The 144,179-nt window shown below is 39.0% G+C and overlaps 1 protein-coding gene and 1 pseudogene across 1 annotated transcript; both read left to right on the top strand.

The window, feature by feature from the left end:
• The first annotated feature begins 35,043 nt into the window (after positions 1-35,043).
• On the top strand, positions 35,044-41,104 carry LOC111751761 (V-type proton ATPase subunit E 1-like; annotated as a pseudogene).
• A 19,542-nt stretch (positions 41,105-60,646) lies between these two features.
• On the top strand, positions 60,647-114,119 carry TXLNB (taxilin beta). Its single transcript, XM_003403987.4, has 10 exons — positions 60,647-62,090; positions 64,543-64,989; positions 77,691-77,782; positions 86,562-86,732; positions 93,839-94,033; positions 96,103-96,222; positions 101,127-101,201; positions 108,647-108,739; positions 111,072-111,167; positions 112,868-114,119. Exons 2-10 carry the CDS (start codon positions 64,557-64,559, stop codon positions 113,654-113,656), a joined length of 2,064 nt encoding a protein of 687 aa, XP_003404035.1. The 5' UTR covers positions 60,647-62,090; positions 64,543-64,556; the 3' UTR covers positions 113,657-114,119.
• The last annotated feature ends 30,060 nt before the right edge of the window (positions 114,120-144,179 follow it).

The following is a 144,179-nucleotide window of genomic DNA, read 5'->3' as shown; positions in this document are numbered from 1 at the left end:
AATGCTTTCACTAAAATGTAATATTATCCTCCCAGAATCTATCAAGGATTGATATAGGAAATGGCCATTCATAGACCTTCTTGCATCTTCTATGAAATAATAACGGCACTATACCCACTATGTTATCAGTTGCTCCCCTGTATGCATGCAAGGAATTCTTACTAGAATACCATTATTTTCTGGAATACAATGTTAGAAATATTGACTTTTTTTCTTCTGGCTAAATACTTAAACATTTCTTTTATAATATCCAAAAAGCCCTATAGAACCCACTGTGTTTCATTTTTGGTTTTGAAAACAAAAAGAAATACTACCACAGTTACGTTAAATTATATTTGCATACTAATTTACATTGATTATATAATGTTAGATTTCTGTGCCAATAAATTTTCTTCTCTTATTCCTTTAGTTAACTGCTTTGTCTGATGTTTGAAAAATAGCTTGATAATATGACAGTGGCCTTACATTTTATTTGGAAGTAGAGGTATAAAAATATATTTGAAATATATTGTTAATTTCCTACGTTGTTGGTGGTGTTGGTAGGTATCGTCAAGTCAATTTCAATTCATAGCGACCCAATGTGACAAAGTAGAACCCCACCCCCATAGGTCACATATAGTTAAATAAACATTGAAGGTAAGTTATGTATAAGAATTTTTTGATATTAAACCAAAACCATTGTGGTCATGGAGAGTACTGTGGAACTTCACAAACCATAACGCATTGGTGAAAGACAGTTTAAGTTTGTTCCTAAAAACAAATAAGGAAACACACTTTCAGTTATTGTTGTATGCTGCTGAGTCCATTCCAACTCGTAATGACCGTATTGGACAGAGTGGAAACGTCGCATAGGATTTCCTAGGCTATAATCTTTATGGAAGCACGTTGCCAAGTCTTTCCCCCCACAGAGCGGCTGGTAGGTTTGAACCACCAACATTTTGGTTAGCAGCTGAGTGCTTAACCATTGGGTAATCAGAATTCCTTAGTTAGGTGGTAATTATTAACACTGTGGTTTCCTGAGATGAAATGTCACATTGTCTCTTGATAGTGGTATTCTAAATTTTGCTCTTACTTATTCAGGGCTTTGATTTATACTGTGTATATAATGGCATTTGAAAAAATCGTTCTTCTCTCTTCAGCCCTTTTAACATACAAGGCACTGTGAGAGGAGAAGGGGATACTCCATTCATTTAGTCATTTATTCATTATTTCAACCAATTCTTACTGAGCACCAACTCTGCACTTTCCAGTTGTCATCAAGTCAACTCGTGGTGGCCTCCATGTGTGTCAGAGTAGAACTGTGCTCCATAAGGTTTTCAATGGCTGATTTTTTGAAGTAGATTGTCAGGTTTTCTTCCAAGGCACCTCTAGGTAGACTTGAACCTCCAAACTTTTGGTTAGCAGCTGAGCTAACCACCCAGGGACTCACACTATGCACTAGGCAGTAAAGTCTCAACTCTGTTTTCATGGAACTTATAGCCAGATGAAGGAGACAGGCAGTAAACAGACAAAGCAAAAGAGTCAGATAGTACATCATTGCAAAATGCTAAGTGCTATGCAGAATTCAAAAACAAGGTGTTAAGAGAGAGAACACATGGGAGACATAATTTATATCAGAGGATGAGGAAAAGCAACTGTTAGAAAATGACACTTAGGCTGGATTCTGAAAGATGAGTCCAGGAGGACAAGAGGGAGAACATGCCATGTAGAAGAAAAAGCAGGCAGAAGTGCTAGACGCAAGAAAGAGCCTAGAGTGTTTGAGGAACTGAAAAACTAGTATAGCTGCAGCTTGAGGAGTGAGGAGGAGAGCCTTGGAAAGATAGTGCAGAAATGAACACCTGTTTAAACTGACAGATCAGTCAAAAAAAAGCTGATCAGTTGGGGCAGTGGATGGGTAATCTCTACACTGTCATTGTTAGACTACTGAATTTAGAACTGAATCGACAGCAGTGGGCTATATGTGTATAAAAAAAACGGGACTGATTTTTAATAAAGTGAGTTTTTCAAAATAGATTAAAAAAATACATGACTAGCTTGTTGCTAATTTATGCTGAGCTATTCTCTCAATTTCTTGAAAACCCTGGTGGCATAGTGGTTAAGAGCTACAGCTGCTAACCAAAAGGTCGGCAGTTCAAATCCACCAGGCACTCCTTGGAAACCCTATGGAGCAGTTCTACTCTGTCCTTTAGTGTCACTATGAGTTGGAATCAACTCGACAGCAACTGGTTTGTTTTTGTTTTTGTTTTTCTCTTACTTAGTCAACACATTAATTGAGCACGTGCATAGTGCTGGGTATTCCAAGGTGACTGTGATAGACACTGCTTTTGCCTTCACCCAATCTGCATTCTAGAGAGGGGTATGGCAAACAAGCAGCTTAAGTAATTGGTTAGCTGACAGCCTGAGGTGGTGGAGGTGGCCCTTGACTGGCGAATGAATGGGAGAAAGCAATGGTGTGCAATAGCTACAGTGGTGTGGGAACTGGGCAGGGCAGAAGCCCAGACTTCAGTGGGCAAAAGAAATGCAGGCATACCTCAGAGATATTGTGGATTTGGTTCCAGACTGGAAAGTCAAAGTTACTTGCAATAAAGCAAGTCACACAAATACTTTTTGGTTTCCCAGTACATATAAAGGTTATGTTTACAATATACTATAGTCTATTTTTTTTTTTATAGTCTATTTAGTGTGCAATAACATTATGTCTATATATATTATAAAAAAATGTGCATACCTTAACTTAAAAATATTTTATTGCTAAAAAATACTAACGATCATCTGAGCCTTCAGCAAGTCGTAATCTTTTTGCTGGTGGAGGATCTTGTCTCTATGTTGATGGCTGCTGACTGATCAGGGTGGTGGCTGCTGAATGTTGAGGTGGCTGTGACAATTTCTTAAAATAAGACAACAATGAAGTCTGCCATGTCGACTGACTTCCTTTCACCAAAGAATTTTCTGTAGCATCTGATGCTATTTAATAGCATTTTACCCACAATAGAACTTCTTTCAAAATTAGAGTCAATTCTCTCAAACTCTGCCACTGCTTTATCAACTAAGTTTGTGTAACATTCTAAATCCTTTGCTGTCATTTCAACAATGTTCACAGCGTCTTCACCAGGAGTAGATTCCATCTCAAGAAATCACTTTCTTTGCTTATCCATAAGAAGCAACACTTCTAATTCTAGTTCTCTTGCTATTTTCACCACATCTGCAGTTGATTCCTCCACTGAAGTCTTGAACCCTTCAAAGTCATGCATGAGGTTTGGAATAACTTCTTCCAAACTCCTGTTAATGCTGATATTTTGACCTCCTCCCATGAATCATAAATGTTCTTAATGGCATCTAGAATGGTGAATCCTTTCCAGAAGTCTTTCAATTAACTTTGCCCGTATCCATTAGAGGAATCACTATCTATAGCAGCTATAGCCTTACGAAATGTATTTCTTAAATAATAAGACTGGAAAGTCAAAGTTACTCCTTGATCCATGGGCTGCAGAATGGATGTTGTGTTATCAGGCATGGAAACAACATTACTCTCCTTATACAGCTCCATCAGAGCTCAGTGGGCTTAAAATACTCAGTAAACCATATTGTAAACAGATGTGCCATCAACCAGGCTTTGCTGTTCCATTTATAGAGCACAGGCAGAGTAGATTTAGCATAATTCTTAAGGGCGATAGGACTTTTGGAATGATAAATGAGGATTGGCTCCAACTTAAGGTCACCAGCTGCATCAGCCCCTAACAAGAGAGTCAGCCTGTCCTTTGAAACCAGGCATCGGGTTCTCCTCTCTAGCTATGAAAGTCCTAGACAGCATGTTCTTCCAATATAAGGCTATTTCATCTACACTGACAATCTTTTGTTTAATGTAGCCCCCTTCATCAGTTATCCTAACTGGATGTTTTGGATAATTTGCTGCAGCTTCTACATCAGCACTCGCTGCTTCACCTTGTACTTTTCTGTTACGAAGATGGCTTCTTTCCTTAAACCTCATGTCAACCTCTGCTAGAATCAAAATTTTCTTCTGAAGCTCCCTCACCTCTCTCAGCCTTCATAGAACTGAAGATAGTTAGGGCCTTGATCTATGTTATGCTTTGGCTTAAGGGAATGTTGTGGCTGGTTTGATCTTCTATCTAAAAAATCTAGACCACTAAAACTTTCTCTTATCTGCAGTGAGTTTGTTTCGCTTTCTTATCATTTGTGTATTCACTGGAGTAGCACTTTTAATTTCCTTCAGGAACTTTTCCTTTGCATTGACAACTTGGCTAACTATTTGGCACAAGAAGCCTAGCTTTCAGCCTATCTCAGCTTTCAACATGCCTGCCTCAATTTCTAGCTTTTGTTTTGAAGTGAGAGACCGTGCAACTCTTCCTTTCACTTGAATACTTAGAGGCCATTGTAGGGTTATTACTTGGCCTAATTTCAATAAATCGTGTCTCAGGGAGTAGGAAGGCCCAAGGAGAGGGAGAGAGATGAAGGAATGACTGGTGAGGCAGAGAGACAGGAGAATGACTGACTGGTCAGTGAAGCAGTCAGAACACACACATTTATCGATTAAATTTGCCATCTTATATGGGTGCGTTTCATGGCACCTCAAAACAATTACAATAGTAACAATTAGATCTCTGATCACAGATCACCATAACAGATATAATAGTAATGAAAAAGTTTGAAATACTGTGAGATTTACCAAAATGTAACACACAGACACAAAGCAAGCACATGCTGTTGGAAAAATGGCACCAGTAGACTTGCTCAACACAGGGTTGCCACAAACCTTCAATTTGTAAAAAACACAGTATCTGCTAAGCACAATAAAGCAAAGTACAATAAAATGAGGTATTCCTGTAATTCCCCAGTCTTGTGACATGCACGGGGCTGATCCCATCTGCTTTGGTCAGGTGTTGTAGAGAGACTGGTGCCTCGTGGTCAGCATTGCCCAAAGCAAGTCTCTTCTCGTTCTTGATTATCCAATGATGCTTGATTTTATTTTCTTCATAAAATAAAGTGTTACGGATTGAATTGTGATCCTTCCAGAATCATGTGTTGTAAATCCTAGCCTCTATGCCTGTGGTTATAATCCCACTTGGAAACAACTTTTCTTTGTTATGTTAATGAAGAAGGATTCGTGTAGGGTATATCTTGGGTCAATCTCTTTTGAGATATAAAAAAGATTAAACAACTGAGCAGAGCAGAGACAGGGAAAGAGAGATGCCAAGTGACATGAAGATTGCCAAGGAGCAGAAGCTCAGAAGAGACAAGGACCTTCCTCCAGAGCTGACTGAGAGAGAAAGACTTCCCCTAGAGCTGGCACCCTGAATTTTCAGACTTTGAGCCTCCTAAACTGTGAGAAAATAAATTTCTTTCTGAAAGCCATCCACTTGTGGTATTTCTGTTACAGCAGCACTAGATAACTAAGATATAGAGGTACTATTGACTTGGAGAATCATACAGCTTAGAGTTTGAATTTTTTACAAAAACATTTACGTTTTATAACTACAATGTAAAATATTTGACAATTAAATGTCATCTGACTTGACGCTGTGTGTTTGTATTTAAGGGGAATTGTGGTTATGAGCATGCATTAAAATTAACGTCCCTTGAAGAAAGAGGAAGTAACTATTGCAGTTAGTGAATTGTTTCGGTCTCTGACCACAGAAGCAGAGGCTAGCAACAAATTTGATTTACAAAGTAAATATAATTTCTACAGTTGGTTCAGCTTGTTGTTTTCTGGAAGGAAGTGTATTTTGGGTTGCACTGTAAGAAACACTGATTAGCATTTTTCGGAACATTAGGAATCAAACACAGTACCACAAATGCATTGAGAAATAGAAACTAATTTTATCTTCCACACACAGAGGATGTTCAGAATAAAAATAACATGTAACCAATATTCAGGTATCAGGTTTGTGGGCTCTGCCCTTATCCACGTATTCCTCCATATCTATTTCTTTATGGCAGCAGAAGACAAGACTCCACCAACAGTTTAGCTGCCTGATGGGAAGGAATGTGCCTTGCCCAGACCTTCTAAGTGTTACCACCTTTAAAGACTTTTTACATAGACTTATATTTTATATTTCTTCAGGCTGCGGTTTCCCGCAAGGTAAACAAATAACAAGGGTTTTATTTGTTTGCAACTAAGCTTACTAGTGCCATGTAAAGTAAACGTGCATAGAAAAATTTTGCCATTTCGTTATCTTTAAGTCAAAGATATTTACTGATAAGGAATCCTTGAATGTGAATATTCCAGAACATTCTCTATACCAATCTGATCAAGAACAATGGTCTCTTAATTACTGGCATACATTTGAACTGAGATCAGGAGTTTTTGTTTTTCTTTGTTTAATAAGTCCTAATCTAGTGGGGGGGGTACTATCCTATTTTCAGACTGAAATAATTATAATGGAATTTTTCTTTCCAGAAACAATAATACACAAAATGAGGCAGTTTGTAATGTATACTGGACTTTTACCTCCTCAAAACAAGGCTTCTTTTTGTACCTCAGTCTTGGAAGGAAGATGCAGGGCAACCCACTAGGAACTTTGGGTAAACCAAACCAGTTGTCATAAAGTCAATTGCAACTCATGGTGACCCCTAATGTCAGGCTAGAACTGTGCTCAATAGGGTTTTCAAAATAGATCACTAGGCCTGTCTTCTGAGAACTCTACATGGACTGGAACCTCCAACCTTTCAGATACCAGCTGAGCGTGTTAACAATTTGCACCACCAAGGATAATGCAATCAAAGATGGGAATCACAAATTAATATCAGTATAATAGAGCACTTTTCAAAATCAAAAGTGGTGTTGCAAGAGTTAAACAGTAATCTGAATAAACGGGAACTCGTTTGAAAGGAGATGACGATGGGGGTGGGGTGGGTAAGAGGGACTCTCGTCTACAGTCCCTCCTCAAAGTTCCTGGGGGCATGTTTCGGTTCGTGGGTTCCTTTCCAAACTCTGATCAGATTGGACTGGACACAGGTAGACAAGGACTAGAGCAATCCATGAACTGCCAATATTGGAAAGGATATGGTCAAATTTTGAGAACACAGGCTGAACCAGTCAGAGGTGGGGGATGGCAGCAGATGTGAAGGAAGCCCTAAGGTAGATGAAGGCCCTGCAAACTGAAGAGGAAACAGAAATTATGAGTAAGCAGCGGAAGTTGGTAAGCCTAGAATGGAAAATAGAGCAGATGTGCTGAGAGAAGATGCTGAGAGAGAAACTATGTGAATCATGATTCTTGATGACTTTCCCATTCATCTCTAGTTCCTATTACTTACTTATATAAGTAAATAAGTGAAGAAATAAACACTTGTGGGGTAGGGGATGTTAGCTAAAATAACTCTTTAGAGGCTCCTTGCAAACAAAAAGGCCCTAACCACACACTGTTCTACATCTCTACTTCATCTTGTGCTGACCAGAAACTTTAACACTGAAAAACTGATTTCCTGTGTCATTAAGCAAAGGAAAATCATAGTTAGATCCCGAATGAAGCTTCTTACTGAAAAGACAATTGAAATTACTGCTGGTCTCTCACATAAAGCTTCAAGTACCGTTTGAAAATGAGGAAAAGTCAAGAAGAGAAAGGGATCGAGTAAAATGAACATTTAAAAAATTGTTTGCCCAAGGGTCTTTAAAGTGGGGCACAGTCACTGTACAATCAGTAAATGTTTACTGAGAATTCAGCAAAGGGGAAAAAAGAAAAAAACTGACAAATATCCCTACCCTCATAGAATGTACAGACTAGAGGAAAAGACGTAGAATAAACAAAGGAAATAAGTAAAATATACTTATGTATATTTACGTTATATGTAAACATGCCTATGTATAAAATTTTTTTTTTATGTTGTAAGTAAATATGCTTATGTACATCAAGTATGTTTATGGAGTTAATGAGAGCCAACTTCTTAAAGTAAATCTCTTAAATCTCTCTCTCTCTCTTTTTGTGTCTCTGTCTCTGTATGTATACATACATATATGTGTGTATATACATGTTGTTGCTGTTAGGTGCTGTCAAGTCAGTTCCCACTCATAGTGGCCCTATGTACAACAGAAAGAAACACTGCCCAGTCCTGCGCCATCCTCACAATCGGTGCTGCGCTTGAGCCCATTGTTGCAGCCACTGTGTCAGTCCACCTCGTTAAAGGTTTTCCTCTTTTTCGCTGACCCTATGTATACATGTGTATGTGTATATATATACATACTCTCTTTCCAAATTTATACATATATACACCTTATATAATACCATATCTATATCTGTATCTATATTTCTTTCTTTCTATATAAATAAGCAACACTACGCACAATAGTACAAAACACTGCCCATTCCTGCACCATCCTCATATTTGTTGTTATGCTTGAGCCCATTGTTGCAGCCACTGTGTCAATCCATCTTGTTGAGGTTCTTCCTCTTTTTCGCTGACACTCTACCAAGCATGACGTTCTTCTTCAGGGACTGGTCCCTAGTGATAACATACCCAAAGTATGTGAGAGTCTCGCCATCCTTGCTTCGAATGAGCATTCTGGCTATACTTCTTCCAAAGCAGATTTGTTTGTTCTTCTGGCAGTCCATGGTATAGTCAATATTCTTCACCAACGCCATGATTCAAAGGCATCTATTCTTCTTCCATCTTCCATATTCATCGTAGAGTTTTCACATGCATATGAGGCGATTGAAAACACCATGGATTGGGTCAGGTGCACCTTAGTCCTTAAAGTGATGTCTTTGCTTTAAAGAGGTATAGATACCTTAATTATATATACCATTGGTTCTATTTCTCTAGAGATCTGTACCTGAGACACAGATGTATCTGTTTTAGACAAGAAGAAGAAAAAAACTAGAAAAAGCAGAAAAGTTTTCCTGGAAGTGCCACACAGTGTGGAGAAGATACGAGTGCAGGTTCTGAAACCATATTGCTGGGTGTGGATTCTGCCTCTGCCAATTTACAGCTGTGAGGCCTTGGGCAAGTTTACTATCTAATCTCTGTTTTGGATTTTTCTTCTGAAAATGAGGACAATAATAGTACCTCTAGGTTGATGTGAGAAATAAATGAAATAACATGCTTAGAAAATTCCATGTCCACAGTAAACGCTCCATAGCGGTTTTATTTTCATTACATGCATTATGAGCCAAAGTACAAGGGAGGCTGGGAACGTAGAGTTTACCTGGGTGCAGTCCTCCCCAAATAATAGTAAGAAGAATGGATTCTGAGTAGGCTGCTAGCAGTGTGCGCCATAGGGGAGGATGGTGTCAAAAGCTCCAGGCTAGAAGTTCTCCCTCTGGCTCCTCTAGTCAGTCAATGTGGAGTCTTGGAGAATTCAACCACTCTCATAACTCATTTAGAGGTCTATTACATAGAAATAAAAATACCTCCTCTGATGCTTTTTCTGGGCTACTGTGAAGATTAAATGAGTGTTTGTGAAAGTGCTTGTGTTGTGTATTGTATAAAGTTGTGTATTTTCTTAATTTTCATTAGATTCTTTCCCACCCTAAACCTACCCAAGAAAACCACTGCCGTCGAGTCTAGATATGTTTTATTCTTATGGTCCTACAACTTTACCTTTTATAATTTAGTAATAAAAATAATATACTTTTATTGGAGAAAAATTGAAAAATAGAGATGTACAGAAGAAAATAAAAATTGTCCATAATCTCCTCAACCATATAGAAATAACTTCTAGTTGCAGTTCAGCATATTTCCTTACACTGTTTTCTTAAGGTGTGTGTGTGCGCACATGTGTACATGTGCACATGCATGTGTGCTTTTGTACGCGTGCATATATACACACACATTCACACGAGGGTATATTCCATTTTATAAGGACAATTTTTAACTCATATTTTCCCTTGAATTTATATCACGAGCATGCCCTTGTATCATTAAATAGTCTTTAAGGAAAAACCTCTTGGCATACTGGTTAAGAGCTACAGCTGCCAACCAGAAGGTCAGCAGTATGAATCCACCAGTCGCTCCTTGGAAACCGTATGGGGCAGTTCTACTCTGTCCCGTAGGGTCACTATGAGTCAGAATCAACTCTATGGCAACGAGTTTTTTGGTTTGGTTTAAGGGCCATAAAACATTCTAACTCATAAATGTGCAATAGTTTTATTTTTATCCTGTGGATATTTTGGTTGTTTGTACTTTTTGTTATTAAAAATAAATCTGCAATAAACTTTCTTGTAGGTGTAAAGTTCTCTGCATTCTCTGATTATGTACTCAGAGTAAATTATTAGAAGCAAAAATATTAAGACCTGGGGAACGAACACTTTTAAGACCTTTACTGTGTTCTGCCATATTGACCTCAATCAACTTTTATACTCCTTATGAGTGCATTGTTAGCAAATTTTTATGGATATCATTTTATGAAGGAAACCATGTTGTTATTATCGATAGATGCATTGTGTTGGTTTCAACTCATAGCATCCCTATATACAACAGAACAAAACACTGCTTGGTCCTGTGCCATCCTTGCAAATTGTTGCTGTGTTTGAGCCCATTGTTGCAGTCACTGTATCAATCCATCTCACTGAAGATCTTTTCTTTTTCTCTGACCCTATACTTTACCAATCCTTCTCCAGGGTCTGGTCCCTCCTGATAACATGTTCAAAGTACAAGAGATGAGGTTTATCCTTGCAATGAACTTTTATTTTTTCTTTTTTGTCTTCCTTTGGATTCATTATGCATTTCCCCCTTTTTAGCTTATTTATACAACATTTTATTATTTTTGTGGTTAACCTAGAGATTACAAAATTTGTCTTCAGTTTGTCAGAATCTACTAAGAACTAACATTTCTACGAGTTCCAAGACAAAACCAGGAACTTAGTATATTTCAACACCACTTACCCCATCCCCAAGCTTTTGTGCTATTATTGTCCGATATGTCAATTATGCATATACTTTAAACCTTTTAAACCTTACAAGACATTACTATTATTTATATATACAGTAAATATGCATGTAGAATTGCTCACTTATTTACATGTTCCTTTGTCTTTCATTACTTCCTATGTCGTGCTTCCATCTGGGATCATGTTTCTAATAGTTGAAGAATTCTTTTAAATGATTTTTTTAATGTGGGGTTACTGGCAGCAGATAGTCTCAGATTTTATTTGTTTGAAAAATGTCTTTATTTTAACTGTATTTTTGAAGGATATTTTTAGTGCTGATAGAATTCTAGGTTGGTCGTTATTTTTTTACAGCATGTTAAAAATACCATCCCATTGTCTTCTGGCTTCCATCACTTTACTGAAAGGTCAACTATAAATCTTGTTTCTCCTCAGAAGTAATGTGTTTTTTCCCTCTGGGTGCTTTTAAGATTTTCCTCTTTGTCTTTAATCTTAAGTAATTTTACTCCAATATATCTAGCTGCATGTGGATTTTAGAGGCATTCTTAAATCTCTGGTTTGATACCTCTTCTGTTTTGAAATAATTTCAGCCTATATCTCTTCAAATATTGCTTATTCCCCATTCTCTTCCTCCACTCCTTCTGGGGCTCCAATTACACATATGCTAGAATGTCTCATCACTTGTCACATACATCTTGTTTTCTTTTCCCATTTTTTATCTTTTTTTTAATTTCGTATTTCCTACTTAGCAGTTTACTAATCCTTTCTGCTCTCCTTTACCTGCTGTTAAACCCATCTAATACAAAAATTTTGATATCATATTTATTAACTATAAAATTTGTATTGGAGACTTTTTTTGTATAGGTTCCAGTTATCTGGCAAAATTTTCTGTCTTTTTATCTATTTTCTTATATCTATTCATCACAATTACTTGAAATCCTTATCCGATAATTTCAAGGGTCAGTACCTATTACTCATTTATTTTCTCTATTGTTTCTGATCATTTTGTCCTGTCTCCTAGAAGGCCTGGTACTTTTTTATTGAATGCTAGACATTGCTTATGAGGAATTATATGGGTTTGAAACATTCCTTTAGAGGGGATTTTTTTTTTTTTTAACTTAATCCAATCAGGGATTGAGATTAAAATCTGTGTTCTTAGTATTTGTAACGTCTTGTCTATGTTGGTTTGCCTTTACTTCTATAGTGTAAGCTTTGGTGGTGTTTACTAGGATCTCTCCTTCTTGAAAATGTGAACCCACTTTTTGTGTTCTTACACATTCTGAAGCTACCTAAAATTGTGCTTAGTATTTCAGCATTTTAACTGCCACTTCTGCTTTGTTTTTTATAACCTCACACTTGGCAGCTTAGAAATCATCAAATGTCTTGAAGGAAAAAGAGTCAGATGTCAATTTCACTTCTCTGCAGTTCACTTTTTTCGAAGTTCCTGACCCCTCAAGTCCTGGCTATGTTGGAAGTACTGAACACCAACTTTTGCTTCCCCAGCTTTTAGTCCACCACTACTTCTAAGCCATTTCATTCTGTTTATCCCCTCACCCATGCCACTTATGGAATGGCAAATGGGTTGAGAGGATAAACAACAAAGAATGTTAGGTTTACATCAATGCATTTCCCTTGTATCCAGGATCTTGTCCCATTAATCCTAACAGCCATAGTTGTTCTCTGATGCCTTCAAAAGACTTTTTTTTTTTCTTTCTATGTATCGTATTATATCCAGCTTTTTTAGCTTCTTGTGAAGGAAACAGGGAAGTTGGTCTGGGAGGAAACTACTCTCCCATAGTAAGAAATGTAAATTTTCTAACATGATTTTGAGCACTTCTTCTCTACTAGTTGTTACCAAATATCTTTTCTTCCTGTCACATTTTATTATTTCAGTGTGATGAGATTTTATTATTAATAGTACCTTATGTAATTTAATTTTAGAATTTCCTTCTAATAATCTATTAAAAAAAGAACCCAAACCCATTGCCATCGAGTCGATTCCGACTTATAGCGACCCTATAGGACAGTGTAGAACTGCCCCATAGAGTTTCCAAGGAGTGCCTGGCGTATTTGAACTGCCGACCTTTTGGTTAGCAGCTGTAGCACTAAAGTTACAAGAAAGCAATTGTGATTTAAGAAAAAGAAAAAAACTAGCCCACGTACTTTTTATTCATCTCAGTAGAAATTCTTTTTATTCTATTACTTATTTCATTCTCACAAAGAATTTCAAACTTTCTTGCCTGAATACCCATCTTTACTTTTCACAATTTTCACACTATATTCTACTTAAAGAGAATCTAAAAGTCATATTTCTCTGAGATGCTATAAATATTCTATTTGTATGACATTTATATTCAAATATTAATTTCTTTACTGCATTATTCATATGAGTAGTATTCTCAGTAAGGGATATGACTAACAAATAATTACATGGTTGCAGACTTCACCCAAAGAATTTTTGCATTCTTCGGCAGGAATAAGTGGAGAAAAAAACTACTTAGTATTGTTCGAGATACAAGTTATTATACAGTTTGAAATTTCATCCTGTGGAAAAAATTAAAAAAAAATATAAGTGAATACTAAGGTTGCCTACCACACAGGTGACTTAAAAATTAGGTTACAGATCTGTTGATATCTAAAATTTACTGTCCCAGCATGAATGCTCCCATATCAAACCTCATCAGGTGTTTCTGAAAGAACTGCAGAGCTCTGTGTTATGTGTCCTTAACAACAGACCCTGCGTGTGGTTCTTCTGCCCTCAAATTTTGGCCAAGCCACTCTTTCCCTGGATCTTCTGATATGCTTTCTGAGATCGCCATGATAAAAGGAGCAGCTATACTCCATGGCTGAGGTCACTACTAGCAGCATCCTGGCCTTGGGGACAGACCCTTCCCTTAATTCTTCCCCTTGAAGCTACGTTCAGACTGCAGCATTTAACAAGACCATGCTGCAGTTTCTCTGACAAAAGGTACCCGTGGAAAGGTATGTTACGACTGCTACTAGAGGTGGCTACCCTTAGGGCTTAGTCTCGACTTGCCCTCAGGATCCCTTATAGGGTGCCCTCAGCCAGCCTGAACATAGTAAAGGTCAAGTTATTTCAACCACCAGAAGTGCTTTCAAGGTAACTGTGCCTAAGCGCCTGGATCATTTAAGAGAAGGCGAGAGAGGAAGAAAGTGAGGATGACACGGCGATTTTCATATTTCCTACAGTCTAAGTCCTAAGGTTGAGCCTTCTTGTTCAAGGATGATTGAAGAATGTCTGCCCCGTTAGAAGAAAGTCTACCCCTCACCCTCAGGAGTGCGATCTTACATTATGACCCCATCACAACAATGACACCAAAACATAATAGTTCAGTATTAATCATCCAATATTATTCACTCTTAACTGATATAATATATAGGACATCAACTGTTCAGTCTAGGCTGAACTTCAGCAGACTTAGTCCTGTTCTCTTGGATTGTTTTTCCTCCAGCATGAGGTAAAGTTTCTTTCTCAATGTTCTTCCAGCTCAGTGTGTTTCTGAGTGAAAAACTAATAACAACAACTACTACTTAAGGAAGGACATATGCAGCTTCACAAGGTCACACAACAGTTTCATGGGCTGTAGACTGTAAATTTATAGACCTAGACACTCCGCAAAAAAACACACGGCAAAGTCTCAGAGGTATGGCTTGAGCTCAAGGACATATTATAGTTTATATCACCAAAAAGTACACTCTGCCTCTACGTCCTCCTGCAGCCAGGTGCATTTACAGATTTCCTTCAAAGAGTGATGAGTCTTGATTTACATTTGTATAACCAAATTACCCATTTAAGACATTCTATCCAAAATAAAAGAATGGCTTGGCTCAGAGATAGGCTGAAGCCTCTATTTTAGCAAGCAGAACTGTTTCCCATTTGTAATTAATTTTCTCCAGCTTGATGACATATGCAGCTGATGACGTCGAGATTTCAAAAAGCACTGGGGTCATGTTGTTAATCAACATTCTTGATGACACACAGGCAGGACAGTACAGGGTTGACCAACTCCTCCAGAGACCAGAGGAGTCTTGCCTCATCTCTAGAATAATTCGTTGCCTAATGTTATTTAAACCATGATTTTATCAATTATTGTATACTTGTACTTACAAATGTAATAAGACCTGACAAGTGTCTGGTATTGAAACAGAACATTTTATTTTCTAGTTCAATAATAATAAAATTTGCCAACAAAAAGAGACAGAGATATCCCTTTTAATGAATAAAACTATTGTTCATTAGGTAGCTGGTTGCTTTGCAGTTGGTTTGAAGCCTTCATAATTAGAAGCAAAAATAGAATGAGTACACTTAAAGTGCCAGAAATATACTTCTAATAGCTTGAAGTGTGGGAGTAGAATTTTATTTAGGACAGATATCTCCTTTTTTGGGAGGTGTCTTAGGGTTCTCTAGAGGAACAGAACCAGTAAGATAGATAGATGGACAGATAGATAGATGTAGATACAGGTATATATTCAGACAAAGAGATTGATTGATTGATTTTAAGAAATTGGCTCATGAGATTGGGGTCCTGGCAGGTCCAACATCTGTAGGTCAGGCTGGAGATTACTTAAGTCTTGTGTCCCAAAAGCTGCTGGTCAGGCAATGGGTAGAGTGAAGAGTTGAGGAGTTCTGGCCAGATATCTATTTATAGTCCAGAGGCAGAACACACCCTAGGGAAAACTCCCATTTTGCTCTTAAGGCCTTCAACTGACTGGATAAGGCCCATCCACATTATGGAGGGTAATCTGCTTTACTTAAGGCCAACTGATTTAACCACATGTAACTACGTGGTAACAGCATCTAGACTGGTGTTTGACCAAACAACTGGACACTATAGCCTAGCCAAGTTGACACATAAAATTAACCTCACAGGAGGTATCACTTTAGTGACACCAAAGTCAAGAACATAATCATTCCCTTTGGGATAGCTCTGGGCATGGCTGGCACAACTTAGATGCAAATATTTCATCCTGAGACTGTGAGATGTAAAAGACAATCTCGTGGGAAGCAGCCCATCTTTAAAGAACAACGTTTTCACTTCAAAGAGATTAGCAGTTTCCCCTGTCTGACCAAGAGCAAAGTTTGAGGCAGCATAGAGTTCAGGTGAGGAAGGAGAAAAAGAAGGCTGTAAGCCAAGCAAAGGAGTGCCAGGGGTGCACCTATTCATCCTTGCCTGGGTCACTCTGCCCTGGTTCTTTAAATGACCAAATCTTTTTTGGTTTCCTTGTAAAATGTCACCTCCAGAGAAAGGACTTCCAAAACCACTCTGTGGTAAGCAGCCTCTAAGATGGTTTCTAATTGCTAAGATTTGTAAGGAAAGAGAGGAACCAATTTTTAAAGGCATCGTTAAGGTAAAAAAAAAAAAAAAAGTTTTACCACAACTTAACATTTTTTCCCATTTTTTATCAAAGACATTCTTTGATAAAAAATATTTCACGAAAGATTTCCATACTGTTTGTTTGTTAGGTAAGAAGAAATATATTTGATTTGACTCTCCCCACCAACTAAGCATTATAAATGTTTAGAACCGTAGGAGCTAGCCATAACTATGTCACCAATTCTGTTTTCAATTTGTTTGGCAGTGCTTTTTAATATTTTCATCCATGCAGTCTAGAATCTGGAGGATTCATGATGAATTCCTCTTTACTAAATGTATAGTTTGGACAAGAGGCAATATTGATTGCTTTCTTTGTACAAGGCAGTGTACTGAGCGCTCTTTTAAAGAGGGTGAGTGAAGAAAAATGGGTCTCTAAAGGGTTTAAAATGCATTTGGGAAAGGAAAAGAGGAAAATAAATTAATATTTAATATACATCTACAAAGCTCTGTGATGCATGCTTTGTATACTGTTCCATTCAGGGATCTTGTTACAAACAAGAGAAACTGATTCTGGCATATTTACACTGAAAATGAATTTACAGTTAGCCTGCTGAATCTAAGAAATATGGAGAATCAGGTTAAGAAAATGGTAAGGCATCAGGAAGTCTAATCAGAAGAGTCTTGACCCAGAAATACTCTGATTAAGATTATGCTGCATCATTCCACAACTCTCTATATTCAAATTTCCAGTTAGGAGTGTAATTGGACAAGGCTCGGTCATGCACTCCCATCCTTGCTGCCAACCAGTTGGAAATGGAATGCATTTCCCCCTTTGCCTTTTGTAGGGGTAGGAAGAACCTCGTCATTCATCAATACTTATTCACTAGTGAATGAGGTTTAAAATAGTGAAGAAGGTTGAATGCTAGGCAGTCAGCAAAAATGCAAGAGTTCACTGCAGTTCACCACTTTGGCTTCCTAATATCTATATGCACCATTCTTTCTTCAGTTATATGTCACAATAAGTGTTCTTATGTAACATAACACAATGATCCATTATATAGCCAAAAATGTACTCATCCGCCAAACAGAAATGACCCCAAATCTCAATACTTTCTACATTCATCTCTAAATCTAAGATCTCTGGGTGATATTCATTCCTCCTCCAATGATGATATAATCCCACCGTGATACAATGCATCTATGGACTAAATTGTAAAGCGAACCCACAAGCATACCCCACATACAATACACAATAGTGTGGAGAGAAAGAGTAAATGATAAAGAGAAGAAAAAGGGGAGGGGGAAGGGAAGTGTACAAAGAGGAAAAGCAGGAGAGGAGGAAGAAGAAGGAGCAGGAGCAGAAGGAGTAGAACTAGAAGAAGAAGAAGGCAACAACAAGGAATATTTCTTGAAACACATGGCAAAACAAAGAAGTAAATACAAGGAGAGCCTAGAGTGGTCATACCTATAATTTTTCACAAGGTATTTGTGTTATGTGTTTTATTTATGCCTTCCTTCTTCCATTGCCTACTAACACAGTACAGCACAGTCAGAGTCAAGAATTACATGGCTGCCAAGAAGAGGAAGAAATCTTGGCTGTGTTCAGAAGAAGCGCAGCGCCTGGAGAAGGTTACACTGCTCTCTGCTCTGGTCTCACTCTACCCAGTATATTATGCTCAGTTCAGGATCTTACTGCCAGTATGTAGGAGGAACATGGATACACCAAAAGCAGAGAACCAGGTTGAGGAAAGGATTAGAGTTTGTCATATGAGGAACAATTGAAGAAAAAATGGCCATATGATTTTCAAATATTTGAAGAGCTGTCATGAGGCAGTGGTTTGAAATTTATTATCTGGGTTTCCAGATAACAAATGCTTAGCCAGGGTCTGAAAGAAAGACTGTCTTCACGCCTCCAGCAAATGGCATTTGAGCACAGTTTCTAGCTGTACATTTTTTGTACAGCACATCTTTTCAGCAGACAATGTCAAGGGCTATGTCTCTGGAACATCGGTGAAGCTTGACCCTTCCCATCTATAAATATGCCCTGGACCAAACATGGAAAACATTAGAGACGAGACTTCTTCTATTTCTATCACATCTCAAAATGGAGCCTTCAAGATGGGGGCAGCTCAGCAGAAGTGGAAGGAGACAGACATTTCTCCGATCCCCTTGAAGAACATATTGACATGAACCAAATCTAACTACAACCCTAAGGACCTCATTTGTTCTTTCATAAATATTTACTGGGCACTCCCTCTGGGCCAGGCACTGTGTTGAGAAGGCTGAGATGAAAGATATCACCCTCGTTCCCAAGGAATTCACAGTGTAGTAGGAGTATGTTGTTGTTTTTAGGTGCTGTCGAGTCAGTTCCAACCCATAGCAACTCTATGCACAACAGAACAAAACACTGCCTGTTCCTGCGCCATCCTCGCAATTGTTATACTTGAGCTTATTGTTGCAGCCACTGTGTCAATCCACCTCATTGAGGGTCTTCCTCTTTTCCGCTGACCCTGTACTCTGCCAAGCATAATGTCCTTCTCCAGGGACTGATCCCTCCTGACAACATGTCCAAAGTATGTAAGACGCAGTCTCACCATCCTTGCCTTTAAGGAGCATTCTGGCTGTACTTCTTCTAAGGCAGATTTGTTCTTTCTTTTGGCAGTCCATGGTATATTCAATATTCTTCGTCAACACCACAATTCAAAGGCGTCAACTATTTTTCGGTCTTTCTTATTCATTGTCCAGCTTTCACATGCATATGATGAGACTGAAAATACCATGGCTGGGGTCAGGAGCACCTTAGTCTTCAGGGTGACATCTTTGCTCTTCAATGCTTTGAAGAGGTCCTTTGCAGCAGATTTGCCCAATGCAATGCGTCTTTTGATTTCTTGACTGCTGCTTCCGTAGGTGTTGATTGTGGACCAAGTGAAATGAAATCCTTGACAACGTCAATCTTTTCTCCGTTTGTCATGATGTTGCTCATTGGTCCAGTTGTGAGGACTTTTGTTTTCTTTATGTTGAAGTGTAATCCATGTTGAAGACTGTGGTCTTTGATCTTCATTAGTAAGTGCTTCAAGTCCTCTTCACTTTCAGCAAGCAAGGTTGTGTCATCTGCATAATGCAGGTTGTTAATGAGTCTTCCTCCAATCTTGATGCCCCATTCTTCTTCATATACTCCAGCTTCTCATATTATTTGTTCAGCATACAGATTAAATAGGTATGGTGAAAGGATACAGCTCTGACGCACACCTTTCCTGACTTTAAACCAATCAGTATCCCCTTGTTCTGTCTGAACAACTGCCTCTTGGTCTATGTAAAGGTTCTTCATGAGCACAATTAAGTGTTCTGGAATTCCCTTTCTTCGCAGTGTTATCCATAGTTTGTTATGATCCACACAGTTGAATGCCTTTGCATAATCAATAAAACACAGGTAAACATCCTTCTGGTATGCTCTGCTTTCAGCCAGCATCCATCTGACATCAGCAATGAGATCCCTGGTTCCAGGTCCTCTTCTGAAACCGGCCTGAATTTCTGGCAGTTCCCTGTCGATATACTGCTACAGCCATTTTTGAATGATCTTCAGCAGAATTTTGCTTGCGTGTGATATTAATGATATTGTTCTATAATTTCCACATTCAGTTGGATCACCTTTCTTGGGAATAGGCATAAATATGAATCTCTTCCAATCAGTTGGCCAGGAAGCTGTCTTCCATATTTCTTGGCATAGACGAGTGAGCACCTCCAGCGCTGCATCTGTTTGTTGAAACATCTCAATTGATATTCCATCAATTCCTGGAGCCTTGTTTTCACCAATCCCTTCAGAGCAGCTTGGACTTCTTCCTTCAGTACCACCAGTTCCTGATCATATGGCACCTCTTGAAATGGTTGAATATGTACTAATTCTTTTTGGTGTAATGACTCTGTGTATTCCTTCCATCTTCTTTTGATGCTTCCTTCATCATTTAATATTTTCCCCATGGAATCCTTCACTATTGCAACTCGAGACTTGAATTTTTTCTTCAGTTCTTTCAGCTTGAGAAACGCCAAGCGTGTTCCTCCCTTTTGGTTTTCCATCTCCAGCTCTTTGCACATGTCATTATAATACTTTATTTTGTCTTCTCAAGAGGCCCTTTGAAATCTTCTGTTCAGTTCTTTTACTTCATCAATTCTTCCTTTTGCTTTAGCTGCTCAATGCTCAAGAGCAAGTTTCCGAGTCTCCTCTGACATCCACCTTCATCTTTTCTTTCTTTCCTTTCTTTTCAGTGACCTCTTGCTTTCTTCATGGATGATGTCCTTGATGTCATTCCACAACTTGTCTGGCCTTCGGTCACTAGTGTTCAGTGTGTCAAATCTATTCTTGAGATGGTCTCTAAATTCAGGTGGGATATACCCAAGGTCATATTTTGGCTTTCGTGGACTTGCTCTGATTTTCTTCAGTTTCAGCTTGAACTTGCATATGAGCAATTCATGGTCTGTTCCACAGTTGGCCCCTAGCCTTGTTCTGGCTGATGATATTGAGCTTTTTCATCGTCTCTTTCCACAGATGTAGTCAATTTGATTTCTGTGTGTTCCATCTGGCGAGGTCCATGTGTATATAGTTGCCGTTTATGTTGGTGAAAGAAGGTATTTGCAATGAAGAAGTCGTTGGTCTTGCAAAATTCTATCATTTGATCTCTGGCATTGTTTCTGTCACCAAGGCCATATTTTCCAACTACTGATCCTTCCTCTGTGTTTCCAACTTTTGCATTCCAATCGCCAGTAATCAATGCATCTTGATTGCATGTTTGATCAATTTCAGACTGTAGCAGCTGATAAAAATCTTCTATTTCTTCATCTTTGGCCCTAGTATTTGGTGCGTAAATTTGAATAATAGTCGTATTAACTGGTCTTCCTTGTAGATGTACGGATATTATTCTATCACTGACAGTATTGTACTTCAGGATAGATCTTGAAATGTTCTTTTTGAAAATGAATGCAACACCATTCCTCTTCGAGTTGTCATTCCCAGCATAGTAGACTATATGATTGTCCGATTCAAAATGGCCAATACCAGTCTATTTCAGCTCACTAATGCCTAGGATATCAATGTTTATGTGTTTCATTTCATTTTTGATGATTTCCAATTTTCCTAGATTCATACTTCGTACATTCCAGGTTCCAATTATTAATGGATGTTTGCAGCTGTTTCTTCTTATTTTGAGTTGTGCCACATCAGCAAATGAAGGTCCTGAAAGCTTTCCTCCACCCACGTCATTAAGGCCAAGTCTACTTTGAGGAGGCAGCTCTTCCCCAGTCATCTTTTGAGTGCCTTCCAACCTGGGGAGCTCATCTTCCAGCACTATATCAGACAATGTTCCCCTGCTTTCATAAGGTTTTCACTGGCTGATGCTTTTCAGAAGTAGACTGCCGGGTCCTTCTTCCTAGTCTGTCTCAGTCTGGAAGCTCAGCTGAAACCTGTCCTCCATGGGTGACCCTGCTGGTATCTGAATACCGGTGGCATATCTTCCAGCATCACAACAACACACAAGCCCCCACAGTAACAAACTGACAGACACGTGGGGGAGTGGGAATATAGGCAAATAAATAATTGTAGAAATTTGATGAAATGCCACAATCACGACTATTTTTCTAGGTAGATCTTATAGTTCCCTACTTGACAAATATTAATAAATCATTTTGGCTCTCTTAAATATTTCTGTATTTAATTTTAAATATTCTAGAAATTAAAAGATGCATACTTACAAAGGAAGTTAGTTCCCTTTCTAATACCTGGCTCCTTTTCTAACACCTGATGATACATGCAAAACTCAACTTATAGTTATTATGTTAATGATTCCACAGTTTTGAAGTTATCATTGGCCCATTTCCCTGGGTTCACATTCTACACAATAGAATTCCATCCACCTGTAGAAATCTACAGTTCCTGTTCAGGATGATCCATTCAATGTGTTTGGGACTCTTAAAATATATTTTTCCTTTTGATTCTAAAGACTTAAAAATTGATAACATCATAAAATATATAGATGTCTTTTCCCTTTGAGTTTTTTCTTTCATAGTTAAGATTTTGTTTGATGATGAGTCCACAGACATTACGAAATAATTTATAAACAATATTTTTATTTGCAATACAATTTGTAATATAAACACTGAACACTTAAAAAGTATGTAGCTATAATCTATAACAGTTTTTCCCATGACTTTCCATCTTAAAATGTATAGGTAATTTTCATTAAATAGACGATATCAAGTACCAATATTTTAAAATATTGATAAGTTGTTAGATCTAATTTCCTTCCACTTCAATATTTAATAATATGTATATGTGCTCAAAAATTTCAAGCTTTTACAACACACTAACAAAGTAGTGAGGAAAAAGTGGACTGGACTATGGCTACCAAAGCTGTCACAATTCTAATGGGATGATGAAGAACAGGGAACAAACTTTTTGAGAAACAATTCTACTGAAGAAAAAAGAAATGGGTAAGGAAAGTAAGTAATTTAAAATATTTAAGTCACGTTCAATGCATAATTATGATTTCAAATTGCTGTTTAGTTATGCTTCATGTTGTAGGCTATTAAAACTTCACTCCTACAGCCTATGGAATGTTAAGTTGACACACAAGACAGTTACTCACCTCTTTCAAAAAAGTATTTGCACTTTAAAAAGGCACCCACCTAAAAATGTAAAAAAAAAAGGCACGATGTGGGATTTTCTCCTTTAAACTGGCTTCCCACCACTACCAAGAAACTTGCATTTACAAAAGAGTTAAAACAAATACCTCTGGATTAACAAGAAGAGACACGTGAGGGCCACTGACAAGACTTGGTGTAATATGACACTGAGTGTGGCTTCTTTTTCACCTGCTTTATCAAAGCCTGGATTCCCTTCATTTTTAGTTTCTTGGGTTTCTGCAGGGAAGTCTTCTATAGTTTCTTGGTTAACCACTGAGCCTGTTTTGTTGCTGTTGTTGTTTGTTTTTTGTCTTGTTTTGTTTTTGTTTGGTTTTTCTTGCCTTCTCTCTTTTGCTTGCATTTATTTTTGTCTGAAAATTTGTCCTGTCCTGCTTCCTTCTGTGGCTTTGTTGTAATTTTTGCACCAGCAGGTTGGCTGATAACTTTGCTCTTCACCTCTTGAGCAGTTCTTTCACAGCTCCTTCATCTGAATTGATTTCCTTTTGTGTGTTGTGGTAATGTTTGCTTTTTCCATTTACCATTAAAGAAGTTTGAACTTCATGGCCTTTTGCTTTCGTTGCTACTCTTTGCATCATTTAAAATCTTATACAATTGAATTTTAGATACTTCCTGTGGATTTTGTCTGACTTGCAGTCACAAGTTATAGAGTCTTTCTACTGACATTCCCATCTTTTGTCAGAAAATACCTTCTGAGGGATGTATTTAGCATTACCTAATTTCTGTATTCTTGAGAGGTACAATAATTGAGCCAATAATGCCAAATAAATCACAAGGCTCAGCAGTAATAAAGTCTAGTCCCTTCACCTTTTTTTCCCCAAATATTTAATGTTTTATTGTTGCTTATCGTATGGAATCAGAACTTTTTAATAGATTGAGTGTATTTCAATTGACTAGTTGACTAGAGGATGTATTATAATTTTTAATGGCAAAAAGTTGGCTGGTGGTAGTTTCTTTTTAAGCAGGCTCCTGGTTTTTCAGTTGCTTTTTTTTTTTTTTATGAATCTTTGAAAGCTATCTTGCTTCCTTGCACAAGATGATCCAAGCTACCTTGTTTCTTTCTGGGCCAAGCACAGACTGAGAAGGTTTTCCAACGATCTTTGGTTTCTTTTAGTGAAAAAATATTAGAGACCAAGAATCGGGTGCTAGGATGCAACATGGGGTAACATCATTCTTAGATTATTTCAATGTCAAAGCTACAATTTTTTAAAAACTTTTATTATTTTTTTTTACATTGATAGTCCTAATTCTGTTCTAAAATTATAAAGTTCTACTTGATTTGAAGGATTCTCTAATTGTAGCACCTTTTTTCCTACAAATTAAGAATAATTAGCTATTTTCTTTATTTAAGAATTCCAAAATACCAACACTAATATCTATATGAAAAATAAGGTATTAAATGAAAGTCACTATTTCTATGTAGTCACTTTTGTTTTTAGAAGGGATCCCACAAAAGACGCATATCCAATTACATGGTTCTAGATTCATTCTTCAGCTTTCTTTTTTTTTTTTTTTTGTGGCTATGTAGGCACTTAATTTGACAGTTGGTTTGTTTCTTTTGGTTTTGAGTCAGAGGCCTTTGGCATCTCACAGCTGCTAGGTCTGTCCTCTCAGAGGTGGAGGATTTGGGCTTCTACTCCATTCTTGGTGATAATATTCAGCTACTAGAAGAGAGTCCAAAAGCTAGCCCGGGTTCAGAGTGTGGAAAAAAGTTCCAATTTGTCAGCATCTGTTTCCTCCACGATTACTTATTGCTCAGTCAAAGAACAAATTCATTTGCATAAGCTGATGCATGACAAATTAATTCATCATCCTCTTCTTTAATTTCTATTTCACATAAAATTTAGCTCCCCTAAATTCTGTCCTTACCTTAAGACTTTTAAAATATATCTTACTCCCTCCCTTTTCTGAGCTACAAACACTTACTTTTAGGTAGTACCACATAACCAACATTTCCTCATTCCCTTAGCAGCTGAATCTATCAGGAAATGTCTTATTTGCACTTTATAAACCCATGTGATTCTTTTAATTAGTTTATTTCCATTCAGTGCCAGGCCAAATACAAAGTGCTTAATTTTCTGCGGGAAGATCAAGGAAATACTTTGTATATAAATTATATGTAAACTGGAGCTCTTGAGGTTTTGACTGACAGTCTGTCTTTTGAATCATGATTGAAAATTCATATATTTTGCATATATCATCTAATAAATTTTCATTTATCAAAACCACATATGTCCTTAATTTAATTACAGATGCTACTAGTATAGAGGTCTTTGGATAAATGAAAATATCCACTACTTTAATATTTTATGAATTCAAACTTCCCAAAGCCACTTCAGAATATCAGAAATTAAGCCAGACACATCAAAATAAAACAGCAAAATAGAAATATTATGTATATTTATGGAGCTCTAGTGGCGCAGTGGTTAAAGAGATTGGCTGCTAACAAAAAGGCTGGCTGTTCACCTCTACCAGTCTCTCCTTGGAAACCCTATGGGGCAATTCTCCTGTGTCGTATAGGGTCGCTGTGAGTCAAAATCAACTCAACAGCAATGGGTTTTTTTTTTTTTTTTTGGATGTACATTTATAAAGTAATTGCATATTTTGATCTTAGGGTTATGCAGAAATCCAAATTATTTTTGTCACTTATCCTTACAGAGGAAAACACAAACCCACATTAAATTTTCCAGTTTTATTATATAATAGGTGTTGTTGCCTTTTGAAATTTAACAAGTTTTTAAGACAAAGTGTCCCGGTTTGAGACTAAATATTCTAGAAGACTCACTAGATAAGGCTTTGCTGCTGCTGTTGTTCAACCCCCATCTTTCAAGAGCTGAGGCGTTTGCTATCAGGATGGATTTTAAGCCGCCCTCCTTTTTCCTCCTCTCAAGCCTTTACTTGGACCTGAGATTATCTCTATATTGGCCTTGTTTTCTTGTTTTGCTTTTTTTTTTTTCCTTAATTATCGCAAAGTTAAAATTTTCTTTTGAGCTTAAATATCTGATATGAAAAAATATTAGTTTAAAATAGTTTAATTTATATAATATTTAGTTTTCAATACATACATTTATATTGCCATCCTATTTTTAGCTACATATACATAAACACATTCAAGCAAAGTATTCGAATACAAATTCCTCACATCACATGCTTTTTTCAAATATTTTATTGTGCTTTAAGTGAAAGCTTACATAACAAATTGGTTTCCCATTCAAACATTTATACACAAATTGTTTTGTGACATCGGTTGCAATTCAGCAATGTGTCAGCATTCTCCCTCTTTTCATCTTTGGTTCCCTATTTCCATTCATCAGATTTTCCTGCCCCTTCCTGCCTTCTCATCCTTGCTTTTGGGCAGATGTTGCCCTTTTGGTCTCATGTACTTGATTGATCTAAGGAGCTATCACATGCTTTTAACCAATAAAGCTTCATGAATTCAATTGTTTATTTATTTATTTTTGTTTACTGTTGCTTCTACAAAAAAAAAAAAAGAAAGACACTCAGTCTTTAGATCCTAAGATCTCTGAACACCATTCCGTATTTAACAAATCTATGTTAACAGTCTTTCAAGAGTTCTTTGTTTCAATTTGTTTTAGAGGAGGGGACAAATACTTTTTGATAGTGCACACAGAGTTGCTTACAATTATACATTCTTAAATACATATTTGTAGATAGAGTTCTTTCAGCTGGGACATATTTTCCAAGCTTCTCATAGGGAAAAGAGTCCAGGGGAAGTGGGAGACCACAAAAAGCGGTTTTGCCCCTGGAGTTCAGGAGCTTCTGCCAGCAGGGTTATATTGTGGGTACTGTTGCTGATCTGCAGAAAAAAGCAAATCTGTTTCCAAGTCCAGCCTGGAACTCTGCTGGGCAAGCAGCTGATGATGCCTGTTTTAGACAAGACCTAGAGGAGAAATGTCTTCGACCATGTGGCCTTCCTGTGGCCAACTTTCTGGCACACAGGGAATCACGGCTGCTCTCCCCTCAGTGGGCACCCTCTGGATGAACAAGCCACACACAATCCCTTTCTGCAGTATCTCTATAACATTCAGCATTCAAGTGGTATGGGGTTAACTTTACCCAAAGAATTTGGTTTTTGTCTTTGGCTCCTGAGAGATAACATCTAAAATCTTGGAATTTCCCCCAACATTAGAGTGTTGTTGATGAGGCCTCCAGACCACACCTGAGCATTTATGCTAATGAGATGCCTCTTGGGTGGGGGTAGGCCATGCCAGAAGGACCTACCATGTGACATCTGGGAAGGGGGACGTGACTGAGTCAATAATGCTTACATAAGGAAGCCCCAGTAAAGACTCTGGATGTGGAAGCTCACCAGATGGAAAACACAAGAATCAAATGCACTACATCTATAGAAAGATGGAATGGAAAAGCTGAATATCATCACTCAGAACAAGGCCAGGGGCCGACTGCAGAACAGACCATCAATTACTCATATGCAAGTTCGAGTTGAACATAAAGAAAGTTAAAACAAGTCCACAAGAGCCAAAATATGACCTTGAGTATACCCCACCTGAATTTAGAGACTATCTCAAGAATATATTTGACACATTGAATACTAATGACCAAAGACCAGACAAGTTGGGGGATGGCTCAAGGACATCATACATGAAGAAAGCAAGAGGCCATTAAAAAGACAGGAAAGAAAAGACCAAAATGAATGTCAGAAGAGAATATGAAAGTTACTCTTGAATGTAGAGAAGCTAAAGCAAAAGGGAGAAACAATGAGATAAAAGAGCTGAACAGAATATTTCAAAGGGTGGCTCGAGAAGACAAAGTATTATAATGAAAGCTGCAAAGCCCAGGCGACAGAAAACTAAAAGAGAAGATAAGCATACACTTGGTATTTCTCAAGTTGAAAGAACTGAAGAAAAAAAGTCAAGCCTCGAGTTGCAATATTGAAGGATTCTACAGGGAGAATATTAAATGATGCAGGAAGCATCAAAAGAAGATGGAAGGAATACAGAGAGTCACCGTACCAAAAAAATTGGTTGATGTTCAACCATTTCAGGAAGTAGCAAATGATCAAAAACCAAGGAAGAAGTCCAAGCTGCACTGAAGGCATTGGTGAAACACAAGGCTTCAGGAATTCACAGAATACTAACTGAAATGTTTGAACAAACGGATGCAGTGCTGGAAGTGCTCACTCATCTGTGCCAAGAGATTTGGAAGACAGCTACCTGACCAACTGATTGGAGGAGCTCCATATTTGTACCCATTCCAAAGAAAGGTGATCCAACACAATGCAGAAATCATCGAACAATATCATTAATATTACACACAAGTAAAATTTTGCTGAAGATCATTCAAAAACTGTTGCAGCAGTATATCAGGAACAAGCAGAACAAGGGGATACTGCATAGTTTAAAATCCGGAAAGATGTGCGTCAGGGTTGTATCCTTTCACTATACATATTCAATCTGTATGCTGAGCAAACAAACCAAGAAGCTGGACTTTATCAAGAAGAACGGGGCATCAGAATTGGAAGAAGACTCAGTAACAACCTGCGATATGCAGATAACACAACCTTGCTTGCTGAAAGTGAGGAGAACTTGAAACATTTACTGAGGAGGATCAAAGACCACAGCCTTCAGTATGGATTACACCTCAATGTAAAGATAACAAAAATCCTCACAGTGGGACCAATAAGCAACATCATGATAAATGGAGAAAAGATTGAAGTTGTCAAGGATTTCATTTTGCTTGGATCCACAATCAACACCAATGGAAGCTGCAGTAAAAAAAAATCAAAAGACCTACTGCATTGGGCAAATCTGCTGCAAAAGACCTCTTTAAAGTGCTGAAAAGCGAAGACGTCACATTAAGGATTAAGGTGCGCCTGACCCAAGCCATGATGTTTTCAATCGCCCCATATGAATGTGAAAGCTAGACAATGAATAAGGAAAACTGAAGAATTGATGCCTTTGAATTATGGTGTTGGCGGAGAATATTGAATATAGCATGGACTGCCAGAGTCTGCCTTGGAAGAGACACAGCCAGAGTACTCCTTGGAAGAGGGCATGGCAAGGCTTCAACTCAGGTACTTTGGACATAAAGTCAGGAGGGACAAGCACTCAGAGAAGGGCATGATGCTTGGTAAAGTAGAGGATCACTGAAAAAGAGGAAGACCCTTGATGAGATGGATTGGCACAGTGGCCATAATAATGGGCTCAAACATAACAGTGATTGTGAGGATGGCTAAGCACCGGGCAGAGTTTCGTTCTGTTGTACATAGGGTTGCTATGAGTTGGAAACTACTCGATGGCACCTAACAACAACAAGAACATGGGCTTTCTGGCTGGTGAAAGACAGCAGTGCACATGAAAGGGTAGTGTGTTCCATTTGGGGATGTAGAAGCTCCTGTTTGGAACCCTCCCAGACCTGGCCTTAAGTATCTCTTCATTTATATCCTTTTTTCTATAATAAAACCAATCATAAGCACAGCATTTTTCTGAGTTCTCTAAGTCATTCTAGTGTATTACCAAACCTGAGGGAGTAATGGGATCCAGCAGGTCAGAAATGCGGGAAGCCCTGGGGAGACTGGAACTTATGGCTGGTCTCCTGAAGGTGTACTGGGAAAACCCTAAATTTGTATCCAGTAGGTCAGAACTTGAAGAAGAATGGCATTGCATTCATCATCGAAAAGAATATTTCAAGGTCTTTCCTGAAGTACAATGCTGTCAGTGATAGGATAATACCCATACACCTACAAGGAAGACGGAATTGACTCAACAGCAATGGGTTCAGTGGGTAGAAGGAAGACCAGTTAATACGACTATTAGTCAAATTATGCACCAACCACTAAGGCCAAAGATGAAGAAACTGAAGATTTTTACCAACTTCTGCAGTCTGAAATTGATCAAATATGCAATCAGCATGCATTGATAATACTGGTGATTGTAATGCAAAATTTGAAAACAAAGAAGAAGGATCAGTACTTGGAAAATATAGCCTTGGTGATAGAAACTATGCTGGGGATTGCATGATAGAATTTTGCTAGGCCATCGACTTCTTCATTCCAAATACCTTTTTTCACCAACATAAACAGTGACTATACACGTGGACCTCCCCAGATGGAATACACGGGAATCAAATCGACTGCATCTGTGGGAGGATGCAAGAGAAAAGCTGAATATCATCAGTCAGAACAAGGCCGGGAGCTGACTGTGGAACAGACCATCAATTGCTCATATGCAAGGTCAAGTTGAAACTGAAGAAAATTTTAAAAAGTCCACTAGAGCCAAAGTACTACCTTGAGTCCCACCTAAATTCAGAGACCATCTCAAGAGTAGATTTCATGCCTTGAACACTAATGACCAAAGACCAGACGAGTCATGGAATGGCATCAAGGTTATCATACATGAAGAAAGTAAGAGGTTGTTAAAAAGACAGGAAAGAATGAAAAGACCAAAATGGATGAGACTCTGAAGAGACTCTGAAACTTGCTCTTGAATGTGGAGTAGCTAAAGCGAAAGGAAGAAATGATGAAGTAAAAGAGCTGAACAGATTTCAAAGGGTTTTTCCTTTTGGTTGGCCAACAAAGTCATTATTAGGACCAGTACCCACCTGGCTTATGTACCATTCAGGCACTAAAAGAACTGAGTCCAGCAGAATAAACTGCTCTGGACAAAGGGCTGCAACTTGAATATGGTCACATTGATTGTCAGTCTAAAATGCACACCCCTAGAATCTGAACAGAAGATTTCAAAGGGTGGCTCAAGAAGACAAAGTGAAGTCTTATGATGACATGTGCAAAGACCTGGATATAGAAACCCAAAAGGGAAGAACTTGCTCAGCATTTCTCAAACTGAAAGAACTGAAGAAAAAATTCAAGCCTCAAGTTGCAATACTGAGGGATTCTATGGGGAAAATATTAAATGACGCAGGAAGCATCAAAAGAATATGGAAGAAATACACAGTCGCTAAACCAAAAAGAGTTGGTTGACATTCAGTGATTTTAAGAGGTAGCATTTTTTTTTTTTATATATGAGCAGGAATCAATAGTGCTGAAGGAAGAGATACAAGCTGCACTGAAAAAAAAGGCATTGGCAAAAAACAAGGCTCCAGGAATTGACAGAATACCAGTTGAGATGTTTCAACAAACAGATGCAGTGCTAGAACTCACTCATCTGTGGCAGGAAGTTTGGAGGACACCTACCTGGCCAACCAACTGGAAGAGATTCATATTTATGCCTATTCCCAAGAAAGGTGATTCCGCTGAATGCAGAAGTCATCAAATGATACCATTAATATCACACACAAGTAAAATTTTGCTGAAGATTATTCAAAAGTGGCTGCAGCAGTATATCAACAGAAAACTGCCAGAAAGTCAAGCCAGATTCAGAAGAGGATGTGGAACCAGGGATATCATTGCTAATGCCAGATGGATCCTGGCCAAAAGCAGAGAGTACCAGGAAGATGTTTACCTGTGTTTTATTGACTATGTAAAGGCATTCAACTCTGTGTATCATAACACATTGTGAAGAATGGGAATTCCAGAACACTTAATTGTGCTCATGAGGAACCTGCACATAGATCAAGAGGCTGTCGTTCAGACAGAACAGGGTGAATATACCATGGACTGCCAAAAGGATGAACAAACCTGTATTTGAAGATGTACAACCAGAATGCTCCTTAGAAGCAAGGACGGTGATACTATGACTCACATACTTTGGACATGTTGTCAGGAAGAATCATTCCCTGGAGAAGGACATCATGCTTAATAAAATACAGGGTCAGCAAAAAAGAGGAAGACCCTCAACGAGGTAGATTGACACAATGGCTGCCATAATGGGCTTAAGCATAACAACGATTGTGAGGATGGTGCAGGACCGGGCAGTGTTTCATTCTGTTGTCGCTATGAGTTGGAACCAACTCCACGGCACCTAACGACAACAACAACAGCTCAGAAGTGATGGTGTTGTGAAGACTCCAAGCCTACGGCTAGTGTCTTGGGCCAACACGGTAGTCTGGAAGACTGTGTCCTTTAACTTGTGAGGTCTGACCTACCGGCAGGCGGTTAGGGTTGGAGGAAGAAGTGTTACATGCGCAGCTGATGTCAGAACAGAGGTGCAACATAGGGGAACAAAATTGAATAGAATTGAATTGCAATTGATGCTTATAGATGGGGAAAGCCTCTTCAAAGTTGGGGAGGCTGTATGTTACTGCAATACACCGAATTTATTCTGACTTTCCTTGAAGAAAATACTGGCATGAGCCAAATCTCCCCTGTACAATGTATGCACCAAATTTTGTTAATTCAGATTAAACAGAAAGTTTAAAGAGGTTTAGCCTAAAATTTATCTGTATTACCATATTTTTTTGCAAATAGCAGGCACACATAAATAAGGTACACACATACACAGTGCACAGAAATGATAAAATTACGGGAAAAAGTTCTGGCATATTGCACCCATGAGTATACCACACATGTCTCATGACATTTCCAGAAGTGAATTTCAGCCTCATTTACCCTCATTCAATAGTGCAAAAATGTTACTTTTGATCATATTTGTAATAAGAAAGGTATAAGCCACAGTCAAGTTTGGTAGTACCCTGGTAATTAGAAAATAAACAATTGAAACTGTATATTTGTTTCTATTAATTTAAGTTAGTAATTATATCCCCATCACTTTTGAGTCATCAGTTAGAACCTTGAACCTACTGAAGCCTGTCCATAAGTCACGTGATATCAATTGGAAGCTTAAAGCAAAGCCTGCCCTGGCATAAATGCCATTCAGTACATATAACTAGAAATCTCCATTCGATCTTCATTGATGTAATTATCACAATTGCCTTCCGACTCTGTCTTTTAATTGAAGGAATAATAAAAGGGAAACTGATACAGGATTGCTCTTAGCTCAGCAGTTGAATGCAAAAACCTTATCAGATTGTCTTAAGTGAAACCATTAAACTATGTCAGGTCTGTTTATTTCATAGTCTAATTATGTCTTATTAGCACCAATGTCTTGATCAATGATCATAAGTCACCTTAAACCTGTTGCCATCGAGTCGATTCCGACTCACAGTGACACTATAGGACAGAGTAGAACTGTCCCATAGGGTTTCCAAGGAGCTGCTGGTAGATTCAAACTGCCAACCATTTGGTTAGCAGCCAAGCTCTTAACCACCATGCCACCAGGGCTCCTAAGTCACCTTAGTCACATGAGCATGTAAAAAAAAACCTTGCTTCTTGTACACTTCACATTTGAAATTTGCCCCATCCTTACTAGAACCAGCCAGTTATCGATTACATTGTGCACATTTTTTCTGTTTATAAATCTAAATCTTAGAACTTTTTAGAATCCTGGCAGGAATTAAACTCAAGTCCTATATAGCTGACTTCAAACTGAAAGTTGTTAGTTTTGAAGGCAAGAGAAAACACCCAACATAGGGGCAGCAAGAGAGTTCGAGGTTGGAGAGTCGTCCGTTCACAAATGGAGAAAGGAGGAAAAAGAGCTGGAGAAAATGAATCCACGCTGCACAGGTCATGGGCCCAAAGCAACATGGCCTGAGTTGGAGAACGACTTGAAAGAGTAATTTATTTCTTGAAGGGAACAAAATCAAGCTTCTCTACTGCCACAATTCAGATAAAAATGAAGCTCCTGGCAAATGAAAAAGGAATCACAGATTTCAAGGCAGGCTTCATCTGGATTTCTAAATTCATGAAAAGGAATGGCCTTTCCGTGAGAATGAGAAGCACTTATGACGATAATGAACAAATAAACTAAAATGGCCTATTTTAACATAAAAACAAAATTTCTTCTGGTGTCTTTCCTTTGTTGATTTCAAGGACATTGGTTATCAAAAAATTAGGTTTCAGCTTAAGATTTATGAAAGTAATGAAATATAAACAACATCTCATTCTTGTAGTTTAAGGCCTAGGATTGTTTCTTACTTACTAATTTCTAGCTCTTTGTGCATTCATATTCTTTGATTTCAACATGGCATCCCATTTCCATCACGAACCAGTTCTGCTCACCATTGGTTGCACTTTGTGCAGGAAAATACCTACCTTAAATGAAGTTTCCAGGAGATCAGTTTTATCCCAGTAACATTAAAACTGCTGGATAGAAAAAAAATAATTAAAATTGAAGTCAGCAGCATGTAAAAAATATTGGTATAGCACACTTATGAAAATAACACACGGGGCTGAGTGGTTTGCAAAAAACATAGCGTGTGTGTTATTTATGTAAAAGTACAGTGCTTAGAAGAAGAAATTCATAATTAAGTTGTTACAAAGAAAAAAATTAAATGTAATTGAGTACGGCTGCTTAAGAAGTGGGCCTGTTTTCAAGCACAACTGTAGCACCGAATATTTACACAAATTTCAAACTATTTATTCTATTTATGAAAGCTAGCCCGCTTTACCCTTTACAAGAGAAAAATCCTTGTTGGCCTAATTCTGGTTTCTGCCTATGTCTGAAAGTAATAAATCCAAATGCTTCACATAGATTGTGAGTTATATTTTTCACTTCTAGATATCAACTGCCCACAACTAGTACAAGTTAGAGAGGCGTCACCACAGAAATCAAATATTATAGCTCACTGTATGGTTTTGTGTTTAGATCAATTCAAAATAATCTGTGGACATAAGCCCATATTCTCCCCATTCTAGAAAAACAGAGGTGATGGCTGCTGAGTAGGTATACAAAGATTCATAGCCCTCCATGCCAGGTCACCCAGGTCAAATGATACAATTGATTCTCAGACATAAAACTAGTTCTAGACCACAACAGATTCAAAATTCTATTAGTGTAGATGCAGTGCAGTGAATTACTTAATATGGCCCTTCTAGCCAAGTTTTTGTGACTCCTACACAATGATTGGGTGGGACTATGCAAATGAAGTGTATAGAACCTCTGATGGTTAAGGTTATGTGTCAACTTGGCAGGGCCAAGTTATGCAATGATATAATTTGGCCATAATGTAATGATGTAGTCATCCTCCATTTTGTGATCTGTTGTAATTATCTTCCATCTTTCAATGTGTTGTAAATCCTAGCTTTGTGCCTGTGGCTATTGTCCCATTTGAGAGCCAGTTGTCTGTTATATTAATGAGGCAGAATTAGGGTGGGATGTATCTTGAGTCATCACGTTACTAGAGGATGTGACTCAAGTCACTACCCTTACTACCCTTATTCAAGTCATGCCCCTACTTGAATCACACCTTTTATCTTATAAAAGGAGAGAGAAGTGAACAGAGAGGAAGGGGCCCCATTCTCACAAGAAAGAAGAGCTGAGAGCAGAGCGTGTCCTCTGGACCCAGGATCCCTGTGCTGAGAACCTCTTAGACCCAGGAGACAGAGAAAGAGAAAGCTGTATCACTGGAGATGGCTAGAGACAACAAGAAGCAGCAGCAGAGAAACAGCAGCATCAGCAGAGGCAACAGAACCAGGGGACGAGCAGGAGGTGACGCAGTGGGCTTCCCAGCCCATGGAGCGGGAAAGCTGAGCAGGGGTGCCTCCAAGCACTTACTGGAGGCACTAAAGAGCTTTGTAACACTTGCCTGAGCAGGACTGAGGCCAGGCTGAGGTGCTGAAGGGCCGAGGGACTGAGGGGGTGTGGGGCTGAGAGGCCGAGGGCCAGAGAGAGAGATGCCTGTAGGCACGGCTGAGAAGAGGCTGTTTGGGTCAAATAACTGTATTCTGAATTGTAACCTGTTACTTCCCTAATAAAGGCCATAATTGGGAGTATTGTTGTGTGAGTTCTGCATGGCCATTGCATCGATTTATCAAACCCAGCAGAGAAGTAGAGAGTGTCATGGGAGGGACAGCTGGTATCAGAATTGGTGAAAAGATTGGAGAGAGGAGGTATGTCTGACCTCCGTTTCATGGGAATCACCCTTGGGCTATTAATCTTGATTCTCCTCCTACCCTTGTGAGTTAGAGGAGGTCAGACACCCCTGTCACACCATTTTTACAGTAGAAAATATTAATTCCCATATCATAGGTGTAATTTAAATGCCTCGCTATTGGAATTAGTTTTTATAGATTATGCGTTCATTTTAGACCACATGTGTTGTGTTAGCCTAATAAAAACCACATAAAATAAGTAGTTCCCATTTTACAGAATAGGAAAATGATGTTGGAGATACGAAAATACAGCTCAAGTAAGAATCGGAAATTCTTACAGAGACTGATTGATTTTAAACCTTATGGTCTTAATTATTACATGATTATTATATGATTTCTATTTCCCTACAACCATTATAGAAAAGAATAGAATTCATAAACTCTTGGGTTTTTACATTTGAAAGATATCTTAGGTGAGCCATTTAATTCTCTCCATGCAGAAATTCCTTCATCAGTATCCCTGAAAGGAAGAAGAACCAGGCTCTATTGGATATTTCTGATGATTTCTAATATTAGAACTCCTTATTTTTTGAGCTAGCTTTTTCATTACTGGACAGCTACAGTAGTTAAACCAGTCTTCCTGACTCCTTTCAGAATGGCAGTATAAAATTTTTCCTAACCGCTTTCTCTTCTGAAAATTCACTGGCAAATAACAAGAAGAGTGAGAAACAGAAAAATCAATCTTATCTTCAGAAAAACCAGAAAAGTTGTATCTGTAACCCCAAATGACAATAGATGAGGATTAGAAGACAAGACATAATGGTAAATGATCCAAAAAAAAAAGCATTTGACAGGATTGGAAGCTAGGTGGCAGGGGGAGAGGTTACATTGAGAAGCAAGCTAATTTCCCTGGTAGATCCTGATAAGGTTAAGGATTTGAGGTTCAGACTCAGCAAGTAGAGATACTGTCGAAAGAGGTAGTAAGGCAGGAAACTGTAAATAGATGGATTGTCTGAAGTTTTTTTTTTTTTTTTTTTAATAGGGAGAAAGGACAGTTAAACACATGGGTCCTCAATTCTACCCCAAATAGTCAAGTAACCCACCCCCTCTCTCCACTCTTTCAGAGGAACTGAGGATTATTCTCTGGAGAAGCTGACCTGAAAGGCCCTGGACTCAGGGGCAGAAGCACAGAGAAGGAGTAAAACGAGGAACTGTGATAAAGGGGTTGTTGTTATTAGTTACCATCAAGTCAGCTCTGAGTCATGATGACCTTATGTATAACACAATGAAATGTTGCCCAATCCTGTGCTATGTTTATGGTATGATAAAGGGGGAAAGAAGATTAAACATGAGTCTTCAGATTTAAAATCCACTAAATATCCAACACAATAAACGATTAAAGGCCCCACATTAAATTTTATCATTTTGAAACTTCAGAACATCAGGAATAAAAAGATTTTAAAAGGTCCAGAGAGGTAAAAAGACATAGATCACATACTCAGAATTTGGAATAAGAATGACATTGGACTTTTAAGAGGATAATTAAAAACAGAAAAGGAAACAATGCCTTACATTTTTTTGATTGAAATGATTTTCAGCCTAAAAGTCTATATCCAGTCAGACTATCAATCAAGTAAGTATAATGTAGAAAAAAGACATTTTCAGACATTCAAATTCTCCCATAAATGCTTCTCAGGGAGCCACTGGAGGATACATTCCATCAAATGAGGAAGTAAACCAAGAAAGGAGAAGAATGGAAACTAGGAAACAGGAAAGAGTTGAAGGGAATTCCCAGGTTGACAGCAGGGGAAATGCCAAGACCACAGCTATGCAGCAGGCCTAGACAGACACCAGGCCAGACAGGAGAAGGAGGTCAGAGCTCTGGGGGTATGCACGTGGAGGTGATATCTCCAAGAGAACACTAGAATATATAAATTCTCTGACAGGTTTGGTCCTGAAGATAATTTTGTAGAGAGACACTTATGGAGCTCTTGAACAGTTTGGGAAGACAGAGTATTCTCAATATTAAGCAAAAAAAAAAAAAAAAAAAAGGCAATCATTAACTCTAGGGAAACGAGAAAGTTGCACAAGGGTGGAACTATAATCGCAATGCCCTACCTGGGTTAGCAGTGAACATTGTTTCAATAATGAAAACAGAATCTGGATTAAATTTTTTTTTTAATTTAGATGTAATTTTACTTGGAAAATAAAAGGAGAAAAAATTAAATCTTCATCTATCATTAAAATAAGAAAATAGAAAATATCAGAAGTTGATGAATTTGCCTGATTTTCCTCTCCAATTCCTCCACCACCCCTTTCAAACCTAAACTCAAGCCTACTGCCCACTGGCCTAGCATCACTTTTGCCATGACTCTCAGTGATGATGATGTGCAAAAGCAGATTAAGTATGTGATGACGTTCATTAAACAAGAAGCCAATGAGAAAGCAGAAGAAATGGATGCAAAGGCAGAAGAGTCCAACACTGAGAAAATCATCTTGTACGAACCCAGTGACCGAAGGTTATAGAACACTGTGAAAAGAAAGAAAAGCAGTGTTAGCAGTAGAAGAAAATTCAGATGTTCAATTCGATGAGTCAAGCAAGATTCAAAGTCCTCATAGTGAGTGATGACCTTATCACTGAATTCATTACCATTGAGTAGATTTTGACTCTTGGAAACCTCATGTGTTACAGAGTGGAACTACTACATAGGGTTTTCTTGACTGTAATCTTTTAAAGAAGCAGATTGCCAGGCCTTTCTTCTGTGGCACTGCTGGGTGGTTTCAAACTGCCAATCTTTAGGTTAATAGTTGAGTACAAATGATTTGTGCCACCCAGGGCTCCTGACCTTATCACAGACCTACTAAACGAAGCAAAACAGAGACTCAGCAAGGTGCTAAAAGATACAACCAGGTACAAAGTGCTGCTAGATGGGCTGGTTCCTCTAGGGTTTTCACCTGTTGGTAAAGCCCCAAATAATTGCTCATTGCAGGAAACAGGGTTTCCCTCTGGTAAAGCCTGTGGTGCAAAAAATGATCCCTATGTACAAAATCACCGCCAAATAAGATGCTGATGTCTCAGTTGATCAGGAAGCTTACCTGCTTGAGGAAATAGCTTGTGGTGTTGAGATCTATAGTGGGGATCATAATATAAAGACTTCCAACACCCTTGAAAGCCAGCTGGATATCACAGACCAGCAGATGATACCAGAAGTTTGGGGAGTCTTGTCTGGTGTGAATGCCAACATCAAGCTTATGGGCTAAGTCTTTGGGAGGTGGAGTTTATTCCACTGCTCCAGTGGTGTGATATGGAAGTTTCTGACAGAGAAAAATATGATCTATTTAACCTCCTCTTTGCTGTTCTAATATTATTTTGTGTTTATCAGTGGAATGTCCTTTTAGCTAATGCCCTTGGTCTGTTAACAATGGGCAAAAGTTTCACTTAAAATGATCAACAACCTACCTCTAAACCCCGTTGTCATTGAGTCAAATCTGACTCATAGCAACCCTACAGAACAAAGTAGAACTACTCCATATGGTTTCCAAGGAGCGGCTGGTGGATTTGAACTGCCAATCTTTTGGTTAGCAGCAGAGCCCTTAACCACTTCTCCACCTGAGCTCCAACCTCTCTCTAGCTCATCTAAAAGTAAAACAGCTTTCCATTGATTCTGCACCATGAAGGTAAGGGGACCAGATGATGGTTGCATGAACATCACCCTGTCTTCTGCTCTTTCTCAAGATCCAGGTATCTAGTCTAGATGGTGATGTGTATGGTGTTCTCTGACTTTACAGCTCACGCTTTAGGTTTAAAATGCATATGGGACATGGATTCTGCCAGCTGTAGTAGCTTCGTTGTTACCTACTTGGGCCTAGAAGTTTTCCTCATTTGTAAATATGATTTAAAATCTAAATCATGAATATTCTTCATTTATTTTATTTAAAAAAAGGTTTACGTGGGGAAAAAATTGATGAGTTGACAGACAGCCATAGAGGCATTTTAATTACAAATAAGAAAGCAAATTCCAGAAGAAATAGCTACAATAGACAAAAGTTATTACCTCTGGGGAGCATAACAAAGATGGCGGGGGTAGGGGGGAACAACAAACCGTTATTTCTTATTATAAGTTTTCTAACATCGTTGGACTTCTAAAAATGTTTTATTCTAATATTTGCATAAAAGTTAAATGTTATTTTCAAAAAAGAAATGTATTCCTTATGATACCTTAAATACTCGGAAGTGTAGATCGCATTCTCTTAAGGTTCATTTTACCATAAAACACTGAGCTCTATTAACTTGTCTTCGGTGTTTACCTACCCCAGTTCGTTGGACGCCTAGCAGGCCGTGAGGGATTCTTCCAGGTCACAAGTTTTCTTCAAAAATTATGTGCATATATTGATTACAAGCTCCGGTTAAAAACGTAAAAGCCTATTCTGGATCACCTGGATAGTCGCCGTGTAACTGTAATTTTGGTGCCTTCACTAGCATATGTGTATCTAGCTGGCATTGTTTTCATAATTGCAGGCCAATGAGTAAAGGATGCATTAGTGTCAATGAAGGCTACAAGAAATCATGGCCGACCATATGAAGGAAACTTATGCAATCATCTGAATGGGCCAATTGCTGAGGAAATAGAGCCATTTCACGGAGCACATTGCAGAACACCAGGAACCCAAAAGGGTCAGCAGCCGGTACCACGTTCATGTTGCTAGTAGCAATTTAGTTTCAGCAAAACACTATCCATCATATAAAATTAATGTTGTTAATATGAATTGTATTTATTGGTTTGTAGGTTTTTTTATAATATACTAAGACATACGAAAGCCAGAACCTGTACGAAAGGTGGAAACCTATCAGAGAAGGAAAATTCAAATATTTTCCACTAAAAGAAATGATAGAAAAGTGGTAAAACTGCACCCCATCAAAGGCGGAGAAGTTGTGAGACTCAGAAAAACTAGGCAGCCCCGTCAAGTTCCTGCTGTCACAGGGTTCTCTTTAAATACATATTAGATAGATATATATTATATATATGTTTTAAATTTCAACTGTAGAGGCAGAGCCAAGATGGCAGAATAGACAGATGCTTCCATCGAGCCCTCTTTACAACAAAGACCCGAAAAAACAAGTGAAACGTGTATATTTGTGACAAGCTGGGAGCCCTGAGCATCAAAGGCAAGCGTAGACAACAAACTGAGGGGCAGGGGAAGGAAGAGACCGTTCAGAAGTGGAGAGAAGTTACCGGGCCTGAATCGCCAGGAGCCCTCAGGCACCATTCCGGGAGTGGTGGCGGCAGCGGCAGCTGTGGGCTGGTCCTAGCGTTCGGCCTCAGTTTCCTCAGGGAGAAGCAGCCAGCCACACAGCCCATTCACACCTCCAGAACCTGAGGAGAATGGGGCTCTCCTCAAAAGCTAAGTACTTGCATATCTTTTACTGCACACCCCACCCACCCTCCCCCAAGCCAGCTTCAGCGGCTGAATCCCTAGGCCTGAGATAGACCCTGGTGAGCACCTGGAGCCGTCCTCCCGGCCTTGGGGAAGGAAAAAATTTGCAACTGGGGGGGGGGGGCGGGGAAGATAATTTGCTAGCTCCATTAACCAGGGTAGCTCAGGACAGAAGCTGCTCCTGTCCAGGCATAAACCGTCCATGGACCTTGAGCACCTTTCCCTTCTGCATGGACCTGTGTGGGCCTATTTCAGGAGAATAGGCCTTTGTTGGCAAACTCCAACCTTTTCAGCGGTGCGATGGAGAGGTGGGTGTTTCACGTTTGACATTGCTTTGCCTATTAAACAAGGTCCTTACCTACTCACTACAGGGACCTAAGGACTGGTGGCCCCACTTGGGTTGCCCAGCCACCTGCGACAGTGGTCCAGGGATAACTGGTACCTCCCAATCCTTACAACAAAAACTTTGGGTGCCCATGGTCCATTTGCAGAGCCCACCCACCAGCACACTCTAGGGATAGAGACACATTTTCCTCAGAGACACTTGGGGGTCGGTTCTCAGCCCCCTGACTTGTTTAGAGTGTTACCCCCTGCTGCAATAAGATATGGGTATATATGCCAATCACCCCTGCCCCTCTAAGACTGTAGAACAGAGCCTGTACCACACACTTGATATCAGCTACCTGGAAACGTGAGCTGAATTCATACAAGAAAACCAAATGGACTCCTAGACTGATATACCTGATAACAGCTCTAGCCAGCTGGGGACAGGACACCAGAGCTCTAAAGGCAAAAATAATCAAGCTAGCTCACTCAAGCAACCCATAGGGGTACACCAAAACAAAACAAAGCAAGCAGCTACAACACTGTAAGCAAGCATAAACTAATACAATAACTTATAGATGGCTCGGAGACAACAGTCAATATCAAGTCACATAAAGAAACAGACCATGATCACCTCAACAGGTTCTCAAAACAAAGAATCCAGGGATCTTTTGGATGAACGTGCATTCCTGGAATTACCAGATGCAGAATACAAAAGTTTAATATATAGAACCCTTCTAGACATCAGGAAGGAAATGAAGCAATATGCAGAACAAGCCAAGGAACACACAGATAAAGCAAATGAAGAAATCAGAAAGATTATTCAGGAACATAATGAAAAGTTTAATAAGGTGGAAAAATCCATAGACAGACAGCAATCAGAAATTCAGAAGATTAACAATAAAATTACAGAATTAAATAACTCAATAGAAAGTCAGAGGAGCAGAACAGAGCAAGTAGAAGCTAGAATTTCTGAACTTGAAGATAAATCACTTGGCACTAATATATTTGAAGAAAAATCAGACAAAAGAATTAAAAAAAATGAAGAAACCTTAAGAATCATGTGGGATTCTATCAAGAGAAATAACCTAGGAGTAATTGGAGTACCAGAACAGGGAGGGATAACAGAAAATACAGAGAAAATTGTTGAGGATTTATTGGCAGAAAACTTCCCTGATACTGTGAAAGATGAGAAGATATCTACCCAAGATGCTCATTGAACTCCACATAAGGTAGACCTTAAACGAAATTCACCAAGACATATTATAATCAAGATTGCCAAAACCAAAGATAAAGAGACAATTATAAGAGCAGTGAGGGATAAAAGAAAAGTCTCCCTACAAGGAAGAGCCAATAAGAATAAGCTGGGACTACTCGGCAAAAACCATGCAGGCAAGAAGGCAATGGGATGACGTATTTAAAAAACTGAAGGAAAAAAATTGCCTGCCAAGAATCATATATCCATCAAAACTGTCTCTTAAATATGAAGGTGAAATTAAGACATTTCCAGATAAACACATGTTGAGGGAATCCATAAAAACCAAACCAAAACTACAAGAAATATTAAAGGGATTTCTTTGGCTAGAAAATCAATAATATCAGGTATCGACCCAAGACTAGAACACTGGGCAGAGCAACCAGAAGCCAATCCAGACAGGGAAATCGCAAAAAAAAAAAAAAAGGCAAGATTAAAAAAAAAAAAAAAAAGCCCAACACAGGGTAACGGTGAGGTTATTATATAAAAGAAGACAACATTAAAATAATAAAGAGGGACTAAGAAATGTAATCATATACCTGCCATATGGAGAGGAAGATACGGCGATACAAAGAAATAAAAGTTAGTTATAAATTTAGAAAAATAGGGGTAAATAATAAGGTAACCACAAAGGAGACAAACTATCCTACTCATCAAAATAAAATACAAGGGAAAAATACAGACTCAGCAGAAACAAAATCAACAACAACAAATATGAGGAAAGGACAATATATAAAGAAAATCTGCTCAGCACATAAAATGAAGTGGGAAAAAGAAGCTCTCAACACACAAAAAAGACATCAAAATGATAGCACTAAATTCATACTTATCCATAATTACCCTGAATGTAAGTGGAGTAAATGCACTAATAAAGAGACAGAATGGATTAAAAACCAAGATCCATCTATACGCTGCCTACAAGAGACATACTTTAGACTTAGAGACACAAACAAACTAAAACTCGAAGGACTGAAAAAAATATATCAAGCAAACAACAATCAAAAAAGAGCAGGAGTGGCAATACTAACTTCTGACAAAATAAACTTTAAAGTTAAATCCATCAGAAAGGATAAGGAAGGACACTATATAATGATTAAAGGGCCAATACACCAAGAAGATATAACCATATTAAATATTTATGCACCCAATGACAGGGCTGCAAGATACATAAAACAAACTCTATCGGCATTGAAAAGTGAGATAGACAGCTCCACAATAATAGTAGGAGACTTCAACACACCACTTTCTGTGAAGGACAGGACACCCAGAAAGAAGCTCAATAAAGACAGGGAAGATCTAAATGCCACAATCAACCAACTTGACCTCGTAGACATATGCAGAACACTCCACCCAACAGCAACTAACTATACTTTCTTTTCTAGTGCACATGGAACATTCTCTAGAATAGACCACATATTAGGTCATAAAGCAAGCCTTAGCAAAATCCAAAACATTGAAATATTACAAAGCATCTTCTCTGACCATAAGGCCATAAAAGTGGAAATCAATAACTGGAAAAGCAGAAAAAAGAAATCAAACACTTGGAAACTGAACAATACCCTGCTCAGAAAAGACTGGATTATAGAAGACATTAAGGATGGAATAAAGAAATTCAGAGAATCCAATGAGAACGAAAACACTTCCTATCAGAAACTTTGGGACACAGCAAAAGCGATGCTCAGAGGCCAATTTATATCAATAAATGCACACATACAAAAAGAAGAAAGGGCCAAAATCAAAGAACTATCCCTACAACTTGGAGAAATAGAAAGTGAGCAACAAAAGAAACCCACAGGCACCAGAAGAAAACAAATAATAAAAATTAGAGTTGAACTAAATGAAATAGAAAACAGAAAAACAATTGAAAGAATTAACAAGACCAAAAGCTGGCTTTTGAAAAAAATCAACAAAATTGATAAACCATTGGCCAAACTGACAAAAGGAAAACAGGAAAGGAAGAAAATAACCCAAATAAGAAATGAAAATAGTGATATTACAACAGACCCAACTGAAATTAAAAGAATCATACCAGATTACTATGAAAAACTATGCTCAAACAAATTTGAAAACCTAGAAGAAATGGATGAATTCCTAGAAACACACTACCTATCTAAACTAACACAAACAGAGGTAGAACAACTAAATAGACCCATAACAGAAGAGGAGATTGAAAAGGTAATCAAAAAACTCCCAGTGAAAAAAAGCCCTGGTCCAGACAGCTTCACTGCAGAGTTCTACCAAACTTTCAGAGAAGAGTTAACACCACTACTACTAAAGGTATTTCAGAGCATAGAAAAGGAAGGATGGAACATTACCAAACTCATTCTATGAAGCCACCATATCCCTGATACCAAAACCAGGGAAAGATAGCACAAGAAAAGAAAATTATTGACCTATATCCCTCATGAATGTAGATGCAAAAATCCTCAACAAAATTCTAGCCAATAGAATTCAACAACATATCAAAAAAATAATTCGCCATGACCAAGTGGGATTCATACCAGGTATGCAGGGATGGCTTAACATCAGAAAAACAATTAATGTAATCCACCACATAAATAAAACAAAAAACAAGAATCACATTTTATCAATTGATGCAGAAAAGGCATTTGACAAAGTTCAACACTCATTCATGATAAAAACTCTCAGCAAAATAGGAATAGAACAAAATATTCTCAACATAGTAAACGGCATTTATACAAAGCCAACAGCCAACATCACCCAAAAGGGAGAGAGCCTGAAAACATTCCCACTGAGATCGGGAACCAGACAAGGATGCCCTTTATCACCAGTCTTATTCAACATTGTGCTGGAAGCCCTAGCCAGAGCAATTAGGCTAGATAAAGAAATAAAGTGCATCCAGATTGGCAAGGAAGAAGTAAAAGTATCTCTATTTGCAGATGATATGATCTTATAGACAGAAAACCCTAAGGAATCCTCCAGAAAACTACTGAAACTAAGAGAAGTGTTCATCAGAGTACCCAGATACAAGATAAACATACAAAAATCAGTTGAATTCCTCTACACCAACAAAAAGAACATCGAAGAGGAAATCACCAAATCAATGCCATTTACAGTAGCCCCCAAGAAGATAAAATACTTAGGAATAAATCTTACCAGAGATGTAAAAGACTTATGCAAAGAAAACTACAGTACACTTCTGCAAGAAACCAAAAGAGACTTACATAAGTAGAAGAACATACCTTGCTCATGGATAGGAAGACTTATTGTTTGGTGCCCTCAAGTCCATTCCGACTCATAGCGACCCTATGCACAACAGAACGAAACACTGCCCGGTCCTGCTCCATCCTTACCATCGTTGTTATGCTTGAGCTAAATGTTGCAGCCACTGTGTCAATCCACCTCGTTGAGGGTCTTCCTCTTTTCTGCTGACCCTGTACTCTGCCAAGCATGATGTCCTTCTCCAGGGACTGATCCTTCCCGACAACATGTCCCAAGTATGTAAGACGCAGTCTCGCCATCCTCGCCTCTCAGGAGCATTCTAGTTGTACTTCTTCTAAGACAAATTTGTTCATTCTTTTGGCAGTCCATGGTATATTCAATATTCTTTGCCAACACCACAATTTAAAGGCATCAAATCTTCTTCAGTCTTCCTTATTCGTTGTCAAGCTTTCACATGCATATGATGTGATTGAAAATACCATGGCTTGGGTCAGGCACACCTTAGTCTTCAGGGTGACATCTTTGCTCTTTAACACTTTAAAGAGGCCCTTTGCAGCACATTTGCCCAATGCAATGCGTCTTTTGATTTCTTGACTGCTGTTTCCATGGCTGTTGATTGTGGATCCAAGTAAAATGAAATCCTCGACAACTTCAATCTTTTCTCCGTTTATCATGATGTTGCTCATTAGTCCAGTTGTGAGGATTTTTGTTTTCTTTATGTTGAGGTGTAATCCATACTGAAGTCTGTGATCTTTGATCTTCATTAGGAAGTGCTTCAAGTCCTCTTCACTATCAGCAAGCAAGGTTGTGTCATCTGCATAATGCAGGTTGTTAATGAGAATTCCTCCAATCCTGATGCCCCGTTCTTCTTCATATAGTCCCGCTTCTCGTATTATTTTTTCAGCATACAGATTAAATAGGTATGGTGAAAAAATACAACCCTGGTGCACACCTTTCCTGACCTTAAACCAATCAGTATACCCTTGTTCTGTCCAAACAACGGCCTCTTGATCTATGTAAAGGTTCCTCATGAGCACAATTAAGTGTTCTGGAATTCCCATTCTTCACAGTGTTATCCATAGTTTATGATCCACACAGTAGAATCCCTTTGCATAGTCAATAAAACACAGGTAAACATCCTTCTGGTATTCTCTGCTTTCAGCCAGGATCCATCTGACATCAGCAATGATATCCCTGGTTCCATGTCCTCTTCTGAAACTGGCCTGAATTTCTGGCAGTTCCCTGTTGATATACTGCTGCAGCCGTTTTTGAATGATCTTCAGCAAAATTTTGCTTGCATATGATATTAATGGTATTGTTCTATAATTTCCACATTTGGTTGGATCACCTTTCTTGGGAATAGGCATAAATATGGATCTCTTCCAATCAGTTGGCCAGGAAGCCGTCTTTCATATTTCTTGGCATAGACGAGTGAGCACCTCCAGCGCTGCATCTGTTTGTTGAAACATCTCGATTGATATTCCATCAATTCCTGGAGCCTTGTTTTTCACCAATGCCTTCAGAGCAACTTGGACTTCTTCCTTCAGTACCATTGGTTTCTGACCATATGCCACCTCTTGAAATTGTTGAACATCGACTAATTCTTTTTGGTATAATGACTCTGTGTATTCCTTCCATCTTCTTTTGATGCTTCCTGCATCATTTAATATTTTCCCCATGGAATCCTTCACTATTGCAACTCGAGGCTTGAATTTTTTCTTCAGTTCTTTCAGCTTGAGAAAGACCATACCTGTTCTTCCCTTTTGGTTTTCCATCTCCAGCTCTTTTCACGTCATTGTAATACTTTACTTTGTCTTCTCGAGATGCCCTTTGAAATCTGTTCAGTTCTTTTACTTCATCAATTCTTCCTTTTGCTTTAGCTGCTCGACGTTCAAGAGCAAGTTTCAGAGTCTCCTCTGACACCCATCTTGGTCTTTTCTTTCTTTCCTTTTTTTTTCAGTGACCTCTTGCTTTCTTCATGGATGATGTCCTTGATGTCATTCTACAACTCGTCTGGTCTTCAGTCGCTAGTGTTCAATGTATCAAATCTATTCTTCAGATGGTCTCTAAATTCATGTTGAATATATTCAAGGTCATATTTTGGCTCTCGTGGACTTGCTCTGATTTTCTTCAGTTTCAGTTTGAACTTGCATATGAACAATTCATGGTCTGTTCCACAGTCGGCCCCTGGCCTTGTTCTGACTGATGATACTGAGTTTTTCCATCGTCTCTTTCCACAGATGTAGTCAATTTGATTTCTGTGTGTTCCATCTGGCGAGGTCCATGTGTATAGTCGCCGTTTATGTTGGTGAAAGAAGGTATCTGCAATGAAGAAGTCGTTGGTCATGCAAAATTCTATCTTTCGATCTCTGGCATTGTTTCTATCACCAAGGCCATATTTTCCAACTACTGATCCTTCTTTGTTTCCAACTTTCACACTCCAATCGCCAGTAATTATCACTGCATCTTGATTGCATGTTTGATCAATTTCAGACTGTAGCATCTGATAAAAATCTTCTATTTTTTCATCTTTGGCCCTAGTGGTTGGTGCATAAATTTGAATAATAGTCGTATTAACTTGTCTTCCTTGTAGGCATATGGATATTATCCTATCACTGACAGCGTTGTACGTCAGGATAGACCTTGAAACGTTCTTTTTGATGATGAATGTAACACCATTCCTCTTCGAGTTATCATTCCCAGCATAGTAGACTATATGATTGCCCAATTCAAAATGGTAAATACCAGTCCATTTCAGCTCACTAATGCCTAGGATATCGATGTTTATGTGTTCCATTTCATTTTTGATGATTTCCAATTTTTCTAGATTCATACTTCGTACATTCCAGGTTCCAATTATTAATGGATGTTTGCAGCTGTTTCTTCTCATTTTGAGTAGTGCTGCATCAGCAAATGAAGGTCCCGAAAGCTTTCCTCCATCCACATCATTAAGGTCGACTCTAGTTCAAGGAGGCAGCTCTTCCCCAGTTCTTTTGAGTGCCTTCCAACCTGGGGGGCTCATCTTCCAGCACTATATCAGACAACGTTCCGCTGCTATTCATAAGCTTTTCACTGCCTAATGCTTTTCAGAAGTAGACTGCCGGGTCCTTCTTCCTAGTCTGTCTCAGTCTGGAAGCTCAGCTGAAACCTGTCCTCCATGGGTGACCCTGCTGGTATCTGAATACCGGTGGCATGTCTTCCAGCATCACAGCAACACACAAGCCCCCACAGTACGACAAACTGACAGACACGTGGGGGATAGGAAGATTTAACATTATAAAAATGTCTATTCTACCAAAAGCAATCTATACATTTAATGCAATTCCGATCCAAATCCCAATGACATTCTTTAATGAGATGGAGAAACAAATCACCAATTTCATATGGAAGAGAAAGAGGCCCCGGATAAATAAGACATTACTGAAAAAGAAGAACAAAGTGGGAGGCCTTACTTTACCTGATTTTAGAACCTATTATACCGCCACAGTAGTCAAAACAGCCTGGTACTGGTACAACAACAGATACATGGACCAATGGAACAGAACTGAGAATCCAGACATAAGTCCATCCACATATGAGCAGTTGATATTTGACAAAAGCCCCAAAACAGTTAAATGGGAAAAGACAGTCTTTTTAACAAATGGTGCTGGCATACCTGCATATCCCTCTGCAAAAAAACGAAACAGACCCATACCTCACTCCATGCACAAAAACTAACTCAAAATGGATCAAAGACCTAAATAGAAAATCTAAAACGATAAAGATCATGGAAGAAAAAATAGGGACAACGTTAGGAGCCCTAATACATGGCATAAACAGTGTAGAAAACATTATAAAGAATGTAGAAGGAAAACTAGGTAACTGGGAGCTCCTAGAAATCAAACACTTGTGCTCATCCAAAGACTTCACCAAAAGAGTAAAAAGACTACCTACAGACTGGGAAAAAGTTTTTAGCTATGACATTTCTGATCAGCGCCTGATCTCTAAAATCTACATGATACTGCAAAAACTCAACTGCAAAAAGACAAATAACCCAATTAAAAAATGGGCAAAAGATATGAATAGACGCTTCACTAAAGAAGACATTGAGGTAGCTAACAGATATATGAGGAAATGTTCACTATCATTAGCCATTAGAGAAATGCAGATCAAAACTACAATGAGGTTTCATCTCACTCCAAGAAGGCTGGCATTAATCCAAAAAACACAAAATAATCAATGTTGGAGAGGCTGTGGAGAGATTGGGACACTTCTACACTGCTGGTGGGAATGTCAAATGGTACAACCACTTTGGAAATCGATTTGGTGTTTCCTTAAAAAGTTAGAAATAGAACTACCATATGATCCAGCAATCCCACTCCTTGGAAAATATCCTAGAGAAATAACAGCCTTTACACAAACAGATGTATGCCTACCCATGTTCATTGCAGCACTGTTTACAATAGCAGAAACATGGAAGCAATCAAGGTGCCCAGCAACGGATGAATGGATAAATAAATTAGGGTATATTCACAGAATGGAATACTACACATCGATAAAGAACAGTGAGGAATCTATGAAACATTTCATAACATGGAGTAACCTGGAAGGCATTATGCTGAGTGAGATTAGTCAGTTGCAAAAGGACAAATATTGTACAAGAGCACTATTATAAGAACTTGAGAAATAGTTTAAACTGAGAAGAAAACATTCTTTTGTGGTTACGAGAGGTGGGTGGGGGTGGGAGGGGGTATTCACTAATTAGATAGTAGATAAGAACTACTTTAGGTGAAGGGAAAGACAACACACAATACAGGGGAGGTCAGCACAATTGGACTAAACCAAAAGCAGTTTCCTGAATAAACTGAATGCTTTGAAGGCCAGCATAGCAGGGGCAGAGGTCTGGGGACCATGGTTTCAGGGGACATCTAAGTCAATTGGCATAATAAAATCTATTAAGAAAACATTCTGCATCCCACTTTGAAGAGTGGCCTCTGGCGTCTTAAAAGCTAGCAAGCAGCCATCTAAGATGCATCAATTGGTCTCAACCCACCTGGATCAAAGGAAAATGAAGAACACCAAGGTCACACAATAACTATGAGCCCAAGAGACAGAAAGGGCCACATGAACCAGCGATTACATCATCCTGAGACCAGAAGAACTAGATGGTGTTCGGCTATAACCAATGACTGCCCTGACAGGGAACACAACACAGAACCCCTGAGGGAGCAGGAGAGCAGTGGGATGCAGACCCCAAGTTCTCATAAGGCTAGACTTAATGGTCTGACTGAGACTGGAAGGACCCCGGTGGTCATGGCCGACAGACCTTCTGTTGCCCCAGGACAGGAACCATTCTGGAAGCCAACTCTTCAGACATGGCTTGGACTGGACAATGGGTTGGAGAGGGATGCTGGTGAGGAGCGAGCTTCTTGGATCAGGTGGACACTTGAGACTATGTTGGCATCTCCTGCCTGGAGGGGAGATGAGAGGGTGGAGGGGGTTAGAAGCTGGTGAAATGGACATGAAAAGAGAGAGTGGTTAGAGAGCGGGCTGTCTCATTAGGGGGAGAGTAATTGGGAGTGTGTAGCAAGGTGTATATGGGTTTTTGTGTGAGAGACTGACTTGATTTGTAAACTTTCACTTAAAGCACAATAGAAATTATTTAAAAAAAAAATTTCAACTGTACAAGAACTGTTTTAAAAAAAACCCGTTGCCATTGAGTCGATTCCGACTCATAGCGACTCTATAGAACAGAGTAGAACTGCCCCATAGGGTTTCCAAGGAGCATCTGGTGCATTCGAACTGTCGACCTTTTGGTTAGCAGCCATAGTTCTTAACCACTATGCCACCAGCATTTCAATAAGAACTGTAAGAAATTTATACCCATTTTTATATTAGTACACATTGGTACAAATGATATAATAATTTAGTTCAATCATGGCGAGTTCTTTTTTCCTTTAACATTTTTTAAGCTATCCCTTTAAAAGAATTTGTATATTACTTAAGTTTGAGGAACACCGGCTTATTGTTTGTATTACTGAGAGATCTGATTGGGTCAGTTTGCTACTAGCCGGTAGGCAATGCCCAATAAGCCAGAGTTTAATGCCAAAAGAGATGGCCCTCATGTTGCCCAGCCAATAGGTGGTACTGGCCCTGGGTCCAAACTATTGAGTTCAGAGTAGTAGGGCTGATTTCATTCTACATTTATTCACAAACCAAGGCAACTTTATATGGTATGAGCTGGTGAAGACCATATTCCTCAGCATTAGAATTTGGGCTCAACTGGCACTTTTATCTGCAAGGACACAATGACCATCAACTTCCTGCCTTTTTATTAAATTTAAAAGAAAATCAAGTTGTGGGGAGTGCTTTGAGATTCCCATTTGAAAATTAAGAATTCCATTATTTCCATCCTATTTTCATTTCTCTCTTCGAGTAACAAAACTCCCTAATATAATGACTGGTCATCACAAATTGAAATAAAAGATAGAAATAATCTGGACCCAAATATATATTCATTCATGGAAACATGGCTTGCTTTTTTACTATATGAAGGTTTGTTTTCCATTGGCAATTTCTGAACATTTTTATGCTAGCATTCATAAATGCATACACATGCAAATTTTTACCGTAAATGTGGGCAAATTCTAGGAAAATGCAATGCTAAGATTTAAAATGATATAGTCATAAAATGCTTTAGATTGTAAAGTCTATCTAAACTCTAATAAAAAATATGCCCGTGCTTGGGAAACTGATGCAATGCAATTTAGTTTGGAATTACAGCTTTGACAGGCAACTAGGGGGAATATATTGGGTCCAGGTAATGGAAGCAATGGATATTACTTCTAGGTTATTTACTCTCCATTTCTCGATATTCATTCCTTTGCCATGTCCATATGATCCCAGTGACCCCAGCCCAAGTGTCAGAGGATACGCTTGTCTTGCTCTGAGATGTCAGTGTCTTCAGAGTCCCAGACCAGAAGGGACATATGAAGGGGCTGAATAGGCCAGGCCAAGAGGCCTTTAACAGTGTGTTTGCACTGAGAGGGAGAATAGGATTATTGTTTATCTTTAATATTTGGAGTAGCTGGTTTCTGAAATTAGGTCAAAAGGTATATCTTGAAGCTAGGCAAATTGAAATGTAGTTCACAGGCAAAAATCCTTTCCGGCTTTGGCTTCCCTGATCTGCGTCTGTTTTCTTTCTTCTGTTACTACTTACCTCCTTATTGCTCTGTTTATTTTATCCTTCTTCCTCCTGTTTCAGCAGAAACATTCTCCAGCTTCTGTCCTCTCTCCCTAGCACCCTAACTGCCTAAAATTAAAAACATTTTTAATATAACTGAAATACTATTGTTGTTGTTAGGTGCCGTCAAGTCAGTTCCAACTTATAGCAATCTTATGCACAACGGAATGAAACACTGCCCGGTCCTGAATCATCCTCACAATTGTTGTTATGCTTGAGCCCATTGTTGCAGCCACTGTGTCAATCCACCTCGTTGACAGTCTTCCTCTTTTCCACTGACCCTGTACTCTGCCAAGCTTGATGTCCTTCTCCAGGGACTGATCCCTCCTGACAACATGTCCAAAGTATGTAAGACGCAGTCTCACCATCCTCGCTTCTCAGGAGCATTCTGGTTGTACTTCTAAGACAGATTTGTTCATTCTTCTGGCAGTCCATGGTATATTCAATATTCTTTGCCAACACCACAATTCAAAGGTGTCAATTCTTCTTCGGTCTTCCTTATTCATTGTCCAGCTTTCACATGCATATGATGTGATTGAAAATGCCATGGCTTGGGTCAGGCGCACCTTAGTCTTCAAGGTGACATCTTTGCTCTTTAACACTTTAAAGAGGCCCTTTGCAGCAGATTTACCCAATGCAATTTGTCTCTTGATTTCTTAACTGCTGCTTCCATGGCTGTTGATTGTGGATCCAAGTAAAATGAAATCCTCGACAACTTCAATCTTTTCTCCGTTTATCATGATGTTGCTCATTGGTCCAGTTGTGAGGATTTTTGTTTTCTTTATGTTGAGGTGTAATCCATACTGAAGGTTGTGGTCTTCGATTTTCATTAGTAAGTGCTTCAAGTCCTCTTTACTTTCTTCAAGCAAGGTTCTGTCATATGCATAACGCAGGTTGTTAATGAGAATTCCTCCAATCCTGATGCCCCGTTCTTCTTCATATAGTCCCGCTTCTCAGGTTATTTGCTCAGCATACAGATTGAATAGGTATGGTGAAAGAATACAACCCTGGTGCACACCTTTCCTGATCTTAAACCAATCAGTATACCCTTGTTCTGTCCAAACGACTGCCTCTTGATCTATGTAAAGGTTCCTCATGAGCACAGTTAAGTGTTCTGGAATTCCCATTCTTCGCAGTGTTATCCATAGTTTGTTATGATCCACACAGTCGAATGCCTTTGCATAGTCGATAAAACACAGGTAAACATCTTTCCGGTATTCTCTGCTTTCAGCCAGGATCCATCAACAATGATATACCTAGTTCCACGTCCTCTTCTGAAAAAAAAAAAAAAAAAACTGGCCTGAATTTCTGGCAGTTCCCTGTCAATACACTGCTGCAGGTGTTTTTGAACGATCTTTGGCAAAATTTTGCTTGTGTGTGATATGAATGATATTGTTCTATAATTTCCACATTCAGCTGGATCACCTTTCTTGGGAATAGGTATAAATATGGATCTCTTCCAGTTTGTTTTTTTTTTTTCCAGTTAGTTGGCCAGGAAGCTGTCTTCCGTATTGCTTGGCATAGTCAAGTGAGCACCTCCAGCGCTGCATCTGTTTGTTGAAACATCTCAGTTGATATTCCATTGATTCCTGGAGCCTTGTTTTTTGCCAATGGCTTCAGAGCAGCTTGGACTTCTTCCTTCAGTACCATCAGTTCCTGATCATATGCCACCTCTTGAAATGGTTATGACTTATTCCTTTTGATATAATGACTCTGTATTCCTTCCATCTTTTTTTATATATTTTTTTTATGAACTTTTATTAAGCTTCAAGTGAACGTTTACAAATCCAATCAGTCTGTCACATATAAGTTTGCATACATCTTACTCCGTACTCCCACTTGCTCTCCCCCTATTGAGTCAGCCCTTTCAGTCTCTCCTTTCGTGACAATTTTGCCGGCTTCCCTCTCTCTCTATCCTCCCATCCCCCCTCCAGACAAGAGTTGCCAACACAATCTCAAATGTCCACCTGATATAATTAGCTCACTCTTCATCAGCATCTCTCTCCCACCCGCTGACCAGTCCCTTTCATGTCTGATGAGTTGTCTTCGGGGATGGTTCCTGTCCTCTGCCAACAGAAGGTCTGGGGACCATGGCCGCTGGGATTCCTCTAGTCTCAGTCAGACCATTAAGTATGGTCTTTTTATGAGAATTTGGGGTCTGCATCCCACTGATCTCCTGTTCCCTCAGGAGTTCTCTGTTGTGCTCCCTGTCAGGGTAGTCATCGATTGTGGCCGGGCACCAACTAGTTCTTCTGGTCTCAGGATGATGTAGGTCTCTGGTTCATGTGGCTCTTTCTGTCTCTTGGGTTCTTAGTTGTCGTGTGACATTGGTGTTCTTCATTTTCCTTTGCTCCAGGTGGGTTGAGACCAATTGATGCATCTTAGATGGCTGCTTATTAGCATTAAAGACCCCAGACGCCACATTTCAAAGTGGGATGCAGAATGTTTTCATAATAGAATCATTTTGCCCATTGACTTAGAAGTCCCCTCAAACCATGTTCCCCAGACCCCCCCCCCCCCCTTTGCTCCGCTGACCTTTGAAGCATTCATTTTATCCCGGAAACTTCTTTGCTTTTGGTCCAGTCCAATTGAGCTGACCTTCCATGTATTGAGTGTTGTCTTTCCTTTCACCTAAAGCAGTTCTTATCTACTGATTAATCAATAAAAAACCCTCTCCCTCCCTCCCTCCCTCCCCACTTCGTAACCACAAAAGTATGTGTTCTTCTCAGTTTTACTATTTCTCAAGATCTTATAATAGTGGTCTTATACAATATTTGTCCTTCTGCCTCTGACTCATTTCGCTCAGCATAATGCCTTCCAGGTTCCTCCATGTTATGAAATGTTTCACAGATTCGTCACTGTCCTTTATCGATGTGTAGTATTCCATTGTGTGAATATACCACAATTTATTTACCCATTCATCCATTGACAGACACCTTGGTTGCTTCCAGCTTTTTGCTATTGTAAACAGAGCTGCAATAAACATGGGTGTGCACATATCTGTTTGTGTGAAGGCTCTTGTATCTCTAGGGTATATTCCGAGGAGTGGGATTTCTGGGTTGTATGGTAGTTCTATTTCTAACTGTTTAAGATAACAGCAGATGGATTTCCAAAGTGGTTGTACCATTTTACAATCCCACCAGCAGTGTATGAGAGTTCCAATCTCTCCGCAGCCTCTCCAACATTTATTATTTTGTGTTTTTTGGATTAATGCCAGCCTAGTTGGTGTGAGATGGAATCTCATCGTAGTTTTAATTTGCATTTCTCTAATGGATAATGATCAAGAGCATTTTCTCATGTATCTGTTGGCTGCCTGAATATCTTCTTTAGTGAAATGTGTGTTCATATCCTTTGCCCACTTCTTGATTGGGTTGTTTGTCTTTTTGTGGTTGAGTTTTGACAGAATCATGTAGATTTTAGAGATCAGGAGCTGGTCTGAGATGTCATAGCTGAAAATTCTTTCCCAGTCTGTAGGTGGTCTTGTTTCCATCTTCTTTTGATGCTTCCTGCGTTGTTTAATATTTTCCCCATGGAATCCTTCACTATTGCAACTCAAGCCTTGAATTTTTTCTTCAGTTCTCTCAGCTTGAGAAACGCTGAGCATGTTCTTCCCTTTTGCTTTTCTATCTCCAGGTCTTTACACCTGTAATTATAATACTTTGTCTTCTCAAGACGCCCTTTGAAATCTTTTGTTCAGTTCTTTTACTTCATCAATTCTTCCTTTTGCTTTAGCTGCTCAATGCTCAAGAGCAAGTTTCAGAGTCTCCTGTGACATCCATTTCGGTCTTTTCTTTCTTTCCTGTCTTTTCAATGACCTCTTGCTTTCTTCATGGATGATGTCCTTGATGTCATTCCACAACTTGTCTGGTCTTCGGTCACTAGTGTTCAATGCGTCAAATCTATTCTTCAGATAGTCTCTAAATTCATAATACTATTCATAATACTATTATCACACCTAAAATACTAAATATTAATTTCTTAATATTGATAAAATACAATAAGTGCTCAAATTTCAATTATCTCATTACTGTGATAGCTTTTTTCTTTTTTTTAGTTTGTTTTTGAATCAGGATCCAAATAACATTCACTTGATATGAGTTGTTGAAATGTCTTTCATGTCTTTTTCCTCTGTAGTTTCTCCACTTCTCTTTCTTTTTTTCCTTGCAATTTATTTGTTGAGGAAACCAAGTGACTTATTCTATAGAGCTCTCCATAGTCCCCACAGTCTAGATTTTGCTAAATGCACCCTGTGATGTAGCTTAACATGTTCCTCCGTCTTCTGTACGTCCTTGATCAGATTCAGGGGTAACTTTTTTAGGCAAGTGTTCTGTAGTGCATTCTTCATCAGAAGGCATGTAATGTTTTGTGGTCTCTCCTTTTAAGATATTAGCCTTACTTGGTATTCAGTACCTAAACTATTAATTCAGTAAGGGTTCAAAATGGTGATACTCTAATTCTGTCATTACTCCTCCATTTATTTGTGGGAAGACATCTGAAAAGAGAACAAAATTCTTGATCTATTATTTGGTTACCCCGTGTCATTTGTATAGGGAAGGCAGGGTAATGCTTAATTTTTTCCCTTAATCTACCAGTTTTCACAGCAATGAAGTCATTTACCAGTTCCTCAAGTGACCAATTAGTCATTTTTGCAAATATATCATTATAAACTCATGGGTTTAAGCAATAGAACTTTTTTTTTTTTTAATTTAGCCTGTAGACAGTTTCAATTTTCCTGAATTGACCCTATCCAAAAGTAATTGCTCTCCATTGGCAGAGGTTTTTATCATTAGTGTTCTTGGCTATAAAGGGCTTACAGGAAAGAGAACTAAGACTAGAGATCAAGAAAAGACCATTGTTTTAGGCAAGTGGGCCATTGGTAACCTTCAAGCGTACATTTTCCTTACGTGGATAGGGCAGATACAGAGGTCTGCAGTGAGATGCTGTAGAGGAAACTAGCATCAATATTCCTTAAATAATTTTTGTGATGAAGCAATGAGTTATAGTGCTTGGTATGTGAAACGGTCAGTGAATCCTCAAAATAACTCTAAAAGGTGGGTATAGCTATAATCCTTATTTACCAAGTGACTAAACTGAGACACAGAGTTTAAGTAATCCACTCAAATTTATACAGTAGTCAGTGGTAGAAATATGTTTCAAACTCAGGAAGTCTGTCTCCAGCCACAGCACAAAGGAAAGAAGAAATGAAGGACAACATTTTTGTGTGCGTTAGTTTTTTTTTTTTTTTAATGATAATGGAGATTTCATCATTTTTGGAGATGGAGTCAAGCCAAGAAGAGAGAATAACTGAATAATGAGATTTATAGGAAATAAATGATAGGGCAAGATGTTTAGAGAATGGGATTAAGAATAGAACCCTCACCCCTATTATTTGAAAGAACAAGATGATGTCCAGTACCAAAAAGTTTGCCTCAAGATCCTCACTGTCCAATATGGTAGCCACTCATCACATGTGGCTATTTAACACTTGTTATGTGGTTAGTTTCAATTGAGATGTAGTGCATATGTGAAATATATACTAGATTTTGAAGATTTAATACAAAAAAAAGAATCTAAGATATAATATTGATAAGTTTTGCATTATTATATGTCAAAACGATAATATTTTAAATACATTGGATAAAATAAATATATTATTAAAATTAATTTCAGTTCTCTCTTTTACCTTTAAAAAAAAATTCTGACTCATGGCAACTCCATGTGTGTCAGGGCAGAACTGTGCTCCATATCGTTTTCAATGGCTAATTTGTTTGGAAATAAATTGCTAAGTCTTTTCTTCCCAGATGCCTCTGGCTGGACTCTAACTTCCAACTTTTTTGTTAGCAGCTGAGCATGTTGACTGCTTGTGCCACTCAGGGACTCCAGCGTTTTTAAGGTGGCCACTAAAAACATAACACTGAATATGTGGTTCACATTCATGGCTTGAATTCTATTTCGATTGGACCATGCCGCTCTAGATGTTCACATACACAAACTAAGCACAGAAGACAGTGCACAAGGGATGTTTATTTTTGTTCTCAGTTTCCAGAGAGCCCTTATGGTTTTTCTTTTAGGCTTCTGAGCCACTTTGCCAGTTTCAGGGTCTCATATGTCTTTCCTCTGGACCTAGATGGGAAAAAGGAGAACAGGCCCCTTCAGGTCCTAGGCATGGGAGGAAGTGTTGAAAGGCACAGGCATGAAGAAAAGGAAAGTACTGTTTCCCATGTAGTCTCAGGGTAAACCACCTACAAGATAAATAACCTTTCTACTGGCAATACTGACCACCTTTTGGAATAACTTCAGAGTGTTATTATCCCATAGTATTCTTTCTCTCTTTTCTCCACCTTCACCAAAACTTCTTCTGTTCTTTCAGTGTGGTGTGGGCAAACATAAAAGGGTGGAAAAGAGTTTGAGGGCGGGTGTATTAGTTTCCTTTTGCTGCTATACCTGTTCACCACAAACTTAGTGGTTTAAGATAACACAATTTATGTTACAGTTTTGAAGTTTAAAAATCCAAAATGGGTTTTACTAGGCTAAAATCAAGGTGTCACCAAGAATGCGATCTTTCTGAAGACTCTAGGGGAGAATACACTTCTTTGCCTTTTCAGTTTCTATAGGCTGTCTGCATTCCTTGGCTTGTGGTGTTGCATCACTCCATCCTCTGCTTCTGGTATTACATATGAGGACCCTTCACTTACAAGAAGCCTTGTGATTGCATTAGGTCCACCTGGATAATCCAGGATAATCTCTCCATTTTAAGATCCTTAACTTTATTACAGAATGGAGATTCCAGAACACTTAATTGTGCTCATGATGAACCTGTACATAGATCAGTTGTTCGGAAAGAACAAGGGGATACCGAGTGTTTTAAATTCAGGAGAGGTGTGCATCAGGGTTGTATCCTTTCACTAACCTATTCAATCTGTATGCTGAGCAAATAACCCGAGAAGCTGGACTACATGAAGAAGAACAGGGCATCAGAATTGGAGGAAGACTCAGTAGCAACCTGTGTTATGCAGATGGCACAACCTTGCTTGCTGAAAGTGAAGAGGACTTGAAGCACTTACTGATGAAGACCGAAGACCACAGCCTTCGGTATGGATTACACCTCAACATAAAGAAAATAAAAATCCTCACAGTGGGACCAATAAGCAACATCAAGATAAATGGAGAAAAGATTGAAGTTGTCAAGGATTTCATTTTACTTGGATCCACAATCAACAGCCATGGCAGCAGCAGTCAAGAAAGAAATCAAAGATGCATTGCATTGGGCAAATCTGCTGCAAAGCACCTCTTCAAAGTGTTAAAAAGTAAAGATGTCACCTTGAAGACTAAGGTGCGCCTGGCCCAAGCCATGGTATTTTCAATCACATCATAAGCATGTGAAAGCTAGACAATGAATAAGGAAGACTGAAGGAGAATTGACACCTTTGAATTGTGGTGTTGGCAAAGAATATTGAATATACCATAAACTGCCAAAAGGATGAACATATCTGTCTTGGAAGAATTACAACCAGAATGCTCCTTAGAAGAAAGGATGGTGAGACTGCGTTTTACATACTTTGGACATGTTGTCAGGAGGGATCAGTCCCTGGAGAAGGACACTGTGCTTGGTAAAGTACAGGGTCAGTGGAAAAGAGGAAGACTCAATGAGATGGATTGACGCAGTGGCTGCAACAACGGGCTCAAGCATAACAATGATTGTGAGGATGGTATGGGACCAGGAAATGTTTCGTTCTGTGGTACATAGGGTCGCTATGAGTCGGAACTGACTCGACGGCACCTAACAACAACTTTATCACATCTTCAAAATCCCTCTTGCTATGTAAGGTAATGTATTTACAGGTTTCAGGGATTAGGATGTGGGTATTTTGGGGAGGGCTATTATTCTGCCTACCACAGTGGGTGTCACTATGCCCATCTGGTCCCCAAAACAGGAACACCAGTATTCCTGTTCTGGATCTGTTTTAAAAAATCTGGGTGGATGTGCTTTGGAAAAGTGTGGGAACACTTTTTCCAGAAACAGAAAGAAAAAGGGGATGGATGTAGGTTGAAAGAGAGGCATTTTATGATGAATGAAAAGGAGATTCTTTTTCTGAGGAGGATGAAGGAACAGACTGAAGACTTGAGAAGGGTGGGTGAGACTTGGAAAAGCTGCTGTGGAAGGTGGGAAAGCTGCCCACTAAGGTGAAAGAAGCAGATTGCTTCCCTGAGGGCATGTCGCAGATGAGAACACAGTTACCTGAGTTAAACAATGTGATCTGAGATCATGCCATTTACCAGTTGTTGTTGTTGTTGATGTTAGGTGCCTTCAAGTTGGCTTAACCAGGGGGGCCTCAAATTATAAACATGAAGACAACATTAAACATGGTTCTAAAATACCCATCTAAATTTGTCTCTCAAATTTTACGAACAAACCGAACAATGTCATCAGAATCAAAGTGGTCCTGCCATCTCATTTTTGCCATGCCATTGTTATTCTTTTCCCATGATTCCTACAAAAACCTGACACTAACGAGGCTAGCATAAGAAGGTAGGAAAAAAAAAAAGAAACATGAATCATAAACCACGGTGGAAATAAACCAAGAAATAAGAAAAACTGATCTCTGCCACAAAGAACAACAATACCAAAAAATTACACTAGCAAAAGGGCCATTATAGACTCACAGTTTAGACTTTTAAAAAGACAAAACATGGAGGATCTTGTAAGATCGACCGGCTGCTTCTTTTCTACGACATCTCCCCGTGAGACGCCTACTGAAGCTTGGGTGTATTTCTCTCTTGCTGTGTCATACAATGCTCCTTTCCCCACCCCCTCCCGTCTGCTGCCAGCGTGGGGTGTGTGTCTGTGTGTGTGTGTCTGTGTGTGTGTGTCTTTGGTTTCTCTCTCCCTTGTAAAAACGTGGCCTGCCTCCTGTCTGCTGCTGTTGCTGCTGCTCTGACTTGCTCTTTGCTGCCTCTTTCTTCTCCTTTCTCTTTCTCCTTAGCTCCTGGCTTTCCGGTAAGTATGATAAACACCCCCCCTCAAGCTCTGTGAGAAGATGCGGGGTGCGGTTTGTGTTGTTCAAAACTGGCAACTATGAGACTGCCAGTGAACTGTTGAAGAACTTTCCATTGTTTTATTTAACATTAAAATGTGTTGCTCAGGCAGGGATGTGTGTGTAAGAATCTGCTGGGATTGCCAATACAAGTGAAGAATTCTCTCAGAGGAAAAAAAAAGAAGTAGAGAGTGAAGTTTACATATGATAAAATTTAGAAATACTTCTTTCTGCTGTAAAATTAATCAGGAAAGGGATGATTTAAAAGTAACAGGGTGCCTTTGAATTTTTTTTTTCCTGTCTTTGATTTATCTTGAGACCACTTTTAGGAGTTATGTTGTCCAATAATTTGCAGTGACTCCGTTATTGTTTTAAGGTAAATGTGGAACAGGAGATTGAAGGATATTCATGGAATTCATTATTTTTTTTTAAAAAAAAAAAAACAGCAATGATTACGGCCTCTGATGAATAACAAACAAATCAATACAAATAAAGCCCTTGCATTTAGACTAACCACACCTAAAACTCCTATGAACTGCAGGCTTTTTATTACTTGCTTTGATGTTTGGATTACTCTAAATTTTATTTCGTTCTGAGACAACCTCCATAACACTTTAAAACCCACACATAGGCTTAAGCCTGTGCATGTTTACAGTATTCAATTGATATAAAAATTATTCTCTTCCCTTGATTTTCAAGGGTAGAGTGCTAAACATCATGATTCCTTTTAGAAGAGCTTAAAATAACTTCTGGCTGGACAGCAGGTGCCATGTGTCTTTCTCCAAGTTTGGGAGGGAGGGGTGGGGGAGCGTGGTAGCAGGCATAAGTTATATATAGATGAACGTACCCAACAAGTAGAGGTCAGAATCAAGAAAATTCCAGTAATGAAGGCAATGAAGCTGTTTATTGCATCATTTGGTAATAAAGTTGGTGAATTCAAATGGGTGGAAGGAAAATGTACTTCCTCCCAAGTTAGTAAATACTTGCTGAGTGCCACAGGTGGGTGGATAGTCTGTGTGTTGAACTTTCTGTTCTTTTTGGCGTGCGAGCCTTTGACATCTACAGCGCTGAGAGTGGAAGAAGGAAGCCGTGCAGTGTGTAGATCAGTGTTTTCTCTCTTGTGCTACCACAACAGCAAAACGTATGCATTTTGAGGATCCCGCCATGTTTTTATGCTGCTAATTAGCGGTCTCACAGTTAAGTATCATTTACAAATCAAAGGTACCATAGCTTAAAGATCTAAGCCAAGTCCATCGCAACCTCGTTCAGAAATGCTGGAATCTTTAACTCATCTTGTCCCTCACCCTTATTTCCTAAGAGCCCATATTATATCTGGATTTCTTCCCTACTTTTATTCCCTCCTTAGTCATTAAACATAGCTGTTTCATAAAATTAAATAATGTATCCTAGTGCTTCTTGACTGAATAGAGACAGTGATCTGTTTTTTTCTAAAAGAAAGGCATATTTTATGTAGGAACAAAAGGTATTATAGAAATTCAAGGAATAATTATGATGAGCATCACCATGTTTCCATACTAGTTGGTTTGCTTATTTATACCTTCCTTCATGCTCCGCCTGATTCCAAAAATGATGCTAGTTTGAGCCTCAGCAAAACTGTTTGCTGATCGGTAATTATATGTTACTTATCCAGGAAAAAGAAAATACCAGAAAAGCAAGAACATATATATCCAATATTACAATGCATTTACATCAAAGTATTCATATTAATCCAATTTTGATTTACGGGTTAAAATAGAGTTTCCAGTAAACCCAGTGCCGTCGAGTCGATTCCGACTCATAGCAACCCTATAGGACAGAGTAGAACTGCCCCATAGAGTTTCCAAGGAGCGCTTGGCGGATTCAAACTGCCAACCCTTTGGTTAGCAGCAGTAGCACTTAACCACTACGCCACCAGGGTTTCCAAAATAGAGTTTAGGGATGTTATTATTATGAATGATTTTTAGTAAGTCCAATGGCTCTTACATCGAATGTTTTGACTTTTAAAAATATATATACACCATTTTAATTGAAATATTTTAAATATATATGTCCATTTACTTCCAATGGCTGTGACTCTACATAGAATTTATAAGATAAGGATGACCACAAACATACTATTCCAAGCCAAATGACAAACACAGCCATGATGAGCAATAGCATGGATTACCCTTTTAATGTTAACAGTAGGGAACACTACTGTAATCTAAAGGCCAAAACCAAAAATGTGCTGGTAGTATGACTTGATTTGGCAAAATAGCTTCCAGCTGTTCCTACCTTACTGATCGTAGTCTCAATTGTTCATGAAAATGCATTCGTTCTTTGTTAGAAATAGTAATTAATAGACACCCATTTGGGGATAGCCTATTTACATTTAACTGGGTTAAGTACATTAACCCTAACTGTGTTTACCACTAGATACTACTCTAAGTATGGAGACTAATCAACCTGTACAAGTCTCAGAGGAACCACTTCCAGAGGACAGTTCCTCATCGTTACCCGGTCAAAATGGCCCAGAGAAGCCAGATGGCCAGGAGTTCTCAACTCCACTCCAAGCATCAGAGAAAGAACCAAGTGTGCAACCTGAAAAGGGAGCTCATGATATCTCTGAAGAGTTGAATCGACAACTGGAAGACATCATAAACACATATGGGTCTGCTGTGGGCACAACAGGGAAAGAGGGTGCTGCCAAAGCCAAGGAGCAGCCTGAAAATGCAGAACTGCCTGAGAACGAGGATGGGGACTATGAGGAAACCACTGAAGAGACCGAAAGAGAACCCACTGCTCCTGGGGAGCCATCTGCAGCCAAAGAGTCTGTCACCAATAAAGAGCAGAAGTTGGAAAAGAAAATCTTAAAAGGATTAGGCAAGTAGTTGTGTTCTAATACATGAATTTCCTTTTTTTAATTCTTCTTTATAAGGGGTACTTCCTCCAACCATTACTAAAAGCCACTTTTGGTTTTGTCTATCATTTGGATTACTACAATAGCCTCTTTGAGGATCTCTTTACATCTCTCTTGCTGTACTTGCCCCCAGCCCCTTCCCCTCACTAGAGCTAAAGTGAACTTCTCAACATGTTACCCACCTACCCTCTCTCCTCAATGGCTTCCCATTGTTCTTAAGACAAATACGTAAATCCTTAACGTGGTCTTTAAAGCTCTAATGTTCTAACCCAACCAGCCTCTCCAGCTTTATCTCACTTCACTTTACCCCCCAACATCCCCTTCTTGAACACCCTGTCCCTATCACTGCCACCACCACTTCTATTATTTTCATTCTGATCTTCTTTTTCAGTTCTTTGAACATGCCATGCTCCATCCCCCAGAGAGCCTGTGCACATCCTATTTCCTTTACCTAGAAATATCTACCCATTCCTCATCACCACATCCAATTCAGCCCTTTGGCTACTTAATTACTCATCCTTCAGCTCAGAATTCAACTGGAATTTTCTTACCCCGCACACACACTTTTTTTTTTTTTTAATCCTTACTATAGTCTTACTATTTTGTGTTTTTAATGTGCCATGTATCTTTCCCTCATAGCACTTAGCAGTATTTGAAATTATACATTTGTTTTTGGAATTATTTGGTTAGTAAGTGTCTTTTCCCACTAGATTCTTTATACCAAGGGCAGAGACTGTGTATTTGCATGTCATAGGATGCCTAGTGCCTAGGACAGTGGATGGCACATACTATGTATTTAACAAATATTTGTTTTAAGAATGAATGAATAATTTGTGTAGAGAGTGAAAGCCATCCCATCTCTCTAATTCTGCCATTGTCAATGAGTCAGCACACTTCAATTGTATGTGTTTGACCAGAAACGATGTTTGTGAATCAGAGTGCCCTGGTAAGCCCACTCTAATTACACGTGTATAGGCTGCTGTCACTTCCATGCCACCCTACTGAACACCCGTAGCATATTCTTCTAAACACTATATTATTCAAGTTACATTATGAGCTAAAAAAACATTTTTAGGCTAACCTAAACATGCAACCACTGTAGTAAACATTATTTTAGTTGTTTGCAAGTGGATTTAGCAGGCTTCTTGGCTATTTATCAATTAATTGGCACTACACTATCATCTAGACCAGTGGTTTTCAAGCTTAACTGTGCATTAGAATCAAATGCAAAATTTGTCAAAAATGCTGTTTCCAAGTCCCACACCCAGAGATTCAGAGTTGGTAGGTCTGGCTGTGGGGCCAAGGCACTCTGAGTAATTTTGACATAAACAGGTTGTAAAAGCAATGACTTTGTTGCTTCAGAAAGTCCTTCCTTGACTCCTTTGCAGAAAATATATAAAGTGCAGGCTGTGGTCTTGTTTTTACAATCTTTCTGGATCTTTCATAGAATTTAGTAAGTAATTCAATCCTTACCTGAAGATATATAGACTTTGCTCAGGCACTTGATCAAAGAAGAGTCTTTAATCATTGAATGTTTATCAGATAATACTTCCTTAACTGGTATTTTTAAAATGTTAGAATTTTCTGATTCTCTAACCCAAATGTTTTCCAAAGTGTGTGCTTTGGGTCCTTTGAGATTTCAGACAAAATTAAATAGTGTCTTTACCGCCCAAATTCTCTGACCTTTAATATATACACAATGAAAATCTCAATTGTGCTGGTTACAGTTTACAGCATTTCTTAAATTTATTGGAAAAGAAGACACTTTTTTGACAGAATATCCTGAATATTTGGGAAATACCTCTACAGCCCAAGGACTTGTTTTTCCTTTAGAGGCTGTATATTCTTCCACAATCAACATGTTACCCATTGGAACAGTTAGGGGGAATATTTTAAAATCTCTTTAGCCAGTACAGTCACTTTCCCCTTGGCATCAGAACTGAAAGTATCCTGTTAAGAACTGAAGCATCCCTCTTACCTTCCCTCTGCCCCAGGCTCACAAGTGTCTCCTTAAACACATCTTTGCCAACATTATGTGGTCTGCACAAGTACCATGTAGTAACAAGCACAAAACAATGATAAAATATAATATACCAGTAACCAGTCACCATCAAGTCATTTCCAACTCTTGGCAACCCTGTGTGTTTCAGAGTAAAACTGTGCTCCATAGGGTTTTCAATGGCTGTGATCTTTTGGAAGTAGATTGCCATGCCTTTCTTCCAAGTTGCCTCTTGGTGGAATACACCTTTTGATATTTAGATTGATGATTGATTGAGTTGGAAGTCATAGGCTCAAAGCATAAACCTAGGAGATAAATAAGGTTGATCTACAGGTCTGTCCTGTCTCATGACAGCAGTCATAAAGACAGCAAGGGTCAGACTTGAAGTCACTAACCCTGAGAGACAGAAATACACAGAAACAATAGGCATAAAGTTCATGGGCTTCATATTTCTAGTTACAGGTGCCTGCTGAAAGGCACCTTGATTAGGCCATGTTATTCTGAGAAGTCTTCAGATACCCATTTACTTACTCTTCCTTAGGATGGCACTGGGTTTTGGGTTCCTTAGGATGGTCACTTTCCCAGATGGTTTGTTTTATCCATTTTAATTGGATTCCTAGTTTCACTCTGAGAGCGAGATAACCTGATGCTTTGATACAAATGCTAGATTTTATAGAGATCAAAAGAAATCAAGTGAAAAAGGAATCCCCAGAGACTGAAAAGTTCATGAGTAGATCCATAAAGAAGTTAGAACTTAGGCCAGATTCTGAAAGAAGAAGAGGATTTAGAGAAGCAGGTGGAAGAGAAGAGAAATGATTAGCACTCTCTTCTGACCAGGGCAGGGAATGGATGTATTAATATTTGACTGTTCCTTCTGATATTTTTCTTTTTTACTTTATCATATTCTCCCTGGAATAATCTCCTCATTATTGTTGTCATTCAGCCCCCAACTCACAGTGACCCCGTGCACAATCAAATGAAACATTACCCGGTCCTACAACATCCCCATGATCGACTGGGAATCATTATGATTCATTTTTTCTTTGGTTGATCTTCAAAAGTAGATAGCCGGGCCTTTCTTTCTACTCCTTCTTAGTCTGGAAGCTCTTCTAAAACCTGTTCAGCATCATAGCAACACACAAACTTCCAGTAACAGACAAGTGGTGGCTCTGCATGAGGTACACTGGCCAGGAATTAAACTTAGGTCTTCCACATGGAAGGGGAGAATTCTACAACTGAGCCACCAATGTCTCACTCATTATTAGATTCCTCAAGTTTTTTTTTTAAGAAAATATTCTTTATAGTTATAGTAAAGAAATTGCTAATAGCTTGACATATTATCGACTGACCTAATAAGAAGCCTAGTTCCACTTCTGTGCTGAATGAAAGGCCAAAGCCCCAAGTGCATATACCAAGGTTGCTAAAATACAAACGGTATAAAGTATTGGCCAAATGGAAAGAAATGTGACTAGAAAATACAGAGAAGGTAGTATTTTTAAAACCAATAAAGGCATTAAAAAAAAAAAAATTGGCATTGAGTTGATTCTGACTCATGGTGACCCTATGTGTTATAGAGTAGAGCCACCCCAGAGAAGAACCACTTCCTTGGCTGTAATCTTTATGGAAGCAGATCACCAGGCCTTTCTTCCGTAGTGCTGCTGGGTGGGTTCAAACTGCCAATCTTTCAGTTAGTAGTTGAGTGCAAACTGTTTGTGCCACACAGGGACCTGGATAGAGGTATTAAAACCAAGCTAACCAAACTAACAGAACCATGACTATAAAATACGGTGAGGGGTAAGAGAATCTTTACAAAATTAAAAAGTGGACCAAAACATTTTAGAAAGAAAATATATCACCAAACAATATTACTTCTGTTGTTTTTGTTACCTAAAGCAGGTTAAAATGGCTAAAGCTATTTTAGTCATGGAACCACCAAACTTTAGAGGCTGAGCTTAGAATCCATTATGTTAACCCACCAACTTTATAGAGAGAGACGCTGAGGCCCAAAGAGCTTTAGAGTCTGCCAAAAAGGTTACCCAACTAGTTGATGGTGAAGTAGGTTCTAGAACCCAGGTCTCCACTCATTAGTCCAGTATGAATTTAACTATACTAACCTTTCTACCCTCTAAATACATGAATCTTTTTCCCTTAAAAGATACATACAGATCTTTAGGAATTATTTTATCACATTCAGTATTTTTAAATTGCATTAAATGGAAAACAAAATTAACACTGAAATATGAATCTGGGTCTAACATTTGAAAAGAACATGAACAACCTTTGCCTGCTTTAAGTTTTTGCCACAACACGTGGAAAATGTGATGGGTAAGGCAGGCACACAGAGAGATAAAAGATGAAATCTTAGCCCCAAAGCCCTAAAAAAAAATTTTGGAAGAGAAAATACATAATTTTGAACACTCATTAATTCTGCATAAATGATCACCAAACTTACTGTAAACAATCATCACTAATGCTAGACGTTTCAGAAAAATCCCGGTCGACATGCCTACAGTGGGTTTAGTTGTCTTAATTTAAGGTTTTTAATTTTTTGATGTGAAAATAATTCCTTCGTATTCCAATATTCCATCAGTCTACATCTGAGCCAGTGACCACAGACATATATGACATCGTTGTTCTTGCTGCACGGGTAGTTCTGCTTTCATGTAGATATACTACCAAGCTGAGCATTTGGCAGTATGGTGACCACATGCCCACCATATGCCTTCTCCAACTTCAATGGGAAAGAAATGAGGCTGGCTTTGGAATGATACATTTGGAATAAGAACACACTTGATCCCCTCCTGATGAAAAGTCCTGTTGTGACTAAGTGACCCCACTTTCATGAAGCTGTAATTATAGTCTTTCTTACAAGATGAGCTAATCTCTTTGTCTATCCCCTTCCTCCACAATAATCCCACACAGCACTTTTAGTCCAGCAAAATCAATGGCAGCTTAAGGAATAAGTTCTCTGATGTCACAAACTTATGAATTCTACACATGCCTGCTTCGAATTACTTGGATTTTTTTGTTGAAGAGAAAAATAATTTTTGAAGGGTAGATTGATGCATCTGAATTTTAACCCTCTATACAAAATAATTAGCCAGTGAAAACCTTGTGAATAGCAACAGAACATTGTCCGATATAGTGCTGGAAGATGAGCCCCTCAGGTTGGAAGGCACTCAAAAGATGACTTGGAAAGAGTTGTCGCCTCAAAGTAGAGTTGACCTTAATAACGTGGATGGAGTCAAGCTTTCAGGACCTTCATTTGCTGATGTGGCATGACTCAAAATGAAAAGAAGCAGCTGCAAACATCCATTAGTTATCAGAACCTGGAATGTACGAAGTATGAATCTAGGAACATAGGCAATTGTCAAAAATGAAATGGAACACATAAACATCAATATCCTATGCATTCGTGAGCTGAAATGAATTGATATTGGGCATTTTGAATCAGACAATCATATGGTCTACTATGCCAGGAATGACAAATTGAAGAGGAATGGTGTCGCGTTCATTGTCAAAAAGAACATTTCAAGATCTGTCCTGAAGTACAATGCTGTCAGTGATAGGATAGACCTATAAGGAAGACCAGTTAATATGACTATTATTCAGATTAATGCACCAACCACTAAGGCCAAAGATGAAGAAATCAAAGATTTTGTACCAACTTCTGCAGTCTGAAATTGATCAAATGTGCAATTAAGATGAATTGGTAATTACTGGTGATTGCAATGTGAAAGCTGGAAACAAAGAAGAAGGATCAGTAGTTAGAAAATATGGCCTTGGTGATAGAAATGACGCTGGAGATCGAATGACAGAATTTTACAAGACCAATAATTTCTTCATAGCAAATAACTTTTTCAACAACATAAACAGCAACGATACACATGGACCTCGCCAGATGGAATACACAGGAATCAAATCAACTACATCTGTGGAAAGAGATGATGGAGAAGCTCAATGTCATCAGTCAGAACAAGGCCAGGGGCAACTGTGGAACAGACCATCAATTGCTCACATGCAAGTTCAAGCTGAAGTTGAAGAAAATTAGAACAAGTCCACGAGAGCCACAGTACATCTTTGAATATATCCCACCTGAATTCAGAGACCACCTCAAGAATAGGTTTGACACACTGAACACTAGTCAGTGAAGACCAGATGATTTGTGGAATGACACCTAGGACAGCATACATGAAGAAAGCAAGAGGTCACTTAAAAGACAAGAAAGAAAGAAAAGACCAAAATGGATGGCAGAAGATACTCTGAAAGTTGCTCTTGAACATAGAATAGCTAAAGCAAAAGGAAGAAATGAAGTAAAAGAGTTGAACGGAAGATTTCAAAGATCAGCTCGAGAAGACAAAGTAAAGTATTATAATGACATGTTCAAAGACCTGGAGTTAGAAAACCAAAAGAGAGGAGCATGCTTGGCATTTCTCAAGCTGAAAGAACTGAAGAAAAAATTCAAGCCTCGAGTTGCAATATTGAAGGATTCTACAGGGAAAATACTAAATGATTCAGGAAGCATCAAAAGAAGATGGAAGGAATACACAGAGTCACTGTACCCAAAAGAATTGGTCAACATTCAACCATTTCAGGAGACAGCATATGATCAAGAACCCATGGTACTGAAGGAAGAAATCCAAGCTGCACTGAAGGTATGGGCAAAAAAAAAAAAAACTTCCAGGAATTGACAGAATACCAACTGAGATATTTTAGCAAACAGATGCAGCACTGGAGGTGCACACTCGTCTATGACAAGAAATTTGGAAGACAGCTACCTGGCCAACCAACTGGAAGAGATCCATATTTGTACCCATTTCAAAAAAAGGTGATCCAGCAGAATGCAGAAATTATCAAACAATATCATTAATATCACACACAAGTAAAATTTTGCTGAAGATCATTCAAAAGTGGCTGCAGCAGTACATCAACAGGGAACTGCCAGAAAATCAAGCCAGATTCAGAAGAGGACATGGAACAAGGGATATCATTGCTGATGTCAGATGGATCCTGGCTGAAAGCAGAGAATACCAGAAGGATGTTTACCTGTGATTTACTGACTGTGCAAAGGCATTCAACTCTGTGGATCATAACAAATTATGGATAACATTGAGAAGAATAGGAATTCGAGAGCACTTAACTGTGCTCACGAGGAACCTGCACTTAGACCAAGAGGTAGTCATTCGAAAAGAACAAGGGGATACTATGTGATTTATAGCCTTTCCTGATATGTGTTTGCTTTGTATCCTTTCACCATAATTATTCAATCTGTATGCTGAGAATATAATTAAAGAAGGTGAACTACATGAAGAAGAACTCAGTATCAGAGCTGGATAAAGACTTATTAACAACCTTCAACATGCAGCTGACACACCTTGCTTGCTAAAAGTAGAGAGGACTTGAAGCATTTACTGATGAAGATCAAAGATAACAGCCTTCAGTATGGATTACACCTCAACAGAAAACAAAAATCCTCACAACTGGACCAATAAGCAACATCATGATAAATGGAGAAAAGATTGAAGTTGTCAAGGATTTCATTTTACTTCCATCCTCAATCAACACCCATGGAAGTAGCAGTCAAGAAATCAAACAATGTATTACATTAGGCAAATCCACTACAAAAGACCTCTTTAAAGCATTAAAAAGCAAAGATGTCACTTTAAGGATTAAGGTGTGCCTGACCCAAGCCATGGTGTTTTCATTTGCCACATATGCATGTGAAACCTGGGCAATGAATAAGGAAGGCTGAAAAAGGATTGATGCCTTTGAATTATGCTCCTTAGAAGCAAGGATGGTGAGACTAGTCTCATGTATGTTGGACATATTATCAGGAGGGACCAGTCCCTGGAGAAGGACATCATGCTTGTTAAAGTAAAGGGTCAGCAAAAGAGAGGAAGACCCTCAGTGAGATGGATTAACACAGTGGCTGTAACAATGGGCTCAAACATAACAATGATTGTGAGGATGGCATAGGGCTGGGGGATGTTTCATTCTGTTGTAAATAGGGTTGCAATGAGTCGGAACCAACTCAACAGCACCTATTAACAACAACAACATACAAAATAACAGAATATCAGAGCAAAAAGAGACTTCCATAAGTGTGAAGATTAAAAAAAAAAAAAGCTTCTCACAGGTAAGGAAAACATAACCCAGGAAGAGATGTTAGTTTATGTAGGAAGAGAGACCCATTGGACCTGCTCAATTGGTTCTCTCTCCCCTAAACCAGACACGTGGTGGTTTTCCATACCTGAACTCACACTGAAAGGTATCACCATGGCATACATTAAATGTCAGAGGTGAGAGTAAGACTAGTTTTTCCTCTAGTTGGTCACAAAATTGTCTTCAGGACAGTGTTAATTGATTGGCTTGATCCCAGTTTGCACTAGTTGGCTCTGTTTTGCTTCATTATTATCAGCATTCATTGAGCATTTACCATGGACCAAACACTGTGCCAGATCCTGGGCCTAAACTGATAAACAGTACAGTCTCTTGATTTTAATAAATGACACCTAACCCAGTTCTACTCTGTCCTATAGGGTCACTATGAGTCGGAATCGACTCAATGGCACTGGGTTCACTGGGGGTAACCCAGGACAGCTGTCTTCATGTGGACACCTTCCACGACAAGGGCAAAGAACTGGCTTGACCAAAACAAATCCATTCCTGCTGCAAGAGGGATAATTCAGCCCAGCCAGGGGGGACCAGTAGTGGTTATCAGATGGAAAGGGCAACACTTAACACCATGGTTCATAATTGGAGGGCTGGTAGAGAAACCCAATACACCCACCTTCCTCCCTGTCTTAGGCCACTTATCTAATTTGAACTGACTCACTGGGCAAAGATAGACGAAGTCAACTATTAGAAATGAGGTCATTTTCTTAAAAAAAAAAAAAAGTTTCCTTTTATTTCTCTAGGTTTCCCTGGCATCAAAATTCCACCAGGGAGTAGAGTGATTTAGGGCAAGTAGACTGACCTTGGATTCAAACCTTGGTTCTACCAGGACTAATTATGTACCACTGGCCTTCTCTGGGTCTGAGATTCTTGATCTGTAAAATTAAGCAGTTAGTTCGGATGCTCTTTGAAGTCCCTTTTATACCTAAATTTTGATTCCATGTGGAATTAACAGATTTAGGAAATAAAAAATACAGGATAGCAAGTTAAGTTTGAATTTCAGATACACAATGAATTCTTTTTTAGTGTAAGTATGTCCCACTCAATATTTGGGACATATTTATAATAATAAAATATTCACTGTGTATCTGAAATTCATATTTAACTGGATGTCCTGTATTTCATCCACCAACCATAATTCCATGGCATATTTGTCTCTCCAGGATAAAAATAAATATTGCAACCAAAGAATAAACAAGAAATGCTTGTTCTTGGGTGAAAGTTATCTAAGTCGTTAATATTCTTAAGCAGATTTATATCAGAAAACACAGACTCTACAGCATGGCTTGACCTCCCTACATTGATTATACAGAGTGGTTGTCACAGATAGGTGAGGATGGGGAAAAGGCTCCAGAGTCCTACTCCTCCTTCTCTAAATTTAGCCCAATGGATGCCTGAAGTCAAGATTTCCAGGTGCCACAGAAAGGTAAACTCAGCAGTTTGAGCTGAAGAAGACAAAAGGAAGAACAATAGGGAAAGAAAAGAATAAATCTGAGATTGACTGTTAAATAATCATGAACAGATGATATTATGGACTGAATGGTGGCCTCCAAAAGATATGTTGAAGTCTTAACGCCCTGGTACCTGTGCACATGACCTTGTGTCTTGGTAGGCTAGAAGTCCAAATTCAGTGTGCCAGCTCTGGGGGAAGACTTCTTGTCATCAATCTCCCTTTGGTCTCAGAGCTTCTCCGTGCAGGAATCCCGGGTCCATAGGACGCGCTCTGCTCCCGGCACTGCTTTCTTGGTGGTATGGGTCCCCATGTCTCTCTCCTCGCTTCTGTCTTTTATATCTCAAAAGAGATTGGCTTAAGACACTATCATGGGTTGAATTGTGTCCCCCAAAATATCTACCAACTTGGTTAGGTCATGATTCCCAGTATTGTGTGGTTGCCCTCCATTTTATGATTTTCCTATATGTTATAAATCATAATCTCTGCCTGTGGTTAAAGAAGATTAGGGTGAGACGTAACACCCTTGCTCAGGTCACATCCCTTATCCAATGTAAAGGGAGTTTGTCTGGGGTGTGGCCTGCACCACCCTTTATCTTACAAGAGACAAAAGTAAAGGGAAGCAAGCAGAGAGTTGGGGACCTCATATGACCAAGAGAGCAGTGCCGGGAGTGGAGCGTGTCTTTTGGACCTGAGGTTCCCGCGCTGAGATGCTCTGACACCAAGGGAAGACTGATGACATGGACCTTCCTCCAGAGCTGACAGAGACAGAATGCCTTCCCCTGGAGCCGGTGCCCTGAATTCAGACTTCTAGCCTACTGAACTGTGAGAGAAGAAACTTCTCTTTGTTAAAGCCATCCACTTGTGATATTTCTGTTATAGCAGCACCAGATAACTAGACACTATCTAACTTTGTAGATTCTCATACACATAACTGCCGCTAATCCATCTCACTAATGTCATAGTGATATGATAGGAGTTACAAGACAGAGGGAAATCACATCAGATGACAAAATGGTAAACAATCATACAATACTGGGAATCATGACCTAGGCAAGTTGACAGATATTTGGGGGGAACACAATTCAATCCATGACACCTTGTTTGGAAATGGAGTCTTTAAAGATGTTTTCAGGTAAGATAATATGAGGTCACACCCAGAGTAGGGTGGTCCTAATCCAACATGGGTGATGTCTATAAAAGAGGAGAAGAGACACAAAGATAGACACAGAGGGAAGCTGTCCAGGTGAAGACAGAGGCTGGTATTTGAAGTGGTGTGTCTACAAGCCAAAGAACACCAAGGATCTGCAGCTGTCATCAGAAGCTAGGACAAAGACATGGAACAGATTCTCCCTCAGAACCCTAAGAAGGAATCAACACACCAACGCACCACTTGCAGATTCCCAGCCTCCAGAACTGTAATACAGTAAGTTTCTGTCCTATAAGCCAGCCGATTCGTGGCACTCTGTTACAGCAGCCTGAGGAAGTAATACAACTGAGTTTAAGAACACAGTGTCAACTCCAGCTGGGGGCAGAAATGAAACTGCCAAGGGACTTTAAGACCTTGGTAGGAAAAATGAAGGCCCGAGAAGGCTGGACCCCAAATCACAGAGGCACAAAGGCCCTCCACGTCTTGGCTCTGCTTTCCCTCTATATTGATCTCATTCTCTGCTTGGTCAGTGTTATTACCATGGAAACAGAATGGGTTCATGTACAGAAATGAAAGAATCAGTTCTCAGAAGAGAGGAAAGAGATATTAGAAGAATAAAAACCACAGAAACAAAATGGGCAAACTATCAAATTTCTCTGTTTTTGACTGGAATTCTAGGAACCCAAAGTGTCAATACTGGCCATTTCATGCTAATCAGAAAATTTGATTGGCTATTTTTATTGTTTATTAATCAAAGTAGGAAAATGGGTGATTTAATCTGTCAGTTTGTCATATTGTGTTGCTTGTGTGTTGCTGTGATGCAATGCCACTGTTATCTCAAATACCAGCAGGGTCACCCATGGTAGACAGGTTTCAGCGAAGCTTCTGGACTAAGACAGACTAGGAAGAAAGGCCTGGTGATCTACTTCTGAAAATTAGGCAATGAAAACTTCAGGGATAGCATTGATTTGTGGTGTTGGCAAAGAATTTAAATATACCGTGGACTACCAGAAGAACAAGCGCATCAGCCTTAGAAGAAATAAAACCAGAATGCTCCTTAGAAACAAAGATGGTGAAACTTGTCTTGCTTACTTTGGGCACATCATTAGGAAAGATCCATAAAAACCTGTCTGTTGCCGTCGAGTCAATTCGGACTCACAGCGACCCTACAGAACAGGGTAGACCTGCACCATAGAGTTTCCAAGGAGCACCTGGTGGATTCGAACTGTCAACCTTTTGGTAAGCAGCCATAGCTCTTAACCACTACGCCACTAGAGTTTCCTAGGAAAGGTCAGTCCCTAGAAAAGGACATCATGTTTCCTAAAGTAGAGGGTCAGTGAAAACAAGGGAAACCCTCAGTGTGATGGATTGACACAGTAGCCACAATAATTGGCTCAAACATACCAAAGGTCATGACGAGGGCCCAGGACCTAGTAATGTTTTGTTCTGTTACACATAACGTTGCCTTGAGTCAGAGCTGACTTGATGGCAACTAACAATAATAATTCCTTCATAAAGTTAATATTTTTGATGGGTAAAAATCTTTATTCACCAAAAATATTAACTTGAACATGGAGAAAAAGTAACAAGAATGGATTCTTGGAATAAAATGTGGGGGACAACTGTTACAGCAGACATTTACTAAGGATCCATCATGAGCCTGACACTGCACCACACATTTTCACAAACTTCTCAGCTAATTTTCACTTACTCTGTAAAGTAGATGTCACCCCTTTTTACATGAAGAAAGATTATACCTGAGGCTCAGATAAGTTAAGTGGCTTGACCTAGTTTGAGTAATAACAAGGGTGCGGTCAACCTGAGATTCCAGCCCAGATCTTCTGACTGCAAGTTCAATGCTTATTTATAAAAAACGTCTGTTTCTTTTAAGGCAAAGAAGCCAACCTCCTAATGCAAAATCTGAACAAGTTGCACACACCTGAAGAAAAGCTTGATTTTTTATTCAAGAAGTACGCTGAATTGGTAAGATTTTTGATTGGCTCTTTTTGTAAGAAAGACACATGCTGTGGTTTGACTTGAGAAAAGAGGACTGTTAGTTTTTCAGGTACATTCTTACAACCCATGGCTGGTTACCCCCAAACAATCCAAGTTTAGAATTCATAAAAGTATAAGTTGTTTTTTTTCTTTTTTTAAGGAAAAGAAAAAAGACAAACTGAGGAGTAACAGTAAAAGGAAGAAGGATAGAGTTAGAGTGCACTCTATCTTCAATTATGTGTATAATTTGCGGGATGGGAAAGAGAAGCATAAAACCAAAAACCAAGCCCATTGCGGTGGAGTCGGACTCACAAGGACCCTGTGGGACAGAGTAGAACTGCCCCCTAGGGTTTCCAAGGCAGTCAGTCTTGATGGAAGCAGACTGCCACATCTTTCTCCCACAGAGCAGCTGATGAGTTCCAACCACCAACCTATGGGTTAACAGCTGAGTGGTTAACCACTGCACCTCCAGGGCTCCTTAGAGAGGAGTATAAATAATTTAAAATTGTGCATATTTCAAAGTTCATTTTAGCTTTGCAATAAAAGGGAAATATACTCGACGTAATGATAAATTTTCAATCTTCCGTTCAGTTCTTGAATCCAGGTTTTTTTGAAGAGAATCCGTCAAGAAGGCAGAAAGTTGAGTTAACCCCACCCCTCAGTTTGGAACACATTTTCGTCTGGTCTGATGATTGATTGATTGATTGGTCCTCTTTTGTCTACGTTCTTCTCCCCGCTAGTCTATGACCTCAAAGTGTTTGATGTGTATGTATTGTTTCATGCCTAGTTCTGAGTTCTCCCTCTCAATATGTTAGGACCATGGAGAGCAAGGGAAGCCATTGCCAGGTCACCAGAGACTCCATAAAAGTGACTGTCCACTTGCCAGTACTCCAATATTGGGCAGTTGGAGAAAAGGGGAGGGTTTAGTAGGCCAGCATCTCTGGTTTCAACGAACCCTCACAAACACCTGCTGATGTGAAGATGAAGCGAAAACAGAAAACAGCGATGTCTGACGTCTGTGCTCTACCCAGGGAGAGTTTGAGTCCCACAGCTGGGAGGCAGCATACTTCCTAGTGAACTTAGGCAGTTTGCTGCTCTTTCATTTCTGCTTCGTTTCTTTTTAAAAAAATTTTTCCCACTTATTTCTTTTGGAGAATCAGTGACAGGAGAACAAAATTTAAGTCCATGTACAACAAAAACAACAATAAAATTCCTCCAGCCAGTAGGCTGAACTGCCCCGAAGGCAGATTTACAAATCGCAGCTACTGAAGCTTAAGGGTCTGGGTCTCTTAGTTGCATGGGTTCTATCTGAAATCCTGGAACTAATTTTCCATTGTTAATTTTATATTTTTTAAAGGGGGTCTCCAAAACTGAATAATCTTCAGTCCCAAAAACCCTTCAGGTCCCTGCTTGCATCTCATCCCTGTGGATGGAGTAGAGTTTAATGCGTGACTTGCTTTCTTTGTTTCTCCCTTGTGTCACTTTAGTCCTGTGATCCCCTATTTGTTCTCCCTCCCCTCCCTCCTTTCTTCCCTTCCCCCCTTCCTTCCTTCTACCTTGCTGTATCTGTTATGCTGAATCGTCATGCAGTAGACTGAGAAATATCCTGAAGCCCTGAGTGTGACGCTGATTGCTTAATTCTGCCAACAATACTTTTAATTATTTTTTAATCACACAAACCACATGATGACGATATAAGAAGAATTCTGAATACTTGAAACAAAATTATCGCTAATCCTGCCACCTGAATCACAAACTTTTTTAAATCCATGTTCCTTTCCTGTTCTGCTATGTATGTAGAGATAATTTTTATGACAATTATCATCATCAAGTCGATTCTGACTCATAGCGACCCTACAGGACAGAGTAGAACTGCCCCACAGGGTTTGCAAGGAGTAGCTAGTGGATTTGAACTGCTGACCTTTTGGTTAACAGCTGAGCTCCTAAAGTACATATAAATTTAGTATCTGCAGTTTTGGGCTCATATTATGGTAATGTTTCATGTAGCTCATTAAAAAAAAACAAAAAACCTGTTGCCATAGAGTCAATTCTAACTCATAATGACCCTATAGGGTAGAGTAGAACTGCCCATAGAGTTTCCAAGGAGCACCTGGTAGATTCAAACTGCCAGCCTTTGGATTAGCAGCCATAGCACTTTACCACTATGCCACCAGGGTTTCCACTGTAGTCAATAGTCTTCATAATTAGATCATATAATAGCTGTGTCATATTCCATTAAGAGGCTGTATTCACTAGTTCTCTAATTTGGGGACATTTAGGTTCCTTTCTCTGTTTGCTTTACCAAACGTTGCTGCAGTGAACATCATCACACACAGATTTGTTCCTTCTTATTTTTTATGATTTTGAAAACGTTCTAGAAATGGGACCACTAAATTAAACAATATGAATGCTTTTGGTTTTTAAACTTTGTGGCCACATTTCTTTCCAAAAGAGTGGTAGAAATTTACAAAGCAAGTATCCGTGTATCAATTGTCTGGTAACTTGTTTAGCATTGGGTATTAGCCATCTTGTAGTGACTCATAGTGACCCTATAGGAAAGAATAGAACTGCCCCATAGGGTTTCCAAGGAGCAGCTGATGGATTCGAACTGTCGACCTTTTGGTTAGCAGCCATGGCTCTTAACCACTGTGCCACTATAGGATCATTATAAGTTGAAATTGACTCGAGGGCAACGGGTTTTTGTTTTTCTTGTTGTTTTTAATTGCCCATCTATTAACAATACCAATGCCATAAAATAAAGTAGGTATCAAAATAATATCTTACCCCCAAAATTTGGCCCCCAATTGTCACCTATCCATGCTTGCTTTTTCAGTGTTTTCACATCATTTCCCTTTTGTGGAAAGCCATTCATGTTTAGTTTCTAGTGCCATGTTCTGTACTTGGCTGGGCTAGGCATTCTGGACTAGCATACGAAGCCATTTAAGTGCTGTAGCCCCACAGCAGTGCACTGAAGTAGAATCACTTCTCCAGCCTGCTCAGGATTTTCTCCATGGGCCAGGGCTGTACCTCTCACACCCCTAGCTAAGCAGTCACCCCCAAAGGGGCTAGTTTTCAAGACAGCCTACTTAAGTCCATCCTTACGTACTATAGTTTGGCATTTGCATTGCACCCTATAATAAACTTTAAGACCCAAAAGATCATTCTAGAAAAAATGAACAGGAGACAATTGACCAAAAATAAATAAATGAATTACATTTCCTTTTCAGATAGGAGTGATTATGAGAAATTTCACTTTTTAACTTAGAGACCAAAACCTATTTCTCTGCTCACTGATTTGGCTATTAATATAGAAAATGTCTGAAATGTAAGTGTTACCAAAGAATAAGTCATCAAATTCAAAGCTGCAAATCAAACTGCCACTCTCTGGCTTCCTCATCCTTATAGAATCTGAATCCTGTAATAATATCTACCATTTTATTCATTAACAAGCAAGGATAAGTTCATTAATAAACAAGAACACCTCGTGACTAAATTAAGAAATGATCTGGGAGAAAGAAATTTTTTTTTTTTTTAATTTCCTTAACTTTAATGTAGTTAAAACAGTGTCACTAGTACTATTTTAATTTGGTACTTGGCATTAATTTTACTTTTTTTAAACTTACTAGCAAAAAGGACTGTGAGAACAAGAGAAACTGCAGATAAAAATTCTATATGACTGTCACACTATACAGAAGAACCATGTCGAAGAGCATTATTAAACCACAAAGCCAGCATTCGATTGAAAGTTGACTCAGTTGCAATGTTTGCTTTCATTAAGGAACCTCAGACGCATTCACTTAATTCTGAAGTATTTAAACAAAATGAGTCGCTCACTAAAATAATTATCAAAAAGTTAAGGGTTTTTATTTTAGAGCAAAGCAAGATAAACCAAAAACCAAAACCAAAGCGGTTGCCATCCAGTCAATTCCGCCTCACAGCGACCCTATACCACAGGGTTTCCAAGGAACACTGGGTAGATTCAAACTGCCAACCTTTTGGTTAGCAGCCGCAGCTCTTAACCACTTCGCCACCAGGTTTCCAAAGCAAGAGAAACAAAAAAACCAAACCCAGTGCCGTCGAGTTGATTCCGACTCATAGCGACCCTATAGGACAGAGTAAAACTGCCCCACAGAGTTTCCAAGGAGTGCCTGGCGGATTCAAACTGCTCACCCTTTGGTTAGCAGTCGTAGTACTTAACCACTATGCCATCAGAGTTCCCAAAGCAAGATAGACCTAGCTAAATTTTAAATTTGTATGATCTTGCAACAAAACTAAAACATTAAATGATTAATGAGCAAGAGCAAAACACCTCTCTTTCAACTACTGAAGGAGCCTTGGTGGTGCAGTGGTTCAGTGCTTGGCTGCTAACTGAAAGGTTAGCAGTTCGAACCCATGCACCGCTCCTCAGAAAAAAGATGTGGCGGTCTCTGTCAGTAAAAATTGCTGCCTTGGAAACCCTATACAGCAGTTCTACTCTTTCCTATAGGGTAACTATGAATTAGAATTGACTCGACAGCAAAAGATTTGGGTTTTTTTGGTTTTCAGCTAATGAGAAGTGTGTATACCATGTGCATATGAGTATCTTCCTGACACTCATAAATCTACACAGAGCAGCAGTCCCCAAACAGGGGAAATTTTATTAGGCAATGGCTGGAGATACTTTTGGATGTCAGGATCAGGGGTGCTACTGGCATCTAGTGGGTAGGATCCAGGGATGCTACTTCAATAGCCTACAATGCATGGAACAGCCCCCTCTGATCCAAAATGTCAATAATGCTGAGGATGAGAAACCCTGGCACAGGGTTTAATCCATAAAATGTAAAGACTAAACGATAATGTCAATGACAACAATACCGTATATAAATTTCAAGACAGGACAATAGCGTGTTTAAAAATCTATACATAGGCACAAGAAATTTCACTCCTAATGACTATGATGCAAAATGAAAAGATCTCATCTATTCTTTTTTTTTTTATTCTATGAACACAAATTTAGCAAGAGAAATAAATAATAAAATCTTGATTTTTCCAATTGAATCTCAAGCAGGATATCAATTTCAACCAATATTTATCGTAATACGAACCCAGTTTTTCCCGATGTTAATTCCCACTGGTAAGTAGAAATTGCCCACAAGTATAAAGATACCATATCACTAGGAATATCCCTGGTTTAATCTGGCAAGGGTTTATAATGGTCATTTCAGTGTGGCAGGAGGGAGGGAGGAAAAGAGTAGGATAAGACGTGAAGTGAAAAAAGCGGGACATTCCTACTTATCTACTAGTTCAAAAAAGAACAAATGCTTTTTCAAGACAGAGAAACTGAGACACACGTCAGGGCTCATGTGGCATGTGTATCCATTTTCATCAGTGTCTGTGAGACACCAAGAACACCTGGGGTCCAGAAGCATCCAGGGACTCCCCAACTTTTCCTTTTGGTTGGCCAACAAGGTCATTATTAGGACCCGTACCCACCTGGCATTTGCACCAGTCAGGCACTAAAGAATTGAGTCCAGCAAAAGAAATGGCTCTGGACAAAGGGTTACAACCTGGATATGGTCACACTGATTGTCAGTCTAAAATGGACACCCACAGAATCTGAACAAAAGAATTCAAAGGGCAGCTTGAGAAGACAAAGTAAAGGATTATGATGACATGTGCAAGGACGTGGACATAAAAAACCAAAAGGGAAGAAGGCTCTCAACATTTCTCAAGCTGAAACACTTAAGAAAAAATTCAAGCCTCAGGTTGAAACACTGAAGAATTCTACAGGGAAAATATTAAATGACGCAGGAAACATTAAAAGAAGGTGGAAAAAATACACAGAGTCACTATACCAAAAAGAGTTCATCAACATTCAACCATTTCAGGAGGTAACAACATATGATCAGGAGCCAATGGTACTGAAGGAAGAAGTCCAAGCTGCTCTGAAGGCATTGGCAAAAAACAAGGCTCCAGGAATTGATGGAATATCAACAGAGATGTTTCAACAAACAGATGCAGCACTGGAAGTGCTAACTCGTCTATGTCAAGAAATTTGGAAGACAGCTACTTGGCCAACCAACTGGAAGAGAACCATATTTATGACCATTCCCAAGAAAGATGATCCAAGTGAATACAAAATTATCATTAATTTCTGTATTCATTATCATTAATATCACGTGCAAGCAAAATTTTGCTGAAGATCATTCAAAAGCTGCTGCAGCAGTATATAGACAGGGAATGGTCAAAAATTCAAGCCAAATTTAGAAGAGCACTTGGAACCCGGGATATCATTGCTGATGTCAGATGGATTCTGGCTGAAAGCAGAGAATACCAGAAAGATGTTTCCTGTGTTTTATTGACTATGCAAAGGCATTCGACTGTGTGGGTCATAACAAATTATGGTAACATTGCGACGAATGGAAATTCTGGAATAATTAATTGTGCTCATGAGGAATCTGTACATGGATCAAGAGGCAGTCTTTCGAACAGACCAAGTAGATACTGCATGGTTTAAATTCAGGAAAGGTGTGTGTCAGGGTTGTATCCTTTCACCATACCTATTCAATCTGTATGCTGAGCAAATAATCCTAGAAGCTCAACTATATGAAGAAGAACTGGGCATCAGGATCGGAGGAAGACTCATTAACAACCTGCGTTATGCAGATGACACAACCTTGCTTTTTGAAAGTGAAGAGGACTTGAAGCACTTACTGATGAAGATCAAGGACCACAGCCTTCAGTATAGATTACATGTCAACATAAAGAAGAGAAAAGTTCTCACAACTGGACCAATAAGTAACATCATGATAAACAGAGGAAAGATTGAAGTTGCCCAGGATTTCATTTTACTTGGACCTACAATCAACACCCATGGAAGCAGCAGTCAAAAAATCAAAAGACGCATTGCATTGGGCAAATCAGCTGCAAGAGATCTCTTTAAAGTGTTTCAAAGCAAAGATGTCACTTTGAGAACTAAGGTGTGCCTGACCCAAGCTATGGTGTTTTCAATCACCTCACCGGCATGGACAATGAGTAAGAAAGATGGAAGAAGAATTGACGCCTTTGAATTGTGGTGATGCCGAAAAATATTGAATATACCACGGACTGCCGAAAGAATGAACACATCTGTCTTGGAAGAAGTACAACCAGAATGCTCCTTGAAAGCAAAGATGGTGAGACTGTGTCTCATATACTTTGGACATGTCATCAGGAGGGATCAGTCCCTGGAGAAGGACATCATGCTCGGTAAAGTTGAGGATCAGCAAGAAAGAGGAAGACTCTCAATGAGAGGGACTGACACAGTGGCTGCAACAATGGGCTCAAGCATAGCAACAATTGTGAGGATGGCGCAGGACTGGGCAGTGTTTCGTTCTGTTTGTGCATGGGATCGCTATGAGTTGGAACTGACTCAACAGCACCTAACAACAACAACAGAATCTGTTAGTCTGTGCTGGCTTCTGGTGGTCGATCCCCGTACTTGCCCCACCATGACTAGAACCCCATAATAAGGTTGCTGGACTTAGAATGAAAATATTTTACATTATGTTTGTTTGCATTACAGATAAACAATAAATAATTTTTTTTAGAAAAGTATAACCCATGCAATGTTTTAGATATGCTTAGTAATATACTTACTAAGAAATTTTTTTAAAAAACCATTGCCATCAAGTCAGTTCTGACTCATGGCAACCCCATGTGTAACAGACTAGAACTGCTCCATAGGGTTTTCTTGCTGTAATCTTTACAGAAGTATATTACCAGGCCTTTCTTTCGTAGAGCCACTGGGTCAGTTCAAACCACCAACCGTGAGGTTGATAGCCAAGTGCAAACCATTTGTGCCACATAGGAATTTTCTAAAGAAAATCATCCCCTATTAATCTGAAATTCAAATTTAACTAGGTGCCCAGAATTTTAACTAGCAACCCAACCCCAGAACTTTAGCATCCAGAGATGGAAAGCACATGGTAAGTTGGTTTCATTTTACATGCCATCTTGATACCTTACTTGTGGCTGCTGGATGAGTGTGAGAGAAATTCTGAGGCCCCACCTGGGCTGCAGAGAACCAAGTGTCATAATTTATTCTCCATAAGCATGGGAAGGGTAGGGATGGGTGCAGAGCAGGGCATGTTGTAGATATTTGCCCTTCATGCCGTTGGGTTGGGCATTGGCTATTTCTGACGCCTTGATGAAAAACTGCTCATGATTAGTCAGTCAAGGGATACTTTCTCTTCTTCCTCTTTCTCACAATCTAGCCCAAATTCCAAAATTATAAGAAAAAAGACTTCATCTTCTATTTACCAAGAAGCCTCTTTTTTTCTTGCCTGTTTTTAAAAGTAGTTGCTGTAAGTTTATTTTGAGAAAGAATTGTGGGAACTAAATGTAAGCCAAGCAGTCAACCTGTTGACTATTTCCTCGCTGTCAAGGAATTCTCATGAATTCTGGCGGTTTATAGGTTCTGAGAAATGCCTTTCTATATCGACTGGCATCATTAGATAGAGTGAAGACAAAAACTCTCTAAATCAAAGTAAGAAGAGATCAATAATACTGATAATAATAATAATAACAATGATAAAGAAAGCACCTATAAATAATATGTTCTAAAAACTGTAAGTACCTCAAAGGTGACATTTGTGAAGTTCATTTGCTTCCAGAGGGACAGTGATAATAGCAAAAATGTTTCCAGACAATGATAGAGTAATCTTTAGGTCTTTCCTCATTTGTTCCTTTCTATCTACTCAAAAGAGATCTCTGCCATTTTCTTTCATGTTCACGCCCCCACGTCTAGCTGGAGGAACATCGCACTGAGCAAAAGAAGTTAAAGCTCCTGCAAAAGAAACAGATACAAGTCCAAAAAGAAAAGGACCAATTACAAAGCGAACACAGCAGAGCAATCCTCGCTCGCAGCAAACTGGAGAGTCTGTGCCGAGAGCTGCAGAGACACAACAAGACTCTAAAGGTAGGCGTCATGTTGCAGATAACACACTTTACTACATACTGCATAGACACAGGCCTCTGCCACTCCTGGAAAGAGTGTGTTTGAGAATCAGAGAGGCTTGGATTCAGATACCAGCCCTGCCACTTGCTCACTGTGACCTTCAATAAATTAGTTTACCTTCCTGAGCCTGTTTTCTCATCCATAAAATGGGGGTCATACCAAGTGCACTGTGTGTTTGGGCAAAAATGAAAGGCAGTCATGTAAGTGTCCACACAGTAGCTGATACAGGGTCAGCCCTTTAATAAAATCAGTGCCGTTCCCTTTACCTTTATATTAGGTTGAGTATATTTGTTGTTTGAAATTTTTTTTTTTTTTAAAGGTAGGCCTTAGTTCTGTTTTTTAAGAATATAAATTTATAGCAACTGGGCACTTTTTGTGTCTATAGGGAAATCTGCATCACATGAGACGAATTGACACACCGCTAACTGACCTAATAAAGTAAGATTGAAGCCAAAATGTCAGTAAAAAACACCACCTGAAAAAAAGAAGCTGCTTGACAAAACACTGAAGCTCTTTAGACTTAATTATTGACTGGTAAAATAATAGAGTGATCACTTCATTCAGTCTGCATGGGTTTTATTAATCACACTGTAAGCCTCTAGCAGTGTGGTTAATTCGATTACATGCAGACACTAGCTCCATTCAATAAAGCAAGATGCAGGGTTCTCCAAGATAATACTGTATGGGTCTACAGTCCCCCTTCCAGCTGAAGATCCTGGAGCTTTTGACAAACAATAATTAGTTAGACACCAGTATTCCTGTAAGGTGGTTATTATTACATGTGTTTACAAGCAGATGGATTAAGAAACAGAGTAAATCATTGCTGGATCTGTACAATGAATTAGGAAGAAAAATACAAGAGGATGTTGTCTCCTCGTTTCCAAATTGTTTTTGATATCTGGGAAGTGGGAGGCCAGTGTGATGAACTCTAATCCTTCAGTGACAAGTTTTAGGAAGTAGGCTTCTTGTATCTCTTCAGTGACTGCAGTAAGGATGATGAGAAACCCAGACGACGAGGGGGCCTGGAGTTGGGAGCATCATCTTTAACTCAAGATATGTACTTAAGTGATAGAACTGTGAGTTTACATAAATCCCCCGGCTTTTGGTAATGTTGTACAGTAAAGAGATGAAAATTAAATCACATATAGTGGTAAGATTTAATAAATCAACAAAAATATTTAAAGACTGGAATGATATCATTTGTTCCCTTTGGCAGAATATGGAAGTAGGCAGAAACACTATAGGTATACCCACATACCCTCAGCAATGGCTCAAGTTATTGGCAACAAAATTAAATTAATTAATTAACATAATTAAGTACCATTATTGTGCCAGGAGTTGTGCTAAGTGCTTTACATATGTTATTTTGTTTTCGTCTTTGCAACAACCCTCTGAGGTAATGATATCCCTGATTATTGATGAAGAAACTGGCTCACCAATTTAAATCGGTTGTCCAACATCACACATATTTTAAGCATTGAAATCAGGATTGGAATTCAAAATATTTTCTAATTTCCCTTCTGATTTCTTCGTTAACCTATGGATTATTTAGCAGTACTGTTTAATTTCCCAATATTTAGGGTTTACCTTGATATCGGAGCCCTGGTGGTACAATGGTTAACCACTTGGCTGCTAATTGAAACGTCGGGGGTTTGAATCCACCAGCCACTCTATGAGAAAAAACATTTCAGCCTAGGAAACCCTATTGGACAATTCTATTCTGTCCTATAGGGTCGTTATGAGTCGGAATAAACTCAACGGCACACAACAACAACCTAGATATATCATTGTTAATGACTTCTTATTTAATTCTGTGTGGTCAAAGAATATACTCTACATGATTTCAATCCTCTGAAATTTTTTAGACTGTTTATGGCCCGTCATATGGTCTATTGATGAACACACTAAGTGTACTTAGAAAGAAAGTACTTTCTACAGATGTTGAATGAAGCCTTCCATAAATAACAAATAGGTTTTGATCATTTACATCTTTACTGAATTTTTGTCCAGTCTTTCTATTAATTGTTGAGGAATGGATGTTAAAAATCTCCTAGTGTGATTGTGGAACTGTCTATTTCTCCTTTTAATTATGTCAGTGTCTGTTTCATGTATTTTGAGGTGTTGATATTAGGTGTATATACATTTGTGATTGTTATGCTTCCCTGATGAATTGACCGTTTTATCATTATGAAATAGTCTTTGGTAATACTATTTGTCTTTTATGCTTATTGCTTGCATTGCTTCCATCTGCTTATTTTCAACCCGGGTCTTTATACTTAAAGTGCATCTCTTGAAGACAGCCTACAATTGGGTCTTGCTTTTTTGCTCATTCTTACAATGTCTACCTTTTAATTAGAGGACTAGTCCATTAATATTTAATAAAATTATTGATATGGTTGGCTATAAAGTTACCATTTTATTATTTGTTTACCATTTGTCGCCTCTGTTTTCTGTTTTTTTTCTACTTTCCTTCGTATTATTGGAGCATTTTTTAAAATTCCATTTTAATTTATCTCTTGGCTTTTTAAATTATGCCTCTTTGCCTTATTAATAGTGTTTTCTCTATATTACTCTATACATTCTTTACTTTTTACAGTCCACTTAGAGTAAATATTGTGTCACTTCACATATGTAGAAACCTTGCAACCAAATAGGTCCATCTACTCCTACCTTTAAGTTGTAATTGACATGTGTAACAGTTACATACATTTATAAAATCAATAAGACAGTATTATAAGTTTTGCTTTAAATGGTCATATGAATTTCCTTAAAAATTAAAAGGCAAAAAAAAAATTTTTTATTTACCCAGATATTTACCATTTCTGATGTTTTTCATTCTTTCTGAAGGTCTGTGTTTCCATCTGATATCATTTTGCTTCAGCCTGAAGAAGTTCTTTTTTCTTATAGTACAGGTCTGCTGGGGTAAACTCTCTTAGTTTTATTTTATCTTTAAAAAAAAAATTTTTTTTTAATTAAAGGTTGTATCCCTTTGTATCAGTTCTTTCTTTCAGCCTTTTATAGATGTTCCATTGTATTCTGGACTCCATAATTTCTGATAAAAATCAGTAATCATCTGAATTATTGTTGCCCTGTATGTGATATGTCATTTATTTTAGTCTACTTTCAAGATATTTCTCTTGATCTTTAGTTTTCAGAAGCTTGACTGCTTTATGCCCAAGAGTGGTTTTCTTTGTATTTATCCTATTTGCTGTATTATCCTCTTCGCTGAGCTTCTTCTGTTTGTAAATGTATATATTTCACTACATTTGGGGGAATTCCAACCATTATTTCTTCAAATATTTTTTCTATCCCATTCTCTTTCCTTCTAAGGTCTCAAGTCTATGTGTGTTAGACTTTTTAAATATTGTCCCACAGGTCCTGCATCTCTCTTCATGTTCTTTACCAATCTTTTATTTTAGTATTGGATCATTTCTATTGATCTGTTTTCACATTCACTGACTCTTTTCTCTGTCATCTCATTCTGCTTTAAGCACATCCAATTTTTTTCGTTTGTTTGTTTTTGTTTTAATTTCAGGTATTGTAATTTTCAATCTTAGAATTTCCATTTGGTTCTTTTTTATAGCTTATTTTTCATTCATGACATTTCTTCTTTTTATTCTTTGAGATATGTTCTTTTACATCATTAAGGATAGTTATAATACGTATTTTAAAATTCCTATGTGCTAATTCCACATTTGGATCATTGTGGGAGAGGACTCCACTGAGACTGAAATTGGTTCACATTTTCTTGGTTCTTCACATGTCAAGTAATTTTAGATTGTATCTTGGATGTTGTGACTATTATGTTGCGAAGAATCTGTATTCTATTTACACTTTTCTGGAAAAATTTTTTTTTTTAAACAGGAAATTAACTTGCAAACTCTGTCTCTTGGGCAGCAGCTCAACCCCTAGCTCAATTCTTTTTCTCCTTAGCTGGGCTGCTTTGAGTCTTCCCTGAATATGTGTGGTTCAGAATCAGTCAGAAATTTGAGCAGAACTTATTTACAGAATTCGGGGTTCTCCCTCTCTGGCCCTCTCTTTACTGAGAATCCCTCATCATCACCCAGCTGTTGTAGTTACCAGGAACTCTGTACTCTCATTCTTCAGAACAGAAAGATGGTGAGTTTTCTACGAAAATTTTACCCACCCCATATAGCTGCCAACTGCAGTCTGCTGCTAAGCCAAAGGCTGTAAAAAATGGGAAATTTACAGCATGCCATTCCCTTTTTACAAGTGTCTACTTCCATCCATAATATTCTTAATATTGTTTACTCTCCAATGCCTTTAAGAAGTTGTTTCCTGGATTTTGTTCAGAGTTTATCATTGTTATCTGCAGAAGAGTCAGTGCAGTATGAGCTTGCCTGACCACAATAGAAGTAAAACAGCTTAAGTATATCTGAATCTAAATTCCATGTACTAGGAACTTGGGAAAATATAAAAAGAGAACATATACACCCTGTTTCCACCACTATAAATTTTAATTCTTACTATTGTTTATTGAAATTGCTTCTTCGATGAGTCAAAAAAACAAACAAAAAACTTTATAATTTAAGATAATTTAGAAAAGGCTTGTTTCAAAAAATGCTACATATATTTGAAGCAATAAATATGAGCCTCAGACTATACTGAGAAAAAGTTTCCCAATAAAAGACAGGGAAATGTCTCAGGGGACATGTTTTTAGTAAAGAAATAAATAGGATTTGTTATCAGAATATCCTAGAATTTTAATGTGGAAAGGACTAGAGAAATCATCTAGTCCAAACTACTCGTATGACTGTCTAGAAATGAATAATTCACTGATTCATTAAATAAACATTTACTGAATACCTATGGATTATGTGCCAGGCACAACATCAGTTCTAAGATACACTATGATGCTTGCAGAGTTTGTTTTCCTAGTTATTTCAGACTTTGTCCTTCAATATTATTTGTATTATTAATTTTCACTATGAAGAAAGTGTTTGCTAGAGAAAAGAAAATTTTATCTCAGACACTGTCCAAATTATTTCAAATTCTTTCTCAATGAATTCAAATTTTATAAGATTTTGCTAGATTCATTTTTCTCCCAATGAAAAATATTATGATGTAAAATATCAGATGACATTTTGTTGGCCAGGACTGGGTGTTATAATGGTTTGACACGTGTTTGATGCCATCCTAACACCTGTCTCTTTTTATTTGTAGCCAGCTGGGTGGGTGGGTCAGTGAAAAACTCAGTTCCTTGGTAGTGTGAAATGGTTCTTTCATTTACGCGTTCATTCATGGAGGGAGTATTTATGAGTGCAAACGGCGTTCAGATCGAAGTCTGTAGTTCTATGATTCTGAGCTTGCTGACTTCTAAACCGACCAGGAGCAATGAGAGGACAATCGCTATCATGTATATATTCAGTTCCTCTTAACTGATAGCCATAATCATTTTTTAATGAAATACATACACTAGGAAAGTCCCTAAGTGGCTCAGTTTGTGCTTGACTGTGAATCTAAAGGCTGGGGGTTCAAATCCCCACAGCAGTACCGTGGAAGAAAAGTCTTGGCAATCTGCATCACTTAAGGTTACAGCCAAAAAACCCCTATGGACAGCTCTACTCTATAACACATGAAATCACCATGAGTCAGAATCAACTTGACAGCATCTAACAACATATAGGAAGTATTCCCATTACAAGGTTTGGAGAAATAACATCTCCTATAGTAAGTGCTTCATATTGAAAAGTACAGGAAACTTCTACAATACTTTTAAAAAGTTGTCATTCAGTAAGTGTTTATAAAAGTAATAAAATATAATTCCAGTACCAGAAGTCACATTAAAATTAGGGAAAGTGTTAATACTGTAAAGGAAAGAGGAAACCCAATGATAAATGAGAATATTTTCAGCATCAGTTTTTACTTTTGATCACATTATTCTACTATCATGGTAAAGATTTGCACAATTACTTTTTTAAAACAGTATTTCTTTAAAAGAAATCCTGTCACATAATTTGAACTTGGTAGGCAACTAAGTGCAGTATAATTTTACTTGCCAACAACGAAGCCAGCTTTCGTATTAACAATTAATCAGAACTGAAAGGAATCCTAAAATGTCTGTATCACTTGTCAGCAGTGTAAGTGTCTTTATCTTTGATATGATGTCGCAAGATTAAACCCTTTTATTCTAAAAGAATAGGGAGAACAATCACAAAGTAAACAATTCTCAGTATAGATATGGAGGAAATTTGGGCACATTGTTAGTGGTTAGCAGTGAATGAAGAGTTTTGATTTAGGAGAAAAGAGAACAGAAATGATACAAAAGTTAATTTCCAATTCTTCTATGCTAACAAAGCAGAAGAGAAGAAAATTAGATGTTTCATTTTAGAGTTAAAGAAGATCTGAAACTTAATATTGCTTTCAGATTCAAAATTTACACTGAACATTTCAATTACCCTATGTGACACATAAGATGATTATTCTTTCAGACAGAAATAAAATATCCAGCACATTTTAAAAGATTTCCTTTGATATTTTGAATCGCTGTAATTGCTCGATCGCTAGCTTAGTTTCCTTAATTAAACTTTTTAATGAAAGTTTTCTCTTACTAAGAACAAGTTTATATTGTGATCACTTATGTTTACAAAATGTGGGTAATACAATTATGTAGCTAATATGCCGTGGTTTTTATAAGTACCAAACCAAAGTGACACGCGCTCTGTCTCATCAATCAGCAAAACCAAGTGGCCTTTTGTTCAGGCCACGGACAAGAGATCAAAACTGTGCGATGTGTGTTTGTAAGAAATCGCTGCCATTCATTCACGCGCTGGAGACCTGTCATCTTCAAAACAAGCCTATTCATCATCAACTATCAAATTCAAGGCCCTCACAGCACCTGCTCCGAGTAACTGTGTCCTCACAGCTGAAATCTTCGCTTATACATTTATTTGGGGGGCTGAGCACTACTGGCTCTTGAAAGAACTGTGAAAAACACACCCTACTTCCCCAACAGACTAATCTCCTTTCACTGACCTAATCCTGAATCCTATAGGCCCGGGTGACGTTAAACGAGTATCACAAAATGTTTGTTTTGTTATCCACAGGAGGAAACCCTTCAGCGGGCACGTGATGAGGAAGAGAAAAGGAAGGAGATCACGAGTCATTTCCAGAACACCCTGACGGATATCCAGGCCCAAATCGAGCAGCAGAGTGAGCGGAATATGAAGCTGTGCCAGGAGAACACAGAGCTCGCCGAGAAACTGAAGACTATCATCGATCAGTATGAGCTCCGAGAGGAGGTGAGAGCCACATCGAACAATTTAGAAAACGATAGAGAGCCGGATCTGGGCTGTGAAGTTGGGGCACTTGGGTAAATAAGAACGTGGTGGCCAGCCCTCTCAACTGATTAACATTTTGGACTGGATTTTTATCAGAAATCCAAATAAAGACCGATGGGATTACAAAATACCTGGCTGAAAAATCAGACAGGATTTCTTCAAATCACTGCAAAGGCAGTAAATGGAAAGCGGCAGGCTACAGGTGCAGTTTTCTTTAAAAGTTGAATTTCTCAGCCTTTTTAAAACCCTCTTGACATAACCCCAAAAATATCTCACACACTCCCTGTTAAGAATCACCATGTCATCTGAATTAAGGATCTATTATTCTACACAACTAACTCACCACCAATAATAACATTACTGATATTGTAATAATTATAAGGGTATCATTTCTTCGGTGTGTAGTTCATGCCAAGCAATGTGGTAAGTACTGTACTTTACACGTGTTATGTCATTTAATTCTCTCAACAAGCACAAAATAATAATGTATTATTAACATGTTGTAGATGAGGAAGCAGAGGCCTCCACAATCTCAAGAGCCAAAAGATTTTTACTTTCAATATTTTACATTTGGAGGAATATAAAGATCTTTCGTTCTCCCAAAATTATAATATTTAATGTGTTTTTAAACTCCAGATGCAGCCCACCCCCCTGCTCCCCAAAGCCAGGATTTCGATGTATTACTATTCTTTTCCCCAAGGAGCCCTGGTGGTGTAACAGTTAAGTGCTGGGCTGCTAACTGAAAGGTTAGTGGTTCAAACTCACCCAGTGGCTCTGTGAGAGAGAGACCTGGCGATCTGCTCCCATAAAGATTACAACCGAGAAAACCTTATGGCGCAGTTCTACTCTGTTACATGGGGTTGCTATGAGTCAAAATCGACTTAACGGCACCTAACAACATTCTTTTTCCCAGACCCACCCAGATTTAAAAATCTCTGTTTTAAAATCTAACGACATAGTCAAAGTGACTCTTTTGGCTAAGATTTTATCAAGAAAGAAACTGAGCCAATAGCATTTGAAAGCAGCAGTTAGGTGAATCAAGAAACACTTCACAGTGAGTCATAACATCCCGCTACCATTTTATCTCACCACGAAGATCAACCCAGCTCCAGAGTGGCGTTTCAGACTAAAGAGGAAGGGAGAATAAGAGCGAACTGCAGGGAAAACATCCATACTCTTCAGAGATCTCAGAGGGGACATCCAGAACAGGCCCTGGTATCCTAGGCCTATGTTCCTGAGACTAGTCTAGATAGTCGAAGGGTAGAAGTACACATGTCCCTTTCCAGTGGGGAACTCCTAATCACCCAAGGAATTCTCCACACTGAGGCCCAGTTGGAAGCTTCTCTTCACAAAGCAAGTCAAGAAGCCTCCAGGTGTAGAGGAAGCAGCAACTTATTTGCATTTCAATTCATCTGTGACCCAGAGCCACAGGGTAGAATGCAGGGGACTCCCTCCCAGGCCTAGGGCCCCATATTGGCTGGCACCCCACAGCTTCCTCACAACCTTTGAAGCAAAAAATATGGAGGAGAATTCACAGTGACAAATTGTTATTAGTGCTGTGACTAAAAGTGGTTTTGTATCCATAGTAAAACTCAAGATACCGAATGATCATGCTGTAAAACAAAAACCAAACCCACTGCCATCGAGTCGATTCTGACTCAGCGGCTGGGCAGTAGTCACTGCAATATGTATCATTATCTGCTATCTAGCATAATAAACAGCAGCAGATCTAACAGCTGCCAAATTTAGAAAAATAACTTGGGGACCCTTTGACATTAATACTGCTAAACTCTGGCACCCCCACCTTTTGCAGCTACCTTTGTGTAGGGCAAAATGTGGGGGACTTCACCTATTTATGACTTTAATATAAGGCACAATGATGCCAGTGCCTTTATTTCTCCTCTTTTTTTTTTAAATCAGAAAATCTGGAGAATGTGTGTTCATGAAAGTATTTTTATTATTATCATTATTACATTTTTCAAGTACCAATGATAAACCAAGCCTTATGTTTGTACTTTGTTTTTCCTTAGCATCTGGACAAAATATTTAAGCACAGAGAACTGCAGCAGAAGCTGGTGGATGCAAAACTTGAGCAGGCACAAGAAATGATGAAGGAAGCAGAGGAGCGACACAATCGAGAAAAGGAATATGTACTTATCATTTTAATCAGTGTGCATATCTGCTCTGCCTTACTGTGGAGAATCCCTGAGAAAGTGGTTTTTGATAACTGTCAAAGTGCCTGTTCTTTGGTAGAGAACTGAATTTGCCAGCCAGTAAAAGGCACTGTGCCCATAGTATTTTTAACATAAAATGCATAGTCATTCATTCAGCAAATATTTTTCAAGTGCCTATCATATGCTAGTGAGCATTGGTGGTTCACCTTCCATGTGGAATACCAGGGTTTGATTTCTAGCCAATGCACCTCAAGCACAGCCACCCATCTGTCAGTGGAGGCTTGCATGTTGTTATGACGCTGACCAGGTTTCAGTGGAGCTTCCAGACGGAGATGAACTAGAAAGGCCTGGGAATCTACTTCTGAAAATTAGCCAGTGAAAACCCTGTGGATCACAACAGTCTGATCTGCACCCAGTCATGGGGATGGCACAGGACCCAGAAGCATTTCATTCTGATGTGCATGGGGTCGTCATGAGTCAGGGCCACCTAACAGCTAACAATAATCAGATGCTAAGCACCATAATGGAAACCCTGGTGGCGTAGTGGTTAAGTGCTACGGCTGCTAACCAAAAGGTCAGCAGTTCGAATCCACCAGGCGCTCCTTGGAAACTCTATGGGGCAGTTCTCTGTCCTATAGGGTTGCTATGAGTCGGAATCGACTCAATGGCAGTGGGTTTGGTTTGGTTTTTAAGCACCATAATAGATGCTGCGGATACAGTAGTGAACAAGAAGAGAAGGGCTACCACCCATCATGGAGATTAGAGTTAAATGAGGAAGAGATAGGCAACGAACAGGAAAACAAACAATGAAGGGTAATTTCAGATAATAATAAATGCTTCTAGGGAAATAAAGAGGAACTGAAAAGGAGGAGGCAAGAGAGGGCTTACTTTAAGTTGGGTGACCAGGAAGGCCTCCTGGAGGGGAGGATGCTTGAGTGCAGGCCTGCCTAATGAGAAAGAACTTCTAGGTGTAGAGTCAGGGAGGAAGTCCCCAGCCTAAGCGTCTGCAGCAGGAACAATGGCCCTAATGCTGGAACCACCTTGGTGTGCTCCAGAAATAGGCAAAGGCCAGGGAAGCAAAAGTATGTTGATCAAGTGGGAGAAAGTTTCAAAATGAAGTTGGGGCCAAATTGTGCAGCTTTGTAGGGCTTGGAAAGTAATTTCGATTTTACTCTAAATAGAGTGGGAAAGTGCTGAGTAGTTTTAGCAAGGGAGGTGGTATGATATGCTTTGCATCTGTAAAAGATTAATTTGGCTCCTCGGTGTAAAATAAAGAGACACAAGAGAGAAAGCAAGAAGGTAGTTAAGGACTTCTGCAGCCATCCAGATGTGATATGACGATGGGTTGGAGTAGGGGGGTGGCAGTGGAGAAGGAAAGATGGAGGTGGTTGAAGGTTAAGTTTTCAATGTAAAACCAAGAGGCAGTGCTAATGGACTAAAGATGGTGACAGCGAGGAAAGGGAGGATTAGGGATGACTCCTGACATTTTTGGTTTAAGAAACCAAGTGACAGTGTTTACTGATATCTCACTAATGCCAAACACACCAAAACAGGTGTGAGACCATTCTACAGATAAGAAAATTGAGACTTAGAAAAGATGTGCAGCTTGTTTAAGGTCACACAATGTAAAGTGACCAAGATGTGTTTCAAACCCATGTGTGTCTATCCCCAAAGCTCAAGCTCTCTGAGACAGTACATTATACTTGGAGGTAGAGCTCATGTCTGTTGCTACTGGGAGAGAGAGATTTAAGATATAATTAATGGACCAATTATTCAAATTTGGGCATTTAATATTTGCTCATGAGCTTTTCATTTACCTAAAATCAGCCCAGAATCACTTTAGTTATTAGAATAGTATTTTTAAAAATAACTTCAGTTTTCCAACATAGCAAAGAAAGGTAGAATTTCAGAGCACATAACCTGGCATATATTCAATATTTTTAAATTAGAAGTCCATATGTCCTCAAGAAAAAGATTAATTTATTAAATCCATCTACAACCTAGCCTTCGAAGAAAACATCCCATTATTATTCAAAATCCAAGAAAATAGATACTCCATAATTATTTCTTAGGAAAACTATACTTCCAACAGGAAATAAGTAACTTCATTGTACAATATACGACATAGTACCATGTCAGAGGAACAACTAGGCAAAAGTTCATGGAGATTGGGGGGAAAAGCTAGGTGACCCATCATTGGCAAGGAACCAGCGCGAAGACCAATTTTCCAACCCTGGTTTAGCAAAACAGCAGATTTGAGTCAGAGAGAGGTAGCTTCCTTCAGCATTTTGAAGCTGGCCACTTCCCTGGCTTCCAATTCTGATATGCCATTTTAAAAGTGGTGAGATGTCCAAACAGATTTGGTGTATCTCCTCAGCCCACGAGGAACGGGCAGCGCCGGCCTCCCTCACTGTCAGGGGCCTTCCTCAGAACACACTGCACAGCCCCTCAGGGCAGCAGGGGGACGATCAACCTGCCCCTGCATGTTCAGATGGCCAGAGTAGGGACTGCAGAGCTTCCAGTCCACAGCTGCCCCAGGCCTCTCATACAGATGCAGTTACACTTCTAGTAATTTTTAACCTTCACCGCAGCTCTGGGAGGCGTAAAGGAACATAACCAGTTGCGTCTAGTGATTCGGATTCCTGTGACTCCATGTGGGTCAGAGTAAAGCTGCACTCTGGAAGTAGATGTTCTTCAGAGGCGCCTCTGGGTGGACTAGAGTCTCAGCCATCCGATTAGCAGTCACGAGCTTAAACCACTTGTACCTCCCAGGGACTCCTAGAGGAACAGAGTTGTCCCATTTTACAAATGAAGAGGCTAAGCCATGGGAAAAGGACAAACTTGGATAAGGAAAAACATGCTTTTAAGTTTTTAAAAATAAATGCTGTTATTGTTGTTCGGTTGTTCTGCTTACAGAAATAGTACTTTTTTTTTTTTTTAATAAAAATAAACAAAAAGAAGAAAATTCAAATCACCCTATCTTGAAATACAATAAATACTTCTTAACTGACGACCACCTGGCTGACTAACCAGATTAATTCATGACGTTCACCACCCTGTCAGTAAAACAAACTGACAGATGCCCACAGTACATTGAATGCCTGTGGCTGGTAAGCAACGCTCTGGAATGCCTACGTCCATTTGACCCCAGTGGATAGCTGGAGTTTGCCAAGAATCAGCTTTTCCTCCTGTGTTAATTTCCTAGCAATACTTTTCCTGTATTACTTTGCCATAGCAAAGTATCACAAATTGGGTGGCTCTTTTAAGAACAGAAATTTATTGTCTCACAGTTCTAGAGACTAGGAGTCCAAATTCAGGGGGTCAGTTGGGCTATGCTCCCTCTAAAGGCTCTAGGGAAGATCCTTTCTTACCTCTCTCAGCTTCTGGTAGACCTAGATGTTCACTGGCTTGCAGCTGTAGCACAACTTCATAGTCACACAGCCATTTTCTCTGTCTATCTCCTTCTGTCTGTTCTCCTCTTTTATAGGGACACCGTTCAGATGAGATAGGACCCTACTCCACCCTACTCCAGTATGACTGCTTGTTAGATGATAACATTGTCCAAGACCCTCTATCTCCAAACAAGGTCACATTCACTGATACTAGGGGTTAGGACTTTGATATATCTTTTTTTTAAGGACAAAATTCAATCCATAACACCTCCTAAAACTTTTCCTTCCAGTTATACATGTTCCTATATTATGTAAATCAGTGGAATGATACACAAACTGATAAAATGTAAGTGTGAAAAGGGTTGTTTCTTTGAAAACTAGTTCTATGCTTTGAAAGCTTAGATGAAGGCAAGTAGTGAAAAATCATTGTCAAATTAGATGTGAAGAGCCATAAAACATAGCTTAGGTTTTAAGAAACCTTTAAAACTCTAAAAAAAAATTACTCATTCAAGTTGCTTCACAAGTATCTTGAGGTTCTAGCACTATTTAAAAAAAAAACAAAAACAAAAACTGGAAATCTTAGCTGTTACATTATGGATGTGATTTTTATCAAAAGGTAACTCTGAACTCCAATCAGAAGATCCATACCCAAAACAAAGACCACAGCCCTATATCAAAAGACTAACATGTGAATGAACATTTTTGTATTTTAAGTTAAAATATTTTTAATATGTATATGTCACTTTTATGCCTAAAACAACTTTTTTCAATGTAACGAATCAGTTTCCAGTTCTGCCTATGTTAGATACAAGGGCCTTGACCATATTTAAAAGGCCAGCCACCTTGTGGGAGAAGAATGAGACTTATTTTATAAATCTCCAGGGGCAGGATTTGTCAAACTTCTAACCCCGTGTTTCTCAAAATGTAATCCATGGATCACAGATATCAAAACCACCTGGGGTATTTGCTATGAATGCAGATTTCAATCCCACCCTATACTTCCTGGATCATGTCCTCTGAAAGGAGTCTACATTTTTACACACTCTCTTGGTCAATCTGATGCATGCTGTGATGGCAGACAGTGGTCTAGGAGAATAACTTTGGACTTAACATAAAGAAAGCAGTTGCTTACACAATGCCTCAGGATTTCCTAGAGGGCAGTGATGTTGTGGAGATGTTCAAGCAGAAGCTGAATGATGGCTGGCCAGGATTGCTAGATAAGGTCCCTGAATTTGGGAGGGGGTTGAATATTGCATGATGCATGCTTGAGTTAGTGGTCATTTTTCCTTTTTTTTTTTTCCATTAAAGCAAGCAACCTGATTTAAGAATTCAACTTTTTAGATCAAATATTGTCTCATATTTCTTAGATTCTTTGTGGAATTCCAAAAAATTACTTAATAGGGTTAATGAGCTAAAATACTGAGTTTTACATACTAATTACAACCAAGACAATTTGACTATCTTCCGGTGCATCCTCTTTTCTCACAGCTCCTGAACCAGGCAGCAGAGTGGAAGCTTCAGGCCAAAGTGCTGAAGGAGCAAGAGACAGTCCTGCAGGCTCAGGTGAAGTGGGGGTAGACTGTTCGTGGGGTGTGCTTTCCTTACTCTTCCCACGTAAAGAGGCTGTGAGCACAGGAAGTCTGCAGAAGGCCTTATATGTGGTAGCGTACGGGGGACAGGAGTTGGAAACAAAGAGTAACTTCAAATTTATTATGTAAAATAAAAGCACAGTATTTTTTTTATTATATCTAAGCAGAACAAGAAATGCTCTGTGCCAACAACATCCAGTCAAAATGTTTGTTTACATACAAATATACCAGTTGCCATAGAGTTGATCCCAACTCATGGCGACTCTCCATGTGTCAGAGTAGAAGAGTGCTCAACAGGGTTTTCAACGGCCAGTTTTCATCCGCAGATCACCAGATCTTCTTCTGAGGCACCTCTGGGTGGACTTGAACCTTTAACCTTTCAGTTAGCAGCCCAGAGCATTAAGCATTCACACCACCCAGGGGCTCCTTACTTAGAAAGATGGCCCCCAAATCGTCAGTTAGAATAAGTAAGCTAGTGTCTAGCTTTCCTTCTATGTGTTTAAATTTCCTCTCTCTCCTCCCCCATCACCCTATGAAGGTTCGAATAAAATGTAAACTGTTCAGATGTGCCATTCATAATTGTCAATACTTAACATGCCCTCAAGGTTTGATATTACTAATAAGGGGAAAATTAGAAAAATAATGTCAGCACTCAAGTTTCTGTGCTATCTGAAGTTAGCCTTGTCAGTGGTAAACTATCTGAAATAATGACTATTTGAAATAAGCAGGAATCATTTTTGTTTGGTTTTGGGATGCCAGACTATGGAAATTCCAAACAGCCTGGGTGGCAAAAGCAGTTTTCGATCTGCTGCTAAGCAAAAGGTCAGTGGCTTGAACTCACCTATTGGCTCAGCCAAGAAAACCCAATGGAGCAGTTCTACTCTCTAACACATGGGGTTGCCGTGAGTTGGGGCCAACTCAACTGAAGCTAAGAACAACAACATGGGAATTCGTATTTCAGACTCAAAAAGAAAGCCTCATGCAACAGCTGACCCTGGGGGAAGGTTGGAGCTATCCAGTTTTCCCTGTGCCCTTGGGGTTGAGCCTCTGTAGGCCTCCAACCAGCTTAAGAATGCCTGCCCAGGCTCCTCTGTCCTCCCGGCAAACGTTCCTTCTCAAGTTCTGGGACATCCATCTTGCCACAGAGCCCCAGAGTGGGCTCCAGGTCCCCTGCCGGCAGGAATGCCCCAGAGCCGAAGGGCTGGGAAATCATCTAGAGCAAATTCACAGATGCTTAGGAAATCAGAAGCCTTTCAAATTGTGCAGCATTAACTCAAGATCTGGGTAATTCACTGGTTAATGTTTATGTACTGACTACTGAACTTATCGGAGATAATATAGAGATCTCTGTCACAACAAAGCATACTTGTTCATTCTAGGAAAATAATAATAAAAAGCAAATAAGAAACTTTAGATCATAAACTCTACCATTGCATAGAAAAAACACAAATAACATTTTGATGTCTAGCTTTTCTGAAGCTTACTTTTCAGATGTGTATATAGAAGGCAACTATAGATTGTTTTCCCCAATATGATCTTTTTTTTTTTTTTTTGATAATACATCAGAATAGTTTTGAAACACTAATTACATGGAGGTTAGAACCGTGATCTTTATCGACTAACAGAATTGAAGGGCTCGAAGTTAAAAGACTATAAACTCTAGAATCAGAAACTCACAGATCACCCTTTAGGCAATCATGAACCCATCAAATCATGGCGAAGGGTGGGTGGCAGGCAGTGGTGGTCCTCTAACTGTGAGGTGGGCAGTGGAAAAGGGGATGTGGCCACACTGTCTAGCTGGGAGGAAAGAGCCCAGAAAATCAGGCGAGAGCTTCTGACTCGATCTCGGCCCCATTCACAACACAGAGCCTTGAGAACAATAGACAATACTTAAAGCTATACATTGTTCACATAACCTGTTTTAAGCAATTTCTACTCCCCCATGCTAAATGAAGCTAATAAACTTGAGAAGAGTAGATTAATATCTAGAGACTCTGGGCTAGAGAGTGATTCATTCAGTTGCCATCAAAATCTAGGACTTTAATGGCCTATGAGATAAAAATATAAACATGTGATTCAATTTCCTACCTACCTCATAAAAACAAAAAGGCATCTACTAAGGGTTCATAGACTTGCCAGTGTTCCTCAGTTATCCCTCAGTACTCGAATGAGTTTGGGGACCAAGGTCAGAGCCCTGGCTCTTCTGCTGAAAAGCGGTGGATTCTGCCACTCCACTAACATCTCTGGACCTAAATTTCCTTGCCAGTAAAATTAGTATGCCATAATGAATCCTCTTTGAGAGCATTCATTTTCAGTATCTCAGTATACCTTCTCCTCACTTATCAACTACCTTGTTATCTGACATTTCACATTTAAAAAACAATAGTAAAAAATCTATTTTGCATATTAACAATGCATATCTGGCAGTAACAAATGCCAAGGCAGGAGGCAAGAGTAACACTGGCTTTGATGGTTAAAGTTATGTGTCAACTTGGCTGGGCCATGGTTCTCGGTGGTTTGGCAGTTATGTAATGATGTAATTTGGCAGTTATATAATGATGTAATCATCTTCTATTTTGTGATCTGATGTGGTCATCATCCATTTTTGCATAACACCGATTTCACATAATGACATGGTCTTTGGAAACTATGTTGATAAGTGAGGAGACAGTGTATTTCAAAAATCATAACAGCACATAATAAAGCAGCACCTACTATCTAAAATATAAAGAAAAAATTTTTTTTTTTTTATTATCTAAAATGTGGTTATTCTTGGCATTATATCAGCTTTCACTCCAGCAGGTAGGGATGAGAGTTATGTACATTTTGTTTTAAAGTTATACATGCAAAACACTTAGCTCAGTGCCTGCCCATAATATGCACAATTTATTCAATCAATATTTATTGAGTACCTACTAAGTGCTAAGTGCTAGGCATGGCTGTAGGTATTAGAAATACAGTAACAAATGAGAAAAACCAAAATCCCTGCCTAATTGAACTTACAACTATTAGTGATAATAATAATGTTAACATAATACTAGCTTTTAATTAGTACATTGTTGTCAGCTGCATTGGAGTTGGTCCCCAACTCATGGCAATCTTATGTACAACTGAACCAAATGTTACCTCTTCCTGCTCCATTCCCACAATCAGTTGCAGATCAGACCTTTGTGATCCATAGGGTTTTCATTGGCTGATTTTCCAAAATAGCTCACCAGGCCTTTCTTCTTAACCCGTCTAAGTCTGGAAGCTCTGCTGAAACCTGTTCACCATCCTAGCGACATGCAGGCTCCACCAAATGACCAGTGGTGGCTGTGCGTGAGGTGCATTGGCCAGGAAAGAAACGTGAGTCTCTCGCATAGGTGGGGATATAGATAGGGAAATACATGGGACAAAAAAGAGTTTTTAGTTGAAAAAAAATTGAGAACCATTGGAAAAGATGATCTTAAGACCCTTTTCAGCTCTAGTTCATGGCTCTAGAGAAGGAACAGGACTGAAAAAGCAGGGCCCAAGGTTAAGTTAACCCTGCCTTCTTCTCCCTTGCCCTGTTTTCCACAGCGCAAGTAGCCTGGGCAGCCTCTGTCTGTGAGAACCTTTCTTTGTCTTTAATATCTTCAGGGCACTTTCAAAATCTCAATAATTACTTAATCATCAAAATGAAAACAGAGGCATCTGAATTCTTATGTATAATAACATGTAATTAAGTTCCTCTTTAAAATTACCAACAAATTTTTAAAAACTTTTAAATCCCCCCAAAATTGGTATCGCAGATTATTTTTGCATAGCACTCAAAACACTTCCCTGGGTTTTAAGCTGTGTTTAAAGGGATAGGAGTGACAGGAGGGGAAGGCCTGAGTCCTCATTTCCAAGGCCTGAGCAAGGGAGATATCAAGAATGAGTTGTGTTGTTTTCCTTGAGTTACGTCACTTTTCAATTATAAGACAACAGCTTGCCAGTTTGGGGCATGATTCTCACTTTAGAAGAAGATGTCTGGCTTTCTATTATACAAACCAAGGCAATAGAGTAAATGTCAGAGATGATCGATGGGATACAATTGTCACTACAAATAGTGTTCATTGGATCAATAAGGATGAATACGGTAGCAGATGTGGAAAGTCAGCGATATCTGACAAATAATACAGACGTAAAATACTACCAAGGGGAAAGATCAGTGAGTAAATTGTTAAAAACGTGTAATCATAGTCCTTAAAAGCAGAAGTCCTATATGGGACGAGAGCAGATTCTTTCGCAACTACTGTAGTAATTGAACTTGTTAACCCCAGCCACAACTCACAGGTGCTGCTAAGAATTCCTGGGTTGGGTTCTGTTTCCTATACTATTTGAATGTTGGTCATTAAAATTTGGTGCTCAGTGAAAAGAATGTGCACATTGCTCAGCCCCTTTAAAAATGAAATATTGAGGCATTATTGTTATTCCTAACCATGGAAGAGTTTGTTTCTCTTTCCCCCTCTGGCACGAGAAATACTGTGGACGACCTCTGGCTGTCCCTCCCCTGCCTCTCTGAAATGCCAACATGAGAGAGGAATATGACCCATCAAACCAAACATGCATCGTGTCAGCATACCAGTCAGAGGGAGAACACTGCTGAACAAATAGCTATAAAGTAAACAGGAAGTTTGAGAGTGTTAGGAGCTGATAACCTGAGAAGTTCATAATCTACATGGGTTTTGCCATCAATCACAAAGAGATCAAGTGCTGGGTTTTGCCACCAATGACAAAGAGATCAAGTGCTGAGGCAGATAATGCTTCTCTCCACTCCGGGTGTGGCTGTCTTCTCCATGGCACCAGCCAGCAACAAGAAAACGTGGAGAAGGGAAGCAAAATCTGTCCAGTTTATACACCAAAAAGAACCTTTTCCCCAAAGAAAAGAGAACTTGCCGTGAGTTGGTGTGGTAGCTTCTTCTGCTACTGAAAGGGATCCATCCGCGAGATGGACCACGCATGCGCTCACTCCTGCCCCCATCTGACTGCAGCCTGCAACTGCAGGAGCTGCAAGAGCAGGCTTTGGAGGACCAGCTCAGGAGATCACTGCATCTGTGACCACCATGTAACTCTGCTGGAATTAAGTTGGAAAGAGAAAGGGGAGAGTGTAAGAAAGAGAGGTTATGGTAAGGGGCCTGGCCAAGAAAGCAAAAAGGAATTTTGTGATAGAAGTTGAACAGGATTGTCTAGGGGTAGTTGTTCCCACCTAAGACGAATGGATAATGTGCTGTGTGGGAAGCCAATTTCACAGCAGCTAACCCGAGGATAGAAGGTCTCAGGCTGAGAGCACTAAACCATTCGTGAGCCCTGAAATCAATTTAGTGGAGCCCAGCCGAAAAAAAAAAAGAATCAGAATTTAATAAAATGTCATTAAAAAAGGCACTGCACATAACTAAGAGTATGTATGTATTATTTTATGCACCTTGTATATGTGTAAGTGTGTGTGTGTGTGTGTGTGTGTGTGTGTAAAACACTAGGGAACTTCCTGGCCATGAATTCCCTGGTGTCCCTTTACTGATCTCCTTTAAACTATATAGCAAGGAATCGTGAGAAGCAATTTTCAAGCACCTGGGTTGCTCCCAAGCTCTGTGGCACACTCACAGTGCTAATGAGTGATTATAAAATGATGGTCAGCTGTTGTTTGACGTCTCTATGGAAAATCTGTATCCTGTGGAAAGGATTTGTGTTATTTTGTTGTTGTTAACTGCAGTAAAATTTCTGCTCTTCTGAATCATTTGAGAATAAGCCATTCTAGATAGCAATTTTTTTTGGTTCAAGGAGCTGTTTCACTCACACACACTGCCTCCGACACCTACCCCAAGAAGTGAGAACCATCTAACCAGCTGGCTTTTCCTCGTTTCTGCTCTCTCTGCTTTCAAAATGATAGTCTCACAGGCACTACCAGCTGGTCAATTGGTTCCTTCCTTCTGGCCAAATAATCCAACCTCCCACTCTACCAAGTGCAGCCTCTGCTTCTCCTTTGCTGCTGGATGCTGCCGGTTTGCTTCTTCACACAAAAGACACTTTTGTGCCTATTTGAGGGTTTGGGACTGTTCTGGACACTTAAGGGTACCAAACAGTCATTTGAAAATAGAATTTTTACCAACTTCACTCATTCATGTTAAATCTCTGCTCATTCAAAACATGCTATCCTAGTATTATTTTTAAAGTAAGATTTAATTTTGCCTACTCTCACTATCAAGTATTTACACAGTTTCCTCCCCTGTGCTGCCCCAATCCCACCCCAAATGCAAGCCTTGGAAGTAAGGGTAATGAGCTACAGATTCACCACCCCTAACCCATACAATGAGGAAGACATATTTCCTCAAAACTCATTACTTCCATCTGTAGAAAACTGATATGATAAACCGATTTTGATGAAAAGGGACATTGAACTGCTATCGGTTAAAACACTATATTAGTAAATATATGAAACTACAATGTCTAAGATGGAATGGCAATTGTTTAGATGTGGAACTACTGGGCAGTGCACAACCTGCACAAGAGCTAGTCTTAGTCTGGCGCCAGGGGTCAATTATCCAATAGGCAAGGTAAGTATTGTGCTTACCTTGCTTACCAGATCATCTATAGTGAACGCTGCCACATTTTTTTCACCACATCCAAGATTCTGCCTCTAGGTATCGTTGGCTCTCTCCCAACCCCACAGCACCTTCCTATAGAATGAAAACCTCTTTTCAAATTTACAATCCCTGACAAGGACAGATTACCCAGTCATCAAGGGTAAACCACAGGCTTAATTGTGCTTACTTACTAATCTGTAGTGGACAATTTCACTTGGATTTCATCATAACCACGTGAAATTGTTCACTAGAGATTAGTAAGTAAACACAAGTAAACTGTGAACCTTGCTAATTGGGTAATCCGCCCTTCTCTGGCCCACATTTCCCTTATAGCTTCATTTGTATACATTCTTCTCCTCCTTCAAGGCCAAATTCAAGGCTTACATTCTCCACAGAAATTTGGCTCACATGATCACCTGCCATGCTCACCTTCTCTGATCATCCACTTGACTTAACTCTGTTGGCACTATGCTCATGTCTTCTAGTCAAATTGTCTTTGAGATTGTCTTCTCATTAAGAGTGCAGGTCCCTCAAAGACAGAATCCACATAATAAGTACCTTCATACATACACTATATGCTCAATACATAAAATGGTCAGGCTGCAATAAATCCTTATTGGTAAAAATTATGGTATTTTGAAACTGTGATGACATATTAGATTATTCCACTTTTGTTTAAAGAACTACATCAACTGTAACCACTAAACATATTCCTAACACTGTACTGTGAATTTTCTTAAATCATTTTTCTTTCCAAATTGAACAATGGCGTGTTGTTTTGTTCTGGAAGCACTCTGAGAGCAGCCCTAAAATAGATCCACTCTGTCCTCTGCAGCTTACTCTCTACTCTGGAAGGTTTGAAGAGTTCCAGAGCACACTGACAAAAAGCAATGAGGTGTTCGCCACTTTCAAACAGGAAATGGATAAAGTGAGTATTGCTTATAACTCAGGACATATTGACGTTTTCTATTTTGATGGGCAATCCTCCTTTGGGTTCATTTACCTCTCGCTAAGATATTTCAGTGCATTTCATGAAGTAACGAAGGTGTGGATGAGGTTTGTGTTGTACTTTTTTTTTTATTCATAAGTATCTGGTAAATTAATCTTAGCAAGAGTCCAAGAAAAACTAGGATATATTTTAACTCTGAGAAAGAACATGTTCTTTTTCTAATCCAATAGTTTACCAAAAAAAAAAAAAGTGCTAGCAATGTAACGTTAAGTATTGAAGTAAAAAAATACCTACTCTTCTAAAGAGAAAAACTTTAATACAAGAGTAGACAGAGTAAAAAATATCATCTTACAGGATCCTCCTTGGAAGGGAAGATATGCAGTATGATATAACCGATAGAAATTGAACTCAAACTCTGGGTATACCATGTCCTCATCAAGTGGCCTTGGACAATTCACTCAGCTTCCCTGAATTTTATTTTCTTTATCTGTAAATGGCAATACCACTTCACTTGCCTGAACTTGTGAAGTTCAAATGAACCAGTACATTTAAAAAGGTTTTTTTTTTAAACTTTGTTTTAACACCTTAAAATGGTGGTAATATTATTAGACACAATATTTAAATCTTGTTTCTACTCAGCATTTCCTCAATACAAAATAGTATCAGAATTATGTTTCTGAACAGGCATTGACATTCACCGTTTTTAAGTGTAGAAAGCTTCCTTTTAGAAATATTTTTTTGTAAAATCATGTGATAAACTTCACAATTCAGGGAGTAAACTGAAGATTTTCTTAACTTGTTAAAAGTTCCCAGTCTTCCCAGTCCAGGATAGATTTATAAATTTTAAAATGTTCTGATTTTAAAATTACAAAGTTTTCAAATTGGAATAAATATTGGAGCAGGAGTTCTTAATCCGGAATCTATTTATGGATTTTAGTAGTAGACCTGAGAGTTCCCTGAAGATTAACCAAAAAAAAAAAAAATCTATGTCGTGTATGTTTGCATTTCTCTGAAGCTTGGCTATAGAGCTCACTGAATTCTTAAAGGGACCAGTAAATTTAAAAAGTTTATAAACTACTAACTTGGTTAAGATATGATTAAAATTTAAAAACCACCCTTGGCTCACCCATCTTCTCCATACAGCCCAGGGGCTGACAGTACCCTGGGCCTAGCCTCTGCCCTCCAGGGCACCCAGTCTAAGACAGCTGGGCACAGAGCAGCGAGTACCGCAGCGATCATCCATCCAAGGAAAATGTCCTCATTACATGCCTTGTCTTTCACTACATCCAAGCAGAGACGAGATCCTACAAACCAGGAACATGAGTCTCAGGTTGAAAACATGCTGTATTTGATTCAATTCTGTACCCCTCAGCCCCAGCCTAAGGCCAGGTGGTAAGCAGACACTAGAAGCAAGGATAGTCAGACCCTGCCTCACGTACTTCGGACATGTTATCAGGAAGGACCAGCCCCTAGAGAAGGACATCATGATTGGTAAAGTAGAGGGTCAGTGGAAAAGAGGATACCCTCAGTGAGATGGATTGACACAGTGGCTGCAACCATGGGCTCAAGCATAACAAACATTATGAGGATGGCTCAAGACTGGGCAGTATTTTGTTCTGTTGCATATAGGGTTGCTATGAGTCAGAACCGACTCAGCACCTAACAACAAGAAGTATATGTTGCATTAAAGGGAATGAAATAATTCCAGTACCACACTTCTGCTAACTCCTCTGAATATTACTACACCTCTCTGACGCTCATTTTCCCAATTTATAAAGTAGGGACGAAAATAGAACCTTCGTTGTAGGACTGTTTCCAGGATGAAATGAGATAATGCATGTAGTAATCACATTTACTCTACAGGACTCTACCCAATGTAAGGGCTGAAAACATAGAAAGTTGCCTTTGTGTGGTTACTTCTCAAATGTCCCCTGATTAACATATTCATGGCTCAAAAGCCACGCCAGCTTTCTCACTGATAGTCTTCTACTCAATGAAGTAAATAATCTATTCTGGGGACTCAGTAAAGCTATTTTTATTTTAAATGAAAGAAAACAACAAAACTGTGTGGCCCTAAGTAGTTTCCATTTTCCTGAATTGGCTGTGGTCCAAATAAGTGCTCATCTCCAGCCGAAAAGATTCAGGAACAGATCATGACTCCCCCCAACCCCCATCTTCATTCCTTGACATAGAACATTTGCTTCAGTGGCTGGTAACAAAGGGACTTTTCTTGATGTCATATGTGCAGCTAATAATTTCTTTGATATATTAACACTTCAGGATTAACCTTAAAGCACTCTACTTTCTGCAGACAACTAAGAAAATGAAGAAGCTGGAAAAGGACACAGCCACGTGGAAAGCCCGGTTTGAGAACTGTAACAAAGCTCTCTTGGACATGATTGAAGAGGTGAGCAGATTTCTCACATAGATTGGTTTTTGGCCTGTTCACCATGAGTGGGAATCAACTCGACAGCCTGGCGGGGGGCGGGGGGAGAAGGGGAAGGGAGGTAAGTGGAGGGGAGCCAAAATATTCATAGAAAATAATGATAACATAATAGTACAAATGAGTGCATGTGAACAAAAGCTGAATTTCTCTGGGATGTGACATATCAGATTGTAATAACAAAATTAATAAGAGCAGAGGTAATTTAGAAAGTAGCCCAGACTTGTAAGGTGATTTGGGACACTAAGTCACAGGCTTTACTTAGTAATTTACAAGCATGTCCCAGAGCAGCACCACCCCTGCTGAACTATGAATTCCTTGAACGTAGGAAGAGCATCTTATTTGGTTTTGAATCTCCCTGGAGCAGCACACATAGAAAGTATGGAATAAATTAATTGATTTGAATGTACAGGCAGAAGACACCTACCAGCCCAGGCACCCACAGTATATGCTTTTTTATAGATAGGTATATTTTTTTTTATAGAGATATGTATTTTTTAATTCCTTCAACAAGCATTTAAATACTGACATTATTCTGGGCACTGAATAGGCTGGGCTTACAGCTTAAAGGTGAGGGCCTCCCCATGTAAACAGGTCAAAAGAGTCTTCAATGTGTTTATAGGGTACAGAGTAGCACAAAGGTAGGGGTGGGAGTGGTGAGATGATGAGGACCAGTTTCATGCACAAACACACCAATATTTCTAGAGAAAAGCAGTAAAATTGAACAGTTTGAGCAGCCAGCATCATAGATCATGTGTGTGTTGCATTTCTCCAGTTATAATTACTGTTCTAACAATTCATCCTAACTTGCAAGCAATTCCAAAGAGATACACTTATTATTCATCAACACAAAAATGCAAATGGTTGCTGAGATGAGCCTATAGCAGCTTATCTACAGAACAGCAGATAAGGCCTGGCTGCGAAGGTCAAGTTCCAGGCCTGTCTCAGTCATTCTGCCACAAGGATTTGCTCACCACTTCTAAGTCTTAGAAACAGAAAATGCTTCTATTTTCAGATTTTTGAGGCTCTAGGCAGAAGCTGCTAACCAAAAGGTCGGCAGTTCAAATCCACCAGGTGCTCCTTAGAAACTCTATGGGCCAGTTCTTTTCAATCCAATAGTGTTGCTATGAGTCACTCGACTGCAATGGGTTTGGTTGGGTTGGGTTTAGACAGAAGCCTTGCCATCTTTATTTTCTGAAGAAAAGAATGTTGTTGTTGCTGTTGCTATCAGTTGCTGTGAAGTTGATTCCAATTCACAGTGACCCTATGTGTGCAAAGTAGAACTGTGCTCCATAGGATTTTCAAGGCTGTGACCTTCTGGAAGCAAATTGCCAGGTCTGTCTTCCAAGGCTCCTCTGGATGGGTTTGAATGACCAGCCTTTTGGCTAGTAGTCAAGAACTTAACCGTTTGCACCATCTAGGGGCCTCAAGAGAAGGATATGGTGATTAAAAGGACATAGTGATTAGAATGCTCCCAGGGTCTAGCACACAATGCAAAAATAAAAGTGATATCCTGACCAAGGTTCTGTCCAACTACCACTGTGTAGCTGGGGCCTGGAGCCTCACAGACAAATGCCTGCACGAATGGTTTTGTTTGTCTCCAGAGAGCATCCTGGCAACTGTGTTTTCATGCCGTTTTGTTTGTGTGTGTTTTCAAATCACAGAAAGCACTGAGAGCAAAAGAATATGAGTGCTTCGTGATGAAAATTGGGAGGCTGGAGAATCTCTGTCGAGCTTTACAAGAAGAGAGAAACGAACTCTATAAAAAAATCAGAGAAGCGAAAATGTCTGAAAAGGAAGACCAATGTCAGTACGCCTCCAATGAAGAGCCAGAGTCAAATGTGTCTGTGAATGAAGAGGTCGATGCAAAGGCCAAGAGTGTTGAAGAAGCGGTGAAAAATCTGGCTGCAGCCTTCATGATAATTCATCATCCAGAGCCTGCCCTCTGCCAGCCCAAAGAAATCCAACCAGAATTAGGCAGCCCTCAAGGAGGCAGTACCATTGCCCTCAAGGAGCCAGAACAACACCCTCTGTTTCCTTCATTCAGATCAGAGAGTCCCCTGCCTCCCCCAAGTCCTCAGGCAAAGGCCGAAGGAGGAAATGAGGCAGAAATTCTCCCCAAGACCATTGGTCTCCAAGCTGGGTTGGGAGCAGAGGCCTGTGGTGAGGGCCTCCCTGCTGGAGCAGAAGCTGATGAGCAACACCGGAAGCCAGAGGCAGAAAATTCTGGTCAGATTCCACTGTCCCCAGCCCAGGCCACCCTACCAATGATGGAGGCAAATGGTCCTCCTGCTCCAGCGCTCCCAGCAGGCAAGGAAGTTTTAGCTGGGGTGCCCAGATGTGAGCCCAGTAGGCAACCCCCACCACCAGCAGCTGGGGGACTGACAGCAGGGTCTTCAGCGGGGCTGCTGCTGCCCAAAGCAGCTGACACCAACCTGGAGGGAGTAGACTAAGCCACATCATGCCCTTTAAAGCTGTTCTTCCTGATTTTGCATCTGCATCATCACAGATCTGAAAGACATATAAGGGCTAGGGACGTCAGGTGGAAAAGAATTAGAATCGAGACATTTTCAAATGTTGTGCAGGGCACATTCAGCCTTTGCTCTTTGTTCTCGATTTATAACTGATTTGGAACTTTTCTATTTAACACTCATTGATAGTATGATTTTCCCAAACAGCAGCAAAACATAGCAATAGCATATTTATATTAATTTGCCATTAAGAAAGTACTTAATTCAATTTCTTACTCAACAGTAATATTTGGTGTTTAAAGACTTCCACTGTAATATAAAAATATGGAAAATGTGATGTTTTAAGTTATTTCCACATATCGAGTAATAAGTTTCATAATAAGTAATGGATGTCTAGGTTCCATTTAAACATTATATACATAATATATACACACGTGTGTATTATGTGTGCATAAGTACACATGTGTGAGTGCTAATACATACATGTGTGTATGTGCAGAAATATATATGTACTTATATTTTATAAACATGTATACAGATATATATGTTACATATATATTTTTATCACCCTTTTTTGGATTTGCCTGTATGCAAAATATTTAGATGCTAGTCAAAAATTATCTTTTACTTACACTTGGGACTACAGTAGGTTATCAAGCAAAAGTAGGTTCAGAACATAAATATTTAGACCATCATTATGTTGGACAAAAATAAGTAAGCCAATGGAAGGTCAAACAATTCGACTGGTTGATCAAATGACAATAGATGCTTTGACATGCCTGTGCAAAGAGCCTGGACACAGAGATGGCCAAGAGACCATCAACAAGAAAGGGGAATAGTGCAGGTATAGACTGCCTACAAAGAAAGGGTTGGGAGCAGAAAAGAGAGCTAAGGATTGAGGGTTGAGGAACCTCAGACTGAGAAGAGGCTATGCACTGGACTCCTGCCTCTGTGCTACAGCTGTCTCGAGACAGAATATTCACCTGCCAACTCCTCAGTTTACTGCCTTCCTTTCCTCTGCAGCTCTCTCCAGAGGGTTCCCCACCACCTCTTGCTACCACTGCCCCAGGCTATATTCTCAAACATCTGTTCGTTCTTTGCAAACCCCCTTCTTTGCAGCAAGAAATTACAGCCATCTCTCATCTCAATAAACACTGAATAAAAGCTATTACTTCTCCAAAACAGAATCCACAGAAGGCCTCAATGTGAATGATGAGGCACATTTTCTTCTTTGAGGAAGTCTCTGTAGGCCAGAAGTACAAAGCAAAGAACAAATGGGTCCCTACTCAAAATGATTTGAAAAGTAGGTGAGGATTCAGGAGAAGGTGAAAGCTAGAAACATGTGGTGTTTTCTACCTGACTATTACCTTATTACTGCTTAACAAGATCTCTAATAATACTGATGGGATAAATTACCCTAGCCCTGGTTGCACAATGATTAAGCTCCTGGCTGCTAACCAAAAGGTCGATGGTTTGAACCCACTTAGTGGCTGCACGGGAGAAAGACCTAATGATATGCTCCTGTAAAGATTACAGCCAAGAAAACCCTATGAGGCAGTTCTGCTCTGTCACATGGGGTCACCATAAATCAGTACTGACTAGACGGCAAATAACAACAACAGGGTAAAGGAAGAATGAAACAATAAAAATGAAAGGAAGAGAGAAAAGGAAGAAGGAAGGAAGAAAGGGAGGAAGGGAGGGAGGAAAAGAGAAAATAGTGAAAAATGTCTAACCCAACCCTACATTTAAAAAAAGTTGGTATGGGTTTTTGTGTGAGAGACTGACTTGATTTGTAAACTTTCACTTAAAGGAAAATAAAAATTATTAAAAAAAAAAAGTTGAACACAAGTCAGAAAATGGATAAAAGCAAGATTCTCTACACTCGCCCAGGAAATCACTCTTCGCCGTTGCACATGGCTGTTTGCCAAGGCACACAGTGCTTGTAGGCAACAACCATATGCTACAAGAACTATAAACTGCATAAAATTTGTTTGAAGTAGACAGTGAGGGTAATGACAAAAATGCTAGCCATGAAAAAGTAATCAGGAAAAAAAAGCGTGTCATTATTGGAGAACCCATGTATTTTAAAGGCTTAAAATATCATAACCACAGGGTATGCAGCCAAATTCAACATTACTGGAAATCTTAGACATTTAAACGTTCACTCCATTCAGAGCCAAATATTCACCACAACAATCCATGAGGGTCTCCTTTCCCACTATTTACAGAATCTGAATTTCCAAGAACAGTTATATAACCCTGGTAAAGTCTCAGTCTGAGTGTTTAGCAAGAGAAACTGGCAGGAGAGGAGCCAAAATCCAGTAAATTGAATATTCTAACACCCAAAACTCATTTGTTTCAGCCAAAGACTTCCATAGCAACACATTGTTCACTACCATCTATATCTTAAGCAGTTTCAGATACAATAACTTGCCTGGAATTTGCAAAGCTTAATATAGACTTTTGGAGAATTCGTTTAATATTCAAAGCATGTTTGATTACAGTCCTTTGTGTTAGAATTTGACTTTATGAATGATAACAATAACTCTCAAGGTCTGAATGAAGAAGGAATTTCTATTCTTTATCCAGTTCACATAACTATGTCTAGAGATGCCAAGTCTGCTTTTCAGAAACACTATAGTCATTGGTGTTTTCTAAACTAAATAACTATAATTTATGTATCTATTAAAATCATACTTCTCTTCACAAATTCCCTAGTAGTGTTTGTTTTTTACTTTTTTGTCACTTCCTATGTGGTGGTGCGGTGGTTAAGCACTCAGCTGCTAACAGAAAGGTCGGCAGTTCGAACCCACAAGCTGCTCTGAGGGAGAAAGATATGGCAGCCTGCTTCTGTAAAGATTTACAGCCTTGGAAACCCTATTGGGCAGTTCTACTCTGTCCTGTAGGGTCACTATGAGTCAGAATTGACTCCACGGCAATGAGTTTTTTGTGGGGAGGGTACCCTGGTGGCACAGTGGTTAAGAGCTTGGCTGCTAACCAAAAGGTCAGTGGTTTGAATTCACCAGCTTCTCCTTGAAAACCCTATAGCGCAGTTTTACCCTATCCTATAGGGCCTCTGGAAACCTTGGTGGTGTAGTAAAGTGCTATGGCTGCTAACCAAAATTTCAGCAGTTCAAATCCACCAGGCGCTCCTTGGAAATTCTATGGGGCAGTTCTACTCTGTCCTATAGGGTCACTATGTGTCAGAATCAACTTGACGGCAATGGGCTTAGAGTTTTTTCTTTTGTCTATATAGGGCCTCTATGAGTCTCAGTCAACTCGACGGCAACAGGTTTGTTTTTTTTACTCTATTTTTTGGGGTGTTTCCACAAGTGCCTAACAAAGATTGTGGTTTAACTTTGTTGTTGGACGAATTTTTGGTCTCTGAATAGGATGTACACGAGGAGCTGGAAAGAGAATATCCAGGGCTAACAAGAGAGCAAAGCCAGACTTCTCTGCTTACCATCCAGCTGCCAGAGGGCGATTATCACACCGCCAATCAAGCTTGGCTAAACCCAAGTACAAGTCCTTCCTGCTGAATTTTAGAGCCTAAGATTTCTACTAACAACAATGTCTCCCTCACTTTAACTTTGAAAGTTTTTTAAAGTGGTATATAAAAACATTCAATTACCTCATGGCGTAATTATAACATACCTACGTGCAAAACTCATTATTTCAGAGCTGAGGGCCCATTGATAACATCTTAATGTCATATAACACAAAAGCCACCATAGAAGCCAAGCAAGAAGACATTCTGTTAAGAGAAGGAAAGCAGGAGAAAAAGAAAAGCTTTCAATCTGTCATCACATAAGAAGAAAAATAAAAAGAGGAGACTTTAAGACTGCTAACAGCAATAGGAGGAAAAGGCACGTAAATTAGTTGACCCTTCTGGGAAAGCAGGACTGCAAAAAGGGCAAGGGCCATAAGATGTTAACACACTCCAACACCGCAGCTCTGCCTGGGGAATTCTTAAAAAAAAAAATTCTTACAAACATGTTTTTCAGTGTTGTTGCTTTATTGCCTTTCTTCTCAATTATCTTTCTTTTAAAATAATCCATGCCTTCTTTTCAGTAGAAAAATAATAAAATTACAATATAAAACATCTAGAAAAAAGAAAAGTTACCCATAATTCCATCACTCTAATTTAACCACTGTCAGCACTCTCTATACCCCGTTACTGTGGAGTCGATTCCAACCCATTGCAACCCTATAGGACTGGGTAGAACTGCCCCACAGAGTCTCCAAGGAGTGCCTGGTGGGTTGAACTGCCAGCATTTTGGTTAGCAGCCAAAGAGCTTAACCACTCTGTCACCAGGGTTTCCGCATTCACCATATCGTAGTATATTTTAAATAATCTAGTCGTCTTGTTTATTTAACACTATGTTAGTTTGTCTCGTGGGGGGGCGCAGTTGTTCAAGTAAGCACAATAGCCATTTTAGTGTTTATATTATGTATTCAAATTTTATACTCATTGCCATATGAGTACAGAAGCATATTAAATTATTTATAGAAGAAACGTGACTATGCAGATACAAGTAAACAACACACATACACGTTGTTTGAAGAGGTTATTCCATGCATTGCACTTCACCATTCCACCACACATACGCTGGTTTCTGTGTAAACCTGCCAGACATAGTCTAGAATAAGATGTCTAAACTTAGCACAATAAGGAAAATAAAAATAACCAACTCTAGGGAAATTCAAATGCAGTAAAAAACAAAACAAAAGAAAAAGTCTAACTCTTGTTTATGCATGACAGGAAAGATGGCTCCTACCATAAGTCATAGCATTGGCTAGAAAAAGGTCACAATTCTAAAACAAATCCAAACTCTTCAAAATTGATGAGATGCCTGTGGTCTTGTTGCACTAGTAGATTGCGGTTTACCATCTCTGTGAAATTTAGGGCAATTTAGAGCAAACCCCATTGTGAGCCTGAGATTGCTGTAATACAGCTACCAGGCAGATGCAACAAGCCACGTTCTATTCAGGGGTCCCATATCCTAAGAATATTTGAAAGTCAGAGTTCACATTTGTAGAAATACTACAACAGGATGTCTCTCATCATACCTAAAGTCATGAGGTTAAATTTATGTTCAGTGGGGATACTGACCAGTGAGACACTACAGGCCAGATTTACCGAAATATAATGATAGCTCTACCCAAACCAGTAGAGTTCCTCACAGTCAGACTATTGCCATGCTCTGGGTAAAGAAATTCACGTCCAGCTCACTTGTTTCCTTCACATCTCTTTTTTTTTTTTTATTATTGTGCTTTGGTTGAAGGTTTACAGAGCAAATTAATTTCTCATTAAGCAATTAATATATATATTGTTTTGTGACAGTGGTTGCAAACCCCGTGACGTATCAACCCTCTTCCCTTCTCAACCTCAGGTTCCCTGTTTCCATTCGTCCAGCTTTCTTGTCTCATCAAAGAGTTATTCCCTGGAATAAAATCACTCAAGTCTAACCAAGGTGAGAAGTGTAGAATAGCACTAATCCAGGTTTCAGGTTAATGAGTACCTACTCTCTCTTCTGCTGCCAAATAGCTGGGTGACTTTGGAAAAAGTGCTTAACATCTCTGGGCCTCGGTTCACTCATATATATATATATATATGTATATATATATATGTATGTATATATATATATAATAAGATTCTTGGAATAGATGATATCTGAGGGTACCAGTGTCTCTGAATAAAACCTCAAGAGATTCGTGAAATTTTGTAGGATTTTCCACTCTCTGGGTAAGGCTGGGAAACCCTGGTGGTGTAATGGTTAAGAGCTATGGCTGCTAGCCAAAAGGTCGGCAGTTTGAATCCACCAGGCACCCCTTGGAAACCCTATGGGGCAGTTCTACTCTGTCCTACAGGGTGGCTATGAGTCAGAATTGACTCAATGGTAATGAGTTTGGCTTTTTTCAGGGAGGGTAGGGTTGCATCTGAAGAGACTGCACGTTACCTTGGGCACTTCTATTAAAAGTTAGGCAAGGGAAAGGAGAAAAATTATTCAGATAAAAAAAAGAAATTAAAAAAAATTTTTTTTTTAATTAGGTGAAGGAAAGATTAAGGGGGAAATCACAGATTCTTGGATTTATTCAACAAATATTGAGGTCTTTCTATGTGTGAGGTTTTGTCCTAGCCCCTGGGATGATAGTGGTTACAAGGCTAAACCAGCCATTTCAGCAACATCCATACATTGGCCCTGTCTGCTCAGGCTCAGAGCAGGCAGCCTTGTCATCTGACTCAGGCCTGAGAATTCTTCCACTCCCTGCACTAGAAACCTAGTACCAGAGGTGGGAAGAAAACTCTGAGTTGTCTCACATGCCACACAATGCTCAGCAACTAAAAACCAGGAAGGAGATCTCTAGAAGCATTTTTATTAAAATGATACCCAGATCTCCAATAGGAAAGTCTGGGTTTTTGGTAGAGAATGGGGCTTTTATACAGTGTGTGTTGTGGTTATTTGTGTGCAAACGTACGTTTATGTGAGTGTGTACTTCTGCGGAAGGATATGCATGCATATTTGTGTGTAATGTGTGTCAGTATATGTGTGTAGTTTTCTGCAAATGTGTTATATATTACTTAGTTCTATGTGAGTGTTTATAACTGTGCAGGATTGTATTTATGTATAATAAACAGATGTGAACATATGTAAGTACATGTAGCTGTGTGCAACTTCATTGCATGTGTCTGTTGAGGGTGGGAACTGAAAAACTGAAACACTGCAGATGTGATTTCATTCATACGACTACTTTATTTTTCATAGGATCACATCTTGTTGCAGACTTTTGTTTGCACAGCTAATCCTCTTGTGCTTACAATGTCAGGCCTCCCTCTTTCTTGGCTAAAGATCTGCTTCTGAACAAACAGGAAAGTGGGTGAGGCTGCAGAGCTAGTTGCAGCTATTCATGAAGTAACTGCGCGTACCACCAGCCTGAGGCAACAGCCTCGGCTGACTCACAGCTCCCATCCTCCAGCAAGGCAATGGGTATGTCTTGAAAATTCTCAACACCAATCCTCACAGACACCAGCCAGGGCTGGAGCAGGGAACACAAGAAGTAGTAGCAAACAGGCAAACTTGATTCTAATCTTTCCAAGTGAGAGAAGAGCTTGTTCGACAGCCACTATTTCTAACACAAGTGCCATCCTTGAAGGCAGAGTCGTAGCCTTCTGTATCTCTGAGAAACCATCATCACACAGATACGCAGCTCGGGAACATAAAGAATATTTCCCAGGTAGTGTGATGGTTGCACCACATGGTGAATGCAGTTAATGACCCTGAACTGTACACTTAAAAAGGGTTAAAATGCTTTGTTATATATATTTTACCACAATAAAAAAAATTTCCCTAAACTAAAAGCCAAAGAGAAATAGTGGGCAATCCATTTATGCTCTAATCAGTGAGTCAGAAGGTAGCAAGCCAGAGCTGACTGCAGATCCTACCAGCCAATCAGTCACGTCCATGACTCATTCCATGCGCGGGGGGGTTTTTGCTGTGATACAACTCATCTCCCCAAAATATCCAGTATTGACTAGCTGTGCTGTCATAGCTGGGCCATCTGGCTGCTCTCTTGCCCATTATTAGAAAACGGATCAGGAAGTCCTCCAATTTGGTCTGGGAATAATTTAAAGCAACACCGAAAGGAAGGAGAGTAAGTGAGTTAGGTTTAATGGTGAGAGATTTTTAGAACATTAATTGCCTGCCATACAAGTGAACTGATGATCTTCAAAAGTTAAAGCGGAGAGAACAACTCAACGTAAATAAAATTAAAAGACAAGCAACAGAAAGGTAGTCACAATAAATATAACAAAGCATTAGCACCCAGGATATGAAGAGAAATCATACAAAGCGATAAGAAAAAAACAACTCAGAAAGAAAATGGGCAGAAGCAGTGGGTCAGCCAGGGGCGGCTGGGCAGTGGGAACAGTACCTTCAGGTGCAGGTGATGGGGTGGGGCGTGGTGCATGGTCTATGTGGCTGATGGGTTCTGTTGAGTCATGTGATAGAGTAGAACTGCCCCCTTGGGGTTTCTTGGCTGTAATCTTCATGGAAGCCGATCGCCAGGTCTTTCTCCTGTGGAGTCACTGGGTGGCTTCGAACCACCAGCCTAATTAAAATACAAAAATTATCAGACTGGATTAAACAGAACAAGTTTTGTTGCACATAATGCATGTTGCAAATTATAAGAATTCAGGAAAGTTGAAAGTAAATGGATGGAAAAAGCAAAGCTCATGTACCTAATCTAATATCAGGCCAAGCAGACTTTACGGCAATAAACATTAAAGACAAAAGAATATTTCACAATAATAAAATTGGATATGCTTGCTCATTTTTCATTAGATTTAATCCTAGGTATTTGGTGTTCTGTGATGCTATTGAAAATGGCATCATTATTTAAACTTCATTTTCCAGTTGTTTGTTGCTAGTATATAGAAATATAATTTTTTTTTAATATATCAACCTTATAGCCAGCAAGCTTATCAAATTCACTAATTAACCCTAATAAGTTATCTGTAGATGCTTTTGGATTTTGTGAGCATACAATTATTTGATCTACAGATAACGATGTTTATTTCTGCCTTTCCTCTCATTATGTATATTTTTTATCTATTTTTCTTGCATTATTGTACTGGTAAGAACTTCTGATAGAATTTGAACATATGTGGTGATACTTTCTTTGCTTAGTTCAGGGTAAAAATTATAATATTTCACCATTAAAAATGATGTTTGCTGCAGGACTGTTGCAGATGGTTTCTATCAAATTAAGGAAGTTTCCTTCTAGTCCTAGTTCACGAAGGATAAAAAAAAAAATTATGAATAGATGTGAATTTTATGAAAAAATTTTTTTTTATTTATTGAGCCAGTCATAACTTTTTCTTCTGTTAAAGTGGTGGATTCCATTGATTTATTTTCAAACTTTAAGCTAACTTTACATTTTTTCAATAAACCTAACTTGGTCAAAAAGTAATACCTTTTCTACATTATTAGATTTGGTTTGCTAATATTTTATTTAGGAATTTAGCATCTATGCTCATGAGACAGATTGCCTGTAATTTTTTTTTTCTTATAATGTCCTTGTCATTATGAGTTGGGAAATGTTTATTTTTCTATTCTTCAAAAGAGTTTGTTTATGATAAGTATTCACTTTTCCCAGTGTTTGGAAGAATCCTTTGGTTAAGCTATTTGGGCCTGGACTTTTCTTTGTGGGGACGATTTAAATAATGGATTTCATTTTCTTTAATAAAGTTTTCGTTTTTTCTTGTGTCATTTTCTTAAACAGATTTTTCATTTTTTATATGCTATATTCTTTAAGAAATTAATCCATGGTATCTAAATTTTCAAGTTTATTGAGACAACCTTGTTGATAACCTCTTAAAACATTTTTAATCCTGTAATATTTATGTTTTTCACTACTAACAATGGTTACTTATACCTTTTATCCCTATTTTTATTAGTCGTATACGCAGTTTATCAATTACATTACATTGTTCATGGAATGATTTAATTTTCTCTATTGTACATCTGTTTTATATTTCATTAATTTGTGTTAATTCTTTGATGTTTAATTTGCTGGGTTTTTTTTTTTAAGTCTGAAATGGACACTAAAATAATTTATCTTCTTCCTTTCTTCTTTTCTAATATATGCATTTAAGACTAAGAATGGCATTAACTGCATCCCACAAGTGTTGACCTATTATATTTATTGTCGTTCATTTAAAATACTTTCTTTTAATTTTCACTGTGATTTCTACTTTGCTAAATGTTTAAAAGTATATTGATTAATTTCTAAACACTTAAAAATTTTCTGTTTATTCTCCAGCTTTTAATTAATAGCTTAATTCTGCTATGATCATGGACAACACTCAGTATAATGTCAGTCATGTGAAATTTGTTGAGACTTTATAGGCCAGCATACGGTCAATTTTCACAAATGTTCCACGTGTATTTGTTGAGTGCAGTGTTGTATGTACAGTTGATGCTTCGTGGTAGTCACCATGAACACTAAATTAAATGAATACCAATCTAGCCTTGTTCAACCTCAGTTGGGAACGTGTGCATTAGGCAACTCAAGTTTTCCACCATTCTGTACGACACGTGTCCAGGAACGAAGCACTGTGAGTATTGATTTAGGGTCACAAATACAGAGTCTGTGAGTAATGAGAATCAGCTCTATAGCAATCAGGTCAAGTCTGGTAATCACGTTGTTCATTATCCTTACTGATTTTTTTTTTTTTTTTTTTTAGTTGCTGGTTCTATCACTTACTGCAAGAGGTGAGTTAAAATCTCCTACTATAATAGTGGATTTTTATATTTCTCTATTATGTTGTATCATTATTGCCTTATATATTATTGTTGTTAGACGCCATCATGTCAATTCCAACTCATACCAGTTCTATGTGACAGAGTAGAACTGCTCCATAGGGTTTTCTAGGCTGTAATCTTTTTTTGTTTTTTTTTTTTAATCTTTACGGGAGCAGATTGTCAGGTCTTTCTCCCACCGAACTGCTGGTGAGTTTGAACCATCAACCTTTTGGGTAGCAGCCAAGTGCTTAACTGTTGCACCACCAGGGCTCCTTTACATACTATATAAATATATATATCTTCATGTTGGGATGTCCATTTTATTATTATGAAATATCTTTTTATCTTTAATAATGCTGATTGCCGTAAAGTCTACTTTGCTTGATACTAGAATAGATACACGAGCTCTTCTTTTTCCATTCTTTTACTTTCAACTTTCCCGAATTCTTATAATTTGCAACAAAACTTGTTCTTTTCATCCAGTCTGATAATTTTTGTCTTTAAATTAGAGTTTTAGATTCATTTACTTTTAATGTCATGACTGGTGTATATAAAATTAAACATACCACCTTGCTATTTTTTTTATATTTCTTTTTTTTCCTTTCTTATAAAATTTTTTTTTTTTATCTTCTTTGGACTGTGAATTTTCATTGTTTTGATTATTCAGTTTCCTTCTCTGCCAATTTTTAGTTATACAGTCTTCCATTATTCTTTTAGTGGTTATCACAGAGATTTCAACATTCATCCTTGACTTATTAAAGTGTAAAGAATATCATTACTTTTATCACTTCCCGGCCAAAGCCAGGCCTTAGAACATTTCAATTCTACCTAATCCCTTTCTACTTTCTGTCTCACTGTTTTCATATATTTTAATTTTACACATATTTTAAACACCAAAAGACATCATCCTTATGATTTCATACATTCAACATTTATTTGTAATTATTCTCATATTTAACCTTTTCATTGTTCTTCATTCCTTTTTGTATCTCAATTCTTCTATCAGGGATCATTTTCCTTCTGTCTGAAGATTTCCTTTTAGCATTTCCTTTGGTACAAATCTGCTGATGATAAATTCTTTAGCTTTTTGTTTCTATGAAAATGTCGTTATTTCACCTTCATATCTGAATTTTTTTTTTGCTGGGTAGAGAATTCTAGGTTGGAAATTATTCTCTTTCAGTGCTTTGAAGATGCTATTCCATTACTTTCTGGCTTCCATTGTTTCTGTTGAGAAGCCAGTTTTGAGTCTTCTTGTCTCCTTTGAAGGTACCCATTGCCACCAAGTTGATTCCAATTCACAGCGACTCTATAGGACAAAGAACTGCCCCATAGTGTTTACAAGGAGCAGCTGGTGGATTCACACTGCAGCCCTTTGGGTTAGCGGCCAAGCTCTTAGCCATCCACCAGGGCTCCCCTTTGAAGGTAGTTGTGATTTTTTTCCTCCAGGGACTTTGAAGTATATTTTGGTCTTCAGTTTCAGGAGTTTTCTAGCTAGTGCCTAGATGTCTGTTGTATTGCACCTATTTGGAGTTTATATAGCACTTCTTCAGTATGTGCCTTGATGTCATTTGGTGCTTTTAGAAAATAATTATTGACCATTATCTCACCAAATATTGGTTCTGTCCCATCTCTCTCCTTCACCTTGACTCTCTGTCCTTGACTCTTTCCTTGGGCCCTCATTTATCCTGATACTTTTCTACCACGCAATGCCCACTTTCTTTAGGGTTGACATTGACTGTTATCATGTCACTCAGTGCTTCAGTCTGAATTCTTTCTTCTGACTCATTTTCCAGTCTATGAACTCTCCAACTATATCTAAGTCATTATTAAATAGATCCGTTGGATTCTTAATTTATATTCTCCAGTTTTATACTTTCTGTTTGATTTTTTAAAATTGTTTCCAGTTTTCTTGCACAATTCCCCATCTCATTTTTTTTCTTGAACATACTAATTGCAGTTGAAGTCCATGCCTAATAATTGCAGTATCTGAATCTCTTCAGATCCCCCTCCCCCGGTTTATAGTAATTTTATCTTGATGTTTGCTTGATAATTTTTGTTTGTGTGCAGGGTACTTTCTGTGAAAATTTTTTGAGCTAATTTAAAACTATGGATAGTGTTATCTTCCTGAAGAAAGTATTTATTTTTGCTTGTAGCAGGCAGTGAAAGTGAGAAAACTTACCCTAACCAATTATAAGTTGAGGTGATTTAAAGTTGGATTTCTGTTTTTATAAAAATTTGTCTATATTCTACAGTGTAGTTGTTTGAGGGTCCCACTAAAAGTCTGTAGTGCTTACCATGACCCTACACTATTGGCTAAACTAAAAAAAACTTATTGGCTAGCTCTACTCAAATGTCTGTTCCCCATGCCCCATAAAATGCTGAAAGCTTTGCTCAGCTTCTCAGTCTCCCAGCCACAGCTTGCATGTTTACTAGTGCCTCAAGGGGGTACCAGTCTGAAAATCCACTTCATTGTTGTCTTTTTTCCTTCTCTTCAGGACATTATGGCTTCAAAATTTTCACTCCTAGGTATATGCCCAAAAAACTTGAAAGCAGGGACTCAAACAAATACTTGTACACCAATATTCACTGCGGTACTATTCACAATAGCCAAAAGGTGGAAACAACCAACAGATAAATGGATAAACAAAATGTGGTACATACATGCTATGGAATATTATTCAGCCATAAAGAGAAATTAAATTCTGATACATGCTACAACATGGATGAACCTTGAAAACATTATGCTAAGTGAGAGAAGTCAGTCACAAAAGAACAAATATTGTATAACTCAACTTATGTGAAATATCTAAAACAGGCAAATACATAGAAACAAAAGACAGATAGTGGATACCAAGAGATAGGGAAAGGGAGACATGCTTAGTGGATATTGAGTTTCTGTTTAGGATGATGGAAAAGTTTTGGAAATAAATAGTGGTGATAGTTGCACAAGATTGTGAATAAAATTAATGCCACTTAATTGTACATTTAAAAATGGGAAGAAAAAAAATCCTAATGGCTTATGGTTTCCCATCATTTTGTATAAGCATTTGATAAGTTTGCATTAGATAGAGAGGCTACGTTGTTAGTTGAGACTGAGTTGTCAGGAAACGAAGGGTAATTATGGTGACCATACTTCCTGTACCCCAAATAGAGGCACTATCTGACAAGGCCTAACATTCTTATATCAGCAATAACACAGAATATTAGATATCAGAACTGACCAGGAGAAGCCAGCACATAGGTGTAACAACTACAGTTGTGTCACAGGTTTAAAATATTTTAGATTTTCATTAACTTGGTTCCAAGACGGGGCTTTAGAGAGTGAGCCGTTTCGATAAGATTTTCTGGAGCAGAGTTAGGAAGGTCCTGTCTGCTGTCTCTGCCTCCAAGCTGCTCCAGGAGGCGTCTGCAGGCAACCTGATAACTGACTCCTAACCTGCTTATTTTAGACCAGTGGCTTAGCTTCTTGACGTCTCCAGTCTCACAGATTCCAGAGGCCCTTCCTGAGCTCAGAAACTGCCTGCAAGCAGGAACGGACAGCAGCAGCTGCCACGCTGATAATGGGTTTGTGCCGCCCACAAAGGCTGCTTTGAGCTAGTCATTTGCATTCCTGCCTGCCCAGACCTGGAGCTTCAGCATTGCCGCCAGCTTCAGCACAGAGAGAACAGGAGTGCCACCTACCGAACCAGTGGAGATGTAGCCAGCATTTGGCCAGCCTAGGCCTGCTACTCAGGAAAGCTGGCAAGAGTGCTGCAACCAGCAATGGGCCTGAAAACCACCTTTGTACAAAGACTAAGTAGGCCTCCTCTTCTGTCAACTGTAGTGATTATTTACCACTGTTCACTGGAAAAAGTTCAAGGATGTTTATTCTGCTCTGAACAAATGAAACCAAATTGCAGTTGGGATCCAGGTTACCCACCACTTCAGTGAGAATTGGACAGGCCAGCAAATGCAGAGCGTAACACAGAATGCACTGACTAAGTCCTTAGCCAGTGCCAGACACTGGGAGGCACTAGGGGTATAGTGTCAAGGATCTACACTAAAAAATACACTGGAGAAACAATAAAATCAGTTGCCATCAAGTCAACTCTGACTCATGACGACCCCATGTGTGTCAAAGTAGCACTGTGATCCACAGGCTTTCAATGACTGATTCTTCTGAAGTAGATCGCCCAGACTTTCTTCTAAGGTCCCTCTAGGTGGACTCGAACCTCCAACCCTTTGCATACAAGCACATTTGCACCACCCAGAGGCTACTAGGGAAACAATAGAAAGACGAAAAACCTATTTCTGTATCTTACAGCTGACAAAGTATATTGAACAAACTCAGCTATAGTTCACTCCACGGGGTGAATATTTCAAGTATGGAATTGGATTTTCTATTTTTCCCTGGGTTCTGTCCCTCCTGCCACCAAGGTTAGATTAAGAAGCCTCGATGACTTTCTCAGTGCTTCTTTTAAATCGTCAATTATCAAATAATTCGGGATTTTGTTCTCAAAATGCCTACCTTGCAGATGCTTGGCCTATTTCTTAGAAAATCTTACTAGGACAACTCTCAGAGAGCCAAATTCTTTCCCTGTATTCACAAACTTTTATGTATGTGCAAATAGAGTATTTCTGATAGTGGTCAATACAACACATTTTTAAATGTTTTGAACATCTAACAACATGGGAAAACCTTAGGTTGCTACATATATACGTACTTCCATAGGTTAGTTAAGTAAAGGTAAAAAAAAAAAAAACACCCTATTAAATCAAGAACACAACACACACTGATTGGGTCACACCTTTGCAGCTGGGCCACCCCAAGGTGGACCCTTCCCACCTGAGAGATCCCAGTGCTGCAGCCACCATGCACTGTCACCAGCCAAGCATAAATAGGTGGTACATGTGTGACTCTCCTCCTCCAAGAGGAAGCCAGGTAAATACAAATGATAGGAAATGGCCAAGGAAGTTTCACTTTGAATATAAGATCTGTAGATTGAAGGCAGAGTGCAATACGCACAAACAAAACTGAATTTTCTGAAGCTACTACTGTGAGAATTACATGTGAGGCAGGATGAGGTAGATGTTGACCCACAGTATTTTACTATTGAATACAGCCCAGGTGGACAATAATCTAAGTGTTTATGTTAACTCCTATTTTCATTCATAAATATTCAACCATTCCATCCATTCTTATCCCCTTTTTTTTGCAAGTTTCTGTGCAAAGTCGTTTGAAAATATTTCTATTCCCGCTCCTTATAATTTCCACTAATTGGTCCTTGGGCTACCCCCTGGGCCATAAGGAAATCTAATTCTTTTTCCACATGATAGTCTTGGTACTTAACAAAGAATAGGTGTTGCCTCTCCTCCCAGGTTCTTCAAGCAACGCATCTCATATGACATGGTTTTTTATTTTGTTCAACCTCCAGGCTCTCCCATCTGACACACTCCCATTGGCCTCTGCGCCTCTGGAAGGGTGTTGCCCAGATCCTAACATAACCATAGTCAGGATGCGATTTGACCAATGCAGTATAGAAAGACATTGTCACTGCCTGGGTTCTATCCCTGATACCTGTTGCTATCGAGTCAGTTCTGGCTCATAACAACCCTATAGGACAGAGTAGAACTGCCCCATAGGGCTTCCTAGGCTGTAATCTTTATAAAAGCAGACTGGCACATTGTTCTGCTGTGGAGCAGCTGGCAGGTTCAAACTGTCGACCTTTTGATTAGTAGCCTAGCACTTAACCACTGTACCACAAGGGCTCCTGCATTCTAGCCCAGCACTGCCCAATACAACTTCCTGTGATGATGGAAATATTTTATACCTGCACTATCCTACTCAGTAGTCACTAGTCATACTTGGCTATTCAGCGTTTGAGATGTGGTTATTGCACCTGAGGAAATAAACCTTAAATTTTATTTTATCTAACAAATTTTAATTTAGTTTTACATAGCCATGTGTCAGAAGTGGCTTCTGTATTAAAGAGTGAAGTTCAAGATTCTACAGTTCTACATCATATCCCAATTCATATTGACCTGAACGTTCTTAGTAAATATGTCTCCACCATCCAATAATATGCAGTTGTCTTTGGAGACTCCCCTGGTGTAGATTTTACATTTATCTTACCTTATTATCATTCCAATCTATCAAGATCTTTCCCAATCTGTTTCTATCATCTGATGTAATTAGGATATCTCCTGCTTTGTGTTATCTGCAAATGGACTAAGCATATTTGCTATATCTTCACAGAGTACAGCTACTGATGTGTTATTAACAAATGTAGCTAACCTTTACCAAGTGCTTATTAAGAGCTAGGAGCTGTGTTATCAATCCCAACACTATCTATACATCTCCTCATTTGAACCCAAGACCACCTGGCTCCATAGCCCACACTGTTTTCCATCCTGAACTGCTTTACATCCTGAGGAAATAAACACACATACACACACACACAAATGTTGAGTAGCACTAGAAATGTTCTTAACCTAAATTTCTGCATACCATCTGTAGGGGGCTGAATGGTGACCCCCGAAAAGATATATTCTAGTCCTAACCCCCAGAATGTGAACTTATTTGGGAAAAGAGTCTTTGCAAATGTGATTAAGTTATAGATCTCAAGATGAGATCATCTGGATTATCCAGGTGGGCCCTAAATGCAGTGATAAGTGTCCTGACAAGAGACATACCAGAGGAGAGACATCAGGCGGAGACAGAGGAGAAGGCCATGTGAAAACAAGTAGAGATTGAAGTGATGCAACCACGAGCCCAGGAAAGCCTGGAGCCACCAGAAGCTGGAAAAGGCAAGGAAGGATTCTCCCATAGAAAATGAAATGAAAAGGGAGTGCAGCCATGCTGAGACCTTGATCTCAGACTTCTGGCTCCCAGAACTGCGAGAGGATAAATTTCTGCTGTTGTAAACCACCAAGTTTGTGGTAATTTGTTATGGTAGCCCTGGGAAACTAACACACCATCATTCAGCCAGTTATCACCCTCACAATAGTCCTTGACTCCAAGACTCTATGTTCATAAGCATTTGTGAGAAGCCTTGTCACATCTTCTGTTGAAGCTCAGATTCAGAATGGCCATAAGCACTTTCCTAAACCACCTGTCTAACAACCTTGTGAGAAGTATAATGACATTAGTCTACTATGATTTGTTCTTGAAGTTATTCTGACTCTTCAAAATATTTCATACTCATTCTTCTCCTTTAGGTCAAGGGCATAGTCCCATGTCCACCAAGAAGGACGTAACACCTAAGACATTTTGAAAACTTGTCAAACAGGGTGGAGAGATGCATTTAAAGTTCAGAGCAAAGAACAGTTTGAAATAAAAAGCAAGGCTTCAAATAAGAATATTAAAAAAAGACACATGTGTTCTGTTAATGGTGGTGGAATAATTTGGAAAATATGGTGGTAATGGTTGTACAACATGAAGGACATAATCAATGTCAGAATTATACATGTAAAAATTGTTTTACATTTTTACCACAATTTTTTTTTTAAAGATACATATGTACAACAGGACATTAAATGAGTTTTTTTTTTCTTCGTATTTTTCCAATTTCAGTTAAAGTCCCAAGACTGAGTATAATAAGTGGAAGGTACCTTCACATTCTCAAGAGTGGAGCTAGACTGTCTCTTTCTTAGGACATAGTCTCAAACCAGTGCTGCATCAGTCTGTCAGCTACCTTTAGTCTATATTTGTAGAAAATTTGAGTAATGGAAAAGGAAACATTGGTGGGTGGGGATTTCTTTGAAGAGACTCACAGACTGCTGTACAATCTCTCTCTCCATGAGACGGTGTGGTGTGTGGGAAGACTGAAGAGATGGGAAGAGAAATACTGAAAAGCATCCCAAGAGGTAAAAAGAAAACCAGGAGAGTACATTGTCATGGAAACCAAAGGGCGAAAGTGTTTCAAGAAAAAGGGAGTGGGCAGCTTTGTCAAGTGCTGCTGAGAGCTAAGAAATGAAAAGCAGTTATTGTATTTAGCAATAACGGGGCATTGGCAGCCTTGATTAGAGTGATTTCCACTGAAAGGTAAGGGTGGAAGTGAGACTGCATAGGTGAAGTGCTAATGACAGAAAATGTAGACAATTCTTTCAGTCAGGCTGTGAGAGGGAGATTTTTAACTGGGGGTAAATGTTTAGTCCAGGGAGGAATTTAAAGACTCAAACATCATGGACAGGAGTGGGTAGAAAGGAAAATGTTGAAGATCAGGACTGATAGAATCCCTGACATGACAGAATAGGTAAAATGTATTCACATTAGGATGTCCCTGGGTGGCACAAACAGTTAAAGACCTTGACAGCTAACCAAAAGTTTGGTGGTTTGAATCTACCCAGAGGCACCTTGGAAGAAAAGCCTGGTTATCAACTTCCAAAGAAAATCAGCCATTGAAAACCCTATGGAGACAGACAGCAATCAGAAATTCAGAAGATTAACAATAAAATTACAGACTTAAACAACTCAATAGAAAGTCAAAGGAGCAGAATTGAGCAAGTAGAAGACAGAATTTCTGAACTTGAAGATAAATCACTTGGCACTAATACATTTGAAGAAAAATCAGGTAAAAGAAATAAAAAAAAAATGAAGAAACCTTAAGAATCATGTGGGACTCTATCAAGAGAAATAACCTATGAGTGATTGGAGTATCAGAACAGGGAAGGATAACAGAAAACATAGAGAGAATTGTTGAAGATTTGTTGGCAGAAAACTTCCCTGATATCATGGAAGATGAGAAGATATCTATCCAAGATGCTCATCAAACTCCACAAAAGGTAGATGTTAAAAGAAAGTCACCAAGACATATTATAATCAAACTTACCAAAACCAAAGATAAAGAGAGAATATTAAGAGCAGAGAGGGATAAACGAAAAGTCACGTACAAGGGAGAGCCAATAAGAATAAGCTTGGACTACTCGGCAGAAACCATGCAGGCAAGAAGGCAATGGGATGACATATTTAAAAAATTGAAGGAAAAAAATCACCAGCCAAGAATCATTTATCCAGCAAAACCATCTCTTACATATGAAGGTGAAATTAGGACATTTCCAGATAAACAGAAGTTTAGGGAATTCATAAAAACCAAACCAAAACTACAAGAAATACTAAAGGGAGTCCTTTGGTTAGAAAATCAATAACATCAGGTATCAACCCAAGACTAGAACAATGGGCAGAGCAATCAGAAGTCAACCCAGAAAGGGAAATAAAAAAAAACAAAGCAAGATTTTAAAAAGAAAAGGAAAAAAAAAGCTCAAAACAGGGTAACAGCAATGTTATTATATAAAAGAAGACAACATTAAAACAATAAATAGAGACTAAGAAATGTAATCATAGACCTTCCATTTGGAGAGGAAGATATGGTGATATAAAGACATAAAAGTTAGGTTTAAATTTAGAAAAATAGGGTAAATAATAAGGCAACCACAAAGGAGACAAACTATCCTCCTCATCAAAATAAAATACAAGAAAAAAATAGAGACTCAGCAGAAACAAAATCAATAACAACAAATAAGAGGAAAGGACAATATATAAACATAATCTACTCAGCATATAAAATTAAGTAGGAAAAAGAAACTGTCAACAACACACACAAAAAAATCAAAATGATAGCACTAAATTCGTACTTATCCATAACTGCACTGAATTTAAATGGACTAAATGCACCAATACAGAGACAGAGAGTGGCAGAATGGATTAAAAAACACGACCCATCTATATGCTGCCTACAAGAGACACACCTTACACTTAGAGACACACCTTACACTTAGAGACACACCTTACACTTAGAGACACAAACTAAAACTCAAAGGATTGAAAAAATATATCAAGCAAACAACAATCAAAAAAGATCAGGACTGGCAATATTAATTTCTGACAAAATAGGCTTTAAAGTTAAATCCATCAGAAAGGATAAGGAAGGACACAATATAATGATTAAAGGGACAATACACCGAGAAGATATAACCATATTAAATAATAATGCACCCAATGACAGGGCTGCAAGATACTTAAAACAAACTCTATCAGCATTGAAAAATGAGATAGATAGCTCCACAATAATAGTAGGAGATTTTAACACACCACTTTTGGTGAAGGACAGGACAGCCAGAAAGAAGCTCAATAAAGACAACGAAGATCTAAATGCCACAATCAACCAACTTGACCTCATAGACATATACAGAACACTGCACCCAACAGCAACCAACTGCAACCAACTATACTTTCTTTTCTAGTACACATGGAACATTCTCTAGAATAGACCACATATCAGGTCATAAAGCAAGCCTTAGCAAAATCCAAAACATTAAAATATTACAAAGCATCTTCTCTGACCATAAGGCCATAAAAGTGGAAATCAATAACAGGAAAAGCAGAAAAAAGAAATCAAACACTTGGAAACTGAATAATATGCTGCTCAAAAAAGACTGGATTATAGAAGACATTAAGGATGGAATAAAGAAATTCATAGACTCCAATGAGAATTTCCTATCAGAACCTTTGGGACACAGCAAAAGCACTGCTCAGAGGTCAATTTATATCAATAAATGCACACATACAAAAAGAAGAAAGAGCCAAAATCAAAGAATTATCACTAAGACTAGAAAAATAGAAAGAGAAAAACAAAAGAAACTCACAGGCACCAGAAGAAAACAAATAACAAAAGTTAGAGTAGAACTAAATGAAACGGAAAACAGAAAAACAATTGAAAGAATTAACAAGACCAAAAGCTGGTTCTTTGAAAAAATCAACAAAATTGACAAACCATTGGCCAAACTGACAAAAGAAAAACAGGAGAGGAAGCAAATAACCCAAATAAGAAATGAGATGGGAGATATTACAACAGACCCAACTGAAATTAAAAGAATCACATCAGATTACTATGAAAAATTGTACTCTAACAAATTTGAAAACCTAGAAGAAATAGATGAATTCCTAGAAACGCACTACCTACCTAAACTAACGCAAACAGAGGTAGAACAACTAAATAGACCCATAACAAAAGAAGAGACTGAAAAGGGAATCAAAAAACTCCCAATAAAAAAAAAAAACAAACCTGGCCCGGATGGCTTCACTGCAGAGTTCTACCAAACTCTCAGAGAAGAGTTAACACCACTACTACTAAAGCTATTTCAGAGCATAGAAAAGGACAGAATACTACCAAACTCATTCTATGAAGCCACCATATCCCTGATACCAAAACCAGGGAAAGACACCACAAGAAAAGAAAATTATAGACCTATACTCCTCATGAAAGTAGAGACAAAAATCCTCAACAAAATTCTAACCAATGGAATTCAACCGCATATCAAAAAATAATTCATCATGACCAAGTGGGGTTTCAACATTAGAAAAACAATTAATGTAATCCACCACATAAATAAAAGACGAGAATCACATGATTTTATCAATTAATGCAGAAAAGGCATTTGACAAAGTTCAACACCCATTCATGATTAAAACTCTCGGCAAAATAGGAAAAGAAGGAAAATTCCTCAACATAATAAAGGACATTTACACAAAGCCAACAGCCAACATCATCCTAAATGGAGAGAGCCTGAAAGCATTTCCCTTGAGATTGGGAACCAGACAAGGATCCCTTTTTTCACCACTCTTATTCAACATTGTGCTGGAAGTCCTAGCCAGAGCAGTTAGGCTACATAAAGAAATAAGGGGCATCCAGATTGGCAGGGAAGAAGTAAAATTACCTCTATTTGCAGATGACATGATCTTATACACAGAAAACCCTAAGGACTCCTCAAGAAAACTACTAAAACTAATAGAAGAGTTCAGCAGAGTATCAGGATACAAGATAAACCTACAAAAATCAGTTGGATTCCTCTACACCAACAAAAAGAACATCGAAGAGGAAATCACCAAATCAATACCATTTCCAGTAGCCCCAAAGAAGATTAAATACTTAGGAATAAATCTTACCAGAGATGTAAAAGACTTATACAAAGAAAACTACAGTACATTTCTGCAAGAAACCAAAAGAGACCTACATAAGTGGAAAAACATACCTTGCTTGTGGATAGGAAGACTTAGCATTATAAAAATGTCTATTTTACCAAAAGCGATCTATATATTTAATGCAATTCCGATCCAAATTCCAACAACATTCTTCGATGAGATGGAGAAACAAATCACCAACTTCATATGGAAGGAAAAGAGGCCCCGAATAAGTAAAGCATTACTGAAAAAGAAGAACAAAGTGGGAGGCCTTACACTACCTGATTTTAGAACCTATTATACCGCCACAGTAGTCATAACAGCCTGGTGCTGGTACAGCAACAGATACATGGACCAATGGACAGAATTGAGAATCCAGACATAAATCCATCCACATATGAGCAGTTGATATTTGACAAAGGCCCAGTGTCAGTTAATTGGGGAAAAGACAGTCTTTTTAACAAATGGTGCTGGCATAACTGGATATCCATCTGCAAAAAAATGAAGCAAGACCCATGCTTCACTCCATGCACAAAAACAAGCTCAAAATGGATCAGAGACCTGAATATAAAATCTAAAACAATAAAGATCATGGAAGAAAAAACAGGGACAATGTTAAGAGCCCTTATACATGGCATAAACAGTATATAAAACATTACTAACAATGGAGAAGAAAAACTAGATAACTGGGAGCTCCTAAAAATCAAATACCTATGCTCATCCAAAGACTTCACCAAAAGAGCAGAAAGATTACCTACAGACTGAAAAAAGTTTTCAGCTATGACATTTCCGATCAGCACCTGATCTTTAAAATCTACATGATACTGCAAAAACTCAACTGCAAAAAGACAAATAGCCCAATTAAAAAATGGGCAAAAGATATGAACAGACACTTCACTAACAAAGACATTCAGGTAGCTAACAGATATATGGGGAAATGTTCAAGATCATTAGCCATTAGAGAAATGCAGATCAAAACTACAATGAGATTTCATCTCACTCCAACAAGGCTGGCATTAATCCAGAAAACACAAAACAATAAATGTTGGAGAGGTTGTGGAGAGATTGGAACCCTTATACACTGCTGGTGGGAATGTAAAATGGTACAACCACTTTGGAAACTGATTTGGCGCTTCCTTAAAAAGCTAGAAATAGAACTACCATGATTCAGCAATCCCACTCCTTGGAATATATCCTAAAGAAATAAGAGCCTTTACACGAACAGATATATGCACGCCCATGTTTATTGCAGCACTGTTTACAATATCAAAAAGATGGAAGGAACCAAGGTGCCCATCAATGGATGAATGGATAAATAAATTATGGTATATTGACACAGTGGAATACCATGCATAGATAAAGAACAGTGAGGAATCTGTGAAACATTTCATAACATGGGGGAATTCTGGAAGGTACTATGCCGAGTGAAATTAGTCAGTTGCAAAAGGACAAATATTGTATAAGACCACTATTATAAGAACTCAAGAAATAGTTTAAACAGGGAAGAAATATTCTTTGATGGTTATGAGGCGGGGAGGGAGAGAGGGTGAGAGAGGTATTCACTAATTAGATTGTAGATAAGAACTACTTTAGGTGAAGGGAAAGACAACACACAATACAGGCAAGGTCAGCACAACAGGAATAAACCAAAAGCAAAGAAGTTTTCAGAATAAACTGGATGCTTTGAAGGCCAACATAGCAGGGACAGGGGGTTGGAGACCATGGTTTCAGGGAACATCTAAGTCAATCAATTCACATAATAAAATCGATTAAGAAAACATTCTGCAACCCACTTTGGAGAGAGGCATCTGGGGTCTTAAATGCTAGCAAGCAGCCATCTAAGATGCATTAATTGGTCTCAACCCCCCGGATCAAAGGAGAATGAAGAACACCAAGGACACAAGGTAATTATGAGCCCAAGAGACAGAAAGGGCCACATGAACCAGAGACTACATCAGCCTGAGACCAGAAGAGCTAGATGGTGACTGGCTGCAACCAACGACTGCCCTAGCAGGGAACACGACAGAGAACCCCTGAGGGAGCCAGGAAAGCAGTGTGATGCAGACCCCAAATTCTCATAAAAAGACCAGACTTATGGTCTGACTGAGACTAGAAGGACCCTGGGGGTCATGGCTCCCAGGCCTTCTGTTGGCCCAGTACAGGAACCATTCCCAAAGCCAACTGTTCAGACGGGGATTGGACTGGACAATGGTTTGGAGAGGGATGCTGTTGAGGAGTGAGCTTCTTGGATCAGGTGGACACTTGAGACTATGCTGGCATCTCCTCCCTGGAGGGGAGATGAGAAGGCGGAGGGGGGTGGAAGCTGGCAAAATGGACACAAAAAGAGAGAGTGGAGGGAGGAAGCAGGCTGTTTCATTAGGGGGAGAGCAATTGAGAGTATGTAGCAAGGTGTATATAATTTTTTGTGTGAGAGGCTGACTTGATTTGTAAACTTTCACTTAAAGGATAATAAAAATTAAAAAAAAAAAAAGGTATGGAATACAGTTCTACTCAGGCACACCTGGCATCATCATGATTGACTCGATAGCAACCGGTTTGATTTTGTTTGGTTATTCACACTAGAGGGGAAAGCGGGCAACTCTTCAAAGATGAGAGAAGGAATAAAGTTACAGATACTATGAGTACCAAAAGTTGAAGGATTTATTCATTTTTTACTATAATTTCAACGTGATGTAAAAGGCAAGGTTGCCTCCTATGAATGAGGAGGTGGCGGAGTGGGTGATGGGTTAGGTTTAAAAAAGAATAGGGAAGAGATTTTTAAAAAATAAAACCTGCTGTGGAGCATGGAAGAAGAAAACTGACTAGACGAGCACAAAATTGTAGACTGGTTGAGACTGGATAGAGACCATGAGGGTGAAAGGACCCCAGATGCATCGGTGTGTGGTGTTTTCCAGGAGCAGCCAGGCTGTGAATAGGCTAAGATAAGTGGAAAGACTGATGGGTATAGGGCTGGGATTTTCCCAGCCAAGTTACAAGGAGTTGGGAATATTGGCAAGACAGGGATTGAAGCACTGGGTCGTAAATTCTAGCCTAGACTGCAGTACAAGCCACTCAGTAATTCCTTGTTAACACAGAAATGAAAGAAAACTAGAAACTTAATCATTATCTCTCTTCCCACCAAATCTAATCATCAACCCCTATGGAGTTTGCATCCTAAGTATCTCTCCATTCTGTCCAATTCTTTCCACTTCCACTTCACCACGTGGTCACCAGCATCCATAATCTCCTAACTCAAATCCCCACATCCACCATTGTTCAGAGTAGCCAGAATTTTCTTCTTAAATATCTAAGCTCATGTGCTTTCCCTCTTCAAAATCCTCAAGTGGTGCATTAGGCAGAGTCTTAGCTAAACGGAAAGTCCTTCAACCATGCCCCATATGACATGGTGATTTATTTCCCTCATCCTACATGTCCTCTAATCTGACATGGTCCAGTTAGTAAATGTCCCTCTGCAACCTTATTGTTTAGATCCAAGACACCAAGACAGACCTAAACACACAAGGAAACACCACAGGAAATGCCTGTGAGAGAAACTGGGGGCGCTCCAGAGGAGGCTGGGAGAGCTGTCGGACCTCCATGCAAGTCTGAGCCCCAGTAAAGGGAGGGGAAGGAAGGTTGGCTGGAAACATCCTGAACTGCCCTGCAGTATAAGGAAAGCTTGGCAAAGCGAAAGGGAGTGTTTGAGCTTAAGGTGTCCTGCAGAGTAGTCTTGGGTCTACCAGGAATAGGCTTGCCTTGAGAACCTAGTTGCACTCATCACTGGGTGACAGCAACCTGTGCAAGTGCTGTTGTTGCTGTTGTTGTCAGGTACTATCTAGTCGGTTCCGACTCACAGCAACCCTATGCACAAGAGAACGAAACACTGCCTTGTCCTGCACCATTCTTACAATCCTTATGCTTGAGCTCATTGTTGCAGCCACTGTGTCAATCCACCTTGTTGAGGGGCTTCGTCTTTTCACTGACCCTGTATTTTGCCAAACACAATATCCTTCTCCAGGGACTGATCCCTCCTGACGAAATGTCCAAAGTATGTAAGGCGCAGTCTCGCCATCCTTGTTTCTAAGGAGCATTCTGTTTGTACTTCCAGGGCAGATTTGTTCATTCTTTTGGCAGTCCATGGTATATTCAATATTCTTTGCCAACGCCACAATTCAAAGGTGTCAACTCTTCTTCGGTCTTCCTTATTGATTGTCCAGCTTTCACGTGCATTTGATGTGATTGAAAATACCATGGCTTGGGTCAGACACACCTTAGTCTTCAAGGCGACATCTTTGCTTTTCAACACTTTCAAGGGTCCTTTGCAGCAGATCTGCCCAATGCAATGCATTGTTTGATTTCTTGACTGCTGCTTCCATGGCTGTTGATTGTGGATCCAAGTAAAAAGAAATCCTTGACAACTTCAATCTTTTCTCCGTTTATCATGATGTTGCTCATTGGTCCAGTTGTGAGGATTTTTGTTTTCTTTATGTTGAGGTGCGATTCATACTGAAGGCTGTGGTCTTTGATCTTCTTTAGTAAGTGCTTCAAGTCCTTTTCACTTTCAGTAAGCAAGGTTGTGTCATCTGCATAATGCAGGTTGTAAATGAGTCTTCCCCCAATCCTGATGCCCTGCTTTTCTTCATATAGTCCAGCTTCTCAGATTATTTGCTCATCATACAGATTGAATAGGTATGGTGAAAGGATACAACCCTGATGCACACCTTTCCTGACTTTAAACTAATGAATATCCCCTTGTTCTGTCTGAACAACTGCTTCTTGATCTATGTAAAGTTTCCTCATGAGCACAATTAAGTGTTTTGGAATTCCCATTCTTTGCAATGTTATCCATAATTTGTTATGATCCACACAGTAGAATGCCTTTGCATAGTCAGTAAAACACAGGTAAACACCCTTCTGGTATGCTCTGCTTTCAGCCAGGATCCATCTGACATCAGCAATGAGATCCCTGGTTCCACATCCTCTTCTAAAACCTGCCTGAATTTCTGGCAGTTTCACTGTTGGTATACTGCTGCAGTAGTTTTTGAATGATCTTCAGCAAAATTTTGCTTGTGTGTGATATTAATGATATTGTTCTGCAATTTCTGCATTCGGTTGGATCATCTTTCTTGGGAATAGGCATAAATATGGATCTTTTCCAGTCAGTTGGCCAGGAAGTTGTCTTCCATATTTCTTGGCATAGATGAGCGAGCGCCTCCAGAGCTGCATCTGTTTGTTGAAACATCTCAACTGATATTCTTTCAATTCCTGGAGACTTGTTTTTCGCCAATGCCTTCAGAGCAGCTTGGATTTCTTTCTTCAGTATCATTGGTTCCTGATCATGTGCTACCTCTTGAAATGGTTGAATGTCGACTAATTGTTTTTGGTATAATGACTCTGTGTATTCCTTCCATCTTCTTTTGATGCTTCCTGCATCGTTTAATATTTTCCCCATAGAATCCTTCACTATTGTAACTCAAGGCTTGAATTTTTTCGTCAGTTCTTTCAACATGAGAAATGCTGAGCATGTTCTTTCCTTTTGGTTTTCTATCTCCAGCTGTTTGTACATGTCATTATAATACTTTACTTTGTCTTCTCGAGATGCCCTTTGAAATCTTCTGTTCAGTTCTTTTACTTCATCAATTCTTCCTTTTGCTTTAGGTGCTCAATGTCCAGAGCAAGTTTCAGAGTCTCCTCTCACATTCATCTTGGTCTTTTCTTTCTTTCCTGTTTTTTCAATTACCTCTCACTTTCTTCATGTATGATGTCCTTGATGTCATTCCACAGTTCTTCTGGTCTTCGGTCACTGGTGTTCAGTGTGTCAGATCTATTCTTCAGATGGTCTCTAAATTCACGTGGGATATACTCAAGGTCGTATTTTGGCTCTCGTGGACTTGCTCTGATCTTCTGCAGTTTCAGCTTGAATGCATATGAGCAGTTGATGATCTGTTCCACAGTTGGCCCCTGGCCTTGTTCTGACTGATGATATTGAGCTTTTCCATTGTCTCTTTCCACAGATGTAGTCAGTTTGATTCCTGTGTGTTCCATCTGGAGAAATCCATGTGTATAGTCACCGTTTGTCTTGGCAAAAGAAGGTATTTGCAATGAAGAAGTCACTGGTCTTGCAAAATTCTAACACTCGATCTCCGGCATTGTTTCTATCACCAAGGCCATATTTTCCAACTACCAATCTTTCTTTGTTTCCAACTTTTGCATTCCAATCACCAGTAATTATCAATGCATCTTGATTGCATGTTAGATCAATTTCAGACTGCAGCAGCTGATAAAAATCTTCAATTTCTTCGCCTTTGGCCTTAGTAGTTGGTTCATAAATTTGAATAATAGTTGTATTAGCTAGTCTTCCTTGTAGGCCTATGGATAGTATCCTATCACTATCAGCGTTGCACTTCAGGATTGATCTTGAAACGGTCTTTTTGACAATGAATCAGCACCATTCCTCTTCAAGTTGTCATGCCCAGTGTAGTAGAGTCTATGATTGTCCAATTCGAAATGGCCAATGCCAGCCCATTTCAGCTCACTAATGCCTAGGATATCAATGTTTATGCGTTCCACTTCATTTTTGAAAATTCCCAATTTTCCCAGATTCATACTTCGTACATTCCAGGTTCTGATTTTAATGGATGTTTGCAGCTGTTTCTTCTCATTTTGAGTCATGCCACATCAGGAAATGAAGGACTCGAAAGGAAATGATGGTCCCCACTTCATTAAGGTCGACTCTACTTTGAGGAGGCAGCTCTTCCCCAGTCGTCTTTTGAGTGCCTTCCAACCTGGGGGGCTCATCTTCTGGCACTGTATCAGACAATGTTCCACTGCTATTCATAAGGTTTTCACTGGCTAATGGTTTTCAGAAGTAGACTGCCATGTCCTTCTTCCTAGTCTGTCTTAGTGTGGGAGCTCAGCTGAAATCTGTCCTATCTGAATACCAGTGACATAGCTTCCAGCATCACAGCAACACACAAGCCCCCACAGTATGAGAAACTGACAGAGGCTAAGGGAAAATGTGGTGATGGATTTCAGAGCATGGCAGCTGGGGCACTGGGATGATTATGCTTCCTGTAGTTGGGAGTTGGAGTCCCTATTGAAGTAAATAAACTGTTAGCTTGCTCAGCTGCTAACCAGAAGGTTGGAGCCTTGAGTCCGCTAAGAGCCACCTCAGAAGAAAAGGCTGGACACCTACTTCCAAAAAAACCATCCAGTAAAAACCTTACGGAGCACAATTCTACTCTGACATACAAGGGATTGCTAAGAGTCAGAATCAACTTGATGGCAACTTGTTGGAGTTAGAGATTTACCAAAAGGTTAGAGGTTCAAGTCCACCCATGTACACCCAGAAGTGCCTCAGAAGAAAAGTCTTGCAATCTATTTCCGAAAACATCAGCCACTGAAACCATATGGAGCATAGGTATATTCAGACACACATGGGGTTGCTATGAGTCAGGGTGGACTCAAGGGCAAGTGGTTTAGCCAGTGAGGCAGGAGGAAAACATGTGGTGTCCTGGAAGAGGGCATAATCACTATATTAAGTGCTATTAATAATTTAAGTATGACGAGGACTAAGAAATGACCACTAGATTTAAAATATAGACATCACTGGTGACCTCCATGAGCATTTTTAGTGGTGTGATCAAATGAAAACAATCACCCTTTGTGATCGTATTCCTTTGTTCATTCATTCAGCAATGCTTTCTTGAGTGTCTACTACTTGATAAGCACTATTCTAGACACTTGACACCTCCCCCCCCAAAAAAAATCAGTGCCCTTAAGGTTCTTTAACTGGAGAGACACACATAATAAAAAGTAAGCATAATAAATGAGTAATAAAATGTTGTTGTTGTTAGGTGTCATTGAGTCGGTTCAGAACAAAACACCACCCGGTCCTCTGCCACCCTCACAATCATTGCTATTTATAGAAAAGGTGGTAAGTGCTATTTTAAAAAAAATAGTACAGGAAGAGGGAATCAGGATGCAGGAAGAGTTGCAATTGAAATAAAGAGGTCAGAGTAAGTGTCATCATAAAGAAGATGGCATTTACCTAATAGCTTTAAACAGGTATCTGGTTCCCTGACCCAATCCTATACTCCAGGATTTTATTTTCTTCAATGCCTCCCATTTACAACCCTCAGCAGGCATTAAGTAATCAACTATACCTGCAAGATCTATATTCTAGAGGCTTCCTGAAATGCTAACAATTAGTAGAATGAATAAACCAGGAATAAAACCAAGATTTGACCTCCACTTATTTAGC

The sequence above is a fragment of the Loxodonta africana genome, chromosome 1 (assembly GCF_030014295.1).
Source record: "Loxodonta africana isolate mLoxAfr1 chromosome 1, mLoxAfr1.hap2, whole genome shotgun sequence".
Lineage (NCBI taxonomy): Eukaryota > Metazoa > Chordata > Mammalia > Proboscidea > Elephantidae > Loxodonta > Loxodonta africana.
This window is presented reverse-complemented; position numbering and strand designations above follow the sequence as displayed.

Excerpts from the sequence above, each read along its gene's own strand:
- TXLNB (XM_003403987.4), top strand. The coding sequence starts at position 64,557 with ATGGAGACTAATCAACCTGTACAAGTCTCAGAGGAACCACTTCCAGAG. Across the intron at positions 86,733-93,838 it reads GACACAACAAGACTCTAAAG|GAGGAAACCCTTCAGCGGGC; the intron begins GTAGGCGTCATG and ends TGTTATCCACAG. Across the intron at positions 96,223-101,126 it reads ACAATCGAGAAAAGGAATAT|CTCCTGAACCAGGCAGCAGA; the intron begins GTACTTATCATT and ends CTTTTCTCACAG.